The sequence below is a fragment of the Leptodactylus fuscus genome, chromosome 5 (assembly GCF_031893055.1).
Source record: "Leptodactylus fuscus isolate aLepFus1 chromosome 5, aLepFus1.hap2, whole genome shotgun sequence".
NCBI classification, from domain to species: Eukaryota; Metazoa; Chordata; class Amphibia; order Anura; family Leptodactylidae; genus Leptodactylus; species Leptodactylus fuscus.
The window spans coordinates 88098890-88218216 of record NC_134269.1 but is presented as its reverse complement, the minus strand read 5'-3'; the positions used below and the strand labels follow the sequence as shown (position 1 = coordinate 88218216).

General features: G+C 41.6%; 2 protein-coding genes across 2 annotated transcripts; one reads left to right on the top strand and one right to left on the bottom strand.

Annotated features, from left to right (window-relative positions):
• Window positions 1-20392: 20392 nt before the first annotated feature.
• On the bottom strand, window positions 20393-85338 carry LOC142203108 (dual oxidase 1-like). The gene is made up of 34 exons (XM_075273600.1): window positions 85271-85338; window positions 81037-81103; window positions 70307-70390; window positions 68495-68653; window positions 65199-65386; window positions 63532-63733; window positions 62352-62518; window positions 62175-62235; window positions 59797-59893; window positions 59514-59604; window positions 58274-58376; window positions 55865-56025; window positions 53918-54081; window positions 42614-42726; window positions 42072-42209; window positions 41838-41954; window positions 40992-41194; window positions 40119-40304; window positions 37315-37531; window positions 34815-34908; window positions 33938-34104; window positions 32848-32920; window positions 31782-31841; window positions 31505-31689; window positions 30163-30393; window positions 29976-30075; window positions 29412-29461; window positions 28234-28361; window positions 27329-27482; window positions 26759-26988; window positions 25985-26143; window positions 23277-23432; window positions 22912-23040; window positions 20393-20866 (listed from the first exon to the last, which is right to left on the bottom strand). Exons 2-34 carry the CDS (start codon window positions 81086-81088, stop codon window positions 20744-20746), a joined length of 4542 nt encoding a protein of 1513 aa, XP_075129701.1. The 5' UTR covers window positions 81089-81103; window positions 85271-85338; the 3' UTR covers window positions 20393-20743.
• A 175-nt stretch (window positions 85339-85513) lies between these two features.
• On the top strand, window positions 85514-99436 carry DUOXA2 (dual oxidase maturation factor 2). Its single transcript, XM_075273735.1, has 7 exons — window positions 85514-85603; window positions 87769-87940; window positions 90837-90894; window positions 93652-93786; window positions 95448-95661; window positions 97931-98145; window positions 99279-99436. The coding sequence occupies exons 2-7, from the start codon at window positions 87794-87796 to the stop codon at window positions 99434-99436; spliced, it is 927 nt and encodes a 308-aa protein (XP_075129836.1). The 5' UTR covers window positions 85514-85603; window positions 87769-87793.
• The last annotated feature ends 19891 nt before the right edge of the window (window positions 99437-119327 follow it).

Genomic DNA, 119327 nt, shown 5'->3' with positions numbered 1-119327 from the left:
CTATGTTCTAGCTTTTTTTGTTGTTGCCCCCTTCACATTAAGAATGCAGACTGCAACCAGTGCCACTCTTATATAAAATATCCTTTCTCGTTTCCCAGGAAAGCCTTGCCCAGGTCTCAAAGTACAAGAATTTATAACTTGTGACCCAAATCCTTTTCCTAGTAATTAGATTGTTGATATGTTATCTACCGTATTGTATATAACCCAGTCACGATCAATAAAGTAAGAGTCATACAGTTTATGTCATAGACTGTGCAGCCAAGTATAAATGTGAATAATCAAGAACCAACTAGAACTTCAGTAAGTGTCTATGGTTGGAGAACATTTTATTAAAGGTATATTATGGGACAAAAGACTCTCAGCAAAGAGGTAGTACTAATTTTATAATTATTGAATTTTTGGGACTACAAGTCGCACCAGACCATAAGACGCACCTAGGTTTTAGAGGAGGAAAATAGTAAAAAAAAAAATTAATGGGGGGGGATATTGCTGCTGACACTGTTATGGCAGAGATCTGCTGCTTGAGGGCCACAAGTTGGTCAACACTCTAGTATGGGGACATCAGTGTTGCACAATCTGTGTGGCTCTGCAGCTGTTTCCAAACTACAGGTTTCATCATCCCAATCTGTGCAAGAATGGTGGGAGTTGTAGTTTTGCAACAAGTTCAGAACCACATTGACAGATGGCCCTGCAGTGGAATTTTCTGTTGATGTTAATGTGGGACACACCAGTCACATGATGAAGGCACATACAGGAGGTGCAGGTCCCCACACAATACAATATGCAGCACAATATGTTCCCCACAGTGGCTCCTACACAGTACAATATGCTCCCTACAATGGCCCACACACAGTACAGTATGCTCCCCACACACAGTATAATATGCTTCACAGTGGCATGGTGCTATTATTATACTCTGGGGTCTTCTCAGACCCCAGTGTATAATAATCAGAGGCCCAGGGAAAGGGATTAAAATAACAAAACACTTATACTCACCTGTCCTGGACATCCCCATTCCATCTGGCTCCTTTCAGCATCTTCACATGATGCTGAGGATCGTTAGAAGCCCAGGAGAAGTGAGTATAAGTGTTTGTTATTTTTACTCACCTTCCTTGAGCAGACTATGTGTATAGCGGTCGGGGAACCATACTTTCTACACAATGTTGCTACACAGGTAAAAATTAATGATCCAAAATGCCTTGCAGAAAATGTTGGGTAAGTAGGTCTGTCTTTGAAACCTGGAACCCTAGTAAACTATAAGAATACCATAGATACTTTGAGATTTGGGATTACCTTCATGAAACTCCCTAAAATTTAGAAAATACTTTGGGACAGTCCTACAGATCAAGGTATGGAATATGGCCGAGAATTGTTTTATAACAATTCATATTTCCTAGGTAAATACAAAATAAGAAATAAACTCCAAAATCAGAGTTGCAAGTAATGAAATTCTGGTTGTAGTGTACAACTGCTCCAAATCTCATATATTTATCCTTACTTATATGGTAACAATAACAGTAATTTCCAAATCTAAAATTGCTCTATGGTATAACATCTAGCAATGACCAACTTGAATTTTATCCTTCTCCATGGTATTTTTTTAAATGTATATATTCACAGACAGATATCAGTGTATATCTTGAGACCTTTTTTCATAAGAGTTCAGATTTTCCCAGATGCCAAGTGTTTCTGATCATCTCACTTATCCTATCTAAGATAGCACAGTGTTGAATTTGAAAGAACCTGACAAATCTGTTCTGCCCATTCATTCATGAAACTTCCATCATCTTGTTAGAGTCACACTTTTCAGCATGTGCTTATTCAATTACATGATTGACTACTTTTGCAGAATAACCATGTTACCATGTCTGTACCCATTCGAGATGGACCTTCCATCCTGGGACAAGAAACCTTGAAGACATAAATGTGTCCACGCCCCTCTACACCGCAGGTTTCCTGTCCCAAGATTGGATGGAGTGGGAACCTTCTCTCAAGAAGATGTTTTTGTTCATGGAGGTCTGAGTGATGCCTTTTTTATTTAATCTAACTTATCCATTTTTTTATCCTTTTAACCTATCCTTTTTTTATCTAACCTATCCATTTAAGGGCTTAAGACATTACCGGTGCTCCTGTCTGCTTTGCAGCCCTCCATTCTTTGACTGTGCAAGTGTTTTGAAATCACTTCATTTCCATTGCAGATTTCTTTCTGCATGTGTTGATGGGATCCTGTTCACTTTGCAGGTAACTGTAACATGCAGAATTTTTTTTGTCACATCATTTTTGCCACAGCCAAAATGCTGTGTTTTCGCAACTCTAGGTTGAGCCTTAAATGGAAACTAATTTTTGATATAAATTATGGTTAGTTGTCTCATCTTATCACTACACTCAGGCCTCAGGCATGTGTGCCAGTGCAAAGACTTGTGCCTGTGATAAGATGTGACAACTGTACACAGGAGCAGATAAAAGATATGCAAAGTAGTTAACCCTTCTGACCCAGCACAGAGGAGAGAGGTTATGACTGATGGAGCATTCTCACTTGGCTATTAGTCATAATGCACATACACGAACTCAGTGATCCCAGCTGACAAGGAAGAAATGTTTTCCTAATGAGTGAAGGAAATTGTGTGAAGCTTTATGCGCACTCTTGTGTGAGCCCCAAAGGTTCTTGGGAACTCCTGGAAGGGAAGTATAGCTCACTAAACTACTGGCAAACTTTCACCTACCCCTATTCTCTAAGTGAACTGCAGATCAAGGTGCTAGAAATATTGGCCAATAACTAAATGAAAAAGGGGGAAAAAAGGGGTCAGACTTCGACTAAGCAATATTCCAAGGAAGACCCTGCATAATTTGTAAGGGTTGGTTCACACTAGCGTATGTATTCCGTCCGGTTAGAGTCCATATGGAGACCCCCCGGACGGAATACAATTGCAATTGCAAGCGGTGTGCTGTCAAAGCACACACACCCCATAGACTATAATGGGCTCTGTGTGCTTGCCGCATACTGCCAGCACAAGTGATTCGGAATACATACACTAGTGTGAACCAACCCTAAGTTCCATAAAAAATGCAGGTACACGTTAAAAAAAAAAAACAAGGTTGTGGTTTCTACAAGTTATATTTATTTATTTAACCCCTTAACGACCAAAGACGTACATGTACGTCATTGGTCGCAAGGGGCTATATGGAGCTGAGCCCTTTCGATACACAGTGGATGCCGGCTGTATAATATAAGCAGTACCCACTGCTAACAGCCACAGTCGATGTCCACACTGATCACAGCTGTTAACACCTTGGACACCGTGGTTAAATGCGACTGCAACATCTAAAGTGCGCAGGTCACCATGACAACCAGAAGCCTATTAAAAGCTTCCAGGCTTGTCATTTCATTAGTACTATTACACGCTGCCATTGGCGATGGACTTTACTATACATTGGAATACATTAATACTGCAGTCTATTGTAAGAGCTATCAGACCCCCTAGGGTTCAAGATCCCTAGGGTGTCTGAATATAAAAAGAAAAAAAGTTTTGAAGGCTAATGTCCCACGTTGCGGAAACTCATCTTTCTTTGTTGCAGATTTTGCAGCATTTTTTTGAGCCAAAGCCTGGAATGGATTGAGTAAAAGGGAGAAGTATAAGCACTTCATATATATTTCACAATCCTTTTGTGGCTTTGGCTCAAAAATCCGCAGCAAAATCGGCAACAAAAGAAGCTGCGTTTCCTCAATGTGGGGCCTCAGCCTAAAAGTACTGGTAACTAGAGATGAGCGAACACTGTTCGGATCAGCCGATCCAAACAGCACGCTCCCATAGAAATGAATGGAAGCACCTGTGACGCCGGCCGCCGGCAAAGTCAGCGTCATAGGTGCTTCCATTCATTTCTATGGGTGCGTGCTGTTTGGATCGGCTGATCCGAACAGTGTTCGCTCATCTCTACTGGTAACATGTCATTTTTACCAAACAGTGAATACCGTAACAATAAACCCATGGGAAATTGGTGCAAATGTGTTTTTTTCCAATTCTACCTCATCCTGAATTTATTTACCGTTTCCCCAGTACGTTGAACTGAAAAAGAAAAAAAAAAGATAGCTCTTGGAAAGGGGGATGGCAAAAAACAATACCCAAAAATGAAAATTGACTAGGTCTTTAAGGGGTTAATATTATTGAATGATCCATCATACAGTCCTGTCTGAATTGTCCATCCTGTGAGGACACAGAATGGGGATTGGTTTTCCGAGGCACGGCACCTCTGAAGCACAAGGGGGTAAGATCACTAGGGTGGGAATATCTGACATGAAAGTCTGTCCTTTTCTTTCTAAGACATAATAAAATGTGTTATGATTTGGACCTCCAAGGCCTGTAAGGAGGCTGTAAAGGAGCGTGACTTTTATGGTGAAACCTATAAAGCAGTATGTGTGTTTGCTATACGCTGCACTCAACTACCTCGTACATTTTACTGCAATGTAAACACAATAGTATAGGTAAGAAGTGTGTTTCGATTTGTATAGTATACTGTAAATGTATAACTAGTTCACTGCAACCAAATGAACTCTCACAAGGAACATGTACATTAACGCTTTAATGCCATTCTGCCATATAGTATAAGCAAAAGTGTAGAGAAACAATAAGGCATACATGGTAGGTGATGGCTATAGTATACAATGTACACCTACCAGTAGTTTGTGGGAAAGGAGACGTTGGCCATAACCCGAAACTAAACCTTTCCCCAAGTAAAAACAATATGACAGTCCGTTGCACCTTGTTAGGGTTACTTTACAACAGTGTATTTAAAGTGACCCCTTGCACATTATTCTGTATAACTCCCAGCTAGTTTTACAAATGAATAGTACCTACAAGGTAACCTACTACAGTCACAAGATGGTGCCCCATCACGCAAAGTCAGATATAGAACACAACATACCTGCTCAGGTTCCCTTACTGTCTACAAGTGAGTGTGTGTGAGAGTCTAGCTAGCATTGTGAGAGTACAGAAATGTAAAGAATACTGCTACCCTTGGATTTGTGTACTCCAAGAAAGGTAGAAGGAATTTCTGGAGAATAAATAGAGTGTAATATGTTTGTATTTTTCATATTTTTATGTATTATGGTTAATTCTGTGTCTGTGAGCATGGCTGACATGGGAATGCTGTTTTTCTAGCATGCTTTGGATACTATTTTAATGCCTTTTTTAAATTAATCTTATCATCTTGTCTATGGAGTTATCACCTTGAGTCAAGTCAACCAGTTTATCTTTCCCTCAACCATTTTGGCACTCAGGAAGTCATGAGTTTAATTCTATCAGAAAATATGAACATATATTCTGTAGTGACTTGTTCTGCTGTATTTATATGGAATGCTTTCCTGTCTCCTGATGATTCAGAACATTGGAGAAACATGTGGAGACTTTTGGGACCCTAAATCTATCTCCTGGTCCGCTACATACAGCAATTGACAAGTTGGGACTTCTGGGAACATAATTCTATTTTATGGTCTGCTACATACAGCGATTGGTAAATTGATGAATAGAGATGAGCGAACACTAAAATGTTCGAGGTTCGAAATTCGATTCGAACAGCCGCTCAATGTTCGTGTGTTCGAACGGGTTTCGAACCCCATTATAGTCTATGGGGAACAGATACTCGTTAAGGGGGAAACCCAAATCCGTGTCTGGAGGGTCACCAAGTCCACTATGACACCCCAGGAAATGATGCCAACACCTCTGGAATGACACTGGGACAGCAGGGGAAGCATGTCTGGGGGCATCTAACACACCAAAGACCCTCTATTACCCCAACATCACAGCCTAACAACTACACACTTTACACACTCAATACCACCTCTCTGACAGTAGGAAAACACCTTGAAACATGTGTATTTGGCACTTGCAGTGAGGAGAGCTTGTCACCAGCAGTGAATTTGGCCCTTGTAGTAAGTTGAGGTTGGCACCAACATTTGTTTTGAAAATCAGGGTGGATTGAGCCTCTAACCAGCAGAGTTTGGGCAAATTCATGGTGGAGGGAGCCTCTAAAAACCCCAGTTTGGACCAATTCATGGTGGAGGGAGACTCTAAAAACCCCAGTTTGGACCAATTCATGGTGGAGGGAGCCTCTAAAAACCCCAGTTTGGACCAATTCATGGTGGAGGGAGCCTCTAACCAGCCCAGTTTGGGCAAATTCATGGTGGAGGGAGCCTCTAACCAGCCCAGTTTGGACCAATTAATGGTGGAGGGAGCCTCTAACCAGCCCAGTTTGGACCAATTAATGGTGGAGGGAGCCTCTAACCACCCCAGTTTGGACCAATTCATGGTGGAGGGAGCCTCTAACCAGCCCAGTTTGGACCAATTCATGGTGGAGGGAGCCTCTAAAAAACCCAGTTTGGACCAATTCATGGTGGAGGGAGCCTCTAAACAGCCCAGTTTGGGCAAATTCATGGTGGAGGGAGCCTCTAACCACCCCAGTTTGGACCAATTCATGGTGGAGGGAGCCTCTAAACAGCCAAGTTTGGACCAATTCATGGTGAAGGGAGCCTCTAAAAACCCGTTTGGACCAATTCATGGTGGAGGGAGCCTCTAAAAACCCCAGTTTGGACCAATTCATGGTGGAGGGAGCCTCTAACCAGCCCAGTTTGGACCAATTCATGGTGGAGGGAGCCTCTAAACAGCCCAGTTTGGGCAAATTCATGGTGGAGGGAGCCTCTAAAAAACCCAGTTTGGACCAATTCATGGTGGAGGGAGCCTCTAATTAGCCCAGTTTGGACCAATTAATTGTGGAGGGAGCCTCTAACCAGCCCAGTTTGGACCAATTAATGGTGGAGGGAGCCTCTAACCACCCCAGTTTGGACCAATTCATGGTGGAGGGAGCCTCTAAACAGCCAAGTTTGGACCAATTCATGGTGAAGGGAGCCTCTAAAAACCCGTTTGGACCAATTCATGGTGGAGGGAGCCTCTAAAAACCCCAGTTTGGACCAATTCATGGTGGAGGGAGCCTCTAACCAGCCCAGTTTGGGCAAATTCATGGTGGAGGGAGCCTCTAACCAGCCCAGTTTGGACCAATTAATGGTGGAGGGAGCCTCTAACCAGCCCAGTTTGGACCAATTAATGGTGGAGGGAGCCTCTAACCACCCCAGTTTGGACCAATTCATGGTGGAGGGAGCCTCTAACCAGCCCAGTTTGGACCAATTCATGGTGGAGGGAGCCTCTAAAAAACCCAGTTTGGACCAATTCATGGTGGAGGGAGCCTCTAAACAGCCCAGTTTGGGCAAATTCATGGTGGAGGGAGCCTCTAACCACCCCAGTTTGGACCAATTCATGGTGGAGGGAGCCTCTAAACAGCCAAGTTTGGACCAATTCATGGTGAAGGGAGCCTCTAAAAACCCGTTTGGACCAATTCATGGTGGAGGGAGCCTCTAACCAGCCCAGTTTGGGCAAATTCATGGTGGAGGGAGCCTCTAAACAGCCCAGTTTGGGCAAATTCATGGTGGAGGGAGCCTCTAACCAGCCCAGTTTGGACCAATTCATGGTGGAGGGAGACTCTAAAAACCCCAGTTTGGACCAATTCATGGTGGAGGGAGCCTCTAAAAACCCCAGTTTGGACCAATTCATGGTGGAGGGAGCCTCTAACCAGCCCAGTTTGGGCAAATTCATGGTGGAGGGAGCCTCTAACCAGCCCAGTTTGGACCAATTAATGGTGGAGGGAGCCTCTAACCAGCCCAGTTTGGACCAATTAATGGTGGAGGGAGCCTCTAACCACCCCAGTTTGGACCAATTCATGGTGGAGGGAGCCTCTAACCAGCCCAGTTTGGACCAATTCATGGTGGAGGGAGCCTCTAAAAAACCCAGTTTGGACCAATTCATGGTGGAGGGAGCCTCTAAACAGCCCAGTTTGGGCAAATTCATGGTGGAGGGAGCCTCTAACCACCCCAGTTTGGACCAATTCATGGTGGAGGGAGCCTCTAAACAGCCAAGTTTGGACCAATTCATGGTGAAGGGAGCCTCTAAAAACCCGTTTGGACCAATTCATGGTGGAGGGAGCCTCTAAAAACCCCAGTTTGGACCAATTCATGGTGGAGGGAGCCTCTAACCAGCCCAGTTTGGACCAATTCATGGTGGAGGGAGCCTCTAAACAGCCCAGTTTGGGCAAATTCATGGTGGAGGGAGCCTCTAAAAAACCCAGTTTGGACCAATTCATGGTGGAGGGAGCCTCTAATTAGCCCAGTTTGGACCAATTAATTGTGGAGGGAGCCTCTAACCAGCCCAGTTTGGACCAATTAATGGTGGAGGGAGCCTCTAACCACCCCAGTTTGGACCAATTCATGGTGGAGGGAGCCTCTAAACAGCCAAGTTTGGACCAATTCATGGTGAAGGGAGCCTCTAAAAACCCGTTTGGACCAATTCATGGTGGAGGGAGCCTCTAAAAACCCCAGTTTGGACCAATTCATGGTGGAGGGAGCCTCTAACCAGCCCAGTTTGGGCAAATTCATGGTGGAGGGAGCCTCTAACCAGCCCAGTTTGGACCAATTAATGGTGGAGGGAGCCTCTAACCAGCCCAGTTTGGACCAATTAATGGTGGAGGGAGCCTCTAACCACCCCAGTTTGGACCAATTCATGGTGGAGGGAGCCTCTAACCAGCCCAGTTTGGACCAATTCATGGTGGAGGGAGCCTCTAAAAAACCCAGTTTGGACCAATTCATGGTGGAGGGAGCCTCTAAACAGCCCAGTTTGGGCAAATTCATGGTGGAGGGAGCCTCTAACCACCCCAGTTTGGACCAATTCATGGTGGAGGGAGCCTCTAAACAGCCAAGTTTGGACCAATTCATGGTGAAGGGAGCCTCTAAAAACCCGTTTGGACCAATTCATGGTGGAGGGAGCCTCTAACCAGCCCAGTTTGGGCAAATTCATGGTGGAGGGAGCCTCTAAACAGCCCAGTTTGGGCAAATTCATGGTGGAGGGAGCCTCTAACCAGCCCAGTTTGGACCAATTCATGGTGGAGGGAGCCTCTAACCAGCCCAGTTTGGGCAAATTCATGGTGGAGGGAGCCTCTAAACAGCCCAGTTTGGGCAAATTCATGGTGGAGGGAGCCTCTAACCAGCCCAGTTTGGACCAATTAATGGTGGAGGGAGCCTCTAAACAGCCAAGTTTTGGGAAATTCATGGTGGAGGGAGCCTCTAACCAGCCCAGTTTGGACCAATTAATGGTGGAGGGAGCCTCTAACCACCCCAGTTTGGACCAATTCATGGTGGAGGGAGCCTCTAAACAGCCAAGTTTGGACCAATTCATGGTGGAGGGAGCCTCTAAAAACCCCAGTTTGGACCAATTCATGGTGGAGGGAGCCTCTAACCAGCCCAGTTTGGGCAAATTCATGGTGGAGGGAGCCTCTAAACAGCCCAGTTTGGGCAAATTCATGGTGGAGGGAGCCTCTAACCAGCCCAGTTTGGGCAAATTCACGGTGGAGGGAGCCTCTAAACAGCCCAGTTTGGGCAAATTCATGGTGGAGGGAGCCTCTAACCAGCCCAGTTTGGACCAATTAATGGTGGAGGGAGCCTCTAAACAGCCAAGTTTTGGGAAATTCATGGTGGAGGGAGCCTCTAACCAGCCCAGTTTGGACCAATTCATGGTGGAGGGAGCCTCTAACCAGCCCAGTTTGGACCAATTCATGGTGGAGGGAGCCTCTAAACAGCCCAGTTTGGGCAAATTCATGGTGGAGGGAGCCTCTAACCAGCCCAGTTTGGACCAATTAATGGTGGAGGGAGCCTCTAAACAGCCAAGTTTTGGGAAATTCATGGTGGAGGGAGCCTCTAACCAGCCCAGTTTGGACCAATTCATGGTGGAGGGAGCCTCTAAACAGCCCAGTTTGGGCAAATTCATGGTGGAGGGAGCCTCTAAAAAACCCAGTTTGGACCAATTCATGGTGGAGGGAGCCTCTAATTAGCCCAGTTTGGACCAATTAATTGTGGAGGGAGCCTCTAACCAGCCCAGTTTGGACCAATTAATGGTGGAGGGAGCCTCTAACCACCCCAGTTTGGACCAATTCATGGTGGAGGGAGCCTCTAAACAGCCAAGTTTGGACCAATTCATGGTGGAGGGAGCCTCTAAAAACCCCAGTTTGGACCAATTCATGGTGGAGGGAGCCTCTAACCAGCCCAGTTTGGGCAAATTCATGGTGGAGGGAGCCTCTAAACAGCCCAGTTTGGGCAAATTCATGGTGGAGGGAGCCTCTAACCAGCCCAGTTTGGACCAATTAATGGTGGAGGGAGCCTCTAAACAGCCAAGTTTTGGGAAATTCATGGTGGAGGGAGCCTCTAACCAGCCCAGTTTGGACCAATTCATGGTGGAGGGAGCCTCTAACCAGCCCAGTTTGGACCAATTCATGGTGGAGGGAGCCTCTAAACAGCCCAGTTTGGGCAAATTCATGGTGGAGGGAGCCTCTAACCAGCCCAGTTTGGACCAATTAATGGTGGAGGGAGCCTCTAAACAGCCAAGTTTTGGGAAATTCATGGTGGAGGGAGCCTCTAACCAGCCCAGTTTGGACCAATTAATGGTGGAGGGAGCCTCTAACCAGCCCAGTTTGGACCAATTAATGGTGGAGGGAGCCTCTAAACAGCCAAGTTTTGGGAAATTCATGGTGGAGGGAGCCTCTAACCAGCCCAGTTTGGACCAATTCATGGTGGAGGGAGCCTCTAAACAGCCCAGTTTGGGCAAATTCATGGTGGAGGGAGCCTCTAAAAAACCCAGTTTGGACCAATTCATGGTGGAGGGAGCCTCTAATTAGCCCAGTTTGGACCAATTAATTGTGGAGGGAGCCTCTAACCAGCCCAGTTTGGACCAATTAATGGTGGAGGGAGCCTCTAACCACCCCAGTTTGGACCAATTCATGGTGGAGGGAGCCTCTAAACAGCCAAGTTTGGACCAATTCATGGTGGAGGGAGCCTCTAAAAACCCCAGTTTGGACCAATTCATGGTGGAGGGAGCCTCTAACCAGCCCAGTTTGGGCAAATTCATGGTGGAGGGAGCCTCTAAACAGCCCAGTTTGGGCAAATTCATGGTGGAGGGAGCCTCTAACCAGCCCAGTTTGGACCAATTAATGGTGGAGGGAGCCTCTAAACAGCCAAGTTTTGGGAAATTCATGGTGGAGGGAGCCTCTAACCAGCCCAGTTTGGACCAATTCATGGTGGAGGGAGCCTCTAACCAGCCCAGTTTGGACCAATTCATGGTGGAGGGAGCCTCTAACCAGCCCAGTTTGGACCAATTCATGGTGGAGGGAGCCTCTAACCAGCCCAGTTTGGGCCAATTCATGGTGGAGGGAGCCTCTAAAAAACCCAGTTTGGACCAATTCATGGTGGAGGGAGCCTCTAAACAGCCCAGTTTGGGCAAATTCATGGTGGAGGGAGCCTCTAACCACCCCAGTTTGGACCAATTCATGGTGGAGGGAGCCTCTAAACAGCCAAGTTTGGACCAATTCATGGTGAAGGGAGCCTCTAAAAACCCGTTTGGACCAATTCATGGTGGAGGGAGCCTCTAACCAGCCCAGTTTGGGCAAATTCATGGTGGAGGGAGCCTCTAAACAGCCCAGTTTGGGCAAATTCATGGTGGAGGGAGCCTCTAACCACCCCAGTTTGGACCAATTCATGGTGGAGGGAGCCTCTAAACAGCCAAGTTTGGACCAATTCATGGTGAAGGGAGCCTCTAAAAACCCGTTTGGACCAATTCATGGTGGAGGGAGCCTCTAACCAGCCCAGTTTGGGCAAATTCATGGTGGAGGGAGCCTCTAAACAGCCCAGTTTGGGCAAATTCATGGTGGAGGGAGCCTCTAACCAGCCCAGTTTGGACCAATTCATGGTGGAGGGAGCCTCTAACCAGCCCAGTTTGGGCAAATTCATGGTGGAGGGAGCCTCTAAACAGCCCAGTTTGGGCAAATTCATGGTGGAGGGAGCCTCTAACCAGCCCAGTTTGGACCAATTAATGGTGGAGGGAGCCTCTAAACAGCCAAGTTTTGGGAAATTCATGGTGGAGGGAGCCTCTAACCAGCCCAGTTTGGGCAAATTCATGGTGGAGGGAGCCTCTAAACAGCCCAGTTTGGGCAAATTCATGGTGGAGGGAGCCTCTAACCAGCCCAGTTTGGACCAATTAATGGTGGAGGGAGCCTCTAAACAGCCAAGTTTTGGGAAATTCATGGTGGAGGGAGCCTCTAACCAGCCCAGTTTGGACCAATTCATGGTGGAGGGAGCCTCTAACCAGCCCAGTTTGGACCAATTCATGGTGGAGGGAGCCTCTAAACAGCCCAGTTTGGGCAAATTCATGGTGGAGGGAGCCTCTAAAAAACCCAGTTTGGACCAATTCATGGTGGAGGGAGCCTCTAATTAGCCCAGTTTGGACCAATTAATTGTGGAGGGAGCCTCTAACCAGCCCAGTTTGGACCAATTAATGGTGGAGGGAGCCTCTAACCTGCCCAGTTTGGACCAATGAATGGTGGAGGGAGCCTCTAACCACCCCAGTTTGGACCAATTCATGGTGGAGGGAGCCTCTAACCAGCCCAGTTTGGACCAATTCATGGTGGAGGGAGCCTCTAACCAGCCCAGTTTGGACCAATTCATGGTGGAGGGAGCCTCTAAAAAACCCAGTTTGGACCAATTCATGGTGGAGGGAGCCTCTAAACAGCCCAGTTTGGGCAAATTCATGGTGGAAGGAGCCTCTAACCAGCAGAGTTGTGGGAAAGCAGGGTGGAGGGAGCCTCTAACCAGCAGAGTTGGTGGAAATCAGGGTGGAGGGAGCCTCTAACCAGCAGAGTTGGGGGAAATCATGTTGGAGGGAGCCTAGTATTAGCAGAATTGTGCAACGCTTATGGTGGATGAGTATGAGGATGCGGAGGAATTGGAGAGGTTGAGTACAGACATGGAGTTTCATGTTGGGGTGCTTTACACAGGTGGGCACAAAAATGAAGGCTCTATCCAGTGGTGGTTCATTTTTATCAAAGTGAGCCGGTCGGCACTCTCAGCTGACAGACGGGTGCGCTTGTCAGTGATGATGCCACCGGCTGCACTGAACACCCTCTCAGATAGGACGCTGGCGGCAGGACAGGACAGCACCTCCAAGGCATATAGGGCAAGTTCAAGCCACAGGTCCAACTTCGACACCCAATACGTGTAGGGCGCAGAGGGGTCGGAGAGGACAGGGCTGTGGTCGGAAAGGTATTCCCGCAACATGCGCCTATACTTCTCACGCCTGGTGACACTAGGACCCTCCGTGGCGGCACTTTGGCGAGGGGGTGCCATCAAGGTGTCCCAGACCTTAGACAGTGTGCCCCTCGTTTGTGTGGACCGGTGAGAACTTGGTTGCCTACTGGAGGAACTGCCCTCCCTGCCGCCAACGTCACATGCTGGAAACATCTCCATCATATTCTGCACCAATTGCCTGTGGCAAGCATTGATGCGATTGGCCCTCCCCTCTACCGGAATAAAAGACGAGATGTTGTTTTTATACCGGGGGTCAAGGATAGCAAAGATCCAGTACTGGTTGTCCTCCATGATTTTGACAATACGCTTGTCGGTTGTAAAGCACCCCAACATGAACTCAGCCATGTCTGCCACAGTGTTAGTTGGCATGACTCCTCTGGCCCCACCGGAAAGTTCAATCTCCATTTCCTCCTCATCCTCCATGTCTACCCATCCGCGCTGCAACAATGGGACGATTCGAAGTTGCCCGGAAGCCTCCTGTATCACCATCACATCATCGGACAACTCTTCTTCCTCCTCCTCCTCCTCCTCCTCCTCCATTAAACGCAGTGAAGCGGACAGATGTGTGGACCTACTCTCCAGCTGTGACGGATCGGATGCTATCCCTAACTCCTCTGTGTGATCTGAGTTATCCCTGATGTCAATCAGGGATTCTCTCAGAACACACAAGAGCGGGATTGTAAGGCTCACCATCGCATCCTCAGAGCTCACCCTCCTTGTGGACTCCTCAAAGACCCGTAGGATGTCACAAAGGTCTCTCATCCATGGCCACTCATGGATGTGAAACTGAGGCAGCTGACTTTGTGGCACCCTAGGGTTTTGTAGCTGGTATTCCATCAAAGGTCTCTGCTGCTCAACCACTCTATTCAACATCTGAAACGTTGAGTTCCAGCGTGTGGGGACGTCGCACAAAAGCCGGTGTTGTGGCACATGCAGGCGTTGCTGGAGAGATTTTAAGCTAGCAGCGGCTACTGTCGACTTGCGAAAGTGGGCGCACATGCGCCGCACTTTCACCAGTAGCTCTGGAACATTGGGGTAGCTCTTTAGGAAACGTTGCACCACTAGGTTGAAGACGTGGGCCAGGCATGGAACATGTTGGAGTCCGGCAAGCTCCAGAGCTGCTACCAGGTTCCGGCCGTTATCACAAACGACCATGCCTGGGCCCAGGTGCAGCGGCTCAAACCATATTGCCGTCTCATCGAGGAGGGCATCCCTCACCTCGGAGGCAGTGTGCTGTCTGTCCCCCAAGCTGATCAGCTTCAGCACAGCCTGCTGACGTCTACCAACGCCAGTGCTGCAACGTTTCCAACTCGTAGCTGGGGTCAATCTAACAGCGGAGGAGGAGGCGGTGGCGGAGGAGGAGGCGGTAGAGGAGGAGGAGGAGGGGGGTGTTCTTCTCGTGTCCCTGCCAGGAATGTTAGGCGGGGAGACGAGGTACACCGGGCCAGTTTGGGAAGCAGTCCCAGCCTCAACTACATTCACCCAGTGTGCCGTCAGTGAAATGTAGCGTCCCTGTCCGCATGCACTTGTCCACGCGTCGGTGGTCAAGTGGACCTTTGTGCAAAGCGCGGAACTAAGGGCCCGCCTGATGTTGAGTGACACGTGCTGGTGCAAGGCGGGGACGGCACACCGGGAGAAGTAGTGACGGCTAGGGACGGCATAGCGAGGTGCCGCAGTTGCCATCAGGTCCAGGAAGGCGGGAGTTTCAACAAGCCGGAACGCCAACATCTCCTGGGCCAGCAGTTTAGCGATGTTGGCGTTCAAGGCTTGCGCGTGTGGGTGGTTAGCAGTGTATTTCTGCCGCCGCTCCAATGTCTGAGAGATGGTGGGTTGTTGTAAAGAAACGCCTGATGGTGCCTTTGATGGTGCAGGAGAAGGAGATAAGACAGGACCAGGGGAGGATGAGGTAGAAGTCAACAAAGTGGCGGAGGCAGATGAAGTGGTGTCCTGGCTCGTCCTCTGGAGTGCATCGCCAGCACAGTCAGCAGTGGCAGTGGCAGAGGCAGAGGCAGTGGCAGTGGCGTGAACGGCAGGCGGCCTTTGTCCTGCCGTTGCTGCCTGCCACTGATTCCAGTGCTTGGATTCCAAATGACGGCGCATTGAAGTGGTGGACAGGTTGCTCTTCTCAGAGCCCCTAATCAATTTCGAGAGGCAAATTGTGCAGACAACACTATATCTGTCCTCGGCGCATTCCTTGAAAAAACTCCACACCTTCGAGAAACGTGCCCTCGAGGTGGGAGTTTTTCGGGGCTGGGTACGAACTGGAACATCTTGGGAGATTCCGGGTGTGGCCTGGCTTCGCCTAAGCTGCTGACCTCTGCCTCTGCCTCTAGCTACCCTTTTTGGTGCTGCACCTGCCTCAACATCCACACTACTTTCCCCGCTTGACATCCCCCCTGTCCAGGTCGGGTCAGTGTCCTCATCATCCACCACTTCCTCTTCCAACTCCTGTCTCATCTCCTCCTCCCGCACAATGCGCCGGTCAACTGGATGCCCTGACGGCAACTGCGTCACATCATCGTCGATGAGGGTGGGTTGCTGGTCATCCACCACCAAATCGAACGGAGATGGAGGAGACTCTAGTGTTTGAGCATCTGGACACAGATGCTCCTCTGTTAGGTTCGTGGAATCGTGACGTGGAGAGGCAGGTTGAGGGACAATGAAAGGAGCGGAGAACAGCTCTGGGGAGCAGGGACAGTTTGGGTTATTGTTCTGTAAAGCTTCGGAATTTTGGGAGGAAGGAAGACAAGACTGTTGGGTAATAGGAGGAGAGGAGGCAGAGTCTGACTGGCTGCTGGACAATGTGCTGTAAGCGTTCTCTGACAGCCATTGCAAGACCTGTTCCTGGTTCTCGGGCCTACTAAGGTTTGTACCCTGCAGTTTAGTTAATGTGGCAAGCAACCCTGGCACTGTGGAGTGGCGCAATGCTTGCTGCCCCACAGGAGTAGGCACGGGACGCCCTGTGGCTTCACTGCTACCTTGCTCCCCAGAACCATTCCCCCGACCTCGCCCACGGCCTCGTCCACGTCCCTTTCCGGGAGCCTTGCGCATTTTGAATTCCTAGTTAGAAATTGGCACTGTATACCAGTAGTAAAAATTGTGGGTGCACGTAACCCCAATATATTCTTTGAATTCCCAGTCAGAAACTGGCACTATATGGCAGTAGCAAGAAATGAGGGTATTTGTATTCCCAATATACTCTTTGAATTCCCAGTCAGACAATGGCACTGTATACCAGTAGTAAAAATTGTGGGTGCACGTAACCCCAATATATTCTTTGAATTACCAGTCAGACACTGGCACTATATGGCAGTAGCAAGAAATGAGGGTATTTGTATTCCCAATATATTCTTTGAATTCCCAGTCAGACAATGGCACTGTATACCAGTAGTAAAAATTGTGGGTGCACGTAACCCCAATATATTCTTTGAATTACCAGTCAGAAACTGGCACTATATGGCAGTAGCAAGAAATGAGGGTATTTGTATTCCCAATATACTCTTTGAATTCCCAGTCAGACAATGGCACTGTATACCAGTAGTAAAAATTGTGGGTGCACGTAACCCCAATATATTCTTTGAATTACCAGTCAGAAACTGGCACTATATGGCAGTAGCAAGAAATGAGGGTATTTATAACCCCAATATATTCTTTGAATTCCCAGTCAGACAATGGCACTGTATACCAGTAGTAAAAATTATGGGTGCACGTAACCCCAATATATTCTTTGAATTCCCAGTCAGAAACTGGCACTATATGGCAGTAGCAAGAAATGAGGGTATTTGTATTCCCAATATACTCTTTGAATTCCCAGTCAGACAATGGCACTGTATACCAGTAGTAAAAATTGTGGGTGCACGTAACCCCAATATATTCTTTGAATTACCAGTCAGACACTGGCACTATATGGCAGTAGCAAGAAATGAGGGTATTTGTATTCCCAATATATTCTTTGAATTCCCAGTCAGACAATGGCACTGTATACCAGTAGTAAAAATTGTGGGTGCACGTAACCCCAATATATTCTTTGAATTCCCAGTCAGAAACTGGCACTATATGGCAGTAGCAAGAAATGAGGGTATTTGTATTCCCAATATACTCTTTGAATTCCCAGTCAGACAATGGCACTGTATACCAGTAGTAAAAATTGTGGGTGCACGTAACCCCAATATATTCTTTGAATTACCAGTCAGAAACTGGCACTATATGGCAGTAGCAAGAAATGAGGGTATTTGTATTCCCAATATACTCTTTGAATTCCCAGTCAGACAATGGCACTGTATACCAGTAGTAAAAATTGTGGGTGCACGTAACCCCAATATATTCTTTGAATTACCAGTCAGAAACTGGCACTATATGGCAGTAGCAAGAAATGAGGGTATTTATAACCCCAATATATTCTTTGAATTCCCAGTCAGACAATGGCACTGTATACCAGTAGTAAAAATTGGGGGTGCACGTAACCCCAATATATTCTTTGAATTCCCAGTCAGAAACTGGCACTATATGGCAGTAGCAAGAAATGAGGGTATTTGTATTCCCAATATACTCTTTGAATTCCCAGTCAGACAATGGCACTGTATACCAGTAGTAAAAATTGTGGGTGCACGTAACCCCAATATATTCTTTGAATTCCCAGTCAGACACTGGCACTATATGGCAGTAGCAAGAAATGAGGGTATTTGTATTCCCAATATATTCTTTGAATTCCCAGTCAGACAATGGCACTGTATACCAGTAGTAAAAATTGTGGGTGCACGTAACCCCAATATATTCTTTGAATTACCAGTCAGAAACTGGCACTATATGGCAGTAGCAAGAAATGAGGGTATTTGTATTCCCAATATATTCTTTGAATTCCCAGTCAGACAATGGCACTGTATACCAGTAGTAAAAATTGTGGGTGTATATAGCCCCAATTCTATTGCTAGGGGACTTGCAGGGTATTTCTGGGGTGAAGGTGGGGGGGCACACCGTTGGAACGGGTATCGGGGTATATATCGGGTATACGGGAATACACTGACAGTGTATTCCATTCAGGATCCTGGGAAAGCTGGGTTGCGGCGATTGAGCCCGTCAGTGCCACGTTACACTGACAAGCTTCTCCCTGGAATTTAGCTCTTACAAGAGCTGTTGGTTGTCTTCTCCTTCCTATCCTAGCCTGTCCCTGCCTACCCAGAATCTAAGCCCTAGCTAGCTGGACGGAAACCTCCGTCCCCGGTGAATTGCAAGCTCAGAATGACGCGAAGCTGGGCGGCGCTGTTCTTTTAAATTAGAGGTCACATGTTTTCGGCAGCCAATGGGTTTTGCCTACTTTTTTCAACGTCACCGGTGTCGTAGTTCCTGTCCCACCTACCCTGCGCTGTTATTGGAGCAAAAAAGGCGCCAGGGAAGGTGGGAGGGGAATCGAGTAATGGCGCACTTTACCACGCGGTGTTCGATTCGATTCGAACATGCCGAACAGCCTAATATCCGATCGAACATGAGTTCGATAGAACACTGTTCGCTCATCTCTATTGATGAATACTTTCACCATGACTGCCCCTCTGACATTAGAAGATTTACTTGTGTTTTTGTACCTGATATCTCTTTTGATGTATTTGCTGAAGCTGTACCCACTAAGCTATTAGTTCTCTGCAGATAATTCTGCATATTACTTTATAATACTATATCATTGTAATTCATTTATCCTACACTTTCTACCTGTGATTTGTAAGGGCCCTCTCCCCATTTGTATCTCTTATACCATTGTAAGTCAGGACGATTTGTCATGAGTATCCATTATTGGACTTACTTGGTCATTTTTGTGTTTTATTATTTAGTATTGTGATTTAAAGCCTGTATATAAGTGTTGTAAAAAAAAAAAAAAAAACCTTGACATATATTAGTCTTCAATAAAGACTAAAAGTGTATTTGTGAATCAAACCATGACAAATAGGACCTACTGGCTAGTTATTGCAAGTGGCAAGTCAGTTCTAAATGGACTTATCTGCTGGACCTTCAAGATTTATTATTGAGTCAGAGCCTTAGCCTAATAGAAGGTCATCTTGAACTGAGCCGTGCGGAGTGAAATCCTGCTCATAGGTCTCTCTTCTCCCAAGTGAACCTGCTCCGACCTAAGAATTCACTGTAGCAGGAGGATCGATTAATGTATATCTACATCATTGTTAGATAAAATGCGATTATCCCTTTTTATATAGTGATATATATATAAATGTCCATACTGAACTGTTTGAATAGAAATACATCCACAATGAACTGATCTTCAATATGGTTAAAGGTTCCAATTTCTTTGGAAACCAATTCAATGTAATTTCACAAGATGGAAGGCCATAATTCACCCTTCCCCACTGGGTGGTCAGGCATAGACACAAATAAATATGAGCGTTGAATATCACTTTGTGATAACTTGTCATAACACATTATGTGTTCAGGAAACCAGATTAATGTGGGATAAACATATATGGACGGGTCCAACCAATAGGTCAGCCAAGGGAGGACATATCTGTAGGTTCTCAACTTCATCCTAAAGGACATGTTGTAAGAGGAGAAACCATATTAGCATGGAGAGGAGTATCCTTGTTCTGTGCTCCAGTATTAGCAGGAGCAGAGGGCTGTTGGAAAGAGTAGCTGCAACTCCGGTGAACTTGATACCCCTATGTATTGCATGGTTGGTCATTTATTTGAATACATGACATGTATTAATACATTAAGCTGTTATCACCGAGTTTGTTGAGGAGATTAGAAAACCCCTTTAACTCTATACTGGAAAAAGTACATCACAGCCACGCCTGTTTTATAATTGATTTCTTTATTTCAATATCTTAACAGAAACAAGCATACCAGATACAGTCTGAATGTTTACATGGACTTTACTTGGGATAGTCATTCATTATCAGATCGGTGGGGTCTGAGTCCTGGCACCTTCACCAATCAGCTGTTTGTAGGAGCTGTGGAGCTTGGTTGAGCGCTGCAACCACATCATTGTTTACCAAGGACAACCACTATATAATGTACAGGGATATGCCTGATAATGATAAGATAATGCTCATAAGAGATTGATGGACTATCATAAAGGGAGTATATGACCACGAAGAATAGTAACCACACATGAGAACGGTTGTACACTGAACACCGAGTTTGCATATGAAATAAAAGCTTAATTTCTCAGCTGCGAGATTGCACTTTGTCCCAAGAAAGGTGTATTCTATGTCACTAACTGCCCCTACAACAGCACATAAGTGGTTAAGAAACAATATTGGTGCTGGTAATTTCCTTTAACGATAGACTGTCAATTATGAACTGCCAAAAAATCCTCTTAAAAAAAAGCTAAGACTATTATTGTAGCATTTTGTAACATCATGTAATCATATATTTGTCTAATTATACTTATTATTTGTCACTTTGGTTTATAATATTGTCAGTGGTAGTTCTGATAGAAATGGTTGGATGAAACAGGTAACTACAATTTAAATCCATATACTATGTAAATACAATATATTGGTACTATGGTACAAGTTAAAAATTTTCATAGTGATGTATAAAATAGGCCTGGTCTTTTTTGTTGAGTTTCCTGCAGGCATCTTCAACGTTCTTAGTCATGCCTGGTGGGCCACAGCTGAACACGCCAATTTTCTTCACCTTTTAAAAAAAGTAAAACAAGTATTACTTGCATGTCTTGCAGGTCTACCTAGAAAATTTTTCCAAATTGCACCATGACTGTGTCCCGCAGCAGATTTCCATTGGCAATGTCACATGCTTGGATGTGTAAAGCAAGTTGCAGTTATAGACATACCATAAACATAATATTTCTAATACTGTTGAACTGTATAATGCATTAAATATGGAAGCCGGTGCCATTAAAGTCTTTATCTATCTATCTATCTATCTATCTATCTATCTATCTATCTATCTATCTATCTATATGACATTTGGACTAGAATATTACTTTGGTTGTTCAGCTGGCACACCAAGTGTGAGTACATAATGTTCAGTGTTTGCTTTTGCAGCCTGTTGTCTTGCAGTCAGACATGCACTAGAGAAAAGCAGGACCATGGTCATGACTGATCTACTGGGACATATAGAAGATTTCTGCACATAGGTATCAGTTATTATTGTAATATAAGACATAGTAGGATCAAGAGGACAAAATACAGCCTTAGGATAACTGTATGACAATAGGATAATATAGGACAATTGTATCATACTGTACATTTCCTATGGTGGTATTTTTACTTTCACCTCCATGGGTGACAGATTTTATAAGCAGCTATATTTTGTCCAGATATAACAGTGTATGCTGTGTCAGTGATACTATAAATAACACCTTACAATGTACATAAAAGAGGCATCCGCAGTATACTGTATGTGACAATCATTTACAGAAACCATGGCAAAGGTCAGTGCAGTGAAAGTATAATAGCAATTGTAATCTACATATGATGGCCATATGTGCGAAATTTACATGAGAAGCTGCTACAGCATTTCACGTCATGGTAGTAGAAGATACTCAGCAACTAACAAAATACTGTATCAGCCTCTCAGTATCTGCTCGTTTTAGCAAAGTGATAGATGGTGGTAATTTGAACATTTTTGGAATACAAATTGTTAAAAAAGTTGCCTGGAAGGGATTAGGCTGAGGCTGCGCATTACAGAAAAGCTGCTCTGTTTTTTTGAGCCAAAGTTAATAGGGGCTTGAAAAATAATTTGTATGGCTCTAGGAAGCACATACACTTCTCCCTTCTGCTAAATCCACTCATGGCTTTGGTTCAAAAAATTGCAACAAAAAAGCAGGTTTTGCACAACATGTGGCCTCAATCTTAAGGCTGAGGCCCCATGTTACGGAAGCACAGCTTTTTTTTGTTGCAGATATTGTTGCAGTTTTTTGAGCCAAGGCCAAGAATGGATTAAGCAGAAGGTAGAAGTGTAAAAACTTCTTATATATTTCCCAATCCTTTGTTTGCTTTTGCAGCCTGTTGTCTTGCAGTCAGACATGCACTAGAGAAAAGCAGGACCATAGTCATGACTGATCTACTGAGACATATAGAAGATTTCTGCATATAGGTATCAGTTATTATTGTAATATAAGACATAGTAGGATCAAGAGGAGGAAAACAATTGGAGTAATTGCTGGGATGTTTTGTGTGTGAAGTATGTGATAAGTTAACAATTGTAAAATTTGTTATCTTGGAGAAATATTTGATACCATATTTTGATGCTGGCCATGTATTGTACATTAGATAGCTAGCAGACAAATGCTTGTTGGCCAACAGGTACAGTATCTCACCCAACTTCCCCGTACACATGCATACTTGAATCCACCAAGAAGTGCATGTGTACTAAATGACAGAAAGAAGACAAACTACTTCTAGGGGCTTATCTCCTTGAGAAAAATGGATTGGGTAGATGAAATCCAAATGCTTGATTCTTAGATCTCCCAACATGTAATGTGGGGGCTCTGTCAGGAGGTCCCTGTACACATTAGATGATCAGCTTTGTCCATCACAATTTGAAGGTTCTACTAATGCACATCTGATGTGTATAGGCGACTTAAACACCCTGTCATTGATATAAATGCACCTATATACAGTAGGTAGGCTTTCATTATCGAAACCAGGGAAGATGTCAGATCACAGACCAAAACTGACACTGCTGGTAGTATGCTTTTAGGGAACACTATACAATACCTCAGGGTGGACATCTTGCAAGGAATTCAGAAATTTCAGAAATGGTGGTCTCCCAAAATGTGTGACAGATCTCAGCCCAGTCATTAAACTCTTATTCTGAACTTTCTGGAAGTGTTGCTCACAGATGTACTTCAAAAAGAAAAGATTGTATAAGTTATACTTATTATGGGTATGTAAATGTATATATTTAGTTAGGATATTTTAGGAGTAATACTACATATATTGAATCAATGTTGAGACAATTACAGCTACACCTCGCCACTGTTACATAACATTAGTAATAGATATTTGCTATATCTCTGTTAGGAATCCAGCTGGGGTATAATAAATGTAAGATACAAGATAGGATAGAGCAGTATGGTTACCAGCATGGCTGTGCGGAAGTCAAACTTTTCAGTAAGTTGTGTGATGTAGATGTGGACTGATAGAAGGTCATGGCTGTCTTTCTCTTCCACCTCGCGAATGATGTCGGTCAGCCATTCAAACTGCCGCTGAGTGCGTGTTACCCAAATAAAGTAAATCTAAAGGAGAACAGGACAGAATACAGCCTTAGGATAACTGTATGACAATAGGATAATATAGGACAATTGTATCATACTGTACATTTCCTATGGTGGTATTTTTACTTTCACCTCCATGGGTGACAGATTTTATAAGCAGCTATATTTTTGTCCAGATATAACAGTGTATGCTGTGTCAGTGATACTATAAATAACACCTTACAATGTACATAAAAGAGGCATCCGCAGTATACTGTATGTGACAATCATTTACAGAAACCATGGCAAAGGTCAGTGCACTGAAAGTATAATAGCAATTGTAATCTAGATATGATAGCCATATGTGCGAAATTTACATGAGCATTTCACGTCATGATAGTAGAAGATACTCAGCAACTAACAAACTACTGTATCAGCCTCTCAGTATCTGCTCGTATTAGCAAAGTGATAGATGGTGGTAATTTGAAAGTTTTTGGAATAGAAATTATTGTTAAAAAAAGTTGCCTGGAAGGGATTAGGTTGAGGCTGCGCATTACAGAAAAGCTGCTCTGTTATTTTGAGCCAAAGTTAATAGGGGCTTGAAAAATAATTTGTACGGCTCTAGGAAGCACATACACTTCTCCCTTCTGCTAAATCCACTCATGGCTTTGGTTCAAAAAATTGCAACAAAAAAGCAGGTTTTGCACAACATGTGGCTTCAGTCTTAAGGCTGAGGCCCCATGTTGCGGAAGCACAGCTTTTTTTGTTGCAGATTTTGTTGTTTTTTGAGCCAAGGCCAAGAATGGATTGAGCAGAAGGTAGAAGTCTAAAAACTTCTTATATATTTCCCAATCTTTTGTAGCCATTTGTGGCTTTGGTTCAAAAATTTGCAACAAAAACTGCCTTCCGTTTTTCAAAAGGGAAATATTGATGACCTGTCCTTAAGATAGGTCATCGATGTGTAATTGGTGGTGGTCCAATACCTGGGACCTCACAGAACTGCTTCCTGTTGTGAATGACACTTCAACCTCACAGGCCATGTCAATTAGTTACATGCAATATTTTCAGGTCAGTCACTTTGAAGCGAAACTGCCATACCAAGTACAACCCAAAAATAATTTATGGTGCTGTGTTTGGTGTTCAGTGAAGTGGCAACAGCACATGGTACTGTATATTCCAAACACCTTATAGGTGAAGGTACTAGCTGTTGGAACCCCCATTGATCTGATATTAATAACCTATCCTAAGGATAGGTTACCAATATTACAATCCTGGAAAACCCTCTTTAATAGAAGATAGCCCCTTATTCAGTAACCTCATCTATTAGCAAGACCCCAAAGCATTGTAAAGTGTGACTCTAAGTCTGGAGGACCCAGCACATCTCAAGTTTGGTGACGTTGCAGGGGGGCATTGGCTACTGAAGTGTAGAGCTGATCACTGGAGGTCCCAACAACGCCAAGTATTTAGTGTATTGTCAGAGAATGCTTAGATCAAAAAAGATTATAAAAAGTGAAAAACCCCTTTATCATATATAGGACTAAGTTTATATGGTTTTATTTTTTCAAATAATGATTAACATCTAGAGGCGCCAGGATGTCTTCAAGAAACGCTGTATTGTGTTTCGGTGTTTTCCAAATGTATACAATTACTGAAATATAGCCATAAAAAGATGTTACTTTTCGATTCAATCATATTCAATAAATCTCTATATAAATCTCACAGGTGCCGAATTTTTATAGTTTCATTTCACTTCAAAGAGCCAAGTCAAAGTTTGCTATAATTTTACATATACTTGTAATGTTTGTGTGTCTGTGTGGACTGGGAAACAAATTATAAAATTTATGAGAATTTATGAGAATTCTCATACAAAGAAGAAGTGCACAGCATTTGTATCCCAAAATATTTTTTATGGATTTGTAACTACATCTGTATTTAGATGCAAAAAAGGTCAACCATTGGTGGTGCACTCCTCTACAATTCTCAGTCAGACATGTTCTATGTATACAGAAGTAAATAATAGAGATGAGCAAGTAGTACTCTACGATATACTACGGTATTCGAAGTACTCGATCGAGTACCACTCGCTGTTCGAATGTAAAAGTTCGATGCAGAACCAGCATTGATTGGCCGAATGCTATACAGTCGGCCAATCAATGCTGGTTCTTCTCCTACCTTTAGAAGTCTTCTCCGTGCAGCTTCCCCGCAGCGTCTTCCGGCTCTTCATTCTCTCTGCCAGGCATCGGGCCTGGGCAGAGCTGACTGCGCATGTCCGCTTGTAGTGCGGGCATGCGCAGTCGGCTCTGCCCAGGCCCGATGCCTGGCAGAGTGAATGAAGAGCCGGAAGACGCCGCGGGGACGCTGCAAGGAGAAGACTGCACGGAGGATCCAGCCCGACCCTCACTCGTGGACTTGGTAAGTATAATTTGATCGAACGTTGCCTACCCCTGAAACAAGCATTTTCCCCCATAGACTATAATAGGGTTCGATATTCGATTCGAGTAGTCGAATATTGAGGGGCTACTCGAAATGAATATCGAACTTCGGACATTTTACTGTTCGCTCATCTCTAGTAAATAATAATTATATACTCATACTTTCTTGCATTGTATCCTGGCATTGACTGATGATTTGAAGACCAAGTCTTTAAGGATTGAAGCAAATGGAGTAACCCCGATTCCTCCCCCAACCAAGACTGACACTTCAAACTTGTTCCACTCTTGGTGTCCTTCTCCAAATGGTCCATCGAGGAATAGCTAAACAATATGAATTAAATAGATTATTATATAAATACAAAGAAGAAGTGCACAGCATTTGTATCCCAAAATATTTTTTATGGATTTGTAACTACATCTGTATTTAGATGCAAAAAAAGTCAACCATTGGTGGTGCACTCCTCTACAATCCCATCAATAGGATTCACAATTATGATTTTTAAGATTAAAATGTCTAAGGGCTCATTCACATCTGCCTCCTGGCCTCCATTCTGTAGGTTTCTGTTTCCTGCCCGAAACGGCAGGAGACGGAAACTTGCAGGCGTTTTTCAAACCCATTCATTTAAATGGGTTTGAAAAGTGTCCGGCCGTGAGCTCCGGTGAGCGTTTTGTACACTGCGCGGCGAAACCGTTTTTTTTAACCGGACACAGAGTCAGACATGCAGGACTTTGTGTCCAGTTTAAAAGAAACGGTTTCGCCACAGTGAGCACAAAACGCTCACCGGCGCTCACGACCAGACTCGGTCTGACAGGTTTCCGTCTTCTGCATGCAGAAGACCGAAACTTCATAACGGAGACCCGAACGCTGGTGTGAACCGAGCATCACAAGGAATCTCAAAAGTGTAGAAATGTAGAAGAAATATATGTTGTGTATACCTTTGGAAACTTTATCTCTGTTGTGTTGGGGGATGCATAAACCTGTCTAAGGCTTGTTGTCCACGGCCCTACTGCTCTTATGTGTAGACTTAATGTTTCTTCATGGGGAGCAGATGTCAATGTGAAAGGATGGTATTCATCTGTGCCAAGAGACAAGCAGGCAATCCGAACCCATTGTCCAGACTTGTAGTCAAAGTCAGATGGCCGCTGAAACTTCAAGTAAATTACTCCTTCAAATATAGGAAGTAGAAGAAAAGTTACTCATGGATAGATAGACTTAGACTCTCATTAAAGGAATTGATCTAATTTGCAGATATCCTGTATTTTGGCCAGTTTCATTAAATTGTAGACTTCTCTTTTAACTTAAAGTGAACTAACACCTTATACAGCCATATAGATAGATAGATAGATAGATAGATAGATAGATAGATAGATAGATAGATAGATAGATAGATAGATAGATATGCACATATATATATATGTCATGAAAGAATGCATGCTTTGTATCATGTATCATATTGATATTAATATGTGTATAATAAGGTACAGTGGATATAATCTACTACATACCTGAGGGAAGTTGCTTGGCTTCCAGAACTTCTATCTCAATCTTTTTTCTATTTAAACTAATAAGTTTGTCAACCACAAATATGATAACCGGGGGAATAAAAAAAATGTGAAACCTTGGTTGCTGGATGAGTGCAAAACTGCCATGAATGATAGTCTGCAAAACAAACATCAAAACAATGGTCACACATTTTATCATTCAACAGCCATCAAATAAAGCAATGTCTGATCATTGTGGCCATTATTTTCTCACATTCAATAATTTTACGGGATATCTTTAACCATGCTATACTATAATTAAATTTTGGCAGGATTGCAAGTTGTATTATCAATGCAAAATGACCTTGGAATCTAAATTAATCCTTGAAACTAGAAGGGCATATGGATGTCATAGCTCAAGACATCACAGTATACTTGAGAGCAGTAGGACCCAGTGGCTATTATTCTGCTGGATTTTACATAACTATATTCTTAAAGGCCTGATGACCTACCTAAAGGGTAATGCCATGAACATCTGATGGGGCGGGGGTTTCAACAACCGAGCCCCACAATGATCAGCTGATCTGGCTATGTATGGGTGCCAGAAACTACTGCTGTACTTGTATAGGAGCAAAACTGCATCCAATCCGTAGTAGCTGGATCAGCTGATCGGTGTGGAGTCTGGATGTTGGATGCTAATGGCTTATTCTGTGGGAGAGTTTTGAAGACCCCTTTGTTTATTTGTATGTTCACCATGTAATATTTCATCAATAGCTGCACCAATTTTCTTTGGCAATATTAGCAGGATCCTTGGAGCGGATCTGTGGTAATCAGCTGATCAGCATAAACGCTGCATTTTAGGGGTTATTCAGACTGGACAATATGTTCAACTTTATCAAAATATTTATAATATCACAATACAATCTTACCAAAATATAGAAGGCCACATATAGATGATGAATGATCCAGAAGCCACGAAAACTGACACGTCGGAAATAATAGGTAGAAAACACATACATGAGAGCCATGACTGCTAGGAGCAGGACTCCAGTCATACCTGTTGGTACAATAAGGATGGTATCTCAACTACTTATTCAATATCAGTGACATATATTGCAGATATTACTGATATTTTACATTTCTTATTTAAAAAGCTGTTTATGGATTTTATTGACTTGCCTAGGAGCTGTATACAGATAAGGAGTCCTAGTAGGGGCATATGACATATGAAATTTCCACAGTAGATGGAGTACTGTACGTATATGTCTACCCTTACTTGAAATATGGTTAAATTCTTCAATTTACCATGAAACCAATTCAATACAATATTGCAGCAAATTAGAAATATCCTTGATCAACTACAACTTACAACCACAGGGTGGCCACAAATAGAAACATATAGGATAGATCTCTTGTGATAGAGCGTCATAGAATCATGTTGTTTTGAAAAGCTGGTCATCTCTTGACGAACATGTCCACCAAAGAGGAAAGGTAAAAAAAAAGGAAAAAAAAAAGAACACATCTATAGGTTTGGTTTATTATACTTACTAATGGGAAATTTGTAGCATATTTGCATGCCTAAATTACCCCCTCCTCTACAGTTACACAATGTAGAAAGAGGTTACTATCATATTCCTATACCTGTGTAAATTGTACTTACATTTTTACTGTATAGTAATGTAATTTGTGCTAAGTCAATCCATAACTACAATATGTAATACACCAGGCAACCTCAGGAAACTGTCTTAAGTATGAAAGAGATAAAGCAGTGAGCCACGCCACTCTTACAGACTTGTGCAATAAGGTCAGGTAAACATGAAACTTCTGTCAATCTAGGCTGGGCATTCATGTTACACTGGAACTGTCTTGCATAAGGAAACAATTTTTTACTAATCTAGTCAATGATACTTTAAAAACATCCATTCCTGACCTTTGACCAATGAGACTAAACATTCCTTGCAGTGTGTAATAATGTGATGACGGCCTACATAATATATTATAGGGATAGGTTTATTGACATTGCATTCATTTGTGTACACATTTTTTTAACTACTGTGTAATTGCTAGAAAAAATTCTGAAGAAAAGTTTGACAGGTAAGTGACTCACCTGGTACAGACTCAAAGAACCACCAATAATATTTCTGGGGAAACTCCGATCTATAGAAATAACGCAATCTCAGATCATTATCAATATATTGCAACATTTTCAAGTTATAGTAACTATTTCCTTATCTAAATATATGTTATATTTTAATCATGTGAAACGCATTTCTGCAATGAGTTTTTTTTTTTCAAAATTGCAATTCTGTTCTTGTTAAGGAGAAAATTCAAGTAAATTCAAATTTAGTAACCGGTTGTAGGAGAAACTACTGTACAGTATCTGTCATCTTGCAGACTGTTTCCATTACATGGGTTGCCCTTTCAAATGGAAACAAAGCAGAGGACCTCTCTCTATGACACCCATATGTCCAAATAGGAAGCATGGACAGGTGTTGTCTTCATGAGACAACTTCAATAAAATTTAGCTCTGTAATTAAAATTAAAGAATAAAAAAATAAAGTATGTCAATATAAGGTTGTGTTCAGAGGTGGACCTACCCTGTAAATTGGTGGCAATAACCTTTTGTAGCTAAAATAACTTAATTTAACTCACAGGCAAAGGTTTTACATACCCATTTTCTGAGAACACCGTCGGGAAAAGACAACTGAGGATACTAAGAGGAGTGATTGAGAAGATGTAGACATTGACTACATGACCAACTGTGTGAAAAACTAAAGGAAACAAGAAATTAACAAATTCCAACAAATACGCGTAATCTTGGGCTAATGTGCACATTACTTTACATGAGACTGACTTACTGGAAAGGAGAAGAGCACTCATGGCGATCCAACGATGGAAGTCTACAGCAGCATCGAATGGGATATATCGATTCAAGAAGGTCTCTCTCAGGAAGGTTATAAGATTTCGGCACATCGTCAAAAGTATATAGGAGAACATAAATGAAATGCTGGCAGCTGAACCTCGAGAAACTATAAGCCCCACATACGTTGTGTCAGAAATTCCAGTTCCTGGAGATGCAAAACCGTAATCTGTGGATACAAAGATATGTCAGATATTGATACAGTGTTCACTAATAATATTACAAATTGACATAGGATTATCTTGTCTATATTAACCATCATAGTCTTTAAAAAAAAAAAAAAAAAAAACTCACAAAACCAAAAGGTGAAACTTGATGCTCATCGGACCTAATGCAAAATATACAGTATAGCATGGCTACCCACCATTTGTTATTTATGATACTGGTATCTCTCTATGTCGTAGTAACTCTTCATTTGGGCTCATTTCAGGCATTAGGGCCAGGGCATGTCTGCTCATAATAAGGTCCTGTTATCATTTAAATACAGAGAAACATTTCCAGATGACCACCCCTTTGAGAGATCTCGTCACTTAAACCCTTCTCACCGGAGGGATTTTTCAATTTTAATTTTTGACCTTGCCTTCTAAACCCCATAACGTCTTTATTTTTCTATTCACAAAGCCATATGAGGGCTTAATGTTTGTGGGACAATTTGTTCTTCATAATGGAACCATGTATTATTCTGTACAATGTACTGGGAAGCTGGAAAAAAAAAGTCTGAATTGGGTGGAATTGGAGAAAAACTACATTTGTGTGACTTTCTTACGGCCTTCGTTTTTGTAGCGTTCACTGTGCAGCCAAATTGACGTATCACTTGCTTAAGTACAATTGTGGGTGTACCAAATTTATATAGTTCTATTTACATGTTAACCCCTTAACAAAAATCCAAAACTTTCTAAAAACAAATGTTTTTTTTCTTAAAGTCACCATATTCTGACACCTGTAGCTTTTATATTTTGCCAACTGAAACTAAAATAAATATAAAAATGTATAAAATAATGTTAGGGTGCGTTCACACGATGTAACGTGGAGAATGATCTGGCACGTATACACGGCTGCAAAATCACGGGCGCAAAATAACGCGGCTTATAAGCTCCTAACTCCCATTGAAATGAATGGGAGAATTTTGAGCACGTAATCTGCCGGCACGTGTATACGTGCCAGATCACGCTCCACGTTACATCGTGTGAACGCACCCTTATGCTACAAAGCAAACCAATTTGCCTTAGTTATCTTTACACATGCACTTTCTGGAATAAATGTCATATTTTCATACTTACAGTAACCTCTTTCTGCAAACAGCCCAGCTGATATTCCATAGAATATTATCAAGCATACAATATGACGCCGGTAGTTTTCTATGAGTCGCTTAAATTGCTGAATCTTTTGTCGGATTTTGCTTGACTCGTATTTCCCTCTGCTTGCTGTAGTAAATACATTCGACTGATTTACCTTGTACTTATTCCTATTCATGGGACATACAAACAGGGAGATAGTTAGAATATGATAATACTGAATCTATGTCAAAACAAAACGTATAGTGCCAGTTACACATACGTTCTTCCATATCTGTTTCGAGGCTTTTGGTCTACAAATTCCGTATTGTTTTCATTGATTCTGTAAAGAGAAACAGTCAATATCTATTTATTTGGTCATTTGCGTTAGAAAGGTATTGTAGAAACAAAGTGAAAGCCATAACAACTATATCAAGAAATAGCTTTACATTATATCCTATCACAAATCACTGCTTTATCTGCTATCTCTGTCTTGTCCCCCTGTACTAGTAACAGGGGACACCTCTCCTAATTCAGGTCCACCTTCTTCTGATGATCTCATATTCTTACTTTCCATACAAACTATGCAAATCATATTAACTTTCACTGTGTTTGCCGTCTTCTATCTCTTACAATGAATATACTATATTCCATTTTTTTCAGCTGGAAATCTTGGTCTACTCTTAGATAATCTGCTGTCTCTCTGTGAAAAAAAAAAAGATGGCTTCTATTAATAATCATTCCCCTAGAGGCAAAATGAGCTACTGTCTTAGTAAGGGCTCGTTCACATCTGCGCCCGTACTCCCTTCTGCAGGTTTCCGTTTCCTGCACAAAACAGAGGCAGGAGACGGAAACCTGCCGGCATGTTTCAATCTCATTCATTTGAATGGGTTTGAAAAGTCTCCGTCCGTGTGCGCCAGTGAGCGTTTTATGCGCTCCGCGGCGAAACCGATTTTTTAAAACCAGACACAGAGTCGGACATGCAGTACTCTGTGTCTGGTTTAAAAAAAAAAAACGGTTTCGCCGCAGAGTGTATAAAATGCTCACCGGCGGTCACGGCCGGACTCGGCATGACAGGTTTCCGTCTTCTGCATGCAGAAGACATTTTTATTCATATGCTAATTTGCCTTCTCCGTGCACCTGGGAGTCTCAGTGAACATGTGCTCCATAAGGTAAAGGAAACTGGCATGAGTTATACATGAAATCTATGCCAATTTATGATGTAGATTTCAATTAATGCATATTTTGTGCCAGCAAGGGAATTATGACTGGTGTAAGAAATTCTAGTTTTAACAAATTCCATCCATAGTGCTTTGGTTTCAAGAATATACATGTCGTTCACATGTTACCTGTCTTTGGTTCCTTTGTCTATAAATGAAACCTTGCTGTTAAAATTGTGACTGTTGACTTTGTCAGTAAATCCTTTAAAAAGAAAACAGATCACATTTGAGTACCGGATATATTACACAACAGTCACACAGTAATACAATAGATTAGATATAATAGACTGTTAACATTCTCAAAGAAATGTGACAGGTGAGGAAAGATACAGTGTATTTAAAACAGATCTGTCAACTTAACATATTGCCCTTTATAAATCATACTTGTATATTCAGGATAAACTGTCATATATTTGTACATAAAGAGTAACACTATTTCTGGTTATTATATCATCTGAATTCTGCATTATTTATTAATGTTACCTTCCGAAGGGTCTGTCTGTAGTTTGCACTTCTTTATGATTGGTTGAGTCGAGATTAGCTGCCGTACACTGTATAATGTTAGTAGAGGAGATTCTGCTCTATAACTGCATCTTTTTCACTTAGAATCTGCCCCAGGACCATGCAGGACATATGTAGATAAGTACTTGCATGTAATGATGTGAATGAAGTACTTTGGTTGTGATGGAAAGCTCCTATTTAGGTCCAGCATCAGACTAACCTTAGTTTTTATCTCTCTCTCTGTTTATGTTCATTCTTTCTCCCTCCCTTCATTATTGACTTCTATAGAAATGTGTTGTCTAAGGCATATGATATGCAGCCCATCTCAAGATGCATATAGCAAAAATTTTCAGAGTGAAAATCAATTTACTTTGTGTCACAACTGTGCCAAAATAAAGCGGAACACTTTTGTAATGATTCCTTTTTAGAATTTAATTCATATTGTTAACAAGAGGTTAAAAACTGAAGCATTTTCTGCACCGATCCTTTAGTGGAAAATGCATTGCATTCAACTTGCAAAAAATGCTGTGTGAATACTCCCAAAACCCGGTGTAAGTAAGTGCAGCGTTTTTATTGGGTTAGTGATCTTGATATTAATCTTGACATTACTAATTTCTGATATTAACTCTTTGTGTTCTAAACTAGGACAAAGGATTTGGTATTGTTTCCAAACTTATTGTGATACAGTTCAGAACATACATGCATAGGGCCTCCTTACCACGAAGTGTCATTTGGTTTAAAATATTGGAATGTTGCTTAAACATAGAGTAAAACTGTTCCCATGTGATTTCTTGGGTGGACTGAAGCCCATCCTTAATAAACATGCTCTCAATAACTTGCTCAATTTGATTTTGTGAAAGAAAGTTAGATATTTCATTGAAGGACCTAAAAGAAAAGAGAAATAATGAAAAGTATTATTAAATATTAGAATATTAGCATAGTTTACTTTTGTAGTTTGTAGTAACTACCCACACACTTTTCTGACCTGAAATCTACTACTCTGCATGTCTTTGTTACTCTCCCACATGCTCAAAGGGGTTTACTGAGAGCTTTACAAATTAAACTAATTACAATATAAAGGGTCCACATCTGTTAAATCCCCCACTGCTCCTGCACCAATGCTCCAGTGATCCCTGACAGGCTTTCTTTAATTTTCTGTAATAACCTGATGTATACTCATATGACTGCTATAGCCAGTCATCTACCTTAGTGGTCTTATGTACATAATAGATAGTATCACCGCTAAAGCCAATGATTGGTTATAGCAGTCACATAACAACAGGCATCCAAGGAATTATAAATCAGCCCCAATTTTTTCTCTTTTTTTTTTTTTTTTGTAAAGTTTGTTGAATTTAAAGACCGTTCAGTTTAATACAATATCCACAAATCTAGAGATGTTGGGTCACTCCTGCTCTGTGCCATAGTCAGACTACATACAAAGTATAATATGCAATGGACATGTAACAAATTTCAATATATTATAACAAAGTCAATATTATGGGACCTGCATACAGTACACCTGACTGGTAGTGTACATACAGTATTCACATTCTAAACTCTAGTTTACTATAAGTACAGTCAGGTAATACACACACCTGAGCATGTGAATAAATTCTTCCTTTGTGAGGACATCAGTGCCATTAATATCATGTGTTGCAAACATAAATCTCAACTTGCTTTCCACAGAGCCTAAAATATAGAAAGAAAAGTCCTGACTGCATCATATGTATTAAAGCATTTAGAAACCTTGCTAGAAGTTTTCATGCTAAAATACTCTGAACATTTGAGTGCCACAGAGTATTGCCTTTGCTAATACTGATAAACTATACACTGATTTTTCTGCATCATAAAATACATTGTAAAATAGTAACATGGTTGAAAAGGTTGGATAACACAGAAGTCCATCAAGTCCAACCATATTGATTCAGAGTAAGGCAATATAAAACATGAGCTGAACACCAATTACTTTCCTTTCCTTTAGATTTTACTTTATTTTGTCTAAGGCTCTAGCTGAAACATTATTTATTTATTTATTTATTTTTTTAATTTAAGGCAAATACGGTCTCATCACTCAAACTATTGTATTTTACCTGCTTGAGTCACCTTCTAGCATAAGGCAACAGGAAATGTTTCTTATATAAGCTTTTTTACAGGTTGGTTTTAGAACTTTGTCCTTACTAAAGTTTATTAAAAAAGTGAATGACATTTTTCTGTCACTGCTACAGTGTATAAACTGGTTTAGTCTTTAATTATTGGCCATAGGATTCTTCACTGTATCTGGCATCTAGCAGTGAGCAAACTAGTTGGTCTTGAAGCAAATTCTTAAAGGGGTTGTGTTGTTATGGACACTTATCCCCTATCCACATGATAGGGAATAAGTGTCCAATTGGTGGGGTCCTAGATTGTAATCACGGTCAGTGCCCAGGGCCCCATAGAAGTGAATGGTCACGCAAACATACTCTATTTACAAGGTAGCTTTAGGGGTACTTTTGGTCCCCCATCCTTCTGATAACTGGGGGACTCTTATTCCATGTCCAGTAGATAGGGAATACGTGTCTGCAATGGATCAACCCCTTTAAACTTTTTTAAAATGTTTAAAATGTGTTGATTCATATGAACCAACTACAGTGGTGGCCACCATGTGAAAGGCATGGAGAGAAGGATCATAATACCACAGAGACCAAGTGTACTTAAACAGTCATTATAACAAATGACAACCAATCATGAGGGACAGTAGGCCTAAGGTAACTATTCACTCATAGGCATAATGGAAAGCTTTGCCTGATGGAGAGGAAGTCCATTCTCTGGGGAAAGATTAGAAAGATAGAGTCTTAAACAGTCTGAAATAAATTGATAGGGAATAAAACACATTTCATACAGTATGGGGTTCTGGAGATTAGTGTTATTTAATTGATTGGGTAAAAGTGTATATTTGTCTAATCACACTACCGATATAGTAGCGAGCAGTGTATACAGGCATATGTGCAGTCAGTGTCGTGTGCAGGGGATACATCAACCAATTATTCACAAATTGTTAGTGTCAAATTCATATCCAGTCTGTACTGTGTGTGCTACTGTCAATAGTAACCAATCACAGCACAGCTTTCATTTTGCATTCTGCTCCTAAAAAATGAAAGTAGTATTGTGATTGGTTGCTATGAGCGCAACTAAGACCGTTTTGCTTTTAAACCATTATCATTATTATTTTATTTTTTTGAAAGGTTGTTTGTTACCACTGGCTGCCATCTATATACCTATGGCAATATCTGTTGCTGTCACTTTGACATTACCAAGTCTTTGTTTGCATTGCAGAGCTAGAAAGGGGTTATATAGAATTATGTGGGCCCTCAAAGTGCCATACCCAACTTTTATGGAAATTTCTGTTTCTGGTTTGTAATGATCTGTTTCAGACTCAAATCAAAGTGGCGAACCCAAATCTTGAAAGGTTCACTGACCTCGACTGTCTACATCTAATTAATAGAGATGAGCGAGTAGTACTCGATCGAGTAGGTATTCGATCGAATACTACGGTATTCGAAATACTCGTACTCGATCAAGTACCACTCGCTATTCGAATGTAAAAGTTCGATGCAGAACCAGCATTGATTGGCCGAATGCTATACAGTCGGCCAATCAACGCTGGTTCTTCTCCTAACTTTAGAAGTCTTCTCCGTGCAGCTTCCCCGCGGCGTCTTCCGGCTCTTCATTCACTCTGACAGGCATCGGGCCTGGTCAGAGCCGACTGCGCATGCCTGCTTGTAGTGGCGGACATGCGCAGTTGGCTCTGCCCAGGCCCGATGCCTAGCAGAGTGAATTCAGAGCCGGAAGACGCCGCGGGGACGCTGCAAGGAGAAGACTTCTCGGAGGATCCAGCCTGACCCTCACTCGTGGACTTGGTAAGTATAATTTGATCGAATGTTGCCTACCCCTGAAACGAGCATTTTCCCCCCATAGACTATAATAGAGTTCGATATTTGATTCAAGTAGTCGAATATTGAGGGGCTATATCGAACCTCGAACATTTTACTGTTCACTCATCTCTGCTAATTAATGCTTATAAAATATCGCAAGTAATTGTTCAGAAATTAGTCTTACCTTTCAATAACATACACAGTATGTAACAGAATTCATGAAAAGACAGGTAACCATTTCTGTCTTTGTCAGCAGTAGAAAACATGGCATCCACAAAGTGGGCATTAGGATCAAGACCCAATGATTCTGCAAACTCTTCCCTTGACAATTCGCAGTTCAGAGCTTCTGAAATTTCCCGTCTGTCAATTACTCCTGCATCTCTCTTCTCAATTTCAAACACCTGAATACAAAGATTATAATTTTATGGCATATATTGAAATCCTAAACCAATAAAGGAGTGTTCACACTACAGTTGTTAATGTCCGTTACTGTCTTCCATCATAGGATGACAGCAACAGACATTAAATTATTGCAGAGAACGTTCACAGACTAATTCTGTGTCCATTCCTAGTGACAATAATGTAAACAACATGACGGAAGCTAGCTAGTAACGGAAGATCAATTCCTGAATGTACAACTTTATCTTCTATTACAAAGGTAAAAAAACAAGAAGGAAGCTAGCTTCCATCATATTGTTTTCATTAGTGTCAATGGGAACAGACACCGAAGCAGTCTGATGGTTCTCTGCAACATTTGAATGGCTTCTGCTCATCCTATGACAGAAGACGTACATGTAAATTATGCATCAATGTGGCTTATTGCAGAACATTTTTTTTTTTAGATTTTGGACCCAACATATCAATGCCTATCTGAATATGAACAAACTGGTATAATTTCATATACTACCTGTATAAATGAAATTGTCCAGAGCTCAAAATATAGTACCCACGTTGCCTGGACAGAGCCATGAAGCGCCCAGAAATTGCCATAGTGTACCCATTAACTAAACACAGTACATACAGAATACAGTGTCCACTTAGTACCAATGTTTACCCAGGTATCTAGTGCATACTACATTGCCAAGAGTACCATACTAAGCCAGTTATACAGTACACTGATTATTACATACACATTCATACAAAGTCCCACACCTCAATACTGTCCCAGCCACCTCCTTTCTCATAGTCATACCCTACAGAGGTGGCTGCTGGTAGGAAATGATGTTACTCCTCGGGCATCAGTCTCTGTTTCTAAATATAGCATATCTCAAGACAGCGCTGATAAAGGTTTGAGTCTACATTCCAAGTACAGCTAAGCAGGCGGCCAGTCTATAGACTGACTAATGACTATAAAATAACAAGTTTATTACTAGTTCTCCTCCAGCGGCTGAGAAAAGCTGCTGGGATAATACTGAACTTCAACACTGTTATTTTCATAAAGTTTCTGGTGAATGTACAGCTGAGTTCAGTCAAGTCCAGGGCTGTCAAGAGATACATCTCCAGACTGTTAAATAATAAACCTATTATTATTTCCCCATCAGTAGTTACCAGTAGGACTGGATGGAGGAAAGCAGAATAGAACAGCTCCAGGACATGTATGGGAGCCATCATATACACTTGTATAGAACCAAAGAGAGCTGGCCTAAACTGGTAGATACTCTGCAGGCTTAAGCAATGTATACTCCCATGAATTCAATTAGCCTCTATATTTAGAGAAGAATGTGCTCAAGTTCTGTACATTGGGGGAAAGACAGCATTCTGTAGCTACCAGACACTGCAAAATTGAAAACAGAAGGAATTTACAATAATTCTGTAACATCTCTGCCTGTTCGGGTCACTGCGCCACTCTCTGCTCGCATGCGGTGGTGCATGAGGCGTGTGCAGTTTAGTTCCTTGCTTAGAGTTTTTGGTTGCACTGTGTGAACACTGCTCTTTAATTGAATTTGCACCACACTCGTCTTCTGCCCTTGTCTGCCTCAGTCCATGAAGTAGTTAAATTTGGTCTTGCCCTGTGATTGACAGCCTGCCTTCCTGTCAGGTCCAGGGCGGGTTCATCCTCCCCTGTTTACATTGGTGCTTACTATTGCCTCGTGCTTTCTGGCGTTTTCTCTTGCTGTTTTGTTACTTGTATTCTTAATCCTGACCTTGGCTTTTCCCATTGACTTTTCTTTTGGACTTCGATTTGGCTTTGTATTGCTCGACTGTTACTGAACCCTGGCTAGCTGACCTCCCTTTGTTGTTGTTTGTCTTGTCTGCGTTTTGTGTGTCACATATATAGGAAGGGATCGTCTCCAAGTTGTCGCCTATTACCTAGGATAGGACTGGCAAGAGGAAGGAACAGTGGGGGGCTTCAGCTTAGGGCTCACTGTCTCTTGTGCCCCTTTCTCCAGGGTTTCCAGCAGCTACTGGGGAATTGTCATCAAAGCAATTTCCTAGCAAATGCACATAGTTACATTTACTACCATTTGGTAAAGCATCATTGAGATTGAAGTTGTGAAGTTTATCCCACCAGGATATGTAAGGCAATATCAGTAAGGCAACATCCAGTTTGAAGATACAAACTAAAGGCTGAAGCTGCACTACCAAGAGCTTACAATGGCAGCATGTCTAGCTTTTATTTTTATCAAGTTTCATGCTTATGTGGATTCAGATAATATCTACTCTCTACCTGGCTTGAATAATGGGCATGTTTGGTACATATACCTTCTTGATAATCTGACTTCACACAACGTCATGACAATACTGCATTGTCATAAATAAGAAAAAAGTACTGTCATTAGAAGCTCTCAGAATTTCAGCTTTAGCTTTTCGACATGTACCTCAAAGAGATCATGTCTGAGAATCAGTAAAGGATGCCTTTGGTAAAGCATTAGCTATGTAACCGTCCTTCAGATCACTTGCAGAACTGTTGCTTTAAACCTTCTTTTATATTTCAACAACTATATATTAAAATGTTCTGAAAAATCTAAATGATTTGACATTTCTTACATGGGAAAGTGATTTTCTAAAAAATGTTTCCAGCATCTCTTGTCTCTTTATCTTGGAGACAGATTCCTTCAGTAGGTCTCTTTCTTGCAATCCACTCTCAGTATAAGAAACTCCACTTGCATTTAAAAAATCCTTAAGTTTTTGGATGAAGACGGTTCTATTATTATAGTCATTAAAAAACAGCACCTGTAGTAAAATATGGAGAGAATGAAAAATAATGTCACCAGTCAACATGTAGTATATAGTATATAGCGTATATACTGTATAGTAAGGTAGCAAATAATGTAGTAATGCTGCCCCAATGCAATTTTGCCACTCTACATACAAATAATAACACTGTACTCAGGGCTATGAGCACTAGGGCTGGTTTAATGATGATTGTGGTGCTGATAGACTCCCTTTGAGCTTAAAAAATAGTGGAATTATATACCAAAATCTCTCACTATAGAAAAGAAAAGGCATATATGTGTGCATGTATATGTGTGGGTTATGGAATAATTTGTAAAGGATCAGGAAAGAAAAAGACTTTTTTATTCAGCTCAGCACCCTGTTAGTCCATAGGTTGTGTCTGGTATTGCACATCATTCCATCAATTGAATTGGGTTGAGTCATAATACAAAAAAAAAAACACAAGGACAATAATTGCACTGAATTATGAAAAAAAAATATGTTTGTGTGAATCTCTTCTAGGTACTCCAAAAACATACTGCAGGAGAGTCCTATATAGGACAGTCCATGATGGCAAAGCCTGTATTGCACTGCTTTATATATTGACATTGTATAAGCAAAACAATAAATAAATAAGTAAATAAATAAAACCAACAAAACAAACAATATTTCATGTGTATTACATACAATAAATTATAATCTTACCAGATCATATTCTTTGGGGATCTTGATACGAGCAACTTTGTTGCCATCATTATTTGAGAGGGTGACCTCTACAGTCTGCTGATTCCGTAAATTGATTGTCCTGGTCTTAGATTTCATACTATTGACAACCTTAATGATCTTGTTTGGTCCCAACTGAATGAAAACATGTTGGAAAGGTTCATCCCCTCCATACCATTCAGAGGCTAGAAAGACAAATTGTATTGAAAAGGATTGCAACTTGAAATGTTTTGTACAGATGCAAAAAAGAATAAAAAAAAAAAAATACTAAGAAACATGCTTAACTTTAGGCTTGTGGGCCCCAACACAACAGGATTTACCACTTTTCATTTACTGTTTATAATACTGGTATATATTGCAAAACCACACATTCTATAGATTAGCAAAGAACTTTGGTATTAAAGACAAAAAAAACCCTCTACCCAGCAACATATAGGTGATAATAGGTAAAAGTATAGTAGGTGATATTCTCAGGCCCCGTGCACATGACTGTGTGCGCTGTCCGATATGGGTCTGAGTTTGCAGTGGAATACACTCAAATTACACTCGGGGTGACACCCAATTTGTCATCCAAGTTTATTCCATTTATGGGGGTTTCTGATGCATTATGTTCTGATGACACTGAGCAGGATAGAACCAGCTCTATGTTTATTGGAACTGAATGGACCATCAAACGTCCCATCCTTGGAGAGGCATCGGTCTATACCCTTGGTCTTGTGAGTTAGGCCTTACTGTACTTTCAGAGGTGGACAGATCTTACAATATATCTAATAATTCTAACACATGGTTTATATGTTTCTATATCATTAATAAACTACAGCACTTTACCTGGAAATCCTTCATTGCTATTCATCTTACTGACCCCATGACCTTCAGTCTTTGGTTGCATTTTGCGGAAAGTTTTCTTTCGATATTTTGACACCAAGAATGCAATGATTAAACTGACTAAACAGATAATATAAGAGAAATATAGTTTATATAACATAACAGGCTTTTTGTCTCTATTATATAGTGTTTGTATATACTAATGTCCCTGGGAAATAAACTAAATTCAATTTTTACCAATAGGAAAGCAACAAAGAACTGCAATTGTGATTCCAAATCCAGCAGCACTTCCTTCAAAGTAGTCAGTGACTTCAAGAGGAACACACTTCTCCATATCTTCAGGTTTTAGCGGTTTGGTTTCAGGGCATGGATTCCCTGAGAAAACAAATGTAAATAATTTCATTTGTCAAGTATTTATCATTGGTTATTGTTTCACAGCAGCTAGGGCACAGAAGTGTGTAGAGCGTACTGCGGTTGCTGAAGAAGCCTTTTTTAAAGAATTTGGGAGCACCATATCCCTTGGAGCACTGCTCTTGCCACTCAGACCCCCTACTATAGAAACAGATCCCTAACAATGCAACCAGCACTCTGCATTACCGTTGCGTTTTTGGAAATTGCAACGTGTCAATTATACCTATGGAAACGTTAGCGGTATATATATATATATATATATATATATATATATATAGAGCACAATTTATTCTGTGTTTGGGGTGACAGAATTTACATTATGACTGAAAAAGCATCTCAAAGCACAATTATATAAAGAAGAAACTCACCCGAGAAGACATCACTCTCAGTTAATTCTATTTTAAGTACATCACTAATATCTGTAAGTACATTGTGGAAGGTAGTGTCCTTTATCCTTGTTATTTCAGCCTCTGTAAATAAACTAAAAACCAAATTTTCACATCAATCAACAGACAGTTAAAGCAAATGTATTAGCACAATACTGCATATTTAGAATATTTACATTGCTTAGGGTTGCACCTTTATGGTGAAGCAATATATACAATGAACCAGGAAACGGTCAGTGCACCAAAGTATAAACTACTCCCTGGAAAACCCCCACCAACGCAATATTTCCTTTCTGTTGTTTCTTTATGATTTCTTGACAGGTTTGTACCTATGTTTTTATGTATGTCTCCTTTGTATTCATTGGTAATATAATCATTCAATACAATCAACTAAAAAAATCCTCTATTTAAGATAAGATAATCCTTTAATAGCCCCACCATAAGGAAATTCAGTGTGTTACAGCAGCTTAGATAATACAATAATAATACAAAATACCAGTACAAAATCTCCACAGTAGAGGCATTACAGTGACAGTAGGTGCAGATAAGAGATACAAGGAAAGAGGATAGTAGGAGATATATCACAACTTAAGGATCTTTCAGTTTTCTGCATGGAATGATCTCTGGTTAGCCTGATGTAGATTATGTAGCCTGACCGCAGTGAAAGATTTCCGATAACGCTCCATCTCACACTTGCGGTGAAGCAGTCGGTCACTGACAGTACTGCCCAGTGCTATCACTGTCTCATACATGGGATGGGAGTCATTCTCCAGCATGGAGATCACCACAGACAGTATCCTTCTGTCACCCACCACCTGTACTGGATCCAGGGGGCTCCCCAGGACAGAGCTGGCCCTTCTGATCAGCCTGTCAAGTCTATTTCTGTCCCCGGCTGATATACTTCTCCCCCAGCAGTCTGCACTGAAGAAGATGGCTGATGCTACCACAGAGTTGAAGAAAGCCCTAAGAAGTGGCCCCATGGACTCCAAAGGCCCTAATAATAACGGGCATGTTCGGTACATATACCTTCTTGATAATCTGAACCCACACAACGTCATCATGGCAATACTGCATTGTCATAAATCAGAAAAAGTACTGGCATTAGAAACTCTCAGAATTTCAGCTTTAGCTTTTTGACATGTACCTCAAAGAGATCATGTCTGAGAATCAGTAAACCATTCGCTAGGTAACTGCCCTTCAGATCAGTTGCGGAACTATTGCTATAAATCTTCTTTTATATTTCAACAAATATATATTAAAACGTTTTTAAAATAATTATTTAAGCGCCCTTTTAGATATATACAGTATATACATGTATATAATATCAAAACTTAACAATATTATTATCCTCTGACTAAATTCTAATTAGGATATCATGTGATTTTGCAAACATATAAAAAGATACAAATAGAGAATTGAAGGCAACTTATTTTACTTTGTTGTGCTACATTCAGCTTAGTAAGTGTGAGGGACATCAAACTAAAGTCTCAGACACTCTCAGACACGCTGTGCAATATTTATTGTTTATCTAATTGTTTTCTTACAAGTGGTTCTAGATAGGACTAGAGATGAGCGAACACTAAAATGTTCGAGGTTCGAAATTCGATTCGAACAGCCGCTCACTGTTCGAGTGTTCGAATGGGTTTCGAACCCCATTATAGTCTATGGGGAACATAAACTCGTTAAGGGGGAAACCCAAATTCGTGTCTGGAGGGTCACCAAGTCCACTATGACACCCCAGGAAATGATACCAACACCCTGGAATGACACTGGGACAGCAGGGGAAGCATGTCTGGGGGCATAAAAGTCACTTTATTTCATGGAAATCCCTGTCAGTTTGCGATTTTCGCAAGCTAACTTTTCCCCATAGAAATGCATTGGCCAGTGCTGATTGGCCAGAGTACGGAACTCGACCAATCAGCGCTGGCTCTGCTGGAGGAGGCGGAGTCTAAGATTGCTCCACACCAGTCTCCATTCAGGTCCGACATTAGACTCCGCCTCCTCCAGCAGAGCCAGCGCTGATTGGCCGAATTCCGTACTCTGGCCAATCAGCACTGGCTAATGCATTGTATTGGCGTGATGAAGCAGTGCTGAATGTGTGTGCTTAGCACACACATTCAGCTCTACTTCATCGGGCTAATAGAATGCATTGGCCAATCAGCGCTGGCCAATGCATTCTATTAGCGTGAACTGAGTTTGCACAGGGGTTCTAGTGCACCCTCGGCTCTGCTACATCAGATTGCTACATCTGATGTAGCAGTGCCGAGTGTGCATCAGATGTGTAGTTGAGCAAAACTGACTCAGCACTGCTAAGTCTGCATTCGCATAGGAATGCATTGGCCAGCCTTCGGCCAATCAGCGCTGGCTCTGCCGGAGGAGGCGGAGTCTAAGGTCGGACCTGAATGGAGACTGGTGTGGAGCGATCTTAGACTCCGCCTCCTCCAGCAGAGCCAGCGCTGATTGGTCGAGTTCCGTACTCTGGCCAATCAGCGCTGGCCAATGCATTCTATTAGCCCGATGAAGTAGAGCTGAATGTGTGTGCTTGGCACACACATTCAGCTCTACTTCATCAGGCTAATAGAATACATTGGCCAATCAGCGCTGGCCAATGCATTCTATTAGCTTGATGAAGCAGAGTGTGCACAAGGGTTCAAGCGCACCCTCGGCTCTGATGTAGCAGAGCTGAGGGTGCACAAGGGTTCAAGTGCACCCTCGGCTCTCCTACATCAGAGCCGAGGGTGCGCTTGAACCCTTGTGCAGCCTCGGCTCTGCTACATCAGAGCCGAGGGTGCGCTTGAACCCTTGTGCACACTCTGCTTCATCAAGCTAATAGAATGCATTGGCCAGCACTGATTGGCCAGAGTACGGAATTCGGCCAATCAGCGCTGGCCAATGCATCCCTATGGGAAAAAGTTTATCTCACAAAAATCACAATTACACACCCGATAGAGCCCCAAAAAGTTATTTTTAATAACATTCCCCCCTAAATAAAGGTTATCCCTAGCTATCCCTGCCTGTACAGCTATCCCTGTCTCATAGTCACTGTTAGAGTAATCTTATAGTTAGCTTGCTTGAGCTCAACAGTAGTGACTCCATTTTGGATCATATGTTACCTTTATATGAACTTTTGTACCCTTAGTAGATGAGCAAAACAAGTTGTTGTTCCATAACCTAATACACATATTTTATTCTTAGACATTTATCACATTTATACAGAGTTAAAGGATGTGTGGTAATGGATCTAGGAAGAGGGAGTATAGCATGTGGTCAAACACAATTGTGGAAGAGGTCAGTTCCGGAAATACCCTCATTCCGCATCCCTTTTACTTAGAATTTGTATGAAATCATATCCATAAGTATATCATGAGCCAGGATTATGTCATTATTATGATGAATTGGTTTTTGTATTTGAATGCTATAAAATAAACGGTCTCTGGGCGGAACTTTGCAGAGCTCTGTCCGGACACACAGAAGTATGACTTGTGTATCTGTCTGTAATGTCTGACTGTGCAATCTACCTGGTCGGTCCTGGGGTAAGATACCTGACAACCATGACAACTCTAACAGCTTGGTGGAGAATTCGGGCATAATGCCAATTAACCCTTTGGTGGACTAGGTGTGGGGGGGTTGCTTCTCTGTCAGAGGAACGCATATATCCTAGGTAAGTGAGGGCAATGCCCCACTGTGCTTTCCTTTGGTAGAGAGTAATGCTCCTATCAGTTCATTGGAGGGACCACAAGGCATGCACCCCAGGTGGATTGTATACTCAGATGTATATCTTCTTTCCTGTCTGTCTCTTTTATTCTTTTATGTCTTCTGTTTGTCTGTAACATGTTTTGGTACCATTGTATGTTATTGTGGGAAGTGGTTTAGAAGTTATGTTATGTAGATTGATTAACGTGTCTTGACAGCAGGAAGGAGTTAACTGCTTGATTTGGCTATTGCTGTTTTGATTTTTGTTGGAAAGATTCTACTTACAGACTTGAGTTGAGTAGTGTGTGTTCGTTTGTGCTGCTGCCAATTAGGGAAAAAAATAGTTGTTGCTATTGTATAAGATAAGGTATCTTCTTGACTTCTTGTTCTATTTGTTGTATGATCGTATGTTGTTTGTTTCATGGACATTAAGACTCCTTGAATGAGACTATGTGAGCGTATGTGGGTGCCTGAATTTAGGTGTGGTCTCTTGGCATCTGGCCAAAAGAATATTTTATGGGTAAACTTGCCACCAAGACATTAAGAACACTCTCCAATATTTGTTTTTTTGATTAAATTCAGTTTTCATCTTTTTTTGACCTGTTTGTCTGGATATCCTTCGCCTCTTTGTTGAAGAGTTAACTTCTGCAGAGGGGGAGAACGGGGGAGGGTTTCCTCTCAGTGCAACATGTCTGTGTCTGTGTTTCATGTTTTTGCTGTTTAAAGTCAAAGCAACATTAATGCCTGTCACTAACACACTAATATGCATTATTTGTTCCCGGTCTAGAAGGTTTTGCTTTAACAATTGTTGGACTGTTATTATTCAGTACATTTTTAAGCATTTGCGTAGCAAGAAAATGCAGACACCAATGTGGGATATTGTTGTAAATATTTTGTCCACATTGCAGATTGGGATTAATGCTTGCCGATTAGAAGAATATGAAAGATTTGTTAAAATAATAGAGCAAGGTTGAAGTTGGAAAATACTGGATTGAGACTGCTAATCTGTGATTGAAAATAAATTTGTGTCATCTGGTGGAGATAGATTTTCGATGTCCTCAGAATCTTGATCAACTAGAAAATCATACTGAGGCAGAGAAGTGCAGGATTGCAAGTTTTACTGTAACTTGTTCTGAACGTTTAACCGCAATGAAGGTCATTTGTTGAGTGTATTGCAATGATCATTTGATTAGCTGCTGTGGATGATACATTTCCAGGTGTCCAGAATCTCAAAGTACAATTTCAGATCACACTTGTGGGTGAGAATTTGTCATCAGGCATTGACACCTCCTCCCTCACAGGACGTTGCCCTCACCTCGTTGAGAATAGTTGCAGACGTAGGGGCTGCTACGAATTGACCATAGCGGAGAAAACAGGGAGGGGCTCGCTACCCCAGACTGTTTGCTATGGGAACTGCTTTCACAAAATCAGGAAGAGGACCCAAGTATGAAACTTTTGGTCCCAAGATAACAATGAAGGATTTAGTGGAAGCAGAAAATGGAAAGCATGCGGTTAAGAATGCAAGTGCAATCTTAAAGAAAGCCGGTATGCCCAGGACGGGGTGTCTTGATGTCAGTAGGTGGAGGAGGTTTCAAATGGAGCAGAAAGACTGGATTGAGGCTAAAGGGTTTCAAAACACGAACCCCAATCTGATTCAGATGAGGAGAACATTAGGTTCCCCACTGCTCCTAGACAAGTATGATTTGAAGGTGAGAGCATGGTGCAAATTTCTCCCTAGAATGCTGAACGGACGCTTGGATACTGAAAGATGAAGGATTATGTTAAATTTCCTAGAGCACCTAGGAGGGTTATAAAGGTTCACAGACTCTGCAGCAGCAACCCGTGATTGACAGTATATATCCAGTTATAGTACAAGTGTCTAGTACACCAGGTGAACATGAAGGAAGATGTGTACTCCGCATATAAGGGTACAAATCCTGCAGAATGAACAGCTTACAGTGACTAGTCCAGTAAGTGTATTTTCCTATATGGTTATATGAAAATCCATCAGGTTTCCAGAAACTTTTAGGAAGGGTATATGTGACTCGTGATTGTGACATTTCTTGATTTATCATTTTTGTGTACTGGGGAGTAGGTGCTCCATTTATAGGCAGAATTAAGAAAGTTCTAACTGATGTGACTACTTGAATAGAACCAGTACTAGAATGGAAGGAGAGAAGGGAATTGTTGTTTATGAGGTTGCAGATAGTAATACAGAGTTTGAACAACCAGTTAGTGTTAATCACTGGGTTGACTGATGCTGTCCAAGGGATAGAGGACGCAGGGGATAAGTATTATGCTTGATTGTTCGATTAGTTAGCATATTTATTTGATATTTATTTGATATTACAGTCCTGGCATCCTAAGAGTGAATATACTTGTTTGCTCCAATATGTAGATGATTTGTTTCTATGCACTACAAGTAAGGAGCTTTATTTAAAGGGAACTTCATCACTTCTGCAGTCTCTACATCAGGAGGTATGTAAAGTTTCCAAGTCTTTTTCCGATCCTTAGAAGGATTTCTTAGCTGAAAGGAGGCAATTTGTGTTAGCAACAGCCTTAGAAATACCCAATCATGAACAGGAGGTTTAAGTATTTTGCCTAAGTTTAGAATGTCAAAAAGATGGAACTCAGAATGTTGAAACATAAAGTGATGTGATAATATGCACATAATAGGATTGTCCCCATTGTAGGAAAACCGTTATTGAAACTTAGAAACTCAGTAAGGTATCTGAATTGAATATGTGTGTGCATGTCAGTGAATTAGAAGTCACTCCCATATCTGCTGTGTAATGTTTTGTGTATGATTTTGTTGTGTGATCAGGAGATTGATCTGACCTTTCAGTTGATGTTTCTGCTTACTTTGCTGATATATGTATATTGTGAATATTTACCTAACCTTGCTGCATTGATATTATGAGATTGTATAAATGTGTTTCTGTTTCTTTAAGAGAGATTGCTGAGGTCTGTAGTCCTACACAGGACACAGCTATGAGATACAGGGGGGGAAACCCAGCCTCAGCTATGAGTGGGATAGGAAGCTATGTGAGCTGCAGCATGATAAGATCACAACTGGCTCTTCTTGTGATGTCTAGCTTTGACCTTGTAGAGAATCTATATGCCTCTCTCACAGAACATGAAGTGATTTAAGGAAAAAAAGATAGGAAATCATAAGAGCCATTGCTAATGAATATTGAATTGTAATTAAAGGTTATTTTTCTCAGGTCCAGTCCACGTAAATTGAAGTGTAATAAAGTTCATAACTGCGTTTGGTTATCAACAGCTTCAAGGGGGGAGTGAGGAAGACTAAGACAACTTAAGAAAATTTAATCTAAATGAATCTATTGAGTCTATTGATAATTTTTTTTTATTGAGTTCTATTATAGATGGTCTTGGATTTGGGAAAGATGGTGGATCCTGTATCAGATATGCCACAGTCACCGTATATGAGGTAAACCAAGCGTAAGGAGACCGGAGACCTATTATGAGACTCCAAGGGTCTTAGCTGAACTTGAAGCCATCGCTTGAACATGGTACAATGCCTGAGGGTAGGTGTTTGATATAGTGGGACTATGGTCCGATCTGGAGAGCGAGAACTTTCAGTATGCTTAATGTTAAGCCTAAAAGGATTTCTAGGCTGTTCAGGTAGTGATGGAGACTCTGCTGCTGCCCCCACACAGGTGGGTATAGTTGGAAGTCATGGCACACACCAAGGCTGATAGGAAAGAAAGTAGAGGTAGCACGTGGGCAGACATTGCCATTAGCCCAGTTGCACAAGCCTAGGGGACATGTTTTACTGATAAGAGGTCATCATGCTAGACCCAAAACGTTTTAAGCTCTCTTTTCAGGTTTTACGACACTGATGCACCGAGAACGGTCCAGGAGGAAAGGAGAGTTGGAAAGAGGATGTACAAGTCCTGGTGTCCGGTGGTAAGAGAGTATCTTTACTGACAGCATTGTCCCCATTGATGGTATAAGCAGCATTAAGTGCACTGTTTAGTCGTAGCCATGTGTGACCTGGTGAGCGGAGGATGGGCAGCTGCAGGATCTAGCATCACTACGGTCAGATATATATGTAAGCCGCATGGCATGTGTTAGGTCCAAGAGTCAGGCCTGAAGCCCTTGTACCTGTTCCAGGGATTGCAGGTTGAGTATATACAGTTACTAAAGGTGATATGGTATGGGTATGTGCTTGTGTGTAGTTGTTTCCCTTCAGGATGGCTTGGGGCATATCTGGTGAAGAAAACCACCACAAACGGGACTGATGTAGTGTAAGTAAGATCCCTGAGACCATCAAAGTGATAATGGAACTTACCATACGGGTAATAAGAAAATGTATACTATGGGGATATAACAAGTGTATCTTACCCCCATACTGTTCCCAGAGTATTGGGAAGTATTTATTGGTTGATGCATTTGTATTCTCTGTAGCTATATATATCCTACATTCATGACAGGAGAAATTAGCCTTAGCCCTAGATTTGGATTGTATTGTTCATAATTGTCCTAGATGTAGTCTGATGTTCTGACTGTGATGAATCATTAATAGCATATGATTAATGTATATTTTCAGTTTCCCTTCCCTCCAGATTCTAAGTCAGTGGAAGGAACTTAAAACAAAAAACCCAAAGATTGATTTTAATTTTCCACGATAGCTTCAAAATCAGACATTCTGATATGGCAGAATATGTAGGGATATGCATAAGAATCTCCCATAGATTCCTAACCGTGGTCTCAGCTCTATTCCAGATTCTGACTCATTGGAGGAGACTCATTCTCTGCAGCCTGGAGATTGGGTTACTGTGAGGCGACACATCAGGAGATCCTTGGTGGATCCGCAGTTCAATGGTCCATTCCGGGTCCAGCTGAGCATATCCACCTCAGTTAAACTGGAGGAAAGCCGGCCTGGATTCAAGCCTCACATTGCAGCCGATTCCTCAATCATGAGTCTCAGAGATTATCTGATTTCTTATTCAATATTTTGTTCATGTTTTAAGTCAGAACATATGATGCGTATGATGGCAGGCAGATAAAGTGAATTATTAATACTAGTATTTGGTATATAAGCTGTTAGTTCTAGACACTAGTCAGCATGTTATGACATTAGATTATTTGACTACAGCTCAAGAAGGCTTATGTCAGATTGTGGGCCCAGCTTGTTGTCGTTACATTGATGTCCAAGGTATGCTTAGGGTTGCCCATAATTTACTAAAAACAAGGAGATTGAAGGAAAAGTTCAGAGACAGTCATTCAGAAAAAGATGCCCCTGGCCAGGATGGCTATTCTGGTTATATCCAGTTAATTGGTTCAGGGGACCAGGAGAATAGATTTTTGGAATTGTCCACTTCATTCTTAAGACATGTCTTCTGATATTTATACTGTAGATTGTGCTTAACCTTGTCTTGATGATTTGAAATAGCACTAAAGTCTAATTGTTTTTCAGATAATGTTAAGATTGGACCAACTTTTGTACAAGGCTCCAACGTCCATTCTATGATGATATTGACAGCCCGAAAATGCACATGTATTCGTTACGGAAAAGAGACTCTAGAAGGCCTGTCTAACTGCATCTGTTGTGGGACAAAGTCCAAAACAGCCACAGCCTGCTAAGAAGAAGCCTTTCCGCCATATTGATATATATTTTGTTCATCTTGTAGCATACTCATTATTACAGTTAAGGCAGCAGAAAAGGAGAATAGAATGGATATATACTGTACTCCCTCTTGTTTGAATCTTTTTGTCCTTTTTCTACATGAGGTCCTGAGACACACACACAGATCAAATTTGATCTAAGGTAGAAGGATAGAGGTGGTGGGGCCATCTGGATGGATGCTTGCATCCCTCAATCTGTGGAATTAGTATTCACACACTTTGAGTAGGTAGGATGGTTCTGTTTCGCTATCCAAAAGGAAAAGGGAGTTAGGGTTCGTTCATGGGCTCTGTATAAAAATGATAAAAAGAGGGGAGTTGTTAGAGTAATCTTATAGTTAGCTTGCTTGAGCTCAACAGTAGTGACTCCATTTTGGATCATATGTTACCTTTATATGAACTTTTGTACCCTTAGTAGATGAGCAAAACAAGTTGTTGTTCCATAACCTAATACACATATTTTATTCTTAGACATTTATCACATTTATACAGAGTTAAAGGATGTGTGGTAATGGATCTAGGAAGAGGGAGTATAGCATGTGGTCAAACACAATTGTGGAAGAGGTCAGTTCCGGAAATACCCTCATTCCGCATCCCTTTTACTTAGAATTTGTATGAAATCATATCCATAAGTATATCATGAGCCAGGATTATGTCATTATTATGATGAATTGGTTTTTGTATTTGAATGCTATAAAATAAACGGTCTCTGGGCGGAACTTTGCAGAGCTCTGTCCGGACACACAGAAGTATGACTTGTGTATCTGTCTGTAATGTCTGACTGTGCAATCTACCTGGTCGGTCCTGGGGTAAGATACCTGACAACCATGACAACTCTAACATCACAAAGTTCACATTCTCATATGACCCGGATTTGAAATCCACTATTCGTCTAAAATGGAGGTCACCTGATTTCGGCAGCCAATGACTTTTTCCAATTTTTTTCAATGCCCCCGGTGTCGTAGTTCCTGTCCCACCTCCCCTGCGCTGTTATTGGTGCAAAAAAGGCGCCAGGGAAGGTGGGAGGGGAATCGAATTTTGGCGCACTTTACCACGTGGTGTTCGATTCGATTCGAACATGGCGAACACCCTGATATCCGATCGAACATGTGTTCGATAGAACACTGTTCGCTCATCTCTAGATAGGACCAAATACTATAATTTTTACTGCATATCAATAAAATTTAGAGTTTGTTCAGATCGCTTTTTTTTACATCAGTTTAACAGATGCAAAAAAAAAAAAAAAATGCAAAAATGAATGCAAATGGATGCAAAACGATGGCCATCCATTTCTAAAGACATCGAAAAAACAATCCTTTACTGGCAATTTACATAGTATGGGCGAGTTCACACCTTCACCCGGTCTCCGCTTTGCAGGTTTCCGTCTTCTACCCGAGAAACTGGACAGGATACAGAAACCGGCAGTCAGTTTTCAAACCCATTCACTTGAATGTGTTTGCAAAGTGTCAGCCCGTGAGCGTCTTCTGCCTCTCTGCAGACACAAAGTTGCAGGTTTCACCACGGAGAGGCACAAGACGCTCACGGGTGAACACTGCCGAGTTTCCGTCTCCTGTCCAGTTTCTCGGGCAGGAGACGGAAACCTGCAAAGCGGAGACTGGGCGCTGGTGTGAACCTGCCCTACGCCATACTTTTTAATCTTTTTTTTTTTGCATCCGTTAAATTGATGTAAAAAAAGTGATCTGAATGGACCTTTAGATATACTTTTGGTACTGTATGATACTGTATGGTAACAAGATAACTGTATAATCAGTTTTTACTGATTGCCTGTTTTGGCACTGGCTAATATTCTTGGTCAATTTCAGAGGATTATCCAGTAGCTATATTAACCTTATATCACTTTCTGTGATAGTGGACAAGTAAGCTATGTAGCCATTCTACTTATATGTATAGATAACAAAATTAACAATGTGTGCAATCACATACCCATTTTTCCTATTTTCAAACCAAAATCTGTCCCCATCTCTTATTCGAGTAAATTGATTCAGGATGATTTGCGATATAAGGCCACCAGGGTTTCCATCCATCTCTGATAAGATTCCAGGAATAAGCTCCAATTTATCAATGTTATTGCCATACAATTCTTTGAGCTATACAAATAAAAATAAAATTGCACATAGTAATGATCTGCTAAGAACACTTATCCTACAAAATGATTTAGAAAAGAAAGGAAAAGAAAGGAAAAGAAAGGAAAAGAAAGGAAAAGAAAGGAAAAGAAAGGAAAGAAAAGATTTGTTCAAAGAGCACAGTTACTGGTTTCAGTTTAATATTTCTCATGAAAAATATATGAGATTATATTTTTTATTTCATGGATCTGCTGTAGTGAAACAATGTTTTACAACCATATTGTAAAACCAGAGAATCTCATTCTTAAGACAGCACTATCCCATTAATAGGCATTATGAAAGTGCATATACTTGGTACATATACTTGTGATCTGACTGCCATATACAGTGTTATGCAGGATTGCTAAGAGATTAGTCTTCTGTACAGTACTTAAAGATTGACAATGCATAGATAGTATTCCCCAGCAATAAATGGTAATAAATAGGGATGAGCCAGTAGTATTCGATCAAGTAGATATTCGATTGAATACTACGATATTTGAAATATTCGTACTCGGTCGAATACCACACGGTAAACGCAGTAAAAATTCGATTCCCTTTTCACCTTCCCTGGCACTTTTTTACACCAGTAAGGGCTCGTTCACACGCGGGCGGTGGGGTGGATTCTGACACAGAGAGTGATGCGGGAGCCGCGTCACTCTCGGGTCAAAACCCACCTGCCACAACCATCGCGGTCGCAGATTTCCCCTCCATAGCCGGCTCAAATGAATGAGCCGACACCAGGGGGTGCTGCCGCTAGGCGGAAGCCGCAGCTCAGCGTGCCGCGGCTTCCGCTTGAAGAAAGGTCATGTCGCTTTTTTTCTGCTAGCAGAAAAAAAGAAAATGCAATCTACATAGACCACTATTGTAAAGGGCCGGATTTTGAAGCGAAATGCGCTGTCAAAATCCACCTCTTTGTGTGAACTAGCCCTAACTATGCAGGGGAGTTGCGACAGGAACTAGGACAACATAGGCATTAAAAAAAAATGTATACAGTCATTGGCTAGCTAAATCAGTAGCAGCAGCAGCAATAATAATAATAATAATAATAATAATCCTGGGACTTGGGTGTGTTAGATGCCCCCAGGCATACTTCCCCTGCTGTCCCAGTTGCATTCCAGAGGTGTTGGCATTATTTCCTAAGGTGTCATTGTGGACTTGGTGACTCCAATTGGTCGAATTTTGGTTTCCCTGAAACGAGCATGTTTTTCCCTTAGACTATAATGGGATTCGATATTCGAACGAATAATTGAATATTGAGGCTCTACTCGTATCGAATTTTGAATTTTCGAATATTTCACTACTCGCTCATCTCTAGTAATAAATAGTCCTATACATAATTGTTTACATAACATGTCAAAAATCAAGAGAAGAACAAAGACAGTATCTGCTTTCTCATGACCCCATAACAAATTGCATTGCAAACTGATACCAGTATTAATCATTTAAGCTAAGGCCACATGTATCAAAACGCAGCAAAAAAAAACAAACAAAAAAAAACCACAAGTAGAAAAGCATAACACTTTTTCCACAGCATTTTTCATTGTGTTTTTGCAGACTCTTCCTCTGCAGACATTGTGCCCTTATAATACTGCGTTTCCACAGATATACTGTAATTGACATGCTGCGATTTCCAAAAACCAGCTTTTCCACTGCAGATTTTTTTCTGCAGTGTGTGGATGAGATTAGCCAGAATGTAAAACGGGGGAAATGTTGCATCAAAAAGCACTGCAGCCTTATGTTCATTGTTGAGGAAAGGTTCACTTACCTTTTGTCTTATGGTATCGGGGATGTTCTCCCAGGCTAGTTCTGGAAATCCATAGTGGACTCTTAATTTGTTATAACTAGGAAGCCCCATGTCTCTCCCACGTAGGATACTTTCAGCCATTAAGTCTGTCCGAGAATATTTAATCTGTCCATACCAGTAGTCTAAACAAGGTAATTTTTCACAATTAATTCATTTTATTTTTCTGAAAAGTATACAAGTACTATTAATACCAGCAGAAAAAAATAGTTCACTGATTTCTGAGCCTTTAGACTTTAAAAGGAAGTCTATCATTGGGAAAACTCAATTTGATCTAAAACACATGTCTAAATGGCCTTTAATAGCCTTTCTCCAGCGAACTACACAAAAATGGCGCTCAAACATTTGCAGTACCATTCTGAACAGAGCGGCACTGTGCATGACCAAGATTTGAACTGCAAGAGCACGATCTAGGTGGCAAAATATCCGGGGAGGAGGAGGGCAGACGGAGCACAAGCAGTGGAGGGGCAGGATGAAAGGTATGACGTGGTGGTGGGGCTCCGTGGGGTTTATTTGCATAAGCTATTATAGCGAATTATAAAGAAATGGCGGGGTCAATTGAAAATGTAAAGGCAATAGTAGAATAGCCTTTTTAAAGGCTATTCAGACATGTGTATAGCTAAAAACCACTTTCACCAATCATAGACTCCCTTTAATTTACCCCAATTACTTCCATTAATAAAGATACAGTCAGCATAATACCCTGTGGGGTAATGTGGGAGCATGAACAGAGGAGGGTTCGTTTAGGGGTAGAGCATTCCAGAGAAGTGGTGCAACTGATGAGAAGTCTTGGATATGACAGTGAGAGGTTCCGATAATAGAGTATGCAAGTCTTAGGTCATTGGGTGAACGGAGAGCACGGGTTGAGTGGTAGACAAAGATGTGAGAGGAAATGTAGGGAGGTGCGGCATTATGGATAACCTTGTGGATGAGGGTGATAAGTTTATATTGTATTCTGTAATGAATAGGCAGCCAATGTAGTGACTGGCACAGTCCTGAGGCATCGCTGTAGCGTCTAGACCAGGGGTCCTCAAACTGCGGCCCGAGGGCCACATGCGGCCCGCCAAGCACTTCTGTCTGGCCCCGCCGACAACGCCGGCAGGCGTGCATTTATAATGAAGCTCCTGGGGAGCTCGGGCCAGGCCATGGAGCGCACTTCACTTTACCTATTGGAGGGCACCGCTCCTGATGTCTGTGCGACCTGCTCTGCCTCCGGCCCACTGTTTAAAAAGTTTGAGGACCCCTGGTCTAGACTGATAGATGAGCCTGGCCGCTGCATTCAGAATAGATTGTAGAGGGGAGAATTTATTAAGGGGAAGACCGAGTAGAAGGGTTGCAGTAGTCAAGGAGAGAATGAATCAGGGAGATAGTAAGGATCTGTAATGTTTTCATGGTAAGTGAAGGTCAGATTCTGGAGATATTTTTGAGGTGGAGATGACTTGAGAATGTGAGTGATTCGATATGAAGGGAGGGAGTGAAGGAAAGTTCTGAGTCAAGCATAACCTGAGGCAGCAGGCATACTGAAATGGAAGCATCAGGGTTTGGTCTGTTAGATGGTGGACACAGCAGTATTTCAGTCTTTGAGAGATTCAGTTTCAGATATGGTGAAGACATTATATTTTAAACATCAGAGAAACAGTCACTGGTGTTCTGTATTAGTTCATGGGTGATGTCACAGGATGAGGTATACAGTTGGGTGTCATCAGCATAAAGATGCTGGAACTTTTTTCCACAAGGAAACTTAAATCTGGGATCTCTGATCCTCAGTGCATTGTACTTCAATACACAGTATTGCAGCACGTTGCACATAGGCTCAATATGTGAAATGGACATAGGCAGTCAGGAGACCGCTGCTCGGCCTCCTGGCTGCCATGACACCCCCTCAGACCAAATTCCCCTTAAGAGAACCAAACGTTGGGGACGATCGTGCCTCTCAAGCCTTCTGGGTGGTCACTATTGCTATTGATCATAGCACCTGAGTAGTTAATGTTCCGACTCTGGCACCTTGGTTACTGATATAGCGGTGAAGGGAAACTACATGCTCAGCTGAGACTTCTAGCAATCTTTCTGAGACTAAGCTTTATTATTGAAATTGTAAACTGTATCCCTGTGGCTAAGTCCACTCTATTTGCTTCTTGAGAACATGTCTCTCTAGCAGATGGTTTTATTTGTAATCTACAGCGCACACAAGAGCATAGCTTGTAGTCTTATTCTGTAGATGGGCTTATCCAGCTGTAAGGTTTAGGCCCCTAATGGGGAAAAGAGGCTTTAGGGCCTGAGGGCCACAACTATCTTTGTACACCCTAAGATTGCCAAGATATTCGCCTGTGTTCATAGCCAGAAAAAAAGAATCACATTTGCTCCATATTTTACCTCTCAAATCTGAAACTACATTTTTATCTTCTTTCTCAGCTTTTTGAGAACACATGCCCATCAACAAATGATCAAAATCCGTTAGAGTCTTCAGGTTGGGGTTCTAAAAGACAGAATAAATACATTTAATGTTGCATGTACAGTATATACATGTATGTGTCGTCCTAAGACCCCATGCACACAACCGAGTGTGCCATCTAAGGGGGGTGACTTTGCAGTGGAACACTTTGATCACACTCGAAGTGACATCTAACTGCCTTCCGTGGTGCACTTATCTCTGCGGGGGCTTCCAATCCATTCTCTGTCGATGACATGGAACAGGATAGGACTTGCTCTATGTGAACTAGACCTAACAGTTGTATCATGTGCAGTGCATGAATAATTCCTGTTATGAGGAATGGCCAGTGCAGCGGCTAGGAAGGGCACACAGCAAGGCGCACCTGTGAAATTTAATTTTTACTAGTGAAGTAGAGCTATGGGGTAGCTGATCTTAGAGGAAAGGGCACATAAAAGGTGAGTTAAATCACAGTTATAGTGAGGCAATGGTCCAACGTTGTGGGAACACTGATTTTTTTTTTTTTTTTTTTTTTGATGCAATTGTTGCTGCTTTTTTTGAGCCAAACCTAGTAGTGGCTACAGAGGGAATGGGAAATATCTAGGAAGCTCTTATACTTCTCAATCCAAATTGACTTCAAATCCACATGGTATGGATTCCATACAGATTTCAGCATAGAATACACATTTGAATCCACATGAAAAAATAATTTATTTGATCAAAGTAGCAAAGAATGATTGTCATTTGTGAGCCAATAAAATATAATAATATAACAAAATATTAATTCATATTGGAATAAGTTGGTTAATGTGTAAATGAAGATGTTAAATGCTATTCACAACCTGGCTACAGCTGTAGGCCTCCTCCATCTGCCCACTGCTGTGCTCCAGACCCTGCCTGCATGAGCCCCTAAGCATGAGCTGGCACCAGTACCCAGTATATAAACTTAGCCCTGCAGGTAGATATATTGGGTCAGCTGAATCAAATGGTGTTTTCCTCTTGGGAATCTGTGCCTCAGTTTGCCAAGATATTGCTGTTTTAGTCAATATGCAAATTATCTCTTATCTCAGTTATCTAAAAATTTTATTTTACTGACACCTCTTTCTACCCAGTTCCTTTTGATCTGTTCAGCTTCTCATATTAAATCCAAAACATTACTTTTATAAGATCCAAAATGATACTGACCTCTCGGCTCCAGAAATTGTTGCACAAGCGAAGAGCATGTGAAGGTTTACCCTCGATATTTGTCACATCTAGGTATTTACAACTTTCCTTTCTAGAATGAGATTTATACATAGGTTAGCATTGTATACATAGTACATTAATACATCATTAATGTAAAATAGGTGTATCATGAGATATTACTTGATTATTTGCTAATCTCACACCAGTTTTCTGGCGTGAGTTAGAATGAAAATCTATGCCATGAGTTAATCTCTTTAAAGTTTAACTAAATGCAAAACAATACCTCATATATACTCCTGAAGGCATCATGGTATATAATAATTGTGTTGTTACTGCATAAAATTCAGGAGATATACTAGGATCCACATGCGGATTGTACTCTAAAATATGAAAAAAAAATATTTAAGAACATTTTAAGAGGTGTTTACCTAGGTATGCACAAATACACTACATTCATAACAATACCTATCAAAGATGATTGTAAAGTGCTGCAAATTTGGTGCAAAATAAGTGTATACTGTAGTTAAGACCACCAAAACGGTGTTACCGGCTATTCCAGATAAAGACTAGGGCTTGGTATACTCTCAGGGCTAAGTGAGCTATGTGTCTATGTAGGAACTTTCTTATAGTTACAGGTTACATGCAGACATGGTGGCAGTGGACCTGGCTGATCAAAAAGTCGATATGTTGGTCAAGGAATAAATGACATCACAGGTGGGAGGTTGCAGGAACTTTCTTGGAGGCCAGGGGAGTCCATAAGTATGATGAGGTTCATGATTTCAGTGGTCAGATTCTGAAGCCACATCTAATGTGGGATCAGTCCATCTTGTTATGATGAAGCTCCCAGACAGACTTAAACAAACCAGGTCTGTTTCTTGTTATTCCTTGTTTGCATGTATTTGTCATTTTATTGTAATACACTGTACCCTTTTTATGTGCATTAAATCTAAAATTTAATTAGATGGTCCTTAGGCTTTAATGTTTCCCCACTTCTGAAGAGTGAATATTGCTAGCCATGTTATCCTGTTGTATGCTAGTTGTGCATGGTATGGGTATACCGATATCTCGTTGTCCTGTAAGTGGCACGTGGTGGCAGCTGTGTGTGGCTGCATGAGTGTAAAAGGGCACTTCACGCCTACCTATCTATTGTGGTAGGTGAGTTGGAAGGGAGTGTGGAAACAGAGTGCCCCTTTATGATTGCATCTGGGTCAAATGTGTGTGGTCAGTGATAAAGGTGAATGGATAATCCCCAGAATTGGTATGGAGTGTATTATATTTTCATACGGCAGAAGGTCTTTGACCCCATTCACGTACCAGGGCCCAGGTACAGCTGCCAGCTTTTAGCCCACTATAGCTATAACCTTGAAAGTGATAGTAGCTATTGAAAGCATATTGCTTAAAGGTACATACAGTAATATACAGAAAACATGTCACAGAAAAATGACCCAATACCAGATGATGCCTAGCTGTGCAGGGTTCAAGCAACACATTGTGCATACCTCACAACTTTTGAAGAACCGAGAGAGGGACCAAACGTGTGGTGCATGCAGCGCACCGTGGCAAATTTAGCTCCACCCATTTTTATGTTGACTGCCCATTCTCATTCATTTTTCATGTGCCCCCACACAGTATAATCCTCCTACAGTCACCTGTAAATTATATGTCCCCCCTGCATCTCTCCCCCAGTTTCATATACCCCCTTCATCTGCCCCCGGTTCATGTCCCCCCTCCATCTCTGTCCCCAGTTTCATGTCCCCCATCTCTGTCCCCAGTTTCATGTCCCCCCATCTCTATCCCCAGATTCATGTCCCCCCATCTCTGCCCACAGTTTCATGTCCCCATCTCTGTCCCCATATTCATATCCCCCCATCTCTGCCCCAGTTTCATGTCCCCCCATCTCTGCCCAATTTAACACTGATACTCACCCTTTCAACGCTCCCCTGCCGCTCTCTCCGCAGTCTCACTCACAGAGTTGTAGGTGCGATGTGATGTCATCACATCGCGCCTACACATCCACTGGCCGGAGCGCAGCGGCTAGTGGATTCAACTCTCATATGTATTCAACTCAGATCTGTGTCATCCAGACGCAGATCTGAGTTGAAACCGGGACATGCCGACCAGGACCGTGAGACAGGACACCGAATCCGTGAATGTCCCGCAGAATCCGGGACAGTTGGGAGGTATGCATTCTGCTGTAACTATTGTGTACATATGGATTGTAGGTGTGTCAGTGGATGTTTCAGTAGCATTTTGCACCTGTCCTTTCTCTATCATAAACTGCAATGGAGTCTGCTTGTATCCTGCACAGGCATGTTTCACATGCTATTGGGTAAGTGTGGACTTTTTCTGTGAAATGTAGCTATGGAAAACACTATAAAATCCAGAAGAAAAATAGTCACTACTTCCTTGATTTCAATGATCTGTGACCTGGAAAAATCAACTTTAAACAATGTCTTTAACTTGTCAAGGAAGTTAGTTGTGGCTTTCACCCTATCCTTTTTATTTTATAGTAGTGCGATCTATAAAAAAATCTTATAAGAGTTTGTAGTTCAAGGCTGAGGGATTTTTTTTTTCGATTTAGTTCAAGTGGGTTGTTGATTCAGAAGTATGTAAATTTTTTACTGTTTTTTTCATGTTTTGCTATTATTGACTATTACGTACCATTATACCGTGTCACACCTTGTGGCAAAAATTTAGGTAGCCATTCGTAAAACACAATATTCTAAAAGACAAATATACACCAAATATGATAAATAAAATATAGTTTCAATTCATATGTATGTTATACTTATTATTCAACAATGATGTTGTATTTAGTGAGGTGTTAATAAACATTACCTGAAATACAGCAGTTACCCATTTCCTTGCATTCTGAAACAAAACCTCATCCGACCAATCATTATGCTCCTTCGCCAGTTTTTCTGCTATATGATTGTGGTACCGGAACCAAACAAGGCTCACTGCTTGGATAAATGGGCTTTCATTCGCCATAGCATTGCCAAAACCTATTGTATACATCCAAACAAAAGCATATGAATTTTAGATGTAGGAGATATTCGGAAACCAAATGCTCATAAATTCATAAAAATGACCAAAAAAAAAAAAATGCTAAAAGACCTACAAACATAACCAAAGAAAATGATGGCTAGTGATCGTACATAACTCACCAGTTTTGAGATTTCATTAATAAATAATATAGGGGCAGATTTACCTTTCCTATCTAATATTTAGGTTGCGCACCTAGATCAGGCAGCCTGGAGATGCACTTCATTTATCATAGTATGTCCCGCACTGGCTCACACTATACAGATTAGGCCTGGTTCACATCTACATTCAGTAATCCATTCAGGGAGTCCACATGGGAACCCCCGAATGGAATACCAAACACAGATGTGAACCAGACCTTAGACGCTTTGGTCTAACTTTAAAGTACCTATTGGTTGTTACCGATCACAGCTTTTAGCGGAGGGTGCTGGTTGTATTATACAGTCGGCATCCGCTGTGTATGGAGAGGGCTCTGCTCCTGAGCCTTCTCCATATACCCATTCACACCTAATCATGTACACGTATGTGATTTTGTGTGAAGGGATTAAAAATGAATGAAACTGGCCATGTTTTATTTTTAAATGTCCATTTTTCATTAGTTTTGCTACGGTAAGTGGAAAAAAAAACATATGACCATTGGTCTTTTTCTTATCCAATCCACTCATCTGTTTTTAAAACTGATCCCCTAGAAACCATAGGCCAGAAAAACTGAAAAAAAGAGGACAATCAATTCTATAACTAACATTATTTACTGTTAGCTTTGCACAAGGTGGTGAGCATGGCGAGAATCGAGGCTTGTGGCATCTGTTACATGTCTGTTTTTCACATGGGGACTTAAATATTCCTCAACATGTGCACTGACATAAAGACTAAAATTCATAATAAAATTACTTGCAACATTTTATAGTGCCTTACACAGGCACATATTGAAAAAAAATTATTTTTGGAAAGATTGTACTGTATATCCGCTTACCATATATTCCTTTATCTCCAGTTTTCCCTGTTGAGGGGTCTTTAATCCTCCACATAGGAAGACTTGGTGTGGTATATGGTGGAAAAAACCCTTCTGGTTCAGTAGCCAGTTTTCCCCCAGAGAAACTTCTTAGAGCATCACACCAAGAATGGGACGTTCCATAGATTGAGCTGCCATCTATCCAGGCAGTTACTGTATTGATCTAGAAAATGATACACTTCAGCAGATACTCCAATGGTCATCAATTACATGCATGCAGTTGCTATTATAAGGTGGTGAACAGTACTACTCTGTCTAGGGTCAGTATTCTTGTATACTGAGCACTTCAGGCCCCCACAGCAGCTGATCAGTGGAGGTGTCAAGTGTTGGACCCCCAATGAAACTGATATTGTTTATCGGTCTGTCCTAATTATAGAACAGCAATGTATAAGTGTTGGACAACCCTTTTAAGACATGTGACCAATGAAAGTGACATATCATGGCCTGTGAAGCAGAAGCGGTGCACAGGGAATGCTGCTGTCACTTTAACCAGCTAATCCATGGAAGGCCATGGAACTTCAATTGATGACCTATCCTAAGGATATGTCACCAATAAAAGGTACTGAAAAAAAAATCTTTAAAGGAATCCTATCATTCAGACAACATTTTTTCTAAGTACCACGTCGGAATAGCCTTAAGAAAGGCTATTCCTCTCCTACCTTTTGTTGTCTTCTCCGTGCCGCCGTTCGCCTACAATCCCGGTTTGTCTCGTTATGCAAATTAGCTCTCTCGCAGCACTGGGGGCGGGTCCCAGTGATCGGACAACACTGGGGGCGCCCCAATGCTGCGAGAGAACTCTCTCCAGCGCTGCCTCCATCTTCGTCAGGAGCGTCCTCTTCATTCTCTTCTTCCAGCGGTGTCTTCTTACTTCTAGGCCTCGGGCAGAGCAGAATGGCATGCCCACAGGCCCCGAGAAAATGGCCGCTTACAATACTATGCAAGCGGCCATTTTCTCGTGGCTTATGGGTATGCGCAGTCTGCTCTGACCAAGGCCGGAGGCCTCAGAAGTTACAAGCCACCGCTGGAAGAAGAGGCTGAAGATGACGAGGCTGAAGAAGAGGAGGCGGCGCTAGAGAGAGTTCTCTCGCAGCATTGGGGATGCCCCCAGTGCTGTGAGACAGCTAATTTACATACCGTCAAGAACCAGTATTGTAGGCGAACGGCGGCACAGAGAAGGTAGGAGAAGAATAGCCTTTCTTAAGGCTATTCCGACGTGGTAATAGAATTTTATTCTCTTATTAAAAGAGGACTTATTTAAAGGGTTATTTCAAACTTAAACAATTATGGCACATCCCACCACTGGGACCGTAAACTTTCTAAAGAACAGAGGTCTTTCAACCCCCAATCTCATGTGGTGAGACTGTATTGACCACCAAATTGATGTGGACAGTGAATGGAAAAGTGAATCTCTCAATTCACTTCTAGAGAAGTCACATTAACATCTAAGCCATATATTATATTATTGTTGAAAACGTGACATTATTTTTACATCATGAACTTTTGTTATTGTCTTATGAACAAACTCTTTTCTTGAGGGTAAACAAATGTCCTTCCATTGTAGCTATAAAAAGTGAAATGACTTTATTGGCGTATTTACTGCATAGTTCATCCTACGCCGACTGTATTACCTGCTCTCTTGGGCTGTTGGGACTTTTTCCTGTATCCTGAGACCACTGTATTCTTTGGAATGGCAAAACCACATTGCCTTTCCCTGCAGGATCAAACACTGAGTCTCCAGGAGGAATATGAATATTTAGAAATTCAGGTGGACATGCCGGCATTTCTGTAGATACTATTTCTGAGAGGACATGAAATCCTGAAAGACAAAAGGTAATCTCCATGTATAGTTACACGTTTCTAGTCATTTCACATTACAGTGCAGCATTATTTTTACATCTTAAGATCTGAAAACCAGACAGATTGGATCTTCCATTTTATTAACCCCTTCCTAGACATTTTTTGATTTTCAATGTTTTTGACTCCCTGCCTTCCATGATCCATAACATTTTATTAGTTCACAGAGCCGTACGAGCACTTAATTTTTGAAAAACAAATTTCACTTTTGTAGCAGTACCATTTAATATTCCTTACAACGTATTGGGATGTTGGGAAGAAATTCATGGGGTGGAATCAAAGAAAAACTGCATTTGTGTGACTTTCTTCTGGGCTTTGTTTATACAGCGTTCACTATGCAGCCGAAATGACATATCTTCTATTGGTTGGTACAATTCCAGGGATACCAAATTTATATCATTTTTTAATGTTTTAACTAGAGATGAGCGAACAGCGTTCCATCGAATTGATATTCGATCGAATATCAGGCCGTTCGAGGTATTCGATTACAATCGAATACCACGAGGCAAACGCACTAAAAATTCGTATCCCCTCTCACCTTCCCTGGTGCTTTTTTTGCACCAATAACTGTGCAGGGGAGGTGGGACAGGAACTACGACAATGGAGGCATCGAAAAAAAATCGTAAAATGTAATTGGCTGGCTAAATCAGGTGACCTCCAATGTATACAAATAGTGGATTTAATATCCGGGACATATGAGACTTTGAACTATGTGACTGTGAGACAGGGATAGATGTACAGGCAGGGTTAGCTAGTGATTACCTTTATTTAGGTGGGAATGTTACTCAAACAGCTCTTTGGGGCTCTATCTCGTCGGGATCCCTGTCAGCTTGCGATATGCGTGAGCTGACTTTTTCCCATAAGAATGCATTGACCAGCGATGTTTGGCCGAATGCCATACAGAGTACAGCATTCGGCCAATCAACGCTGGTTCTGCCGGAGGAGGCGGAGTCTAAGATCAGTCCACAGCAGTCTCCATTCTGGTCCGATCTCAGATGTAGCAGTGTTGAGCGCACAGCTCTGCTACACCGGAGATGTAGCAGAGCTGGCTGTGCGCTGAGCTCTGCTACACCCGAGATGTAGAAGAGCTGATTGTGCGCTCAGCTCTACTACATCCAGAGATGTAGCAGAGCTGAGTGTGCGCTGAGCTCTGCAACATGCAGAGATATAGCAGAGCTGAGTGTGTGCTGAGCTCTACTTCATCCAGAGATGTAGCAGAGCTGAGTGTGCGCTGAGCTCTGCAACATGCAGAGATATAGCAGAGCTGAGTGTGTGCTGAGCTCTACTTCATCCAGAGATGTAGCAGAGCTGAGTGTGCGCTGAGCTCTGCAACATGCAGAGATATAGCAGAGCTGAGTGTGTGCTGAGCTCTACTTCATCCAGAGATGTAGCAGAGCTGAGTGTGCGCTGAGCTCTGCTACATCCAGAGATGTAGCAGAGCTGAGTGTGCACTGAGCTCTACTACATCCAGAGATGTAGCAGAGCTGAGTGTGCGCTGAGCTCTGCTACACTAGAGATGCATCTCTGGATGTAGCAGAGCTCAGCACACACTCAACTCTGCTACATCTCAGGTGTAGCAGAGCTGTGCGCTCAACACTGCTACATATGAGATCAGACTGTGGACCGATCTTAGACTCCGCCTCCTCCGGCACTCAGAGCTCTGCTACATCTCTGGTGTAGCAGAGATCAGCGCACACGCAGCTTTGCTACATCTCTGGATGTAGCAGAGCTCAGCACACACTCAGCTCTGCTACATCTCCGGTGTAGCAGAGCTGTGCGCTCAACACTGCTACATCTGAGATCGGACCAGAATGCAGACTGCTGTGGACCGATCTTAGACTCCTCCAGCAGAACCAACATTGATTGGCCGAATGCTGTACTCTGTAGGCATTCGGCCAATCAACGCTGGTCAATGCATTAGAAGGAAAAAGTCAGCTCCCGCATATCGCAAGCTGAAAGGGATCCCGACGAGATAGTGGCGTAATACAGGTACTTGGGCATGTTAGATGGCCCCAGGCATGCTTCCCCTGCTGTCCCAGTTGCATTCCAGGGTGTTGGCATCATTTCCTGGGGTGTCATAGTGGACTTGACTCTCCTGAGTCGAAGTGTGGCTTCCCCTGAAACAAAGCATTTTTCCCCATAGACTATAATGGGGTTTGATATTAGTTCGAATAGTTGAATATTGAGGGACTATTCGAAACGAATATCGAATCTCGAATGTTTCACTGTTCGCTCATCTCTAGTTTTAACCCCTTAAAAAATACAAAACTTGCTTAAAGAGGCGAGTATAGCCAATTGGTGCATAATATTTTTACATGCACACCTGCTTAACAGAGGTACTTATTAACTATTATGCATAGCCTTGTACTGGTAAGCCCACGGCGTAAATGCTGCAGGAAAAATCGTGGCATTTTACAGTAACTGCAAAGTGGATGGAATTCTTGCAAATCCCATGCCCACTTTGCATTAAAAACCGCAGCGCGGACATGCTGCAAATTCCAAAACTGGCACGGTTTTGGAAATCGCAGCATGTCATTTATATCTATGGAAACACCAGAGGCTTCCCCGTAGATATAATTGTAATAGAAAGTCAGCGAACTTTCTGTTTAAAGAGCTACGGGAAGAACCGCAATGCATTCCTGCTGCGTTTTTCCCCCCAGCGCTTTAAACAAAAAGCTCGGCGTATCGTCCTGTGGGGCCTTAGCTATAAGCGGCTTTTTGGCCCCAGTTTTTAATGGTGTTTAATAGATAGTGATCTGTCAGGCTAGTTTTCTATCTTCATATCACATAACAGTGTGAATACATATCAAATATTATATTCTTGAATCATTGCTGTGATTGGTCCAAAAAACTGCATAGAAGACTACATGTGTGATCTCAGCCTTATCGTGGCAAATTTCCATTGTAAAAAGGTATTTTATACAAGCTCTACATTCCTACACATCCTCTTCATTAGATAACGCTAACACAACATCAAAATATCTGCTCTTTCATCATATACAAATACAGGCCAAGTCTAATAGGCATTGCGTAACAAAAGTTACCGATAATATACTGATTTTTGCCTCACCAAAAAATACTGCCATCACTGTCAATTGAGAAAGTGAAGTGTCAGCGTCTGCCTTCATTAATTCACTGATTTTCCGTGGATTTGGCAGCCCAGGTTCTGTTGCCACTTGATAAACTCCATCAGAGTAACTCGCTGGGATGTTCCGCATCAGTTTAGAACCTGTTATTTAACAACAGAAATAGCATTTCATAGCTTTAGACAGAACAGGCCACTTCGATATTCAGAACATTCTAATCTTTACATTTAGAATAATGGACATTATCTTATGTCGAATGACGGTTAGTTTCCAAAATGTATAAAATGTGCCAAATATGTTATATCATACCTTACTAGAGAAAATAGGTAAAAACCCTAAATTAGAATTTCAAGTTCCTTTTACATTTCTGTGTTAAATTCTGTGATGATAAATCATATAATAAATATACAGTACTTTTTTGATACATGGCACCAAATGTCCTGCATCCCTTCACCCATAGAGTTATATAGCAGCCATTATAAAGGAAACTTAGAAGCTTATAATATACTATTATATTATTGTGTTTGATGCATGCCGTATGCTGTAGACTCCTAAGCTTCCCCTAGATGTGGCTGTGAGCAGCCAGAATGATATTATCTAAGGCTGGGGGGCCAATGTGGCATAAAGGCAATGTCTGGCCATGGCGGAATTCAACATTGCAGCATATCTGCTGCGCGTATCTTTCTACAATTTCCAAAACCGTTGCGGTTTTGGAAATCGCAGCATGGTCAATTATACCTACAGAAACACCGGTGTTTCCATAAAGGTATAATTGAAGCAGAAAGTCTGCAGAGGTTTCCTTTCATTTTCTATGATAAGGCTCTTTGGGAAAAGCTGCAATGCTTTCCTACTGTGGCTCTTCCAGCAGTGCTTTTTCATTGTGGCTCGCCATGTGGGGCCTTACCCTTAAAGAAACATTAGCTGGTCTTTAACATATTTACACAGAACATCATTTAAAATGGTTGAGAGGTTAGGTTTTTTTGTTTTGTTTTGTTATATGATTGCCAACAATTCTCTCTTGGGGTTTTAGCATCAGTTGTTCTCACTTTGCTATCGTCCCATAAATCCCTATTTATTAAGGTAAAGCGATATATGTATGGAGCATAATTTAGGCTGTGTCTGCATTCAATTTCATTTTTAATTAAAAAATTTTTCCCATCAGGCTAATAAAGTAAAGAAACTTGCTTAAATTTTTATGTTATAGTGAACCTGTCAGGTGTTGTTTCCACCCTAAACTGTCCCCAGCTTGTGCAGTATAAAGTAATGACTTTTCCTATGTTGCCCCTTACTAAGCTTTCTGTTGGTAATAAGGGTATGTTCACACGGAGGAAAAGGTCGCATTGGCATTCTCTCGTGGCATTCCGCTCCTGATTAGGCCTAAATGAATAGGCTCAATCAGGAGTGTGTCTGGAGCCGCGGATGCTGTGGCTGAATCAGCTGCGGATTCCACGGCAAGATAAGGCATCTCGCCTTTTTCTGCTACTAGCTAGCGGGGAAAAAAAGTGAGTGACTACCATTGACTTTAATGGGAGCCGTTTTTTGCAGGTGGATTTAAGATGGAAAAACACTTAACAGGAAATGTATCATAATAGTTCATATTAATTCACATGAATTTTCATATCTAAAGTGTTAATGATCCTTGTAAACATAGAAGTCATGATATCAGAATGAATAAGCTTAATATGTTTTTACAATTGTAAGGGACTCCTAGGTCATAAAAATAAAAAATGTTTTATATATATATATATATATATATATATATATATATATACACACACACCAGTCTTATGTCTTACCTTTGGAGCCCATGTTGTGATATGCTAGATTATTATACCAACCATCATAACGTTGTACTTCCCAATTCAATTTCGTTTCTGCACCTGTTAAAGAAAGAGTCATATATCTGTAACAATGTATCATTTTGTAATTTACTGAGAAGTGACCCCTAAAACATATTTGTTAGTAACTAAATAAATAAAATAGGTGCAACCGACTAAAAAATTAACAGTGATTTGGATATATGGCCAGCATCAAACCCGTTCCTCAATATACGGCTGATGATGCCTAGAGACAATTTCAACCCCCCCAGGCCCATGTTAATTCTGATAAATATACCATGTGTCAACCTAGAGCTAACTGATTAGGGACAGACATCGTGTCTCTTCTCAATATGATTATTGCCCAGGGCTAAACTATGAGCATGCACCAGAGTAGTGATAACTCAACTCTCAGCTAGGATTTCGAGAGACTAAGATGTCCCAATGTAACTAAAAACACAAAATTCGTTGTCGGAATTGTGTCTTTGTTTTGCCTATATAATTCAAAGGACACAGGCCACTTGCCACACACCAGACCCTCAGTTAGACAGTTGAAAAAAACTGTAGATGCCGAGACAAATTCCTTGCTTTATTCACGAATCTACATGCTCGATAGGACCCACATCGGAAAGTACCCACAGGATGATTAGATCCCAACTAGAGATGAGCGAATACCGTTCGATCAAGTAGATATTCAATTGAATATTAAGGTATTCGAGCTATTCAATTCCAATTGAATACCACGTGGTAAACGCAGTAAGAATTCGTATGCCCTCCCACCTTCCCTGGTGCTTTTTTTGCACCAATAACTGTGCAGGGAAGGTGGCTCAGGAAGCAGGAAATCGTAGACATAAAAAAAAATTAGGAAAAAGTCATTGGCTAAATCAGGTGACCTCAGATTTATAAGAATAGTGTCAGCCATATTCGTGTCAGATGCGGTTTGGTGAGATAGGGAGAGACATTGTATTGAGGGTGATATAGAGTTTAGACACTGCTAGGCAGGAAAAATTACAATCAACAGCTCTTTTCAGAGCTACACTGCAGGAACAGTGTATACATACACTGAACCTGCCAAAGATGCGTCAGGGTAGCATCAAGGGACATGACCCTCGTCATTAGCACAAGGGGATGAGGAAGGGGACGTGGACGTGGAAATCCAGCTGGGGATCCAGTCCACAGTCCAGCTACTTGAGGGGGGCTGCCAGCAGTGCCCCTCATCATTAGCACAAGGGGACGAGGACAGGGACGTGGACGAGGAAATCCAGCTGGGGATCCAGGCTGCAGTAGTTCGACTGCAAATCCAATTATCTACTGGAGAGAGGCAGCCAGCAGTACCACAACATCAAGCAGGGTGCAGGGTACCCCGCTGACGAGGCCTGAGCACCAGGAACCTATGCTAGAGTGGATAGCAGATATTGTGGACCCGCAACCAGCATGTCCCATCCGTAGTACTGACGAGACACAGTTCCATGTGTCTGTACCAGCACACAAGTTCCTCGTCCTCCGCCTACTCAAATAGTTACAAAAAAAAAAACATTAATGTTTTAGGGCTCACCCCAAGGGCCTGAAAAATAATTTTTTAGAGCTCACCCCAAGGGCCAAAAACTAAAACTCTGCTGGTGCAAGGATCTACTTTCCCCAAAGGCCAAAAAAATAAAACACTGCTGGTGCAAGGCTCTACTCACCCCAAGGGCCAAAAAGTAAAACACTGCTGGTGCAAGGCTCTACTCACCCCAAGGGCCAAAAAGTAAAACACTGCTTGTGCAAGGCTCTACTCACCCCATGGGCCAAAAAGTAAAACACTGCTGGTGCAAGGCTCTACTTACCCCAAGGGCCAAAAAAAATAAAACACTGCTGGTGCAAGGCTCTACTCACCCCAAGGGCCAAAAAGTAAAACATTGCTGGTGCAAGGCTCTACTCACCCCAAGGGCCATAAAAATAAAACACTGCTCTTGCAAGGCTCTGCTCACCCCAAGGGCCAAAAAGTAAAACACTGCTGGTGTAAGCCTCTAGTCACCCCAAGGACAAAAACTAAAACTCTGCTGGTTAAAGGCTCAATTCACCCAGAGGGCCTAACATTCTGCTGGTTAAAGGCTCAACTCACCCAAAGGGCCTAACATTCTGCTGGTACAATGCTCAACTCAATTAAAGGTGCAACGTTTAGATGGCTTCTTTCCAAACCGAGGGTGATTCCTTTCGATAACATCTGATGGCTGTTTCTAGCCCTGATTATCCTGGTTGATCTTGTTCAGTAATGAGGCCAGGTCAGCATGAGGATCTTCTACGTTAGATTGTCCATGCCCACTAATGTGCATGAATACTCAATCACAGTAAATGTTCTTATTTTACTCCAATTCAATCTCTGAATGAACTGCTCTGAAAGATGGCCTAGGCACTGCTGCAATGGCAATCACTGGCTTTTCCTGTTCTGGTTCCAAAGAATCTTGTGTCTTACTTGAAGAAGAGACAATCTTAGTCTGACTGCTGGTTGCTTGTGCTGCAGCATTTGGAGTTGGGTCTGTCAGCCTTGTGATGAACTCCTCATTCTGGATCCCATTACTTTCAACAGTCTCTAAACTCTTTTGACACTTTGAATTTTGTTCAGTTCCAAAGGACTCTGTGTTTATATTTGGCTCAGTGGCAGCTCCAGAACATGCCTTGGAAGCAAGGTTTCCTTTAGTGGCTCCATCTCAGCAGGATGATGATGATGATGATGATGGTGAAGCTTGGTTAAATCTGGTGTGGGACAGGAACGTGGTTTCTGATCTACATCTAAAGTACTGGAGCATGTTGTTTGGACTATTAACACCTGATCAGAACCCTGTAGAGGTAATGTAGAGTCCGATATTAGAGGACCATTACCGGTAGTAGTGGTTGCAGCCAATTCTCCACCTTTGTGGTCCTCTAAATAAAAGTTACCCCCAGGACTTGATGCCAAAAAGTTATCAATTTCCCAATCAAAATCAAGGTCAATGTCTGGGTCCTCAGTCCAATCCACTGCATCAATCCCACACAATGAGAGTGATGGTTCTGGAACCACCATTTTAGGGGCTAAGAATTTTAAAGGGACTAACACTCTGCTGGTGCAAGGCTCAACTCACCCAAAGGGCCAACAAATCTCTGCTGGTTAAAGGCTTAACTCACCCAAAGGGCAAAAAACTGCTGGTGCAAGGCACAACTCACTTAAAGGGCCTAAAACAATACTTGTAAAAGGCTCAAGTCACCTCAAGGACCTCAATCTCTGCTGGTAGCTCAGCTTAAGGGACTCTAACTTAATTTGGAAGGGCTCTCGTTAAGGGCCAGAAAAGTGATTTTTGAAGGTCTTACCACATCACACACACACACACACACACACACACACACACATACACAATGACATTTAAGGGTGGGGGCTGTTGGATTTCCCATTGCATATGCCATCTGTGGTTGTCATGGGTAACATGATTTAAAGGGGTGCATGCTAATGGTTCTTTAGCTTTAAATTTGTCTTTCTGTCCATACTATTGTGGAAGAAGTATTTTTCAACTTTCATAGAGGTTCTATTGAGTTTGGAAAGTGTCTAGTTGATAGTAGGGTAATACTGGAACTTGGGCGTGTTAGATGCCCCCAGGCATGCTTCCCCTGCTGTCCCAGTTGCATTCCAGAGATGTTGGCATCAATTCTTGGGGTGTCATTGTGGATTTGATTTCACAGGTTGGAGACAACTGTGAACCAATCTGTCCCCCAAATTGCAACCCCTACGAAAGGTAATGGATGGTCTATCAGGAATGACATCCTTGATCTCAAAATCTTGTTTAAGGATGTCCCAGAACTGATGAAGTTCCTGATATAGACAACCGGACTGATGATCAAATGTACCGATCAGCCGTACCTATCACCATCAGTCTTGACACGTGGCATCAGTAGTTCTGATCTCTGAATCTCACGGACATATTTCCAGGACCTATCCCATATGTAAAAGAAATCACTGTTCTGACAGCTCAGTGTATCATATTCCTCCATAGTGTAACAATTACTGCGGCCCCACATTACATATTTCCTGAGAAGGAACTTTCTCTATCTGAACATCTTGTGTCCATTAAAGAGGTCTTCAAACATTTGACAAAACTTGTAAATGGGATTGCCACTGAAAGACCCTTTCCCTGGTTTCATAGATCCTCCAATACTCAAAGACATGCCAAATATCCCCTTTCAATACCAATATCATGGCAATACTTGTCTTCTATGACTTTCATAAATTTAGCCCACCTCAATTTCCTTGTGAAGAGGGCTAAGTCTTTGACCCAATTAAAGAGATCAAATCTCGTGGTGGGGACAAAGGACAACCCTTTACATAAAACTGACAACTGTGTTACACTAATTGCAATGAGGACTAGGGAAAGGAATACACAGCCCAAACAGAAAATTCTTCTTGAAACATATACTTAGAATGTCCTGATAGCAGTTAACAAATCTTGCCACGGAATTGACACACTAAAATGCTTGGAATCATACAGTCCCAATGAATCAAATAAGATGACACATGTCCAATGCAATGAAAACATCCAAACGCATTATGTGTACAATTCACACTCACGGTTCAGGAAATGCACAAGTTCGGGTGCACGGAAAGTAAAGTCCCCGTCGACTCGGAGTGTTGATGCAAAAGGTGAAGAATCCAGCATCCACGATAATAAAAATTGAAATTTCTTTATTGTCTCAAAAGTTAAAAAACAAAAGTTAAAAAACATCCGTCCAACACACCACAGGTGATCCCCACCCCAACACACCGAGCAACAAGAGTGACGTCAGCTGACGCGTTTCAGCACGTACGTGCCTTAGTCATAGCCTCATGACGTGACTAAGGCACGTACGTGCTGAAACGCGTCAGCTGACGTCACTCTTGTTGCTCAGTGTGTTGGGGTGGGGATCACCTTTGGTCTGTTGGACGGATGTTTTTTAACTTTTGAGAAAGAAAGAAAGAAATTTCAATTTTTATTATCGTGGAAACTGTGTTACACTCCTTGTGGACAAATTGATGACCTGAATTCCACAATCAGAGGTGGTCACTCCAGTAAACTTGGGATCACCAGAGAATGTCTTGGCCTTATGAATAGCACTCTTTAGGGATTTAGAGATTTGAGTCAAATTCACACTCTCCTCTTGCAAAAGCAGTGAGATCAATCGCAAGGAAGATTCAGTTATCTCCTTTTCCCTGGCAGTGCAAAGGCTCACAGATCTAACATGTTTAGCAGGCTGAACAGGGTTCCTCTGTCCCCCAGGTACAACTTTATGATTGAGGTAATTAGTTAACCCCTGCACCTCCCACCAACACTTAACATATTCTCTATAAGTTTTTGTCAAATGTGACAGTCACCGTCAGTGATTTTGTTTGTCTTTTTACTCCTTATGAGTGGTTGTTATTTATATCCCTTACCTTATATATCTAAAATGATTGGATTTTTATGAGATGCTATGAATGCAGATAGGTGGTTGGAGGAGGCACTGGACATATTTTCTTAGAGGGAACATATATGAACATCTTGTCTCCATTAAAGAGGTCTTCAAACATTTGACAAACTTATAGAGAATATGTTAAGTGTTGGTGGGAGGTGCAGGGGTTAACTAATTACTAGAGATGAGCGAACACTAAAATGTTCGAGGTTCGAAATTCGATTCGAACAGCCGCTCACTGTTCGAGTGTTCGAATGGGTTTCGAACCCCATTATAGTCTATGGGGAACATAAACTCGTTAAGGGGGAAACCCAAATTCGTGTCTGGAGGGTCACCAAGTCCACTATGACACCCCAGAAAATGATACCAACACCCTGGAATGACACTGGGACAGCAGGGGAAGCATGTCTGGGGGCATAAAAGTCACTTTATTTCATGGAAATCCCTGTCAGTTTGCGATTTTCGCAAGCTAACTTTTCCCCATAGAAATGCATTGGCCAGTGCTGATTGGCCAGAATACGGAACTCGACCAATCAGCGCTGGCTCTGCTGGAGGAGGCGGAGTCTAAGATCGCTCCACACCAGTCTCCATTCAGGTCCGACCTTAGACTCCGCCTCCTCCGGCAGAGCCAGCGCTGATTGGCCGAAGGCTGGCCAATGCATTCCTATGCGAATGCAGAGACTTAGCAGTGCTGAGTCAGTTTTGCTCAACTACACATCTGATGCACACTCGGCACTGCTACATCAGATGTAGCAATCTGATGTAGCAGAGCCGAGGGTGCACTAGAACCCATGTGCAAACTCAGTTCACGCTAATAGAATGCATTGGCCAGCGCTGATTGGCCAATGCATTCTATTAGCCCGATGAAGTAGAGCTGAATGTGTGTGCTAAGCAGACACATTCAGCACTGCTTCATCACGCCAATACAATGCATTAGCCAGTGCTGATTGGCCAGAGTACGGAATTCGGCCAATCAGCGCTGGCTCTGCTGGAGGAGGCGGAGTCTAAGGTCGGACCTGAATGGAGACTGGTGTGGAGCGATCTTAGACTCCGCCTCCTCCAGCAGAGCCAGCGCTGATTGGCCGAATTCCGTACTCTGGCCAATCAGCGCTGGCCAATGCATTCTATTAGCCCGATGAAGTAGAGCTGAATGTGTGTGCTTAGCACACACATTCAGCTCTACTTCATCGGGCTAATAGAATGCATTGGCCAATCAGCGCTGGCCAATGCATTCTATTAGCTTGATGAAGCAGAGTGTGCACAAGGGTTCAAGCGCACCCTCGGCTCTGATGTAGCAGAGCCGAGGGTGCACAAGGGTTCAAGTGCACCCTCGGCTCTCCTACATCAGAGCCGAGGGTGCGCTTGAACCCTTGTGCACACTCTGCTTCATCAAGCTAATAGAATGCATTGGCCATCACTGATTGGCCAGAGTACGGAATTCGGCCAATCAGCGCTGGCCAATGCATCCCTATGGGAAAAAGTTTATCTCACAAAAATCACAATTACACACCCGATAGAGCCCCAAAAAGTTATTTTTAATAACATTCCCCCCTAAATAAAGGTTATCCCTAGCTATCCCTGCCTGTACAGCTATCCCTGTCTCATAGTCACAAAGTTCACATTCTCATATGACCCGGATTTGAAATCCACTATTCGTCTAAAATGGAGGTCACCTGATTTCGGCAGCCAATGACTTTTTCCAATTTTTTTCAATGCCCCCGGTGTCGTAGTTCCTGTCCCACCTCCCCTGCGCTGTTATTGGTGCAAAAAAGGCGCCAGGGAAGGTGGGAGGGGAATCGAATTTTGGCACACTTTACCACGCGGTGTTCGATTCGATTCGAACATGGCGAACACCCTGATATCCGATCGAACATGTGTTCGATAGAACACTGTTCGCTCATCTCTACTAATTACCTTACTCATTAAATTGTACCTGGGGGACAGAGGAACCCTGTTCAGCCTGCTAAACATGTTAGATCTGTGAGCCTTCGTATTGCCAGGGAAAAGGAGATAATCTTCCCTTCAGTTGATCTAACTGTTTTTGGAAGAGGAGATTGTGAATTTGACCAAAATCTCTGAATCCCTACAGAGTGCTATTGATAAGGCTTGGAAGTTTGCTAGGAAGGAAAGAGCTGCAGCTCAATATAGAATGTTATATGAGCTTTATTAAGCAGTGAAAACACTTCCAATTCCAGCGTGACTTGTTAGAATTCAAAGAGAATAGGGCATATCAGCGACTCATTAGATCTGTGCCCATGAGTGATATTTCCCGAATGTGAGATTTCAGTCACTGATCGGGCACCTACATAGATCTAGGGACCCAGTAGTTAGACCAAAGAACCGTATTCCAACCAGTAACAGTACAAGGGACAAGGACAGGTTTGAAAGAGGTGTCTCAGGTGTGGGCTCTAGTAATCGTAGACCAACGGGAGGTGCTACTGATTTTTTTTTATCCCAGAGACCCTGGGATAGCCCAATACCTGTTGAAGGACCAGGCAGAGCCATCGGCTCAATAGGCCCGCCATCTACTGGAGTGATCACCTCTGATTGTGGACTTCAGGTCATCAATTTGTCCACAAGGAATGTAACAGAGGTAGTGTTATCAGCGTTACGTAAAGGGTTGTTCTTTTACCCCACCACGAGATTCGATCTTTTTAATTGGGTCAAAGACTTAGCCCTCTTCACGAGGAAATTGAGGTGGGATAAATATATGAAAGTCATAGAAGAGAAGACTTGCCATGATCTTGGTATTGAAAGGGGGGATTTGGCAAGTCTCCAAGTATTGGAGGATCTATGGGACCAGGGCCAGGGTCTTTCATTGGCAACCTCATTTACAAGTTTGCATGTTAAGAGAAGGGCTCTTCCACCATGTGACACAAGAAATATAAATATATTCGAGAAAATGATCAACATGTTGTCGTCACTTGATAGTTCACGAGTGCCGCTTAGCAATCTTTCTTCTTCCCAGGTACATGCATTGCTGGACTTAGAAAGGGATACGTCTATGATTTTGAAAGCCTCTGACAAGGGGGGCAACATAGTTCTCATCAACAGGGATGACTATGTTGCCATGTGTCTTAACATCCTCTTGGATACCAGCAGCTATGAGGTGCTACCTGGTGACCCTACTCCTGGTTATGTGACCAAACTGAACTTGATCTTAGATCAGGCTAAGTCGGAGTGCCTGATTAATAAGAGTGAATAGGAGTAAATGCGGCCCTGTGAGCCCCATGTCCCAATGCTTTACTGTCTTCCAAAGGTGCACTAGGGCTATGATCCACTCAAGGGTAGACCTATAGTCTCGGGCATTGGATGTTATTACAGAGGGGGCCAGCACATATTTACATCCAGTCTTGAGATCATTTGTGCTGGCCCTACCGTCCATGGTAATGTTAACAATTCAAGGAACAATGCTGCTCTCTTGCCATACAGTGTGTAGTGGTAGGTTTAGGTAGTGCAGTGATGTACATCATATGGCGGTTGAGCAGCATGGCATTGTTATTACCTGTAGCCATGCTGTCTCAGTGCAACTGATCTGCAGGGCTACTGGCAAGGGGCCTTAAAAAACAAATCCAGTTGTGGGCCCTACACATCCCTGTCTGACACAGAGAACAAGGAAGCAAAATAACTGTCCAAAGTTCACTATATTGAACCTACAATAATACTGTTTGAGATATCAGCCAACAAAACATATAACGTATAAATGTTTTGTTTGCCTAGAGTACAGTGACAAAAGATATGAAGTATGAGTGTTTTGTTTATCTAGAGAACAATAATGTTACACAATAACTATTAGCTGGATCTCAATAGATTTGTACAGACATGCGTCCTGTCTATACATTACTTAGCAACCCCATATAGTAGTTATTACAATCAATATGTCTATAAAAGCCATAACAACAATTGCAGCATAGAATCCACAAGGCCACTGAAGGAGTCCTATGGTATTTGCCAACAAGTCATTAGAATTAGATCATTTCAGTACTATAGATTGCGAGGTAAAGTCTCCATCAGATTTGTTTTTTCAGCACACCCCACAGTTGCTAGATTTGATTGAGATCTGGAGTATTTTGGGTTAACACCTTGAATACTTTGTCATGGTTTTCAAGCTATTTTTATAGTGTGAAAACAAATATCATCTGCACCTTCTCAATAATCAAATTTTAGCTGTAGATGGTAGACAGAGGTCAACATAGGCACTCACACCAGTTTTTGGCTATGCAGCCCTATACATTTCAAGTTGACAAGCTAAAGACCAATTGTGTAGACTTCAAGTTGACAAAGTAATGACCAGCTATGCACTGAGTTGTTATGCGCTGTGTGTCCTGACAGCTTTCTATCATAGTCACCAATAACTTTTCAGCAATTGCTACTACAGTAATTGGTCCATGGGATCAGACCAGATGGGCAAACCTTTGCTTACTATATTGGGCACCCATAACCTTGACTCTGGGCCACCAGTTTTCTTCCTTTGACTATTTTACATAGGTGCTGAGCACAAAAAGATAATCATTGAAGAGAAACAAGGAAATAAAGATTGGCATTGTTCCTGGGTCCACAGAGAATATCACTGAGTCACAATATAGTGAGCTTCTCCAGAATCCTAGAAGTATTGCCAATCTATAATGCCTTTCTTTCTTTGCTTCTCTTCACTTTTGTTGGCGAATGGAATCCTCCAAAGGTTTCTGACTGCTCTCAATGAAGGTAGTAAGTTTCTGGCCTCCATTCCTCCATTGGTCCCCTACGTACAAAGTAAAGTTGTACTTAATTCTAGCACAACTGGAATAGGTGAGTTTATTTCTGTTCACCGATTCTGACATTATTTGCACATAACGATCTTGTTGCTTAAGCAACGTACTGTATATATACTGGGCGTATCTATCTATCTATTTATCTATCTATCTCCTATCTATCTATCTATCTATCTATCTATCTATCTATCTATCTATCTGTCTATCTGTCTATCTACCGTATCTATCTATCTATCTATCTATCTATCTATCTATCTATCTATCTATCCATCTATCTATCTATCTATCTATCCATCTATCTATCTGATCACTTTAACATAGAATTCTCTAGTGGAGTCTGCAGGCAGTTATAACTTTATTTATTTTTAATCTTTATCTTCACAGATCATTTGGAGCTCTATATAAGTAGAACAGAGCTCTGGTGTCTATAAAGCTACATTATAACGAATCACAGAATTTGGATCTGAAAACAAAATTCAGACAAAAATTGACATTAGCTTTAATAAATGTGATAAATGTACCTACCCAAGCACATCGACACATGGATAAATAAAAGCCAGATGTGTTTTCGGGTCATGATTGTTGTTGATACCTTGGAAAGAAATAGGCAATAAACTATAAAAAAAAAATGGCACTGCATAGCACAAACAGGTGCGGGATTACACAAGATGAAATATTTTATAACTGGGTAGAGCTTGTTGATCATTCAATCATTCAACTTTTGATTGTATTTCCCTGTGTGAGATGCCCTAGCATGTATAAATATGTCTGCTTCCTGTTACTCCTACATTCCTTTGCTGTATTATGTTGAGACTAAAGGATATATTTACCTTTGTGACACTAATATATCACAGTATTCTTTGATTCTTTGATACCTATATTTTAGTCTATGTATTTCTAGGCAGGAATGGCAAACAGTTTCTTTCATCAATTTGCAAAGCTACAATAGGGAAACTAAGTTCCTGGTAGCAGCACAGGATTATTGTCTTAATATTGTATTAATATATTTCCTGAATACAAAATAAACAGTATTATATGCACAAAGGGTCACTACAATTTCTTGGAAATTCAGTAAGAAGAGGAAGTCAGACAATTAATCAGAAGTTATGAAATATATATGCAATGTAACAAACATTACTTTGCATTACGGAAACATAGCTTTTTATGCTGCAGATTTTGCTGCAGTTTTTTGTAACCAAAGCCAGAAGTGGATTGAGCAGAAAAGAAGAGTAAGTTTGTATGTAAGTATGTTCACATGCCGGGAAAATGGATTCAGTGTGTGAACATACCGCGCAGCTAGTCACGACGGAACGCCGATGCAAAGCACTGTTCCGGCATTTCCATCTTGCCCTGCTGTAGTCTTTTGTTTTTGATATCTACTTTGTAATTTATGTCAATAAATTTACATTTATTTTACTTTTTTGGAGTGACTTATATTTATTAGACTATTTTGGTTTTAGTTTTTTGGTTCCTAATTGGGAGGGAGTCTTGCACTATGGCAAGATAGGGCAAGTTAGGGCATGTTGCTTCTCTTTTCTGCTACTAGCTAGCAGAAAAAAGAAGATAGTGGCTCCCATTGAAGTCAATGGGAGCCGTTTTTGGATGCAGATTTTGAGGTGGATTCTGTGTCAAAATCCGCTGCGAAAAAAAACTCTGTGTGAACATAGCCTAAGGATACTTCCTATATATTTCCCATTCCTTTTGTAGCCATTCTTGACTTTGGAACAAAAAAAAAAAAAAAGCAGCAAAATCTGCAACGAAAAGCTTCATTTCCTCAACGTGGGGCCTTCGCCTTAAACAGCTTTTGTTAAAAAGCTGTTGCAAGAAACATCAGGTTCAAATCTCTTTAATTCTGTCCTAGTTTGTTAAAGGACCAGAGCCTTGGACAAATGGACCACTAAAATAGTGAACATCTACGGAGCCTTATGGACCTCATTGACTATAATGGAATACACTGGTTGCCCATTGTTTTTAAATTGAAAGCACTGAATGTACAAGATTTTTTCTTCTGGAGATTTTAGGTGGACATTGTGACAGAGATTTGAACAGATGTATCTTTCTTCAGATTCAAGTTAAACTTTGCTCCATCTGTATTCAAGATCAAAGAATAAAGACTGACAATGGGCCTTTAGTGATATCCATGGAGCATAGAGACAATTATTGCATTTCATTAGGAAAGGTGATTCATTTATTACTAGTTACTTATTAGTCTTAAAGTGTAACGCCCTTTATATTTATTTATCAAATAATTTTTATTAATCAAATTGTGTAAATGGTGAACATTTATTATAAAATACTTATGTAACCCCTGTATCTTCCTTTTAATAGAAAACAGTCTGTAAAATTCTCTGCAGCAAACCTTTAACTGAGCTGTTACCAGGAATAATGTGTATACTTGCGAATTGCCAATGTGTGAGCTTTAAGATTTGCTAGAAGAAAAAGGAACCCATTGAAGTCAATGGGAGGCTTTTTTTTAGCGCTGAAATTCCACACCAAATTCCTCACCATTTTCCTCCATGTAAATGGACCCTCACTGTGGTTTTAATAAGTGACATCTCTGTTACCGGAATCTCAGGTTTCTTGTGATATAAAATCATATTTCTAGATGGTATAAAACCAGAGAAACAGCCATTTGATGTGACTATCCCCTTTTTACACAAGTGCTACAGCTCTATATACTGCATCATGTACAAGTGTGAGCAGATTCTTCCGGGCAATGTTTAGAGCATTGCCAGTGGAAACTTTACAGCCTGTTTTTTTTTTTTTTTTATTACAAGGAAGTTAGAGAGATTAAGTATATTATATAAACACACTTATGATGTCACCAAATTGTCTTAGAAAAAAAGACAGAGATAAGGGCTGGGCAAACAAAAATCAATGACAAGTAATAAAATTCATGGAATAGAAAAGCTTACATACATTCTGCATAATATGAAATAATTATTGCAGTAATGTTTGATACCCATGAATCAGACACCCATCAGTCTGTCCCATAGCTGATGTGATATTGGTTAGTGTCCAATTATTTTTCTCAATGCTGCGTACACATAGGCATTATGGGTTAAAATTTTAAAGAGTATACAATGAACAGGACAGATTTTGATTCATTTTGGAACAGATTGTACAAGTTCAAAATTCAGGGTCTGCACATCAGAACCAATGAAAAGTTAACAAGACATGACTCCAGTGTAAACTGAACCTTATATTTCCGTTCTGTTGGTTTTTGGGTTTGTATTGTTGTAAACCTCTATAACTCTATAACTCAATAATTTTGTGCATTTGATGTTTGTAAAGGTAAGGTATTCCCTAAGCTGCCCTTCACAGCTAACATAGAGGAAAACATTGGCAGATACATGTCAAAAGTCATCCATTTAATCTACAGAAATTACCTCCATTGTCACCTGCCTTTCCCTCATATGTGTTGTTATTCTTTGTAAAATGAAGAAGCTCTCATTTCTCTATAGCAGTGATGGCGAATCTATGGCACAGGTGCCAGAGGTGGCACTCAGAACTCTCTCCGTGGGCACCCATCTGTGGAACAGATTATACTGTGTGGGGGCCACCGTGGAGCAAATTGTACTGTGTGGGGGCCAATGTAAAGAAGATTGGACTGTGTGGGGGCCACTGTAGAGCAGATTGTACTGAGTGGGGACCCTTCACTATTTATATCACACAGTATCTGTGTTATAGCAAACATGTGATATTAGTACAGGCTGTTGGATGGTGACTATTAAACAGATCTGTGCGATGTAATTGGTGAACATTAATTGATACCAAAATGATACCAAATGAAGTGCAAAGTTGTTTGTATAATTGAAAGCTCAATAAAGCCCCATTCAAACGGCAATATTTTGCGCATCTGTAACTATCCACAATCGTGGATTCGCACAGTGTTAAAGTTAAATTGCCGTGTTGGCACTTAGTGATAATTTATTGGGTTTGGGTTGCAGTTTGGGCACTCGGTATCTAAAAGGTTCACCATCACTGCTCTATAGTGTTCACTTTTCTTTTCTTCCATATACTTTATATACATTCCTTGACTCTCCTCACTCTTTTTCCTGAGTGAGTCTACAGTAAACCTTATCTTATCTTATCTTTATCTATTATGATTTTCACCCACATCTAAGGACATTTCTTGGCCTTAAATCCTCTCAATCATTTTCTTATTAACTTTTCTGATGTATATTAGATAAGAACCTGAACCTAAATATTGACATTGTGTTGTATGGTCTCATTCACTTTCTAAACTTCACCATCAACTTGTGCAGCAGAATATATTTATGAATACGGCTTAATAATTATGATTATTGATATTTCTACAACAATACATTGGTCCTGGTGTTGTTCTGACATCACAATTGACATGCCTTGGGATAAACCTTGACTGAGATCTGACCTCCATTATCCCACTATTAATTGTACACTATTATATATTTATATTATATTATATATTATATATAGAAATGCAGTATATGAAAAAAACAAACAAAAAAACTGTCATTCTATAGATCAACTATAAATCTTTGGTGCAAAAGACCACATCAGACATGGCAACAAAAAGACATGTGTGTGACAGCAGCCTTAACATTGTAATATAATGATATTCTAACACAGTGTTAGGTTGCCCTCATGTGTTCAAAATGTAATAATTGCTGAAAATGTACTTTTTATTCCAATTAATCCAGCCCACATAAGATAGTAAACATACCTAGAAATGTTAGCAATAATCTATCAGTCTAATGAAGTTCAGTTAGCTCACCTCTGTTTGCAAATCTCAGCACAGGTATCTTGAAGTGTGCGGTCAGACACACCGGTATAATTGTGTATGTGACATTGTGAAGGAAGTTGGGAAGTAAAGTAGCCCTAGGGTTGGGCATCTGCCTTATTTGAATAATGTCTTCTATTGTTAGAACACAAGAGATAACACACTGACATTATATACCGCTTAGTAACTTGTCTCTCAAGGTTCTCTCCTCCATTTCTTTATTGGAATCGCAGTATAAAAAGGGCCAGCCTCTTAAAATTCCTTCAACTCTTCTAAACCTACTGGACCTGACATACTTACAGAGCTCCCAAGATACGTACATTTAAGGTCAGTCTATTCATTTCTTTAGGTATATTTTATTTATTCTATACATTTTTCTTCAAGATATTGAAATGACCACTTGTAGGTAAAGATTTTTTTACTGTCTATTAAGTGGTGCAGGGGATTATTAATAAAATTTACTTTCGTGCAAAAAGTCGAAAAAGGCAAAACATAATATCAACATTACAATGTTAATTGAGATAATAATAATAATAATAATAATAATAATAATATTAATAATAATAATAATAATAATAATATTTTTAGTAGTATTAACAATAAATATTAATAAATAATGTATAATAATAGTAGTAAATAATGTAAATAATAGTAGTAATATTAGCAATAGTAATAATAACAATATTACAGTATGAGAACTTGGTAACAATATTTCATCAATAGATAAAGTTCCACATCACTGCAAACAGATTCTTACACATTGAGCTAACAATCTCATAGTATCATAGTAAACCCCTACTAACTACAAAACTTTGAAACCTCTCAGTTTTTTTTCATATTGTAGTATCCATCCAGTATCTTCTTCACTTTAATGTGGTTATATGAGGTTTTTCTTTTTTTTGTTTTCATTTTATAATTTTTCAATTTGTGGATCTATAATGTCCAGGTCTTATATTTATTATTTAGGACCTTATTAAAATATTTCATTTCTGTCACTAGGTTCACACCAGTGACAAATAAAGGATTCCATATTGGTGTTGGTGTTTTATTGCAAGGTGATAGTATTTCCATGCAGAGTAAAGAGTGACATTTCAGCTATTTAAGCCTTCAGCTGACTCAATAGACTCTAGAGGAAATTTTAAGTCAGAAGTAACACCAGAGAAACAGGAATGGCAAGCAGAGTCTTGGATATATAGGGCGCTCCAGGAGAAAACTGCACTCAAGGCCAGTGTATAGGGGAAAAAGCACCTTTTCGTCAAGAAATAGGTGAAATGTCCCTTTTTACTTTGTACTGGAATACTATCACATTGCAATAAAACACCAACTCCTTGACAACTTTGGATGTGGAATCCTTTATTTATTTGCATTAGAGATTCGGATCCTATTGTCACATCCTTCCCACATCCCACATGATCTTCACACTAGTAACAAGGCTCTCTATCATTTGGGTACATCAAGGGACCTGAATGATGGAGAGAGAGACTGCTTATGACAACGTAAATAAGGGTGTGACCGGCACCCAGGTAAATCTACAGGATAGAGTCCCAACCCAGATCATACATAAGAATAAAAAATCTAAAACTCTACTAGGATTTTTTATTCTTATGCTTATGACAATGGTTACACACGGAGACTGGCGGACTCCTTTGACTATAATGTGGTCCACTGGTATCCGCTATTTTGAAACTGAATGCCACAGAGAAAAAAGTCCTCTTGTGCATCCCCACCACTTTGATGACCAATAAACACTTACATGGCATTCTTAGTAAAAAAATATGCAAATCTATTCTCCAGGATGTAATTAGGAGAACAGTGCACTATAACTGAGTCATTCATGATGTTAAGGATGCTGCCCTCTATAGGGTGGCGTACAGAGTGCACTGTTCTCCTAATTACATCCTGGAAAATAGATTTGCATATTTTTTACCCAGAATCCCTAGCGGAGCAGGAATGACTTGTAAGTCTCCGTACTGCCTATGTAGGCACACACTCTCCCTAATGTGTATGATTGTCCCCTGACCATGGCCTTCTTAGTGATGACATTACTGGTGATCACTATGGCAAATCACCTATGCAGTCCCGTTATTTTGCTTATAGAAAACTCTGTTGTGTGGTCAATGACTGGCCCAAGAAGTCGCCCAACACGTTGCTGTGGTGGGCATGTCAGTACTTATATAGAAACAAGATTGACTTGTGGGATAGATGGGAATTGGTAAGGTATCATTTAAAATTTTGAGCTCAAATACATGTTCAAAATCAGAAAACAATTGTGTAAAGAAGGCAGGCGTTTCATTATCGGATGCCAGCACCTTAGAGGTCTCTGACCTCATACATGACACTCCCAGAATGTTATTAGAATGATACAAGACTCAAGTTTATGATGTGAGTTTATAGCAATTTATTACATTTATGTTGAGCTTAAAGCAATTTAGCAGATAATTTATAGGAATAGGATATAACACAGCTATAAAATATGTTGTAATTCTCTTTAGGTAGAAATTCATCATTTGAAAAGATATGACTTTTTATGATGGAGTGTTTCCATTTTATCCACACGAACGGAAGAAATGGGTCTTTAGCACGGAGATTATTATTGTCATCATTGTGTTTTTGGTGTTTGCTTTAGCTTTTATCGTCATCATCCCAGGAATAAGAGGCAAAGCAGTAAGTTATTTTCACTATCTGTCGATTCTGTCTGTCTCCCTACCTATCTAAATTGGCCAAGGAACAAAAACCATAAATCATCAAATATATATCAGAAAGTACAAAATATTTTACTGTTGAGTAACTACATTAAGTAATGGTGTGGTTAAAAAGGCGGATTCTTCTACATCAGGTATCAATTCCTGGTGATCGATACTCAATATCCGTAAGGACTACTGGTATGTATTCCTGCATTGGTTCCTGACCAGTTTGTTTTGGGTGACTATATATAGAGATACATCCCTTGTTATACTGCCGAGGTACTGGGGTCTATGGAGATTGCCTTTGCTCTATATAGAGACCTTGCATTACATATATCTTTATGCTATTTAGGATTTACATGTCTTGTAGTCAGCACTATTATGTGTTAACTAGATATTTATATATACTATAGCTATCCCCAGTTTGTGTGCCCTGAATTGGGATCCTATGGCTTGGTTCACATCTGCATTCAGTGATCCGTTTGGAGAGTCCGCGTGGGAACCCCCCAGAATGAACTACGGAATGCATTGGCAAGCAGTGTGCAGTAAAAGCACACAGACCCCATAGACTATAACGGGGTCCGGGTGCTTTCTGCGTGTTATCTGCATGGAACATGCAGACAGAAAAGTACTTCACGATCTACTTTCTTGTCCACATGACTTGTGCGGAGACCACGCAGAAAGCACACGGACCCCATTACAGTATATGGGGTCCATGTGCTTTGGCTGCACACCACTTTCCAATGTGTTCGGTACTCCGTTTGGGGAGGGTCCCCATGCGAACTCCCCAAACTGAATACCGAACGCAGATGTGAACCAGGCCTATTTTCTGTACACCTTGACCATGTCTCGTTTTTTAACCATGCTGTTACTTATTGTAGTTCCTTATCAATAAAATATTTTGTACTTTCGGATATACACTCACCGGCCACTTTATTAGGTACACCATGCTAGTAATGGGTTGGACCCCCTTTTGCCTTCAGAACTGCCTCAATTCTTCGTGGCATAGATTCAACAAGGTGCTGGAAGCATTCCTCAGAGATTTTGGTCCATATTGACATGACAGTTGCCGCAGATTTGTCGGCTGCACATCCATGATGCGAATCTCCCGTTCCACCACATCCCAAAGATGCTCTATTGGATTGAGATCTGGTGACTGTGGAGGCCATTGGAGTACAGTGAACTCATTGTCATGTTCAAGAAACCAGTCTGAGATGATTCCAGCTTTATGACATGGCGCATTATCCTGCTGAAAGTAGCCATCAGATGTTGGGTACATTGTGGTCATAAAGGGATGGACATGGTCAGCAACAGTACTCAGGTAGGCTTTGGCATTGCAACGATGCTCAATTGGTACCAAGGGGCCCAAAGAGTGCCAAGAAAATATTCCCCACACCATGACACCACCACCACCAGCCTGAACCGTTGATACAAGGCAGGATGGATCCATGCTTTCATGTTGTTGACGCCAAATTCTGACCCTACCATCCGAATGTCGCAGCAGAAATCGAGACTCATCAGACCAGGCAACGTTTTTCCAATCTTCAATTGTCCAATTTCGATGAGCTTGTGCAAATTGTAGCCTCAGTTTCCTGTTCTTAGCTGAAAGGAGTGGCACCCGGTGTGGTCTTCTGCTGCTGTAGCCCATCTGCCTCAAAGTTCGACGTACTGTGCGTTCAGAGATGCTCTTCTGGCTACCTTGGTTGTAACGGGTGGCTATTTGAGTCACTGTTGCCTTTCTATCAGCTCGAACCAGTCTGGCCATTCTCCTCTGACCTCTGGCATCAACAACGCATTTCCGCCCACAGAACTGCCGCTCACTGGATGTTTTTTCTTTTTCGGACCATTCTCTGTAAACCCTAGAGATGGTTGTGCGTGAAAATCCCAGTAGATCAGCAGTTTCTGAAATACTCAGACCAGCCCTTCTGGCACCAACAACCATGCTACGTTCAAAGGCACTCAAATCACCTTTCTTCCCCATACTGATGCTCGGTTTGAACTGCAGGAGATTGTCTTGACCATGTCTACATGCCTAAATGCACTGAGTTGCCGCCATGTGATTGGCTGATTAGAAATTAAGTGTTAATGAGCAGTTGGACAGGTGTACCTAATAAAGTGGCCGGTGAGTGTATATTTGATGATTTATAGTTTTTGTTCTTGAAATGAAGGACGGCAACAGATGATAAGGGGTCCTGTTGACTACAATGGGGTCTTTCTGGTGTCTTATTTATTAATAGACAATACTAGGGAAAAAGCCAGTCTTATAAAACTTTTTTTGTCCAGGATTTTTCCAGGATCTGCCCCATATTACAGTATTTTCTAAAATGAACACAAAACATGAAAATGTGGTCAGGAAATGTGCTGGTTTAGAGAACCCCTTTTAAAGGAAACAGTCTTGAACAACCCCAAGACAATCCCTGGCAATCAGAATTTATAACCAGGGTCCTTATTTTCCCTTCATGCACATGACATGACTCACAGAGCTAGTTTACAGAGCGGACCCCTAGAAAGGACCTCTCCATTTAAGACAATATATTTGGATGGTCATGTGAACGTCCCAATTACATTTCAGCTGAATGAAAGCTCTTCTAAGTTATCATCATTTCATTTATAGGTCAAACATTCTGATTTCCATGTAAAATGGAGAATTTATTTGTAAAATTAAATGTTTGCGTCTTTCTTGGTATATCGAGCATCATGTTAGGATACAGAAGCTTGTCTTACACAATGGATTATATATCCTCTTATTTTGATTTTATGACTCAAATGACTTTAGCATAGAGTTTCGATATGGTATGGCACTACTTCAGTCTTCAATATGCTTTTTATATAGACCATAAAGAGATGATAAGATTCTTTTACTTATTTTATCACAGAGACTGTCGTGGACGTGCAGAGTTATAATAAGCCTATTTATTGGAGTTGTTACAGTCGGTAAGTACTTGTTTTCGGCATCCTTCACTTTGACACCAATACCAAAGACTTCCATCTTGATACAAAGCCAGTGTCATTTTATAACATGTTTATGGCATTATACATGGCCAGAAAGGTTGGTTCAGTTTGAGATGTTTTTGTTTCTCCAGTCTTCTGTTACTTCACACGCAAATCCGTGTGTGCATATTCCGTCGGAGCTGCCGTGATGGGATGCCGGTGCAGTGCACTGCATCCCGTCGCGGCTGTTCACTCCAGATTAGGCCGAAATGAATGGGCCTAGTCCGGAGTGTGCTGCCGTGACTCGGACGCCACGGCTGATTCAGCCGCAGATTCTGCCTGAAGAAAGGGCAGCTTGTTTCTTTTTTCCGCTAGCGGAAAAAAGAACGCTAGTGGTCTACATAGACCGCCATTGTGAGGGGGCGGATTATGACGTGGACAACTCACCCCCTCTGTGCCCTTGTGAACTAGCCCTTAGTGTTATGTGCAATATTACAATTCTGTTTCACCATTATGTGACTCCTGACATTTCATAGAAAAATATCCAGGGATAACATGGGGGAGCTGGAAAGCAGAGAGATAATCCTTCAGAACCACCACAGGTCCATTAATCCTGTGGGAGACTCATTGGATTTTAATTTTAGCCTCTGAATTCAGTAGGTAAAACTACACCAGGTCTACACTGAACCCATGTCGCTATGTCACATTCACACACAATCCAAATAATCTTCTGAAGGTGGCTCTGCCAATAAACATATACAATTTGCATTTAATGAGAAAGAAAGACCCTCTGGAAGTTTGATATTCACACAAAAACTGTAGGAATGGGACTGGTACCTCTCACAGCTTAGAACTTTTTAATATGGAATGAATAAAGCTGTTTGAAGATCCAAGCAGTGTTGATGGAATTTTCCATATCTCTAGCCAAGGGAGGGTGTATTTCTTAAAGGAGTATTCTAATTTCATTTGTTTGTTTATAAAATTGGACATACAATTTTCTAATATACATGTATTTCAAATTTCAATTTTATACCGATGTAACAGCTTCTATCTAAAGAAAAACATGGTAAGGCCTTGAAATAGAGAGTCATGTTATGAATTGCCTAGAGACAGGAAGCCATGTTATGAATCAATTTCCACCATTATTCTCATTTAGTTAACCTATGGATATGTCATGCATGCTCTCTCAGCACATGCATGTCAAGCAACTCAATTGTGAACTGAATACCAAGGGTTCACATGATGTGTTAGGGGTTCACATGACTGATGCCATATGTGGTTCTATTCAATTTGCCCATGGATGCATTTAATGGGCTATCCAATTCTACTGTGCACATAGGGGGGTCAACAAAAGAAAGGAATATGAGCAGAATTTTAAATACATGTATATTATAAATGAAAAACAGGAATGCCCCTTTCAAGGGATTAATCAGACTTCCTGCACAAATATATAATTCTTCCAGATTTTCTACAAAGTGCTACAAGTCCTAAAGCATTTTCTGAGCTAATGACCCAAACTTAAAACTTTATAGATCCCTATGATGTTGTTAGTTTGGGATACAGCTGGAACAGAAATAGCAGCCATATAATGATCTAGAACATCTACAGTCATATGTAGAGTGCCTTTAAGAGAACTTTTCATGAATATGTGGTTTTATATAGCGCTAAAATTCCCAGTATGTGCCCGGGTGGTGGAGATATCAGTACCATTAATTTCAGCGCTGATATCTCCCCACTGTCAGAAGGGCGGGTTTTACAGCCAAGCGTCATTGCTGTGAGAAACACCCCCTCTGACTGTACTCTAACATATTTTGTACTGTCAGAGGGGTTGTTCCTCACCTCCTAGCGATGATGCTGAGCTATGAGAAATGCCCTTCTGACAGTGGGTCACATTATCGGGACAGTGTGTACATTTGTTATTGCCCTAATGACTTTAATGAAATCGAACCACAATACCCGACCCAATCCATTGGCAAGGGATGTACAGTTTTTGAAAAATAGAAACAAATTATCTTATTCTGAACAACTTCTCTTATATTATAAAATAATGACTTATTAGGTTATTACTTTACATGCCATCAATTACATCAATTAATCACATATTCTGACCAATGTAAAACTTTAATAATTTAGGGCGGTTCACACTTGCGCCCGATGTCTGGTGTACATTCCGCCAAGTTTCCGTGTTCAGCCCCGGCAAAAATGGACAGGGGATGGAAACCCGGCAGTCAGCTTTAAAACCCATTCACTTGATTGGGTTTGTAAAGGAGAATGCCGGTGTCCGCCTACGGCCTGTCCGTGGGGAAACCTTTTTTTTTTTTTAGCCGGACACAAAGTCCTGCATGTCCGACTTTGTATCTGGCTAACATAAAAAAAAATGCTTTTCCTGCGGACAGGAAGAAGATGCACACGAGTGGTCACTTTTACAAACCCATTCAAGTGAATGAGTTTTAAAGATGACTGCCGGGTTTCCATCCCCTGTCCAGTTTCGCCAGGGCTGAAGACGGAAACTTGGCGGAATGCACACACCAGACACTGGGCACAAGTGTGAACGAAGCATTACTGAAACTAATAATTTTAGTGCAAATGCTTGTCAACCAATTCCAAACGGTAAATGAATATTATGTGGCAAGTGTTTTGGGGTTGCCAATGGTATTATTATAAATGGTAATCTATTTATTTATAAGAATTTTTATTTAGGAATTCTGGATTCATCATATACAAAGATTTAGACTATAAAATCTCAACTTTTTTCCCTAGTTGTAAACTTTACTTCTGATTGGGAGGTTGGATCGATCAATGCTGTAACTACATATAAATCATTCAGCAATGATGTGGTGAATGCAGAAATTGGAATACATATTGGCCTTAATGGGGTTAATATAACCTTAAAAGGTAAGACAGCTATTGATATTTTATTAACATAAAAGTAAAAAGTGTCTAATCACACATTACAGAAAAAAAAAATCTGCGGCGGAAAAGCTGTGTTTTCAAACACTTGTGAAGCATGCCAATTATACCTGTGGAAATGCTAGGGTTTCGGTATAAGTATAATGGAGGCCACAGAGGAAACTCAGCAAAATTGAAATGAAAGAAGCAATGCATTTCCGCCGTAGTTTTTTCTGCAGCATTTTTTGGCCGTGCTTTGCTACGTGGGGTCTTGGCATTAGAAAAAAGGGTCTGCTTTTTTGTAGAAACAGTGCTACTTTTGACTATGGCATGTGACTAGAGATGAGCGAGTACTGTTCGGATCAGCCGATCCGAACAGCACGCTCGCATAGAAATGAATGGACGTAGCCGGCACACGGGGGGTTAAGCGGCCGGCCGCCGTCAAAGCGGAAGTACCAGGTGCATCCATTCATTTCTATGGAGCGTGCTGTTTGGATCGGCTGATCCGAACAGTACTCGCTCATCTCTACATGTGACTAATGTAACAAAACCCTCGTAAATTTACTGAGCTTCAAAACCACACACAGCCATGGACAAGAGGGGCACTGTCCCTGCCAAAAAAAATATAGGAAGGAAACATACTGGGTACAAATAGAACATTTAAAGGTTAAGGGCAACTTTTGTTTTTATCCCCAGCCCCTTTCATTCTTCTCCTGAATGATCTTTTAAGCTGATTTATGACCAGACTGAAATACATAGAAGGCAAAATTGTCCAAAATGTTTAATAAAAACCTTTTTCAAAACTGATTTTCGGCTTTAGATTAAAAAAAAAAAAATTCTCTCCACCTTAAAAGAGACACAATATAAGTGTACCTGTTTTTCACTTGACAAATTGTAGTTCCCAATGGAGTTTTGTTTTTATGGTGTCTGCTGTGCTTCAAAAATTACATGCTAATAACATCTTTGGCTCAGTATGATCATAACGGTACCAAATTTACATTGTTTTTGTTATCTTTTAAAGAGTCTGTTACTACTAAATTGGTTATAAATCAAATTTCAGTTTCCTGTAGATTTCTACATAATACGATTTTATACAATCACCGCTATAAGCTACTGTCATTAGGTCTACAATGAAATTCTTGCCGAAAGACTTCCTTTAATACGCTTCAAATATTTTATAAAACACTTTAATTTCTATGCATTGCCATATACTTACTTAAAAATATTAATATACAAAGTTGTGTAAGGGGTCTTTTTGTGGAGGAGTTGAAACAGCTGCTGAATTCAATCTGCGTAAGGCATCCCCACATGACCTAGGCCTAGTCTGTATATCCTGCTATGTAAATGGTTAAATAAATATGTAGGCTGAGGCCCCATGTTTCGGAAATGGGGAAAAGCGGTTTTGCTGCATCTGTTTGACCCAAAGTCAGGAGCTTAAAAAGGGATGGAAAATATAAAGGAAACTCCTAGATGTTTTTCTTCTGTTAAACCCACCCCTAATATTTACTCAAAATAAACAGCAAAATAGGCCACGAAAACCGCTGAGTTTCTTTAACATGGAGCTGTAGGCTTAAGCTCATTTTTAGCTATATGTATTTCTCAACCATGGCTATATTCCTAAATTTCTATATTTTCTAAAATACAGTATTTAATAATATTTCCAAAAGGTGTTCCCATTCATCAAATGAGTGAAACAATTGACTACAATGAACAATTTCTCTGGAGTTTTGGATCAAATTTTAATGAATATTATAATGATGGTCTGAGAAGAGGACTCCCTAACCCCATTCTATACGTGGCAGAGAAATTCAGCCAGTATAACGCATGTGGGATATTTAACCAATATAGGATATCCGGTCACTATGCAACAGCTTGCATGTGGTAAGTAAAATCTGCAATACAATATCGGATTGTGTTATTATTTTATTTATGCAACACTTTCAATAGTGGAACCCTCACTACGAGAACTTTACTTTAGGTGAGAATGAACAAATGACCTGGAGTCATAGTAGTAGTATCATATATAGGAGGTTATTGCACCAAATATTTAATAGGATTTCTGGTTTCACAGTATTCATGTTCTTTCCCAATATGAATGTTGAGGCTTAAAGGGGCTCTATCAGCAAAATCATGCTGATAGAGCCCCACATATGCGTGAATAGCCTTTAAAAAGGCTATTCAGGCATCGGTAAAGTTAAATTAAACTACCCTCCCCCCCGTTTTAAAATAATAACTTAAAAAAGAATGTGCTCTACTTACCGAACGTGCATGCTGGGCGGGCATTCAGGGTGTGTCTTCATCTTCGTCCACGCCTCTTCTTCCTCCGATGTCCTCCGGTCCCGTCTTCCTCCGGCGCTCGCGAACGGACATTGATAAAAAAGAAAATAGCCTGGGCGCTTGCGCAGTAGCCGTAGTAGAAGCCGCATGCTACTGCGCATGTGCCCAGGCTATTTTTTTTTATATCAGTGTCCATTTGCGAGTGCCGGAGGAGGACGGGACCGGAGGACATCGGAGGAAGAAGAGGCGTGGACGAAGATGAAGACACACCCTGAATGCCCGCCCAGGTTGCACGATCCGTAAGTAGAGCACATTCTTTTTTAGGTTATTAATTTAAAACCGGGGGGTAGTTTAATATAACATTTACGGTGCCTGAATAGCCTTTTTAAAGGCTATTCACGCATATGTGGGGCTCTATCAGCATGATTTTGCTGATAGAGCCCCTTTAAGTGATAGCTTTGACAAATCACATTAATGGTTGTACCGGTGTAAATAGGAGGTTACATGACCAATGAGCTGTTAACCTGTTCAGGAAACTGATAGAACATTCCAAATAGGAAGACCCCATGGCCATAACCATCAGGATAGTAGGTAAAAGCTGCTGTATCCAACAACTATTGGGGCCTATTCTTACACAGCAGTGAGATACAGTCAGTAATCCGTGACATGACACTGCATTATCCTCATGCCTTGACACTTCTGTGTGTTTTATTCCATTAACATGACATCAATGTGTTGTGATATCACTGTGTGTAATATGCTTATACTTACTAACATAATAGGTTTTGTACTGTGACATCACTATGTACATTTTGCTGTGCTATGACATCACTAGGTAATTATCTGGACATTGAGACATCATTGTCTATAATATCGCTATACAAAATTCCACCTCCCATTAATCTTAAATGGGAGACAGATCCTTCATTTTCTGTTAGCTGAAATCCAATCCCATCCCAATGGATGTAGGAAATCTTTCTGCCATTAAACTTTATGCTACATGAAAACACCCTTATGAATATTCATATCAATGCATTGATGACAGACATAAATACACAGTACAGCATACTGCTCCAAATTATACCCAGTGACACAGTAGAAAGGATAACACCTACTTAGTAAATATTAAAGGGAGTCACCAGAACCCAGCCCAGCAGATAGACAGGTCAGGGTGACCTGAGTTAAACAGTATTTTCCCCTATTGAATTGAAGAAATATCTTATAACGGAGGCATCAATTCACTGAGACGAAAACACAATTTCAGGTACCCCTTATTCTATCTGGTTTGGCTGGGTTGATTTGTTGGGCTCCTTTTAATAATCATCAATATTAAAGTGGATCTGTCAGCTAAATATTCTGCCCTATGTAAAGGTAACAAACTACAGGGTCACGTCTGCTCTCCTTTTAAGCCAGATGACACTAAGTATACAAATACAGCAAGGTTTAACTTGATACTGATACAATGGGATATCTTATCACAGAACACAAAACACATTCAAAAACCATTAAAAAGTCAAGATAAGATTCTGTGACAGTGTTAACACAAATTTGTCAAGTTTGCTACATTTCTATTGTGTCATTTGTCTAATAAATTGCAGAATCCAGCAAATTTACTATATATATGAAAATTATGTTATCAAGGTCTGTAAGGTATTTATAAATTTATCAGCAAATACATATACAATATTTTGTATCACTTTATAAATTAGAAATAATTAGTTTAGAAAGATTTTATAGCTCAACTATACTTAAGTCCGAAGCACAGAAAATTGAATGTACAAAGGAAAGAATAAGTCACATTAACAACGTTTTTCATCCCCAATGTTAACATATTACTATAATAATGCCAACAATGTTATATTTTGTTTTATAGGGTGGCGTTCTGCTCCTGGATTATCTGCAATATTCTTTTCTCCACCTCAGTGTTCATATATGGAGCTTATATGATCCTTGTGACGGGGGCTTTTATCCTCTTCTCACTGATTTCTTTCTCCACAGTGAGGAATGTATCATTCTGTAATATACAGTTTGGTTCTGAACCTCTGAAAACCACCTTTGGGGGTTCTTTCTGGCTGAGCTTGGCTACAGGTGGGTTACAGTTACATTATATATATGAAAACATGGATATAACTACATTTTCCTGGGTTTATCTATTTATAGCCTGAAATAGAAGTGCCGGTATTTTGCAATGCATTGCAATGCATTAGCATTGTAATGCATTGCATTAGTGATCAGACCCCCTGGGGTTCAAGATTCCTAGGGTGTCTAATAAATGCAAAAAACATTTTTTAAAAAGTATTAAAAATTCAAATCACCCTCCATTCCCTAGAACACATATAAAAGTAGTTAAATACTGTGAAACACATACATGTTAGGTATCCCTGTGTCTGAAATCGCCCGCTCTTCAAATCTATAAAAATACTTTTCCTGTACGGTAAACGCCGTAGCGGGAAAAATAGTCAAAAGTGCCAAACCGCCGTTTTTTCACTGTTTTGATTCTAATAAAAATTTGAAAAAAGTAAAAAAAGTGATCAAAGCAATAGCATTTCCCGAAAATGGTAGAACTAAAAAGTACACCCAGCCCTGCAAAAAAAGACGTCCTATGCATCCCCGTACACGGACGTATAAATATAATTAATGGTGGTATGAAGAAAAATGAAAGACCTCATATGGCTCTGGGAGCTGAGAAATAAAAAAGTTATGGGGTTTAGAAGAAGGGGAGTCAAAAATGAAAATTAAAAAATGGCATCGGCGGGAAGGGGTTAATACAGATGCTAAAGAATGTGTGAAAATATGCAGGATTTCACAGAAAGGATCCAAAACTTGTTAATAAAGTATATTACAAAAGTTATTAATGACCCAAATACTGCCAGAAAATCAAACGTTGTGTTAAAGTTTAGTTATGCTTTAAAAGAATGGCTAAACCATTATAGATAAATAGATAAACTGCAGACTCATTGTAGCTAGTGGAGTTTTTTGGAGGGGTAAAGGAAGGTGTCCAACACTGAGGTTAAAGGGGAGCTAAAGAGAAATTTAAGGGTTAAAGGGATACTGTGAAATTATTAGGGAATTAGAAGGCTGGGTTTGTTAACTTTTGTAAGGATGTGTAACTTTTACTGAGCAGTAATGTAAATATTTCATGTGACAAATCAGTGATAAACACACTAGCAGTATGATAGATATATTATTTATGTATTTTTGTGTCCTATTTTGCATTTCAGGTCTTCTTTGCCTTGTTATTGGAATAGCATTAATTGTTTTAAATTGGTGTATTCCTGAAAAATTAAAGTTATTTTTTAATTCCGTTGAGGAAGATGAAGAAGATTCAACATTAAAAGTCTACCACTGTCATGATAATTTGGCTTTTGGACACGTATGATGATAAAGTGACTTCTTGAGGATCATTAATATCATCTCAACTTTCAGAGTCCCAGACAATCTCATGTCGATGTTTGGGTTGGAATCTTTATTTATTATACTGACTGAAAAAGAAATTAGCCGAGAGTGCGAGATGAAAGAACGAAATGTTATTAACCCTCCAATGTACCAAGTCACTTTGAATTTCTTAAAGTCATGTATGGACATGTCACTCTTAAAGGGGTTGGCCACCTTTAGACCAATATTGAGAGACAAATATTATTGTTTGCAAAATAAAAAATTATACAGATTCTCAATTTACTTTCTGTATCAATTCCTCGCAGCTCTCTGCTTCTTGTCATTCGTTCTGCTTACTCCCAGTGTATAAAAATCAGTCCATAGTCCTGTGATGGACACACAAGTGCACAACTCATTACAGTCACAGCATAGTAATTAGAAGTCTGGCTTGTAATGAGCTGTGCACCTGTGTGTCCATCACATGACCATGGACTGTACATCATATGACCATGGACTGTACATCATATGACCATGGACTGTTTTTTATCCATTAAAGTAAATAGAATGAATGACAGAAATATCTAGATACTGCAAATTTACGCAACTTTTTATTTATTATACAAGCAATATGTCTCTCAACATTGGTTTGAGAATGGCCAACCCCTTTAAAAATAGTTTGCACTGAAAGTCATGGAAATGTTTACTTTAGATTTTTAATGTCAAAGTAATGTGAATATACATTTATTGCTAATATTTATGCTGTTTACAGCTATGTGATATGAGCCGTTCAATACTCTAAGTAAATATTAAATGCTTGTTCATTTTGGGTCAAAACGTTAACCATTGAAATCTTTGTACATATCGTGTAAACTGTCATGCTCAGAAATTAATTTCACTTATGAATAATATCATGAGCGATATATTGAAAATTAGTCACTTGGTTAAAAGAGAAAAAGAAATTAAAATATAAAAAAATTGTTAAATATCATATTACACTTATGAGGGGTTGAGACTTGTGGAATGTTTTGTATAATATAATAATAATAAAAAAAATTATTTATATAGCGCCAACATATTCCGTAGCACTGTACAATTTGTAGGGTTTGTAGGGTATATTTTCATGGAACTATTTTGAGGTGCATAAAATGCTTTCAAAACCTTATATAAATTTGCTTGATGGTGGAAAATGGGGGAAAAAAACTGCACTTCAGTCTTGTTTTGATACCATGTGTGGTATACTGTAAATGACATATTGACTTTATTCATTATGACTTTGATACTTTTATGTAATAGAAAACACTTAAAAATTGTCCATATTCTGAAAGTCATAACATTTTAAAAAAAAAATTTGTGACAGATCTCTATGGTCTTGTGTTAAGAATTTTATTGGTACTATTTTGGGATATTTTTTATGCCAAATATTTATATTTATTTTTTTAACTATTTTAGATGATGAGGCATTCTAAATTAGGAGAATTATTTTTTAATTACACTAATCCGCATAAAAACGATGCAGATATAAATGTTGGATTACTGCAAAACTCAGCATGCAGTTATGTTTCAGTCAGAGGTGTGACGATCTGGGGTCCATTGCATATGAGAGTCGGTCAACTCTAGTAATGATATGAGGGATAGCTCAGCAATATGTATAATCTTGTGGTGGGTAAAGGGGTGTTTCTGTGGCAGACTGTTAGATCCTGCCGTAAAGACAGGGCCAAAGTGTTCACCTCGAGGCGTCATGGGGTCCCAAACAGAATATGGGTTCATTGCTAAAGATGACATGGTTTCAGTCCATAGCAGTCCAGGGTTTCTTGATTATGACACCACCTCAAGCACGCAAAGACAACAGTAGTTGGCTGTCAATGGCAGGGCACATAATGGGCACCATGACACAAAATTTCCTTTTTCTAAGTGCCTGGAAATGGTTTGGGTAGATATAGAGGTGTGCAGTAAACCTGCCATCTGTGTCTTGTAGGTGGAGAAAGGAAACTTCCAAAGATTGTTGCTCTTATGCTTGTTGGAAGATGGATAGGTCCTCTCCACTGGTGGTCTGGGCTTCCACTACTCCTAAAACCTCCTGACAGCTAGTTCAGAGCCTATATGGCAAACAACTTGTTGAAACAACTACCCTACTTCTCTCATCCCATGATGCATCTACTCTCAAAGTCCTTCAACATCCAAAATGCCTTTGCGTGTGTCATAGAGCTGCTGCCAACTTTTGCAGTAATCCAACATTTTTATCTGGGTGCGTTATTTATTTTATCAATGAGTGTAGTTTCTCAAATAGGGTCACTTTCTAGGGAATTTTTCTTTAGTGGCACCTCAGGGGCTCTGCAAATGTAACATGGCTTAACCCCCTCCCCCCATCTAATTCTAAGCAACAGACATTGAATTGGTAGTGTGAAAGTCTTTAAAGGGGCTCTATCACTGGAAAAAATCATTTTTAACTAAGCACATACTGTACATGCATAGCCTTTAGAAAGTCTATTCCACACCTACCTTTTGTATGTAAATTGCCTCAGTGGTTTTTGAATGAGCCTGTTTTTATTCATATGCTATGCACAGGAATTTCCCAGCAGCACTCGTCTCTTCTATTCTGTCCTAGGAAGTCATCATCATCAGCAGCAGCCTGTGCTGTATACATATATAGGAAAGAATAGGCAGAGGGTGCACAATGAGACTTCCGGGGTGCACCAAGAGGCAATTAGCATATGAATAAAAACGTATTCATTCAAAACCACTGAGGCGATTTACATACAAAAGATAGGTGTCAAATAGCCTTTCTAAAGGCTAAGCAAGGATCTGCTTAGTTTAAAATGACTTTTCCCAATGATAGAGCCCCTTTAAGCTCTGAGTTTTTCATTTTCTCATTTATATGAGGGCTTGTTTTTAGTTGAGTTGTAATTTTCTATTGCACCATTTTATTGTATTGATCACATTTTACTTTTTTTTAAACTCTCTTATTAAGATGACAAAAGGTCAGTTTTGCCTTCGTTTATGTTTAGAGATGAGCGAACAGTGAAATATTCGAATAGCCCCTCAATATTCGACTATTCGAACGAATATTGAACCCCAATATAGTCTATGGGGAAAAAAAGCTTCGTTTCTGGGGAAACCACTCTTCGACTCAGGAGAGTCACAAGTCAGCAAATGAGGACAACACCTCTGGAATGCAACTGGGACAGCACGGAAACATGTCTGGGGGCATCTAACATGCCCAAGTCACTGTATTACGCCACTAATAATGTGGGAGCTGACTTTTTCCCATAGGAATGCATTGACGAGCATTGATTCTCCGAATGCTATACAGAGTACAGCATTCGGCAATTCAACACTGGTTCTGCCGGAGGCTTGTCTGTGAGGAGGCAGAGTCTAAGATCGGTCCACAGAAGTCTCCATTGTGGTCCGATCTCAGGTATAGTAGAGTTGACACAACTCTGCTACACCTGAGATGCAGCAGAGCTGGCCGTGCACTGAGCTCTGCTACACCTGGTATAGCAGCTATAGTAGTCCTTATCACTTATGGTAACGATAGGGAATACATAGATCTAAATCGGGATTTTGATGAATGGTGCCAGCTGAACCACCTCAAGATTAATGCTGGAAAGACCAAGGAGATGGTGGTGGACTTTAGTAACTGGAGAGGTGCTCCAACCCCGGTGGAGATCCAAGGAACATGAATTGAGATAGTCAAGACCTATAAGTACCTGGGTGTGCTACTCAATAGTAAATTAGACTGGGCTGATCACCTGTAGGCGCTGCACAGAAAGGGCCACAGCAAACTCTACCTGAGGGCCTTCGGAGTCCAGGGGCCACTTCCTTGGGCCTTTTTCAACTCTTTTTTTTATGTAGATTGCGAGCCCCACAGAGAGCTCACAATGTACATTTTTTTCCCTATCAGTATATCTTTGGAATATGGGATGGAAATCCATGCAAACACAGGGAGAACATACAAACTCCTTGCAGATGTTTTTTTTTTTTTTGCCCTTGGCAGGATTTGAACACCAAGACTCCAGCGCTGCCAGGCTGCAGTGCTGAGTCACCGTGTGGCCCAGGCCTATTTCATCTCTGTGGTTGCTTCAGCCATCTTTTTCGGTGTGACCTGCTGAGGGAGCAATATATCAACCAGGGACAGAAATAGACTTGACAGGCTGATAAGAAGGGCCAGCTCTGTCCTGGGGAGCCCCCTGGACCCAGTACAGGTGGTGGGTGACAAAAGGACACTGTCCATGGTGAGCTCCATGCGGGAGAAAAAATCCCACCCCATGTATGAGATCTTGATGGCACTTGGCAGCTCTGTAAGTGACCGTCTGCTCCACCCCAAGTATGAGAAGGAGCGCTATCGCAAGTCCTTCCTTCCAACCGCGACCAGGCTGTATAATCTACATCAGACCAAGCGAAGATCACTCCGCACAGAGAACTAAATGAGTATGATTATAAAGTCTTCCTTCTTTCTTCTTCTTTTCCTAAGCTTCTACGGATTCCTAGTATATCTTCTCTTCTCAGCATATGTGTTTCTACGTCTGTAATATATTACTGTGTATTATCCTGTATCTGTATTACTATGCTGCTGTAACAAACTGAAACTTCCCCACTGTGGAAGTATTAAAGGATTATGTTATCTTACCTTACAATACAGCAAAGGAATGGTTAATCCAATTGTCTTGAAAGTTGAAACACCAAAAGCACATTACTGCCATAACAATAATGATATATAATTATACATATGTACTGTAATAGATTAACACATGTTTTTCATAGCTAGTTCTATTCCCACAATATTCTTCCTGGGTAACTACACATTTACTATAAATAACTATAGAAAGTCACCACATCAAAGGACAGAACGATTGTCTTCATTATTTCATATAAATCTGTAAGGCATAATAACAGACAAAACTCCAAACTGTGTCTTGTGGGCTGTTTTATTACACACATAAAACAGAATAACTTAGTCTATGGGTACTACATCTATCAGAACAATTCATACCAGAAACTGTGCTATTAGGACATAGGGGAGGGGTATTGATTCATCTATTTATGGCACAGCAAGCTGGGCATTGTTTAGGCTTATGATATGGGCATTGTATGAATCTGTTCTAGAGTTATATTGTAGTTTTCTTATTTGTGCCATGTACACTAATACAGTGTTTGTATTAATAATACAGTCAAAGAAAAATAACAGTAACTACTGTAGGTAGGCAACTTAAATATAGTGAATTATTGCAAACTAGATCAGGGATCAGCAACCTTTGCACTTCAGCTGCTGTGAAACTACAACTCCCAACATGTTCCACTCACTTTCTTGGCAGCTGACATGTTGTGCTTTTAGAAACCGTTGCGTTTTTGCAAATTGCAGTATTTCCATTATACCTATGGAAATGCTGGCTGTTCCTGTTTTGGTATAATGGAAGCAGAAGTCCACAGAGGAAAGAACCCTGCGGACTTTCTGTGCAAAGCGCTGGGAGAAAAAAATACCTTGTATTTCCATTGCAGTTTTTCTTGCCTTAGCCATCGATTTGTTTCTTTATACACATTTTTTTTTAGTTTCCTAAGTTTGCATGTACAGAATACACATAGTATACTCAACAAATTATAATACAATGCAGGTTATCATCAGTTACTTTGGAATCTATAGTAACAGAAGACTTTACCATATAGGAGGTTAAATGAATGTCTTCCCCTATGATTACTACTTCATGTCACATAGTGTAACTCCAGGCATTTCTGTGACAGATGTAAGCAGCTCTTTCTATATGAGTAACTGTCAGTAAATCAATCTCAAAACAAGTGTGTATTAGCAATTTTATGTTTCTTTTTTTATTTAGACTTCACTGAAAATATTCTGAAGAGGTCTAAAATATATCTTTTATTATAACAGCCATTCAATATATTAAAGTAGAATGAAACTTAAGTGCTCAAAATAAACAAAACATGCTCAAAAAAAAAACAAAACAAAAACTAAACTAAAATTATAAATTAAGGGACCGGTCCATACAGTATTTGTAAATGCAGATTGGTTCCTTATAATGACCATGTGTCGGCACTACAACTGTTTGATATTATCTGCACGTAGCTGTAGTGTAAGAGAGGAACCCTTTGATGTGATGGTAATCCCTGGGTTTCTAGTCCCTTACCTTGTGCACATGCACAAACAAGTCCCTAGTGGAAAGACCCTCCACATTTCTAGTTTGATATTGTCATCAGGGTTCAGATAGAAGGTGTCAGATGTACAGACACACTGGTATTGTTTCCATTCTGATGGTAGCCGCATGCCATATTGAGCAAGGAGCTAGGACTATAAAGGCTAGCCTCACCCAGTTCGCACCCCTACAGGGACATTTGGCCAATACGCAATTGCCCCGCCCTTTGACCAATCTGGGAACCCGATTTGGAGGTGTTGCCTGTTGCTTGGAATCACTAGACACTACAGTCATTATTACCAGCAAATGAGTATCCATCTAAAAAAACAAAGACAGAGGCTACGATCAGAAGCTGTGATCAAAAGGTAGAAGAGAAGAGGAAGCCCCCTTATACATTGCTATGCTAAATCCATGTAAAGCCGATCGGTGAGTCAGATTAAAAGGTCTGATATACCATGCTAATCCCAGACCCTTTAATAGCGATATCTAATATAGGAAAGCATATCCATTTGTGATTAATTAAAAGCTTTTAAATAATTGTGGATCGAATAGGGAGAAAAATGTATATGGCACAAGTGGGTCATTTAGACCTATTCAGAATATTCTCAGTGACGTCTAGTCTCATGTAGGGTCTATCCATCACATTACAGTGAACTCTCTTATTTTTTATTCAAAGTTCTTCATTTATCAAGATCATTTCATCCACTAACTTTATGTTTGGAGGTGGTCTCGCAGTCACTTTGGGTCTCTAGTGCTTGATGAGTCCCCAAATCTACTGTGCCATAAAGAAGACTGCAGTATTAGGAATAGTAGGCATGGCACTCAGAGATATGTCATTGCTCCTTAGGAGCATCAAGTTACACATCTACTTCTTGTTGTCCTTTTAATTCCATGTATACTACAGATCCACAGATTCTATTACTTATGATTTATAGTAAGTAATCATCTATAATACACCATTTAACTGACTGGTTGTATTTACATGGAATCTGAGAGAAAAAAAAAATAGTATGCCTCCATATACAATTGAAAGCATAGGGCCCGATATGGGTGCTGTACTATGACTCTGTAGAACCTAGAGGCTAAAGGTAACCATAATTCAGTAACACACATGAATAGAGATGAGCGAACACTAAAATGTTCGAGGTTCGAAATTCGATTCGAACAGCCGCTCAATGTTCGTGTGTTCGAACGGGTTTCGAACCCCATTATAGTCTATGGGGAACAGATACTCGTTAAGGGGGAAACCCAAATCCGTGTCTGGAGGGTCACCAAGTCCACTATGACACCCCAGGAAATGATGCCAACACCTCTGGAATGACACTGGGACAGCAGGGGAAGCATGTCTGGGGGCATCTAACACACCAAAGACCCTCTATTACCCCAACATCACTGCCTAACAACTACACACTTTCCACATTCAAAAAAACCTCTATCAAAGTGGGAAAATACCTGGAAACCTTCTTTACTCCCCAAATGGATGGACACAAACCCCAATTTAAGCTCAACAAACAGTAACAACCACCCCTTTAAATCACGTTCCCCATGACAACCACAAATGGAATAGGCAATGGGAATTCCAAAAGCCCTCACCCTTAACTGTCATTTTGAGTGTGTGTGTGTGTGTGTGTGTGTGTGTGTGTGATGTGGTAAGACCTTCCAAAATTCACTTTTCTAGCCCTTAACATGAGCCCTTCCAAACAAAGTTACATGACCTTAAGCTGAGCTACCAGCAGAGATTGAGGCCCTTGGCATGAGTAGAGCCTTGCACCAGCAGTGTTTTTGGCACTTAGGGTGAGTTGAGCCTTGTACCAGCGTGTGTCCCTTAACATCAGGCGGGCCCTAAGTTCTGCGCTTTGCACAAAAGTTCCACATTAACTAGGCTGAATGGTACAAAGATTAGTAGGCCCGAGAACCAGGAACAGGTCTTGCAATGGCTGTCGGATAACGCTTAAAGCACATTGTCCACCAGCCAGTCAGCCTCTACCTCCTCTTACCCAACAGTCTTGTCCTCCTTCCACCCAAAATTCCCAATCTTCCCAGAACAATAACCCCAACTGTCCCTGCTCCCCAGAGCTGTTCTCCCTTCCTTTGACTGTACCGCAACCTGCCCCTCCATTTCGCGATTCCACGGACCTAACAGACGAGTATCTGTGTCCAGATGCTCAAACACTAGAGTCTCCTCCATTCCATCTCCGGTCGATTTGGTGGCGGATGACCAGCAACCCACCCTCATCGACGACGATGAGACGCAGTTGCTGTCAGGGCAGCCAGTTGACATGCGCATTGTGCAGGAGGAGGAGGCGAGACAGGAGTTGGAAGAGTAGGTGGTGGACGACGAGGACACCGACCCCACCTGGACAAGGCAGATGTCAAGCTGGGAAAGTAGTGTGGATGTTGAGGCAGGTGCAGCACCAAAAAGGGTAGCTAGAGGCAGAGACATGTCCAGAGGCAGAGGTCAGCTGCTTTGCCGAAGCCAGGCCAGACCCGGAATGTCCGAAGATGTTCCCTTTTGTACCCAGCCCAGAAAAACTCCCCCATCGAGGGCACGTTTCTTGAAGGTGTAGAGTTTTTTCAAGGAATGCGCCGAGGACAGATATAGTGTCGTCTACACAATTTGCCTCTCGAAATCGAGTAGGGGCCCTGAGAAGAGCAACCTGTCCACCACTTCAATGCACCGTCATTTGGAATCCAAGCAATGGAATCAGTGGCAGGCAGCAACGGCAGGACAAACGTCGCCCGCCGTTCATGCCACTGCCTCTGCTCACAGTGCTGGCGATGCACTCCAGAGGACGAGCCAGGACATCACTTCATCTGCCTCCGCCACTTTGTTGACTTCTCCCTCATCCTCCCCTGTTTCTGTCTTATCTCCTTCTCCTGCACCATCAAAGGCACCATCAGGCGCTTCTTTACAACAACCCACCATCTCTCAGACATTGGAGCGCCGGCAGAAATACACCGCTAACCACCCACCCACGCAAGCCTAGAACGCCAACATCGCTAAACTGCTGGCCCAGGAGAGGTTGGCGTTCCGGCTTGTTGAAACTCCCGCCTTCCCGGACCTGATGGCAACTGTGGCACCTCACTATGCCGTCCCTAGCCGTCTCAACTTCTCCCGGTGTGGCGTCCCCGCCTTGCACCAGCACGTGTCACTCAACATCAGGTGGGCCCTTAGTTCCGCGCTTTGCTGCAAGGTCCACTTGACCACCGACACTTGGACAAGCGCCTGTGGTCAGGGATGCTGCAGTGCTTATCTTTAATGACAGGCAGGGTGAATGTGGTGGAGTCTGTTCCCCGGGTGCAAACTGGGGTGGCCTATCTCCTCTCCCAGGCCAAAATTCATGGCAGGAGTAGACTGAAACCCTACGACGCTGCAACCTCCACCACAGCTACTAGCGGCAAACGCTAAAACACTGGTGTGGGGAGACGTCAGCAGGCGGTGCTGAAGCTCATCAGCTTGGGGGACAGACAGCACAGTGCCTCCGAGGTCAGGGATGCCATCCTGGCTGAGATGGCATTTTTTTTTCCCTGCTACACCTGGGGCCTGGCATTTTTACGCCTGTGATAATGGCTGGAACCTGGTAGCGGCTCTGGAGCTTGCCAGCCTCCAACACGTTCCATGTTTGGCCCACGTCTAACCTAGTGGTGCAAAGTTTTTTAAAAACATACCCAAATGTACCGAAGCTACTGTTGAAAATGCGGCGCTTGTGCGCCCACTTTTGCAAGTGCACATGAGTCGCTGCTAACCTAAAAACACTCTAGCAAGGCCTACATCTGTCCAAACACAGGCTGTTGTCCGTCATTCACACACGCTGAAACCCTACAATACCATATCTTGAGCAGGGTGTGTGAGCTGCACAGACCTTTGATGGAGTTCCATCTACAAAACCCAAGGGTTCCTCAAAGTCAGCAACCAAAGTTTCTGCACCATGAGTTTCCAGGGGTGGCAGAGTTATGGCTAGGGGAAGAGGCATGGATAGGGATGATGTCTAGGGGCAAAAGCAGTGTGGATGTGGAGGCAAGCTAAGCAGGAAAAACTGGGGGTACAAGCTAAGGCATGGACTGGGGTGATGTCTAGGGGCAAAAGCAGTGTGGATGTGGAGGCAAGCTAAGCAGGAAAAACTGGGGGTACAAGCTAAGGCATGGACTGGGGTGATGTCTAGGGGCAAAAGCAGTGTGGATGTGGAGGCAAGCTAAGCAGGAAAAACTGGGGGTACAAGCTAAGGCATGGACTGGGGTGATGTCTAGGGGCAAAAGCAGTGTGGATGTGGAGGCAAGCTAAGCAGGAAAAACTGGGGGTACAAGCTAAGGCATGGACTGGGGTGATGTCTAGGGGCAAAAGCAGTGTGGATGTGGAGGCAAGCAAAGCAGGGAAAATGGTGGCTAGAGGCAAAGGGATGTCCATAGGCAGCAAGGGCAAAGATGCAAAACTCTCCCGTTTCAAGAATTTTCCTGACTTGTTTCCCCACAAAACATTCCTGGGAGGAGGGCTGAAACACCACCCTCCTCCTCCTCCGCTGTTAGATTTACCCCAGCTACGAGCTGAAAACGCTGCAACACTGGTGTGGGGAGACGTCAGCAGGCTGGGCTGAAGCTCATCAGCTTGGGAGACGGACAGCACACTGCCTCTGAGGTCAGGGATGCCATCCTGGATGAGATGGCAATTTGTTTATCCCCGCTGCCCCTGGGGCCAGGTTTTTTAGCTTGTTGGAGGGCTCTGGAGCTTGCCAGCCTCCAACACGTTCCATGCCTGGCCCACATGTTCAATGTAGTGGTGCAATGATTTTTAAAAACATACCCCAAATTAGCTGAGCTAAGGGTGAAAGTGCGGCACTTGGACACCCACTTTCCCAAGTCTACAGTACCTGGAGCTAGCCGCAATACACTCCAGCAAGGCCTACATCTGCCTGAAGCACCTACTGTTGTGCGAGGTCACCACACGCTCTAACCCTAGATACCGTATGTTCAGCAGGGTGTGTGAGCAGCAGAGACCTTTGATGGAGTACCAGCTACAAAACCCAAGGGTTCCTCAGAGTCAGCTCCCTCACTTTCTGCACCATGAGTTTCCATGGGTGGCAGACTTATGGCTAGAGGCACAGGCATGGATAGGGGTGATGTGTAGGGGCAAAAGCAGTGTGGATGTGGAGGCAAGCTAAGCAGCAAAAACTGGGGGTACAAGCAGCCGGTGACATCATCACTGACAAGCACAGCTGTCTGTCAGCTGACAGGCTGACTTTCACCAAAATGAACAGACAATGGATAGACTCATCATATACATGTCAGTTACATGACAAATTTAGTGCAATTTGCAAGTCCAAGATGGTTTGGAGATCTGCGGAGAGGAATCTCACCACCTCTTGCGGGTGCCATCATTTGGAAGGCAAGCCCTGGGCTCAGTGGGTGAGAGCAAGCGCAGGATAATCGTCGTTTGGCCTGGCGGCCACTGCCTCTTCCACTGTTGACAGGGCTGGCGCTGCAGTCCAGACCAGGAGCCAGGACACCTCCACATCTGCCTCTGACACTTTGGGGAGTTCACCCTTATCCTCACCTTTTCCTGCCATTTCTCCTTTTGCCCGCGCCATCATGCGCCTCTTCCCAGCAACTCCCCATCTCCCAAGCCTTTCATTTCATGCTAAAGTACAGCGCAACCCACCCACATGCCCAAGGCTTCAACGGCCTCATCTCAAGAAATCTGGCCCAGGAGATGTTGGAATCCCGGCTGGGGGACACTCTGCCCTTTTTGGGCAGAGTGTCTACTGCGCCACCGCACTGTGCCGTCCACACCAGCACTTTCCCCCAAACATGAGGCGGTCCCTAAATTCAGCGCTTAGCCCTAAAGTTCCATGTGACCAGTTACGAATGGACAAGTGCATGCGGACAGGGACGCTACCTTTCAATTTGGGCACAGTGGTTGAATGTAGTTGAGGCGTGGACCGGGTCGCAAAATGTGGTGGCCTGACTTGTCTCCCCACACAACATTCCTGGGAGGAGGGCTGAAACACCACCCTCCTCCGCTGTTAAATTGACCCCAGCTACGAGCTGGAAACGCTGCAACACTGGTGTGGGGAGACGTCAGCGGGCCGTGCTGAAGCTCATCAGCTTGGGGGCCAGACAGCACACTGCCTACAAAGTGAGTCATGCCATCCTCGATGAGACGGCAATGTGGTTTTTGCCACTGCACCTGGGCCCAGGCATGTTGTCATGTGTGATAATGGCCGTAACCTGGGATTGGCTCTGTAGCTTGGCAGCCTGCAACATATTCCATGCCTGGGCCACGTTTTTAACTCATTGCTGCTAATCTTTTGAAAAAAGTACCCCAATGTTCCTGAGCTACTGGTGAAAGTGTGGCGCTTGTGCGGATAGTTTTTAAAGTGTATAGTTGCCGCTGCTAGCCTCTATGCACTCCTACAACGCCTGTACCTGCTGGAACAACGGCTGTTGTGCGACGTCTCCACACTGCTGGCACTAAACATATCATGTGTTGAGCAGAGTGTGTGAGCAGCACAGACCTTTGATGTAGTTCCAACTCCAAAACCCTCGGGTTCGTCAAAGTCAACTCCCTCAGTTGCTCAACCATGAGTGGCCATGGGTGGCAAACTTATGTGAAATCCCATCCCATCCATTGCACTGGACACGAAACATTAGCATGCGCTCAGCACAACTTCGGATATGGCAGATGCGTTAAGCAGGGTGCAGGGTACAACACAGACCAGGCCCGAGCACCAGGAACAGGTGTTAGAAATACTGCAGCATCTGCCATTTCCTTCCAATTTTGGGGTTTTGGACCCGCCACCGACTTGTCTGGACCTAAGTGGGGATCATGAGACACAGTTGCCATCAAGGCAAGCTGTGGTCATGTGCGGTTTGCAGTAAGGGGGCAGTGCGCAATTGGAAGAGGAGTTGGTGGATGACGAGGCCACCGACCCCACATGGACAGGGGTGATGTCTAGGGGCTAAAGCAGTGTAGATGTAGAGGGAAGCTAAATCAACAAAAAACCTGGGTAGAAGCAAAGGCATAAACTGGGGTGATGTTTAGGGGTGAAAGCAGAGTAGATGTGGAGGGAAGCTAAGCAGCAAAAACAGTGGGTAGAAGCAAAGGCATGCAAAACTCTACCCTGTTGGAAGACTTATTCCTAGGTCTGGAACACGTTAATGGCCCCCCTGGACAAATTACTGCCACTCAGGGGCCTAGTGTCACCAGGAGGGACAAGTATAGGCGCATGTTGTGGGAATACCTGGCCGACACCAGCTCTGTCCTCTCCGATCCCTCTGTGCTCTACAGCCTAAACTTATTTTCTCATCTTTTTTTCTGAACTGCACATCTCTTGCCTGCTTCCTTTGGGATCTTAGAAATGGTGGTCCACTTCCACAGATGGTAACTTCAATAGACAGTGTAACGGGAGTAGCTGAGGGATCGCTGTCTTAACCACTTTTTGGCACAAAATTAACTTCCAAAGCCAAATATGGTGCAAGTATATGATGCAAGGACACCTACACACCTATCTCTGACACATTGGGGAGTTCACCCTCATGCGCCCTTTTGGCCTGCACCATCATGCGCCTCTTCCCAGCCACTCCACATTTCCCAAGCTTTTCATTGCAGGCAGAAGTACAATACAACCCACCCCCATGCCCAAGCCTGTAACAGCCTCATCGATAAACTGCTGGCCCTGGAGATGTTGGTGTTTGTTTATGCTTCTGGAGACCCAGGCCTTCCGTCAGCAGATGGCAGCTGGGGCACCTCCCTATGCTGGGCCTAGCCGTTACTACTTCTCTTGGTGTGCTGTCTCTGCCTTGCGCCTGCATGTGTCCCATAACATCAGTCGGGCCCAGAGCTCTGCGCTTTGCTGCAAGGTCCACTTGACCACCGACACATGGACAAGCGCCTGTGGTCAGGGATGCTGCAGTGCTTATCTTTAATGACAGGCAGGGTGAATGTGGTGGAGTCTGTTCCCCGGGTGCAAACTGGGGTGGCCTATCTCCTCTCCCAGGCCAAAATTCATGGCAGGAGTAGACTGAAACCCTACGAAGCTGCAACCTCCACCCCAGCTACTAGCGGAAAACACTGTAACACTGGCATGGGGAGATGTCAGCAGGCCGTGCTGAAACTGATCAGCTTGGGGGACAGACAGCACAGTGCCTCCGAGGTCAGGGATGCCATCCTGGCTGAGATGGCATTTTTTTTTCCCTGCTACACCTGGGGCCTGGCATTTTTGCGCCTGTGATAATGGCTGGAACCTGGTAGCAGATCTGGAGCTTGCCAGACTCAAACACGGTCCACGCATGGCCCACGTTTTCCAACTTGTTGGTGCCATGTTTCTTTGAAACCTACACCATTGTGCCTGATATACAGGTCAAAGTGGGGCCATTTTCGTAAGTGAGAACTAGCCTCTGCTAGGCAGAAAACATTCAGAGCACACTCCTCTCATCTTCGCACCGTTGGCTGGCGGAGGAAGACGAGGGGGTTGGAGTGGCATCTGATGTCCCTATCCCACACGAGGCTAGAGGGTGCACTTCAGTGCATCCCATTGCTTCACCACAAATGGTGTGAAGGGGAGTGGAAAATGGAGGAAATGGAGAGTGACCCTTACAGTTGGGGCCAGCAAAGGCATGCCAAGTAACACACTGGCACACATGGCTGACTTCATCTTGGGTTGCTTTTCAACACATATTTCACATCATGAAGAACAAATAATACTGGATTTTTTCAAGCCTCGAACCCCGGTCTAGGTCTAATGTCTGTTCCTTTCTTATATTAGGGGAGAGGGAAAAAAAATTACTTCAGTGATACGTTTAGCGTACATAGACTGACTATTAATGTGTATCCCACTTAGTGTTGTTAGGGTTACACACCGTCACAACCTGGCTAAAGCTTCTATAGCTGTTAATAAAGTCAACATAACTTTACGGTATCCAAAAAGACAGCTGGTACCGACAGAGAGCAAGACAAATGTCACCCAAAGCTGTGAGCTCTGAACACCCACAGTGACTTTGGCGTCATCATCATTATAAGGGAGCGGGTGGTAATAAATAACTTGGCAGTGCCTAAAACCCAAAAAGCTTATACAACTATATTTACATTAAGATACACAAGTGAAACTTTTCAGTAGCATGTCATGAGACAAGCTGATAAGCTCTTCCTTTGTGCAGTGCTATTTGAAAGTTAAACGCTGCCTTTATTTTAATTCTGGAGAAGGTGCAGACATTAGATTTAGAACATGTTGTCTTCATTGTCCAAATCCTCTATATAGGTAACGTGTTTTTCGGGCCGAGCTGTCTGGGAACGAGCTGGTGCAGCACTGACAACCTGGGTGAATATGGCAAGAGCCTGAGATGTAGGGTGAATGAATCCCCAAATTATTTGTGGAATTCCCAGTGAGACAATGGCACTGTATACCAGTATTAAAAATTGTGGGTGCACATAACCCCCATATATTCTTTGAATTCCCAGTGAGACAATGGAACTGTATAGCAGTAGCAAAAATTGTGGGTGCACGTAACCCCCATATATTCTTTGAATTCCCAGTCAGACAATGGCACTATATACCAGTATTAAAAATTGTGGGTGCACATAACCCCCATATATTCTTTGAATTCCCAGTCAGACAATGGCACTGTATACCAGTATTAAAAATTGTGGGTGCACATAACCCCCATATATTCTTTGAATTCCCAGTGAGACAATGGAACTGTATAGCAGTATTAAAAATTGTGGGTGCACGTAACCCCCATATATTCTTTGAATTCCCAGTCAGACAATGGCACTGTATACCAGTATTAAAAATTGTGGGTGCACATAACCCCCATATATTCTTTGAATTCCCAGTGAGACAATGGAACTGTATAGCAGTATTAAAAATTGTGGGTGCACGTAACCCCCATATATTCTTTGAATTCCCAGTCAGACAATGGCACTGTATACCAGTATTAAAAATTGTGGGTGCACATAACCCCCATATATTCTTTGAATTCCCAGTGAGACAATGGAACTGTATAGCAGTAGCAAAAATTGTGGGTGCACGTAACCCCCATATATTCTTTGAATTCCCAGTCAGACAATGGCACTGTATACCAGTATTAAAAATTGTGGGTGCACATAACCCCCATATATTCTTTGAATTCCCAGTCAGACAATGGCACTGTATACCAGTAGTAAAAATTGTGGGTGCACATAACCCCAATATAGTCTTTGAATTCCCAGTCAGACAATGGCACTGTATACCAGTATTAAAAATTGTGGGTGCACATAACCCCCATATATTCTTTGAATTCCCAGTGAGACAATGGAACTGTATAGCAGTAGCAAAAATTGTGGGTGCACGTAACCCCCATATATTCTTTGAATTCCCAGTCAGACAATGGCACTGTATACCAGTATTAAAAATTGTGGGTGCACATAACCCCCATATATTCTTTGAATTCCCAGTCAGACAATGGCACTGTATACCAGTAGTAAAAATTGTGGGTGCACATAACCCCAATATATTCTTTGAATTCCCAGTCAGACAATGGCACTGTATACCAGTATTAAAAATTGTGGGTGCACATAACCCCCATATATTCTTTGAATTCCCAGTCAGACAATGGCACTATATACCAGTATTAAAAATTGTGGGTGCACATAACCCCAATATATTCTTTGAATTCCCAGTCAGACAATGGCACTGTATACCAGTATTAAAAATTGTGGGTGCACATAACCCCCATATATTCTTTGAATTCCCAGTGAGACAATGGCACTGTATAGCAGTAGCAAAAATTGTGGGTGCACGTCACCCCAATATATTCTTTGAATTCCCAGTCAGACAATGGCACTGTATACCAGTATTAAAAATTGTGGGTGCACATAACCCCCATATATTCTTTGAATTCCCAGTGAGACAATGGAACTGTATAGCAGTATTAAAAATTGTGGGTGCACGTAACCCCCATATATTCTTTGAATTCCCAGTCAGACAATGGCACTGTATACCAGTATTAAAAATTGTGGGTGCACATAACCCCCATATATTCTTTGAATTCCCAGTGAGACAATGGAACTGTATAGCAGTAGCAAAAATTGTGGGTGCACGTAACCCCCATATATTCTTTGAATTCCCAGTCAGACAATGGCACTGTATACCAGTATTAAAAATTGTGGGTGCACATAACCCCCATATATTCTTTGAATTCCCAGTCAGACAATGGCACTGTATACCAGTAGTAAAAATTGTGGGTGCACATAACCCCAATATATTCTTTGAATTCCCAGTCAGACAATGGCACTGTATACCAGTATTAAAAATTGTGGGTGCACATAACCCCCATATATTCTTTGAATTCCCAGTGAGACAATGGAACTGTATAGCAGTAGCAAAAATTGTGGGTGCACGTAACCCCCATATATTCTTTGAATTCCCAGTCAGACAATGGCACTGTATACCAGTATTAAAAATTGTGGGTGCACATAACCCCAATATATTCTTTGAATTCCCAGTCAGACAATGGCACTGTATACCAGTATTAAAAATTGTGGGTGCACATAACCCCCATATATTCTTTGAATTCCCAGTCAGACAATGGCACTATATACCAGTATTAAAAATTGTGGGTGCACATAACCCCAATATATTCTTTGAATTCCCAGTCAGACAATGGCACTGTATACCAGTATTAAAAATTGTGGGTGCACATAACCCCCATATATTCTTTGAATTCCCAGTGAGACAATGGCACTGTATAGCAGTAGCAAAAATTGTGGGTGCACATCACCCCAATATATTCTTTGAATTCCCAGTCAGACAATGGCACTGTATACCAGTAGTAAAAATTGTGGGTGCACATAACCCCCATATATTCTTTGAATTCCCAGTCAGACAATGGCACTGTATACCAGTATTAAAAATTGTGGGTGCACATAACCCCCATATATTCTTTGAATTCCCAGTGAGACAATGGAACTGTATAGCAGTAGCAAAAATTGTGGGTGCACGTAACCCCCATATATTCTTTGAATTCCCAGTCAGACAATGGCACTATATACCAGTATTAAAAATTGTGGGTGCACATAACCCCCATATATTCTTTGAATTCCCAGTCAGACAATGGCACTGTATACCAGTAGTAAAAATTGTGGGTGCACATAACCCCAATATATTCTTTGAATTCCCAGTCAGACAATGGCACTGTATACCAGTATTAAAAATTGTGGGTGCACATAACCCCCATATATTCTTTGAATTCCCAGTCAGACAATGGCACTATATACCAGTATTAAAAATTGTGGGTGCACATAACCCCAATATATTCTTTGAATTCCCAGTCAGACAATGGCACTGTATACCAGTATTAAAAATTGTGGGTGCACATAACCCCCATATATTCTTTGAATTCCCAGTGAGACAATGGCACTGTATAGCAGTAGCAAAAATTGTGGGTGCACGTCACCCCAATATATTCTTTGAATTCCCAGTCAGACAATGGCACTGTATACCAGTAGTAAAAATTGTGGGTGCACATAACCCCCATATATTCTTTGAATTCCCAGTCAGACAATGGCACTGTATACCAGTATTAAAAATTGTGGGTGCACATAACCCCCATATATTCTTTGAATTCCCAGTCAGACAATGGCACTATATACCAGTATTAAAAATTGTGGGTGCACATAACCCCAATATATTCTTTGAATTCCCAGTCAGACAATGGCACTGTATACCAGTATTAAAAATTGTGGGTGCACATAACCCCCATATATTCTTTGAATTCCCAGTGAGACAATGGCACTGTATAGCAGTAGCAAAAATTGTGGGTGCACGTCACCCCAATATATTCTTTGAATTCCCAGTCAGACAATGGCACTGTATACCAGTATTAAAAATTGTGGGTGCACATAACCCCCATATATTCTTTGAATTCCCAGTGAGACAATGGCACTGTATACCAGTATTAAAAATTGTGGGTGCACATAACCCCCATATATTCTTTGAATTCCCAGTGAGACAATGGCACTGTATAGCAGTAGCAAAAATTGTGGGTGCACGTCACCCCAATATATTCTTTGAATTCCCAGTCAGACAATGGCACTGTATACCAGTAGTAAAAATTGTGGGTGCACATAACCCCCATATATTCTTTGAATTCCCAGTCAGACAATGGCACTGTATACCAGTATTAAAAATTGTGGGTGCACATAACCCCCATATATTCTTTGAATTCCCAGTGAGACAATGGAACTGTATAGCAGTAGCAAAAATTGTGGGTGCACGTAACCCCCATATATTCTTTGAATTCCCAGTCAGACAATGGCACTGTATACCAGTATTAAAAATTGTGGGTGCACATAACCCCCATATATTCTTTGAATTCCCAGTGAGACAATGGAACTGTATAGCAGTAGCAAAAATTGTGGGTGCACGTAACCCCCATATATTCTTTGAATTCCCAGTCAGACAATGGCACTATATACCAGTATTAAAAATTGTGGGTGCACATAACCCCCATATATTCTTTGAATTCCCAGTGAGACAATGGAACTGTATAGCAGTAGCAAAAATTGTGGGTGCACGTAACCCCCATATATTCTTTGAATTCCCAGTCAGACAATGGCACTATATACCAGTAGTAAAAATTGTGGGTGCACATAACCCCAATATATTCTTTGAATTCCCAGTGAGACAATGGCACTGTATACCAGTAGTAAAAATTGTGGGTGCACATAACCCCAATATATTCTTTGAATTCCCAGTCAGACAATGGCACTGTATACCAGTA

Excerpts from the sequence above, each read along its gene's own strand:
- LOC142203108 (XM_075273600.1), bottom strand. The coding sequence starts at position 81,088 with ATGACCCGAAAACACATCTGGCTTTTATTTATCCATGTGTCGATGTGC. Across the intron at positions 62,236-62,351 it reads GGGTAACTGCTGTATTTCAG|AATATTGTGTTTTACGAATG; the intron begins GTAATGTTTATT and ends TTTGTCTTTTAG. Across the intron at positions 26,989-27,328 it reads AGCCAAGCAACTTCCCTCAG|GAGTAATTTACTTGAAGTTT; the intron begins GTATGTAGTAGA and ends CTATATTTGAAG.
- DUOXA2 (XM_075273735.1), top strand. The coding sequence starts at position 87,794 with ATGACTTTTTATGATGGAGTGTTTCCATTTTATCCACACGAACGGAAG. Across the intron at positions 95,662-97,930 it reads TATGCAACAGCTTGCATGTG|GGTGGCGTTCTGCTCCTGGA; the intron begins GTAAGTAAAATC and ends TTTGTTTTATAG. Across the intron at positions 98,146-99,278 it reads CTGGCTGAGCTTGGCTACAG|GTCTTCTTTGCCTTGTTATT; the intron begins GTGGGTTACAGT and ends TTTGCATTTCAG.